Source organism: Balaenoptera borealis (assembly GCF_965194805.1).
Source record: "Balaenoptera borealis genome assembly, chromosome: 2".
In the NCBI taxonomy this organism is placed as follows: domain Eukaryota; kingdom Metazoa; phylum Chordata; class Mammalia; order Artiodactyla; family Balaenopteridae; genus Balaenoptera; species Balaenoptera borealis.
The window spans coordinates 800,993-922,888 of NC_138867.1; the positions used below are offsets into that span (position 1 = coordinate 800,993).

Below are 121,896 nucleotides of genomic sequence, written 5' to 3' on the forward strand. Positions count from 1 at the left end.
AAAATTAATTATAAAAAAAAAAAAAACGATAGTGAGAGAGAGAGGAATTCTTACAAAATATGATCAGGGGCTGTGATGCAACTGGCCTGACCACATCTACACTCATAGATGAATGGGACGTAAGGCTGGACACCCTAACCCTAACCCAAACCCTAACCCTAACCCTACCTTAACCCTAACCCTAACCCAACAGTAACCCTAACCCTACCTTAACCCTAACCCAAAACTAACCCTAACCCTAAACCTAAACCCTAACCCTAACCCCTAACCCTAACCCAACCCTAAGCCTAACCCTAACCCCTAGCCCTAGCCCTAACCCTGACCCTAACCCCTAACCCTTAACCCCTAACCCCTAACCCTAACCAAGTTCACAAGTAAACTTCTCGCCCACCTGGAGAGAGTGATTTAATTTTAAAGAGTAAAGACACAATCAGCTCAGTAATTGGCCACGGGGGCTTGAGGGGCCAAGGCTAACCTGAGCTGGAGGAACGTGGGTGCCTGCCTGGACGCTCAGAGGCCAAGGGCTGCTCTGAGACCTGCTTGGACACCCGTGCAGATGGAACAAAGGATGCCTCCAGTCCCAAGAGGGCCCCACCAGCCCTCAAGAACGCAACACCAGACTTCCCTGGTGGCGCAGTGGTTAAGAATCCACCTGCCAATGCAGGGGACACGGGTTTGAGCCCTGGCCCGGGAAGATCCCACATGCTGTGGAGCAACTAAGCCCGTGCGCCACAACTACTGAGCCTGCGCTCCAGAACCCGCGAGCCACAACTGCTGAAGCCCACGCGCTTACAGCCTGTGCTCTGCAACAAGAGAAGCCACTGCAACGAGAAGCCCCCACTCGCCGCAACTAGAGAAAGCCTCCGTGCAGCAATGAAGACCCAACACAGCCAAAAATAAATTAATTAATTAATTTGTTTGTTTTTTTAAAAAGGCAGCACCTGGGGGCTGGCAGACTGATGCACCGAGTCTTACATCACGTCTACTTAGTATCCTGCATGTCAGGGCCATGCTGGACCTGGGGCTGCCCAGACAGAGTGGGGCCTGCATCACCCTTCCCAGGAGGGAGGGTGGTGGGAAACCCTGCATGACCTCTGAGGCCCTAAGAACCCTTAACTAAGGCTGAGCTCAATTTGAAACAGTGGGTGACCAGAGCAGACATTTCATTCATCTATCAATCAGAATCCAGCACTGGAGGAGCAGAAAACAATGGCCTCGCTCAACCTTGACGCTAATCCTGACATGGACCCTAACCCTGAACTCTGATCCTGACCCTAAGCCCTGACCTAACCTTAGCCTAACCCGTACCCTAACCCTGTACCTTACCCTAACCCATGCTCTACCCGCATCCTACCTGTACCCCAACTCTCACCCATACCCTAACACCCACTCTAACACAGAACCCTAACACCCTGAGACCAAAACCATAAACCTTAACCAATAAGCAAAACCATAACCATAACCAAACCATAAAATATATTCATTAACCATACCCATAAATAACTCATTAACCATAAAACTTAAACCATAACAGCAACCATAAACCATACACAGCCCCAACCCTCACACCAGCCCCAGCCCTAATGCTAACCCTCCAAACCACTTACACCAAGCCAAGTCTAGTCAGATTATACAAATACATCTTGGAAAAGAAAACTGGGGAATTCTCTGGTGGCCCAGTGGTTAGGACTCTGTGCTTTCAGTGCCAAGGGCTCGGGTTCGATCCCTGACTGGGGAACTAAGATCCCACAAGCCATGGGATGTGGCCAAAATAAATAAATAAATAAAATGAAATAAAACCACTATTTTAAAAAAGATTTTAAAAATACAGAAAAAAAAAGAAAACTACCCCAGTATAACTTATAAATATGAATGTAAAAATCGATCACAAAATAATAGCAACATGAAACCAACAGAGCTTTAAATGGATAATGCCATAAGCAAGTATCTCTACACCAGAAATTTCAGGTTGCTCAACATATTAAAAGTAAGCAATGTATTAAACCACAAAAATGGTGTGAAGTAAAAACCCATAATCACGTCAATTAATGCAAAAAATCTACAATGAAAATCCAGTGTTATTTCATGATAAACACTCAAGAAAGCAGGAATAAAAGGAAATCTGTTCAATATGGAAAAGAGTAGTACAAAAAGCCACAGCAAACACCATGCTCAATGTTAAAGACTGAACGATTTACTCCTGAAATCAGGAACAAGGCCAGGAAGCTGGCCTTCGTCACCGTTACTCAATAGCGTACTGGAAGTTCTACCCAGAATCTTGAGGAAGGAAATAAAAGGCATCCGTGGGTGAATGGAAAAATTAAAACTGTGTCTCTTCACAGAACATAGGTCACATCATCTTATATATAAAACTACCTATAATCAGCAAAGAAATTATTTGAGCTAATCAACTAATTAAGCAAAGTTATAGAACAAAGTATCAATTCATGAAAATCTATCTTATATGCATACGCTGGCAAAAAATAATCTGAAAAAGAATTTATGAAAACAATTCCATTTTTAATAATGTCAACATCAATATTTAGGAGTATATTTAATCAAGGTACAAGACTTGTTTTTATGTCTGTGAAGTGGTATGTTTGAAATTACTGGAAAGTCAATTACTTTTCAAAACATCATGTATGTCAATAGCATGCCAGAAAAGCAGAGAAAACATCAAACTTCCATATAGAAGCCAAGCCTTACCCAGATCCAGTTCACCCAAAGTCCACATGTCATTTAGAGGCACTGTGGGAAGGTTATATTAGGAGCCGCTGTCCTCCGTGTTGTGGACGACCTGGATATGGTAGAAACAGTGGGATTTTTGAATTCCAATTTTCCACTTCATTCCACAAAAAAACTATTAGAACTAATAAATTAATTCAGTAAAGTTGCAAAATCAATACACAGAAATCAGCTGCATTTCTAAACACTAATAATGAACCATCAGAAAGAGAAAGAAAGCAGCCCTATTTACAAATGCATCAAAAAGAACAAAATACCCACTGGGAATAAAGCCAACCAAGGAGGTGAAAGACCTGCACACTGAAAACTTTAAGACATTGATGAAGACATTGAAAAGCACGCCAGTAAATGGAAAGATATCCTGTTCTCATGGAATGGAACAATTAATATTGTTAAAATATCCATTCTACCCAAAGCAATGGACACAGTGAATGCAATCCCTCCCAAAATTCCATGGTATTTTCCCCCCAAATAGAGCAAATCCTCCTAATAGCTGTGGGGAACCACAAAGGACCCCAAATAGCCAAAGAAACCCTGAAAAAAGAGAACGGGCTGGGGGCATCTCCCTCCCTGACGTCACACTCTGCTGAGAAGCCACAGTCACCAAAACAGTGCGGAACTGGCTCAAAACGGGCACAGGGACCAGAGGAACAGGACAGAGAGCCCAGAATTCAACCCACACGGACGGGGTCGGTGAATTTATGACACAGGGACCAAGGACACACCAAGGAGCACGACACTCCCCACGATAAATGGTGCTGGGAAAACTGGACGCCCCATAGCTCACGCTGGCTACCCTGCACACAAACCTGACCAAACACCCAGCTTTCCACGCCAAGCCCTCCCTCGCTCACACGAAGACGGACCCCCTCAACTGTCAGCCGCCCACAGGAAGCTTCTCCCCACTTTTCCTCACCGTCTCTTCACCTTCTCCTCAGGCATCACCTGGGTCCTCAGGAAACCTAGTTCCCTAGGCAGCGTGGACGCAGCTCCACTTGGTCCCGAAGCCGAAACCCCAGCGAGCCCTAAGGAGACGGAGACCGAGCTCCTCTCAGCAGAGACGCTGAGCCGGGCGTCCTACCCGAAGGCCCCCGCCCCCGCGCCTGAGGAGGCTCAACTCCTCTCAGCTGTGCTCCGAATCGAGTTCGCAGGGAAGGAGCATGCGCTGTGGGTCAGAGAGGCGAACTCGGCGCCACCCTGTGGTCAGTGCAGGAAGTGCAGGCCGCGCCTCCCTCACAGGTCACTGGAGGCAGCGCGCCCTACAGACAGGACTGCTGAATCCATTAAACTGGAAATTCAAACTAAAATGGAGTCTCTATCCCAAAAGTTTTCTAAAATTAGTTAAGGAACAATCAGTTGGAAACCATTTGGAATCAAGTGAATGTAGATGCAAACTTTACAACTTATACCAAATTCACTCAAAGTTATTCAGAGGCAAATTTTATTTTAGTTTATAATTTATTTTTGGCTGCGTTGGGTCTTCGTTGCTGCATGTGGGCTTTCTCTAGTTGCGTCGAGCGGGGCTACTCTTCGTTGCGGTGCACGGGCTTCTCATTGCGGTGGCTTCTCTTGTTGGGGAGCACGGGCTCTAGGCGCGCAGGCTTCAGTAGTTGTGCCGTGCAGGCTTAGTTGCTCTGCGGCATGTGAGATCTTCCCGGACCAGGGCTCGAGCCCGTGTCCCCTGCACTGGCAGGCGGACTCTTAACCACTGCGTCACCAGGGGAGTCCCCACAGACAAATTTTAAATACAAAACTATTCAAGGGGCTTCCCTGGTGGCGCAGTGGTTGAGAATCTGCCTGCTAATGCAGGGGACACGGGTTCGAGCCCTGGTCCGGGAAGATCCCACATGCCGCGGAGCAACTAGGCCCGGGAGCCACAACTACTGAGCCTGCACGTCTGGAGCCTGTGCTCCGCAACAAGAGAGGCCGCGGAAGTGAGAGGCCTGCGCACCGCGGTGAAGAGTGGCCCCCGCTTGCCACAACTAGAGACAGCCTTCGCACAGAAACGAAGACCCAACACAGCCAAAAATAAAATGAATTAATTAATCAATTAAAAAAAAAACAAAAAAAGGTGGCTCTCAAATTTAACTTCCAGAATATATTCAGGAAAAACGCATATGCCCTTTTTGACCCACTAAACAAGTGGGCAATGCAAATCAACACTACAAAGAGGTATCGTTCCGAATCAGAAAAAAGGACCATCTTCACAAAGGGTAAAAACCAGATATGCAGGACAGGGAGAGGAGAAAAGGGAGCCTTGTTACGCTGAAGGGGGGAATGTAAATTGCCAACGGCCACCCTGGAGAAGTGTACTGTGTTTCCTAAAACATCTAAACCACAGAGCTACAAAGCATAGGGTGCTTCCACTCATGGGCCTATATCTTGGAAAAACCAAAAATCCACAGGATGCAGGCGCCCCGTTTACTGCTGCTATCTTTACAACAGCCTCGACTTGGGTACAACTTAAAAGTCCTTGGAAGGAAACAATGGTGAAAGAAAACTTGGTACTTAAGCACAACGGAATATTACTCAGCCCTGAAATCCATGAAATGAGGCCAGTTGCAGCAACTCAGGGGGACTTATGCACGGTCACTGAGAGTGAAATAAGTTAGACAGCAAAAGAAACTTATCATGAGATATCACTTATAAAGGGAATCTAAAGATCGCCAAACATGAACTGAATTACAAACAGAACACCATCACACGTTTACAAAACACACTTATGGCTGCTTAAGCGGAAAAGTGTGGTGCGGTGATGCATAAACCAGGAGGTTGTAATTGGCACAGATACCGTTCCATACACCAATAATGTAATCGCCAAGACATACTCATTGCTCAAGGAACTGGACTCAGCACACTCTATTCACAGAAAAAACATATATCTGACCTCTAGAAACTAGAAAAGAATTTATTGATGTCTCTCTGTAAGTGACTCAAGTGGATGTACAGCACCAAGAAACACAACATTGCAAATCAGCTACACCCCATTATAAAAATTAATTATAAAAAAAAAAAAAACGATAGTGAGAGAGAGAGGAATTCTTACAAAATATGATCAGGGGCTGTGATGCAACTGGCCTGACCACATCTACACTCATAGATGAATGGGACGTAAGGCTGGACACCCTAACCCTAACCCAAACCCTAACCCTAACCCTACCTTAACCCTAACCCTAACCCAACAGTAACCCTAACCCTACCTTAACCCTAACCCAAAACTAACCCTAACCCTAAACCTAAACCCTAACCCTAACCCCTAACCCTAACCCAACCCTAAGCCTAACCCTAACCCCTAGCCCTAGCCCTAACCCTGACCCTAACCCCTAACCCTTAACCCCTAACCCCTAACCCTAACCAAGTTCACAAGTAAACTTCTCGCCCACCTGGAGAGAGTGATTTAATTTTAAAGAGTAAAGACACAATCAGCTCAGTAATTGGCCACGGGGGCTTGAGGGGCCAAGGCTAACCTGAGCTGGAGGAACGTGGGTGCCTGCCTGGACGCTCAGAGGCCAAGGGCTGCTCTGAGACCTGCTTGGACACCCGTGCAGATGGAACAAAGGATGCCTCCAGTCCCAAGAGGGCCCCACCAGCCCTCAAGAACGCAACACCAGACTTCCCTGGTGGCGCAGTGGTTAAGAATCCACCTGCCAATGCAGGGGACACGGGTTTGAGCCCTGGCCCGGGAAGATCCCACATGCTGTGGAGCAACTAAGCCCGTGCGCCACAACTACTGAGCCTGCGCTCCAGAACCCGCGAGCCACAACTGCTGAAGCCCACGCGCTTACAGCCTGTGCTCTGCAACAAGAGAAGCCACTGCAACGAGAAGCCCCCACTCGCCGCAACTAGAGAAAGCCTCCGTGCAGCAATGAAGACCCAACACAGCCAAAAATAAATTAATTAATTAATTTGTTTGTTTTTTTAAAAAGGCAGCACCTGGGGGCTGGCAGACTGATGCACCGAGTCTTACATCACGTCTACTTAGTATCCTGCATGTCAGGGCCATGCTGGACCTGGGGCTGCCCAGACAGAGTGGGGCCTGCATCACCCTTCCCAGGAGGGAGGGTGGTGGGAAACCCTGCATGACCTCTGAGGCCCTAAGAACCCTTAACTAAGGCTGAGCTCAATTTGAAACAGTGGGTGACCAGAGCAGACATTTCATTCATCTATCAATCAGAATCCAGCACTGGAGGAGCAGAAAACAATGGCCTCGCTCAACCTTGACGCTAATCCTGACATGGACCCTAACCCTGAACTCTGATCCTGACCCTAAGCCCTGACCTAACCTTAGCCTAACCCGTACCCTAACCCTGTACCTTACCCTAACCCATGCTCTACCCGCATCCTACCTGTACCCCAACTCTCACCCATACCCTAACACCCACTCTAACACAGAACCCTAACACCCTGAGACCAAAACCATAAACCTTAACCAATAAGCAAAACCATAACCATAACCAAACCATAAAATATATTCATTAACCATACCCATAAATAACTCATTAACCATAAAACTTAAACCATAACAGCAACCATAAACCATACACAGCCCCAACCCTCACACCAGCCCCAGCCCTAATGCTAACCCTCCAAACCACTTACACCAAGCCAAGTCTAGTCAGATTATACAAATACATCTTGGAAAAGAAAACTGGGGAATTCTCTGGTGGCCCAGTGGTTAGGACTCTGTGCTTTCAGTGCCAAGGGCTCGGGTTCGATCCCTGACTGGGGAACTAAGATCCCACAAGCCATGGGATGTGGCCAAAATAAATAAATAAATAAAATGAAATAAAACCACTATTTTAAAAAAGATTTTAAAAATACAGAAAAAAAAAGAAAACTACCCCAGTATAACTTATAAATATGAATGTAAAAATCGATCACAAAATAATAGCAACATGAAACCAACAGAGCTTTAAATGGATAATGCCATAAGCAAGTATCTCTACACCAGAAATTTCAGGTTGCTCAACATATTAAAAGTAAGCAATGTATTAAACCACAAAAATGGTGTGAAGTAAAAACCCATAATCACGTCAATTAATGCAAAAAATCTACAATGAAAATCCAGTGTTATTTCATGATAAACACTCAAGAAAGCAGGAATAAAAGGAAATCTGTTCAATATGGAAAAGAGTAGTACAAAAAGCCACAGCAAACACCATGCTCAATGTTAAAGACTGAACGATTTACTCCTGAAATCAGGAACAAGGCCAGGAAGCTGGCCTTCGTCACCGTTACTCAATAGCGTACTGGAAGTTCTACCCAGAATCTTGAGGAAGGAAATAAAAGGCATCCGTGGGTGAATGGAAAAATTAAAACTGTGTCTCTTCACAGAACATAGGTCACATCATCTTATATATAAAACTACCTATAATCAGCAAAGAAATTATTTGAGCTAATCAACTAATTAAGCAAAGTTATAGAACAAAGTATCAATTCATGAAAATCTATCTTATATGCATACGCTGGCAAAAAATAATCTGAAAAAGAATTTATGAAAACAATTCCATTTTTAATAATGTCAACATCAATATTTAGGAGTATATTTAATCAAGGTACAAGACTTGTTTTTATGTCTGTGAAGTGGTATGTTTGAAATTACTGGAAAGTCAATTACTTTTCAAAACATCATGTATGTCAATAGCATGCCAGAAAAGCAGAGAAAACATCAAACTTCCATATAGAAGCCAAGCCTTACCCAGATCCAGTTCACCCAAAGTCCACATGTCATTTAGAGGCACTGTGGGAAGGTTATATTAGGAGCCGCTGTCCTCCGTGTTGTGGACGACCTGGATATGGTAGAAACAGTGGGATTTTTGAATTCCAATTTTCCACTTCATTCCACAAAAAAACTATTAGAACTAATAAATTAATTCAGTAAAGTTGCAAAATCAATACACAGAAATCAGCTGCATTTCTAAACACTAATAATGAACCATCAGAAAGAGAAAGAAAGCAGCCCTATTTACAAATGCATCAAAAAGAACAAAATACCCACTGGGAATAAAGCCAACCAAGGAGGTGAAAGACCTGCACACTGAAAACTTTAAGACATTGATGAAGACATTGAAAAGCACGCCAGTAAATGGAAAGATATCCTGTTCTCATGGAATGGAACAATTAATATTGTTAAAATATCCATTCTACCCAAAGCAATGGACACAGTGAATGCAATCCCTCCCAAAATTCCATGGTATTTTCCCCCCAAATAGAGCAAATCCTCCTAATAGCTGTGGGGAACCACAAAGGACCCCAAATAGCCAAAGAAACCCTGAAAAAAGAGAACGGGCTGGGGGCATCTCCCTCCCTGACGTCACACTCTGCTGAGAAGCCACAGTCACCAAAACAGTGCGGAACTGGCTCAAAACGGGCACAGGGACCAGAGGAACAGGACAGAGAGCCCAGAATTCAACCCACACGGACGGGGTCGGTGAATTTATGACACAGGGACCAAGGACACACCAAGGAGCACGACACTCCCCACGATAAATGGTGCTGGGAAAACTGGACGCCCCATAGCTCACGCTGGCTACCCTGCACACAAACCTGACCAAACACCCAGCTTTCCACGCCAAGCCCTCCCTCGCTCACACGAAGACGGACCCCCTCAACTGTCAGCCGCCCACAGGAAGCTTCTCCCCACTTTTCCTCACCGTCTCTTCACCTTTTCCTCAGGCATCACCTGGGTCCTCAGGAAACCTAGTTCCCTAGGCAGCGTGGACGCAGCTCCACTTGGTCCCGAAGCCGAAACCCCAGCGAGTCCTAAGGGGACAGAGACCGAGCTCCTCTCAGCAGAGACGCTGAGCCGGGCGTCCTACCCGAAGGCCCCCGCCCCCGCGCCTGAGGAGGCTCAACTCCTCTCAGCTGTGCTCCGAATCGAGTTCGCAGGGAAGGAGCATGCGCTGTGGGTCAGAGAGGCGAACTCGGCGCCACCCTGTGGTCAGTGCAGGAAGTGCAGGCCGCGCCTCCCTCACAGGTCACTGGAGGCAGCGCGCCCTACAGACAGGACTGCTGAATCCATTAAACTGGAAATTCAAACTAAAATGGAGTCTCTATCCCAAAAGTTTTCTAAAATTAGTTAAGGAACAATCAGTTGGAAACCATTTGGAATCAAGTGAATGTAGATGCAAACTTTACAACTTATACCAAATTCACTCAAAGTTATTCAGAGGCAAATTTTATTTTAGTTTATAATTTATTTTTGGCTGCGTTGGGTCTTCGTTGCTGCATGTGGGCTTTCTCTAGTTGCGTCGAGCGGGGCTACTCTTCGTTGCGGTGCACGGGCTTCTCATTGCGGTGGCTTCTCTTGTTGGGGAGCACGGGCTCTAGGCGCGCAGGCTTCAGTAGTTGTGCCGTGCAGGCTTAGTTGCTCTGCGGCATGTGAGATCTTCCCGGACCAGGGCTCGAGCCCGTGTCCCCTGCACTGGCAGGCGGACTCTTAACCACTGCGTCACCAGGGGAGTCCCCACAGACAAATTTTAAATACAAAACTATTCAAGGGGCTTCCCTGGTGGCGCAGTGGTTGAGAATCTGCCTGCTAATGCAGGGGACACGGGTTCGAGCCCTGGTCCGGGAAGATCCCACATGCCGCGGAGCAACTAGGCCCGGGAGCCACAACTACTGAGCCTGCACGTCTGGAGCCTGTGCTCCGCAACAAGAGAGGCCGCGGAAGTGAGAGGCCTGCGCACCGCGGTGAAGAGTGGCCCCCGCTTGCCACAACTAGAGACAGCCTTCGCACAGAAACGAAGACCCAACACAGCCAAAAATAAAATGAATTAATTAATCAATTAAAAAAAAAACAAAAAAAGGTGGCTCTCAAATTTAACTTCCAGAATATATTCAGGAAAAACGCATATGCCCTTTTTGACCCACTAAACAAGTGGGCAATGCAAATCAACACTACAAAGAGGTATCGTTCCGAATCAGAAAAAAGGACCATCTTCACAAAGGGTAAAAACCAGATATGCAGGACAGGGAGAGGAGAAAAGGGAGCCTTGTTACGCTGAAGGGGGGAATGTAAATTGCCAACGGCCACCCTGGAGAAGTGTACTGTGTTTCCTAAAACATCTAAACCACAGAGCTACAAAGCATAGGGTGCTTCCACTCATGGGCCTATATCTTGGAAAAACCAAAAATCCACAGGATGCAGGCGCCCCGTTTACTGCTGCTATCTTTACAACAGCCTCGACTTGGGTACAACTTAAAAGTCCTTGGAAGGAAACAATGGTGAAAGAAAACTTGGTACTTAAGCACAACGGAATATTACTCAGCCCTGAAATCCATGAAATGAGGCCAGTTGCAGCAACTCAGGGGGACTTATGCACGGTCACTGAGAGTGAAATAAGTTAGACAGCAAAAGAAACTTATCATGAGATATCACTTATAAAGGGAATCTAAAGATCGCCAAACATGAACTGAATTACAAACAGAACACCATCACACGTTTACAAAACACACTTATGGCTGCTTAAGCGGAAAAGTGTGGTGCGGTGATGCATAAACCAGGAGGTTGTAATTGGCACAGATACCGTTCCATACACCAATAATGTAATCGCCAAGACATACTCATTGCTCAAGGAACTGGACTCAGCACACTCTATTCACAGAAAAAACATATATCTGACCTCTAGAAACTAGAAAAGAATTTATTGATGTCTCTCTGTAAGTGACTCAAGTGGATGTACAGCACCAAGAAACACAACATTGCAAATCAGCTACACCCCATTATAAAAATTAATTATAAAAAAAAAAAAAACGATAGTGAGAGAGAGAGGAATTCTTACAAAATATGATCAGGGGCTGTGATGCAACTGGCCTGACCACATCTACACTCATAGATGAATGGGACGTAAGGCTGGACACCCTAACCCTAACCCAAACCCTAACCCTAACCCTACCTTAACCCTAACCCTAACCCAACAGTAACCCTAACCCTACCTTAACCCTAACCCAAAACTAACCCTAACCCTAAACCTAAACCCTAACCCTAACCCCTAACCCTAACCCAACCCTAAGCCTAACCCTAACCCCTAGCCCTAGCCCTAACCCTGACCCTAACCCCTAACCCTTAACCCCTAACCCCTAACCCTAACCAAGTTCACAAGTAAACTTCTCGCCCACCTGGAGAGAGTGATTTAATTTTAAAGAGTAAAGACACAATCAGCTCAGTAATTGGCCACGGGGGCTTGAGGGGCCAAGGCTAACCTGAGCTGGAGGAACGTGGGTGCCTGCCTGGACGCTCAGAGGCCAAGGGCTGCTCTGAGACCTGCTTGGACACCCGTGCAGATGGAACAAAGGATGCCTCCAGTCCCAAGAGGGCCCCACCAGCCCTCAAGAACGCAACACCAGACTTCCCTGGTGGCGCAGTGGTTAAGAATCCACCTGCCAATGCAGGGGACACGGGTTTGAGCCCTGGCCCGGGAAGATCCCACATGCTGTGGAGCAACTAAGCCCGTGCGCCACAACTACTGAGCCTGCGCTCCAGAACCCGCGAGCCACAACTGCTGAAGCCCACGCGCTTACAGCCTGTGCTCTGCAACAAGAGAAGCCACTGCAACGAGAAGCCCCCACTCGCCGCAACTAGAGAAAGCCTCCGTGCAGCAATGAAGACCCAACACAGCCAAAAATAAATTAATTAATTAATTTGTTTGTTTTTTTAAAAAGGCAGCACCTGGGGGCTGGCAGACTGATGCACCGAGTCTTACATCACGTCTACTTAGTATCCTGCATGTCAGGGCCATGCTGGACCTGGGGCTGCCCAGACAGAGTGGGGCCTGCATCACCCTTCCCAGGAGGGAGGGTGGTGGGAAACCCTGCATGACCTCTGAGGCCCTAAGAACCCTTAACTAAGGCTGAGCTCAATTTGAAACAGTGGGTGACCAGAGCAGACATTTCATTCATCTATCAATCAGAATCCAGCACTGGAGGAGCAGAAAACAATGGCCTCGCTCAACCTTGACGCTAATCCTGACATGGACCCTAACCCTGAACTCTGATCCTGACCCTAAGCCCTGACCTAACCTTAGCCTAACCCGTACCCTAACCCTGTACCTTACCCTAACCCATGCTCTACCCGCATCCTACCTGTACCCCAACTCTCACCCATACCCTAACACCCACTCTAACACAGAACCCTAACACCCTGAGACCAAAACCATAAACCTTAACCAATAAGCAAAACCATAACCATAACCAAACCATAAAATATATTCATTAACCATACCCATAAATAACTCATTAACCATAAAACTTAAACCATAACAGCAACCATAAACCATACACAGCCCCAACCCTCACACCAGCCCCAGCCCTAATGCTAACCCTCCAAACCACTTACACCAAGCCAAGTCTAGTCAGATTATACAAATACATCTTGGAAAAGAAAACTGGGGAATTCTCTGGTGGCCCAGTGGTTAGGACTCTGTGCTTTCAGTGCCAAGGGCTCGGGTTCGATCCCTGACTGGGGAACTAAGATCCCACAAGCCATGGGATGTGGCCAAAATAAATAAATAAATAAAATGAAATAAAACCACTATTTTAAAAAAGATTTTAAAAATACAGAAAAAAAAAGAAAACTACCCCAGTATAACTTATAAATATGAATGTAAAAATCGATCACAAAATAATAGCAACATGAAACCAACAGAGCTTTAAATGGATAATGCCATAAGCAAGTATCTCTACACCAGAAATTTCAGGTTGCTCAACATATTAAAAGTAAGCAATGTATTAAACCACAAAAATGGTGTGAAGTAAAAACCCATAATCACGTCAATTAATGCAAAAAATCTACAATGAAAATCCAGTGTTATTTCATGATAAACACTCAAGAAAGCAGGAATAAAAGGAAATCTGTTCAATATGGAAAAGAGTAGTACAAAAAGCCACAGCAAACACCATGCTCAATGTTAAAGACTGAACGATTTACTCCTGAAATCAGGAACAAGGCCAGGAAGCTGGCCTTCGTCACCGTTACTCAATAGCGTACTGGAAGTTCTACCCAGAATCTTGAGGAAGGAAATAAAAGGCATCCGTGGGTGAATGGAAAAATTAAAACTGTGTCTCTTCACAGAACATAGGTCACATCATCTTATATATAAAACTACCTATAATCAGCAAAGAAATTATTTGAGCTAATCAACTAATTAAGCAAAGTTATAGAACAAAGTATCAATTCATGAAAATCTATCTTATATGCATACGCTGGCAAAAAATAATCTGAAAAAGAATTTATGAAAACAATTCCATTTTTAATAATGTCAACATCAATATTTAGGAGTATATTTAATCAAGGTACAAGACTTGTTTTTATGTCTGTGAAGTGGTATGTTTGAAATTACTGGAAAGTCAATTACTTTTCAAAACATCATGTATGTCAATAGCATGCCAGAAAAGCAGAGAAAACATCAAACTTCCATATAGAAGCCAAGCCTTACCCAGATCCAGTTCACCCAAAGTCCACATGTCATTTAGAGGCACTGTGGGAAGGTTATATTAGGAGCCGCTGTCCTCCGTGTTGTGGACGACCTGGATATGGTAGAAACAGTGGGATTTTTGAATTCCAATTTTCCACTTCATTCCACAAAAAAACTATTAGAACTAATAAATTAATTCAGTAAAGTTGCAAAATCAATACACAGAAATCAGCTGCATTTCTAAACACTAATAATGAACCATCAGAAAGAGAAAGAAAGCAGCCCTATTTACAAATGCATCAAAAAGAACAAAATACCCACTGGGAATAAAGCCAACCAAGGAGGTGAAAGACCTGCACACTGAAAACTTTAAGACATTGATGAAGACATTGAAAAGCACGCCAGTAAATGGAAAGATATCCTGTTCTCATGGAATGGAACAATTAATATTGTTAAAATATCCATTCTACCCAAAGCAATGGACACAGTGAATGCAATCCCTCCCAAAATTCCATGGTATTTTCCCCCCAAATAGAGCAAATCCTCCTAATAGCTGTGGGGAACCACAAAGGACCCCAAATAGCCAAAGAAACCCTGAAAAAAGAGAACGGGCTGGGGGCATCTCCCTCCCTGACGTCACACTCTGCTGAGAAGCCACAGTCACCAAAACAGTGCGGAACTGGCTCAAAACGGGCACAGGGACCAGAGGAACAGGACAGAGAGCCCAGAATTCAACCCACACGGACGGGGTCGGTGAATTTATGACACAGGGACCAAGGACACACCAAGGAGCACGACACTCCCCACGATAAATGGTGCTGGGAAAACTGGACGCCCCATAGCTCACGCTGGCTACCCTGCACACAAACCTGACCAAACACCCAGCTTTCCACGCCAAGCCCTCCCTCGCTCACACGAAGACGGACCCCCTCAACTGTCAGCCGCCCACAGGAAGCTTCTCCCCACTTTTCCTCACCGTCTCTTCACCTTCTCCTCAGGCATCACCTGGGTCCTCAGGAAACCTAGTTCCCTAGGCAGCGTGGACGCAGCTCCACTTGGTCCCGAAGCCGAAACCCCAGCGAGTCCTAAGGAGACGGAGACCGAGCTCCTCTCAGCAGAGACGCTGAGCCGGGCGTCCTACCCGAAGGCCCCCGCCCCCGCGCCTGAGGAGGCTCAACTCCTCTCAGCTGTGCTCCGAATCGAGTTCGCAGGGAAGGAGCATGCGCTGTGGGTCAGAGAGGCGAACTCGGCGCCACCCTGTGGTCAGTGCAGGAAGTGCAGGCCGCGCCTCCCTCACAGGTCACTGGAGGCAGCGCGCCCTACAGACAGGACTGCTGAATCCATTAAACTGGAAATTCAAACTAAAATGGAGTCTCTATCCCAAAAGTTTTCTAAAATTAGTTAAGGAACAATCAGTTGGAAACCATTTGGAATGAAGTGAATGTAGATGCAAACTTTACAACTTATACCAAATTCACTCAAAGTTATTCAGAGGCAAATTTTATTTTAGTTTATAATTTATTTTTGGCTGCGTTGGGTCTTCGTTGCTGCATGTGGGCTTTCTCTAGTTGCGTCGAGCGGGGCTACTCTTCGTTGCGGTGCACGGGCTTCTCATTGCGGTGGCTTCTCTTGTTGGGGAGCACGGGCTCTAGGCGCGCAGGCTTCAGTAGTTGTGCCGCGCAGGCTTAGTTGCACTGCGGCATGTGGGATTCTCCCCGGACCAGGGCTCGAGCCCGTGTCCCCTGCACTGGCAGGCGGACTCTTAACCACTGCGTCACCAGGGGAGTCCCCACAGACAAATTTTAAATACAAAACTATTCAAGGGGCTTCCCTGGTGGCGCAGTGGTTGAGAATCTGCCTGCTAATGCAGGGGACACGAGTTCGAGCCCTGGTCCGGGAAGATCCCACATGCCGCGGAGCAACTAGGCTCGGGAGCCACAACTACTGAGCCTGCGCGTCTGGAGCCTGTACTCCGCAACAAGAGAGGCCGCGGAAGTGAGAGGCCTGCGCACCGCGATGAAGAGTGGCCCCCGCTTGCCACAACTAGAGACAGCCTTCGCACAGAAACGAAGACCCAACACAGCCAAAAATAAAATGAATTAATCAATTTAAAAAAACAAAAAAAGGTGTCTCTCAAATTTAACTTCCAGAATATATTCAGGAAAAACGCATATGCCCTTTTTGACCCACTAAACAAGCGGGCAATGCAAATCAACACTACAAAGAGGTATCGCTCCGAATCAGAAAAAAGGACCATCCTCACAAAGGGTAAAAACCAGATATGCAGGACAGGGAGAGGAGAAAAGGGAGCCTTGTTACGCTGAAGGGGGGAATGTAAATTGCCAACGGCCACCCTGGAGAAGTGTACTGTGTTTCCTAAAACATCTAAACCACAGAGCTACAAAGCATAGGGTGCTTCCACTCATGGGCCTATATCTTGGAAAAACCAAAAATCCACAGGATGCAGGCGCCCCGTTTACTGCTGCTATCTTTACAACAGCCTCGACTTGGGTACAACTTAAAAGTCCTTGGAAGGAAACAATGGTGAAAGAAAACTTGGTACTTAAGCACAACGGAATATTACTCAGCCCTGAAATCCATGAAATGAGGCCAGTTGCAGCAACTCAGGGGGACTTATGCACGGTCACTGAGAGTGAAATAAGTTAGACAGCAAAAGAAACTTATCATGAGATATCACTTATAAAGGGAATCTAAAGATCGCCAAACATGAACTGAATTACAAACAGAACACCATCACACGTTTACAAAACACACTTATGGCTGCTTAAGCGGAAAAGTGTGGTGCGGTGATGCATAAACCAGGAGGTTGTAATTGGCACAGATACCGTTCCATACACCAATAATGTAATCGCCAAGACATACTCATTGCTCAAGGAACTGGACTCAGCACACTCTATTCACAGAAAAAACATATATCTGACTACTAGAAACTAGAAAAGAATTTATTGATGTCTCTCTGTAAGTGACTCAAGTGGATGTACAGCACCAAGAAACACAACACTGCAAATCAGCTACACCCCATTATAAAAATTAATTATAAAAAAAAAAAAAAAACGACAGTGAGAGAGAGAGGAATTCTTACAAAATATGATCAGGGGCTGTGATGCAACTGGACTGACCACATCTACACTCACAGCTGAATGGGACGTAAGGCTGGACACCCTAACCCTAACCCAAACCCTAACCCTAACCCTACCTTAACCCTAACCCTAACCCAACAGTAACCCTAACCCTACCTTAACCCTAACCCTAACCCAACACTAACCCTAACCCTAAACCTAAACCCTAACCCTAACCCCTAACCCTAACCCAACCCTAAGCCTAACCCTAACCCCTAGCCCTAGCCCTAACCCTGACCCTAACCCCTAACCCTTAACCCCTAACCCCTAACCCTAACCAAGTTCACAAGTAAACTTCTCGCCCACCTGGAGAGAGTGATTTAATTTTAAAGAGTAAAGACACAATCAGCTCAGTAATTGGCCACGGGGGCTTGAGGGGCCAAGGCTAACCTGAGCTGGAGGAACGTGGGTGCCTGCCTGGACGCTCAGAGGCCAAGGGCTGCTCTGAGACCTGCTTGGACACCCGTGCAGATGGAACAAAGGATGCCTCCAGTCCCAAGAGGGCCCCACCAGCCCTCAAGAACGCAACACCAGACTTCCCTGGTGGCGCAGTGGTTAAGAATCCACCTGCCAATGCAGGGGACACGGGTTTGAGCCCTGGCCCGGGAAGATCCCACATGCTGTGGAGCAACTAAGCCCGTGCGCCACAACTACCGAGCCTGCGCTCTAGAACCCGCGAGCCACAACTGCTGAAGCCCACGCGCTTACAGCCTGTGCTCTGCAACAAGAGAAGCCACTGCAACGAGAAGCCCCCACTCGCCGCAACTAGAGAAAGCCTCCGTGCAGCAATGAAGACCCAACACAGCCAAAAATAAATTAATTAATTAATTTGTTTGTTTTTTTAAAAAGGCAGCACCTGGGGGCTGGCAGACTGATGCACCGAGTCTTACATCACGTCTACTTAGTATCCTGCATGTCAGGGCCATGCTGGACCTGGGGCTGCCCAGACAGAGTGGGGCCTGCATCACCCTTCCCAGGAGGGAGGGTGGTGGGAAACCCTGCATGACCTCTGAGGCCCTAAGAACCCTTAACTAAGGCTGAGCTCAATTTGAAACAGTGGGTGACCAGAGCAGACATTTCATTCATCTATCAATCAGAATCCAGCACTGGAGGAGCAGAAAACAATGGCCTCGCTCAACCTTGACGCTAATCCTGACATGGACCCTAACCCTGAACTCTGATCCTGACCCTAAGCCCTGACCTAACCTTAGCCTAACCCGTACCCTAACCCTGTACCTTACCCTAACCCATGCTCTACCCGCATCCTACCTGTACCCCAACTCTCACCCATACCCTAACGCCCACTCTAACACAGAACCCTAACACCCTGAGACCAAAACCATAAACCTTAACCAATAAGCAAAACCATAACCATAACCAAACCATAAAATATATTCATTAACCATACCCATAAATAACTCATTAACCATAAAACTTAAACCATAACAGCAACCATAAACCATACACAGCCCCAACCCTCACACCAGCCCCAGCCCTAATGCTAACCCTCCAAACCACTTACACCAAGCCAAGTCTAGTCAGATTATACAAATACATCTTGGAAAAGAAAACTGGGGAATTCTCTGGTGGCCCAGTGGTTAGGACTCTGTGCTTTCAGTGCCAAGGGCTCGGGTTCGATCCCTGACTGGGGAACTAAGATCCCACAAGCCATGGGATGTGGCCAAAATAAATAAATAAATAAAATGAAATAAAACCACTATTTTAAAAAAGATTTTAAAAATACAGAAAAAAAAAAGAAAACTACCCCAGTATAACTGATAAATATGAATGTAAAAATCGATCACAAAATAATAGCAACATGAAACCAACAGAGCTTTAAATGGATAATGCCATAAGCAAGTATCTCTACACCAGAAATTTCAGGTTGCTCAACATATTAAAAGTAAGCAATGTATTAAACCACAAAAATGGTGTGAAGTAAAAACCCATAATCACGTCAATTAATGCAAAAAATCTACAATGAAAATCCAGTGTTATTTCATGATAAACACTCAAGAAAGCAGGAATAAAAGGAAATCTGTTCAATATGGAAAAGAGTAGTACAAAAAGCCACAGCAAACACCATGCTCAATGTTAAAGACTGAACGATTTACTCCTGAAATCAGGAACAAGGCCAGGAAGCTGGCCTTCGTCACCGTTACTCAATAGCGTACTGGAAGTTCTACCCAGAATCTTGAGGAAGGAAATAAAAGGCATCCGTGGGTGAATGGAAAAATTAAAACTGTGTCTCTTCACAGAACATAGGTCACATCATCTTATATATAAAACTACCTATAATCAGCAAAGAAATTATTTGAGCTAATCAACTAATTAAGCAAAGTTATAGAACAAAGTATCAATTCATGAAAATCTATCTTATATGCATACGCTGGCAAAAAATAATCTGAAAAAGAATTTATGAAAACAATTCCATTTTTAATAATGTCAACATCAATATTTAGGAGTATATTTAATCAAGGTACAAGACTTGTTTTTATGTCTGTGAAGTGGTATGTTTGAAATTACTGGAAAGTCAATTACTTTTCAAAACATCATGTATGTCAATAGCATGCCAGAAAAGCAGAGAAAACATCAAACTTCCATATAGAAGCCAAGCCTTACCCAGATCCAGTTCACCCAAAGTCCACATGTCATTTACAGGCACTGTGGGAAGGTTATATTAGGAGCCGCTGTCCTCCGTGTTGTGGACGACCTGGATATGGTAGAAACAGTGGGATTTTTGAATTCCAATTTTCCACTTCATTCCACAAAAAAACTATTAGAACTAATAAATTAATTCAGTAAAGTTGCAAAATCAATACACAGAAATCAGCTGCATTTCTAAACACTAATAATGAACCATCAGAAAGAGAAAGAAAGCAGCCCTATTTACAAATGCATCAAAAAGAACAAAATACCCACTGGGAATAAAGCCAACCAAGGAGGTGAAAGACCTGCACACTGAAAACTTTAAGACATTGATGAAGACATTGAAAAGCACGCCAGTAAATGGAAAGATATCCTGTTCTCATGGAATGGAACAATTAATATTGTTAAAATATCCATTCTACCCAAAGCAATGGACACAGTGAATGCAATCCCTCCCAAAATTCCATGGTATTTTCCCCCCAAATAGAGCAAATCCTCCTAATAGCTGTGGGGAACCACAAAGGACCCCAAATAGCCAAAGAAACCCTGAAAAAAGAGAACGGGCTGGGGGCATCTCCCTCCCTGACGTCACACTCTGCTGAGAAGCCACAGTCACCAAAACAGTGCGGAACTGGCTCAAAACGGGCACAGGGACCAGAGGAACAGGACAGAGAGCCCAGAATTCAACCCACACGGACGGGGTCGGTGAATTTATGACACAGGGACCAAGGACACACCAAGGAGCACGACACTCCCCACGATAAATGGTGCTGGGAAAACTGGACGCCCCATAGCTCACGCTGGCTACCCTGCACACAAACCTGACCAAACACCCAGCTTTCCACGCCAAGCCCTCCCTCGCTCACACGAAGACGGACCCCCTCAACTGTCAGCCGCCCACAGGAAGCTTCTCCCCACTTTTCCTCACCGTCTCTTCACCTTCTCCTCAGGCATCACCTGGGTCCTCAGGAAACCTAGTTCCCTAGGCAGCGTGGACGCAGCTCCACTTGGTCCCGAAGCCGAAACCCCAGCGAGTCCTAAGGAGACGGAGACCGAGCTCCTCTCAGCAGAGACGCTGAGCCGGGCGTCCTACCCGAAGGCCCCCGCCCCCGCGCCTGAGGAGGCTCAACTCCTCTCAGCTGTGCTCCGAATCGAGTTCGCAGGGAAGGAGCATGCGCTGTGGGTCAGAGAGGCGAACTCGGCGCCACCCTGTGGTCAGTGCAGGAAGTGCAGGCCGCGCCTCCCTCACAGGTCACTGGAGGCAGCGTGCGCCCTACTGACAGGACTGCTGAATCCATTAAACTGGAAATTCAAACTAAAATGGAGTCTCTATCCCAAAAGTTTTCTAAAATTAGTTAAGGAACAATCAGTTGGAAACCATTTGGAATGAAGTGAATGTAGATGCAAACTTTACAACTTATACCAAATTCACTCAAAGTTATTCAGAGGCAAATTTTATTTTAGTTTATAATTTATTTTTGGCTGCGTTGGGTCTTCGTTGCTGCATGTGGGCTTTCTCTAGTTGCGTCGAGCGGGGCTACTCTTCGTTGCGGTGCACGGGCTTCTCATTGCGGTGGCTTCTCTTGTTGGGGAGCACGGGCTCTAGGCGCGCAGGCTTCAGTAGTTGTGCCGCGCAGGCTTAGTTGCTCTGCGGCATGTGAGATCTTCCCGGACCAGGGCTCGAGCCCGTGTCCCCTGCACTGGCAGGCGGACTCTTAACCACTGCGTCACCAGGGGAGTCCCCACAGACAAATTTTAAATACAAAACTATTCAAGGGGCTTCCCTGGTGGCGCAGTGGTTGAGAATCTGCCTGCTAATGCAGGGGACACGGGTTCGAGCCCTGGTCTGGGAAGATCCCACATGCCGCGGAGCAACTAGGCCCGGGAGCCACAACTACTGAGCCTGCGCGTCTGGAGCCTGTGCTCCGCAACAAGAGAGGCCGCGGAAGTGAGAGGCCTGCGCACCGCGATGAAGAGTGGCCCCCGCTTGCCACAACTAGAGACAGCCTTCGCACAGAAACGAAGACCCAACACAGCCAAAAATAAAATTAATTTATTAATCAATTTAAAAGGAAACTATTCAAAATTATACAAGAAAATTTACATGAGCTTGGGTTTGCCCATGTGAATCATGAGCTTTGGACTTTTAACACACCAGACAAAAAGACAATCTAAATATGAAAACAAGCAATAACATGGACTTAATAAAATTAAAGATTTGTACTCTGTGAATTACCTTACTCAGAAAATCAAAAGACAAATCACAAACCAGAAGAAAAATATTTGCTAACACATATCTAATAAAGGTTTTGCCTCAAAACATACAAATAATTCTAACACAAACAACCCAATTAAAATAGGGAAAGATCTGAATGCACACCTCTCCAAAGAAGATAGACAGTACACAAAACTATGCCCAGGACTAGGGGGCAGAAAAACAATGGTCCAGCTCAACTCCCTGAGCCATTTGTGACTGTGGACTAGTCCTGTCCTTCATGGAGGTCTCAGTGACACGGAGAGAGAGGAAGGGGAAGAGGGCCAGTTATGCTTAAACCTAACTCTAACCCTGACCATTCTGGACACTTTCATTTGACATGGTCTAAGAAGTCCTAGTCATAGTCATTAGATTTTTAAAAATAAAAATAAAAGGAATCTCACGGCAGAAGAAAAAGTAAAACTGTCACTGTTTGTAGATGACATGGTACTCTATACAGAAAATCTTGAAGATGACACCCAAAACCAAATAGAACTCATCGGAAAACACAGTTAAGTTGCAGCATACAAAATTAATCTAGAGAAATCAGTTGCATTTCTATACACTCACAACAAAATGTCAGAATGAGAAATTAAGAAAACAACCCCATGGACAATGACATTAACAAAGATAAAATCCCTAGGAATACATCTAACTGAGGAGGTGAAAGACCTGTACTCAGACAACTGGAAGACATTAATAAAAGAAATTGAAGACGACGCAAACAAATGGAAAGACATACCATGTTCATGGATTAGAAGAATTCGTATTTTTAAAAGGATTCCACACCCCAAGGCTATCTAGAGATTCAATGCCATTTCTAGCAAAATACCAATGGAATTTTTAGGAGAACTAGAACAAAGACATGAAGCCATAAAACTCCTAGAAGAAAACGTAGGCAGTACACTCTTTGACATCAGTCTTAGCAATATTTTTTGGACCTGTCTCCTCAAGCAAGGGAAACAAATGCAAAATAAAGCAATGGGACCCCATCCAACTGAAAATTTTTTCAATGGCAAAGGAAACCATCCACAAAACAAAAAGGCAGCCTACTGAATGTGAGAAATATTTACAAACAATATATCTGGTAAGTGGTTCATACACAAAATAGACCAAGAACTCACTCACACAAGTCAGCCTCCAAAAAATCAAAAAACCCAAATAAAAAATTGGCAGAAGACCAAACATGTTTCCAAAGAATATATACAACTGACCAAAAGACACATGAAAAGATGGTCACCATCACTCATCATCAGGGAAATGCACATCCAAACCAAGTGAGATTATCACCTCACACCTCAAAGAATGGCTATCATCTAAAAGACAACAAATAACAAGTATTGCTCAGGATGTGGAGAAAAGGGAACCCTCATGCACTTTTGTTGGAATGTTCATTGGTACAACCACTATGGAAAACAGTATGGAGGTTCCTCAAGAAATTAAAAATAGACCTACCACATGATGCAGGAATTACACTTGGGGGTATCTTTCTGAAGGAAACCAAAACACAAATTCAGAAAGATATATGCACCCTTATGTTCATGGCAGTTTTATTGGCAATAGTCAAGATGTGGAAGCCACCAAAGTGTCCATCGATAGACAATTGGATATAGAAGTTTTCATATATATGCATGAAAACAGGACACACACACACACACACACACACACACACACTGGAATATTACTCAGCCATAAAAAAGAATGAAATCATATGACAACATGAATGGACCTAGAGGGCATTATGCTAAGTGAGATATAGCAGACAGAGAAAGACAATTACCTTACAATATCACTTATATGTAGAATCTACAAAACAAAACAAATGAACAAACACAACAAAACAGAAATGGACTCATAGATGCCAAGAACACACTGGTGGTTGCCAGATGGGAGGGAGTGGAGGGATGAGTGCAATAGTTGAGAAAGATTGAGAAGTTCCAAATTCCAGTTATAAAACAAATGTCCTGGAGTGTGATTTACAGCATAGGGAATAGAGTCCGTAATACTGTATAACATTGTATGGTGACAAATTGTAAATAGACTTATCTTGGTGATCATTTTGTAGAGTATAAAAATATCAAGTCACTATGTTGTGTTCCAGAAAACTAATATATAATATTTCCTGTCAAGTATACACCAATTTTAAAAAAGAAGAAAAAAACTATCTTAAAAAGAGGAGGGGGAAATTGCCTGGTGGCGCAGTGGATAAGACTATGCGCTCCCAATGCAGGGGGCCAGGGTTTGATCCCTGGTCAGGGAACTAGAACCCACATGCATGCCACAACTAAGAGTTCGCATGCCACAACTAAGAAGGCCACGTGCTGCAACTAAGTAGCCCACATGCTGCAACTAAGGAGTCCATGTGCTGCAACTAAGGAGCCTGCCTGCTGCAACTAAGACCCGATGCAACCAAATATATAAGTAAATATTTTTTTAAAAAAAAGAGGGACTTCCCTGGTGGTCCAGTGCTTAAGACGCCATGCTCCCAATGCAGGGGGTGTGGGTTCGATCCCTGGTCAGGGAACTAGAGCCCACATGCAGTAACTAAAATATCCTGCGTGCCGCAACAAACACCCGGTGCAGCCAAATAAATAAATAAATATATTTTTTTTAAAGTGTTGGGGAATTCCCTGGTGGTCCAGTGGTTAGGACTCTGTGCTTTCACTGCTGAGGGTGCAGGTTCAATCCCTGGTCAGGGAACTAAGATCCGGCAAGCTGTACGCTGCAGCCAAAAAAAATATTTTTTTAATTAAAAATGTGTAAAAATGAGTGTAGTGAGATAAAGAGCAGGTGTCAGATGAAACTTTGAGAGGATGCTGATTGAAAGGCCAAATGCCTACTGAAGTTTGACTCTCAAGTGGCCCAGACAAATTGAGGGCTTGAAGAGGAGGAGTCATGTGATGCTACTGGAATGTTCATTTGTTTCTTTGTTTAAACGGGGTTTATTATTTTTTTAAAGAAGTTTTGAGTTCACAGCAAAATTGGGCAGAGTACAGAGAGGTGCCACATGCCCCCTGCTCTGCTGTTACTGCTCTCTCCATCCGCCCCCTCCCCCCCACTCACACAGGTGCTCAGAGCTTCCCTCTCCCCCACTATCCGATCAACATTCTGTGTGTTGGTCACTATCGCTGAGTCTACATGGACACATCATGATCATCAGAGTCCAGAGTTTACACTAGGACTAGGGTTCACTCCTGGAGTTGTACATTCTGTGGGTTTTGACAAATGTATCTCGCCATGAATGTATCACAATGAATAGTTTCACTGCCTTAAAATTCCTCTGTGCTTGACCTATTTATCATACCCTACCCCTTCACCCCGCCACAAACCCCTAGCAACCCACCCTTTCTGTGGTGTGCCTTTTCCCAAATGTCATAGGTAGTTGGTACCCTAAGATATGGCACCTTTCCAGATTGGCTTCTTTCAGTGAGTGACATGCAGTTAAGGTGCCCCACCTGTCACCCCGTGGCTCCCTCTCTCTCTCATTTTTCTTTTCAGTGCCGAAGAACATTCTGCTGCATGGATGGAGCCCAGTCTATCTGTCCATTCACCTCCTGAAGGACATCTTGGTTGCTTCCAAGTTCTGGCAGTTATGAATAAAGCTGCCGTAAACGTCCACATGCAAGTTTCTGTGTAGATGGAAGCATTCGACTCATTTAGGTCCATCAGTACCAAGGAGTTTGAGGGCTGGATCGTATAGTAAGAATGTGTTTCATTTTGAAAGACGCAGCCCACGTTCACAGAGCTTCTGAAGATGGTCGCTGAGAGCATGTCAGCATAATGAGGAATCAAGCCAAGGAAGGAGGCAGAATTCAAAGATGCCGGCGAGGAAGATGTGGCCGAGACAGAACCTGACCTCCACCCTCTTAGAGCTGAAGGCTGGTCCTGAGAAGTAAATGGACATGAAACAGACTCACAGGAGGGAACCATACACATTTATTTCCCACAAGTTTTACCTGACCCAGGGCGCTCTCCTAAGGAAATGAAGAAAGACCCAGAGAAGTGGCAAAACCTAAATTCTTTTCTGTTGGGTTGAACAAAGAGAGGCGATTGTGGAAAAGGAACTACACTATGTGGGGAGGCTAAGGAGGTTGAGAGTTATGTTGAACAAGGTCTGTTTGTACAGAATTCTCCCATTCTCCACTCTCTGCCCCTGACGATCACAATGTCACTCTCCTTCCAGCAGAGGGAAGGCGTCTTCCTCTGGGGGTGGGGCGGGGGGACATGTTATCTGCTGCTTCCAGGAAGAAAGAGGAGAAGGTTCAGCACCCCCTTCTGCACCTGCTGTATTGGGGGGGGGATTGTTTTTGCTTTGTTTTTTGAAGTGTCCGTAGCTCAAGACAACATTCTGGTTTCCTTTACCTCTAAGTCCTTTACCTGGGGTTAGGTTTCTGACAGGAGGAGGGACACATGTTTCTGACATGACGGGCTGGGCAGGCAAGGAGGGATAAGATGGGTGCGAGCCCGTGCCTGTTCTCTTCTCATGTGTTGGGAAGATGATTCTGCTCTTGCCAAATGGGATCTAACTTCTCCATGAACGATCTAGCAAGATATCAGCTGAAAAGAAGAAGAATAAAGGTCAGAAAAATATGGAGAAGACCGTTGATAGGTGCTGGGGTCTCCTGAGCAATGATTTTGTTGGAGGCACATGCACATCTCTGGTCTCTGAACCACCGTGTTTAAGGCCGATTTGGTGTGTAGGTCATTTTCAATGTACGGTGGTACCATCAGGCCACTTTGGGGTACTGTCTCCGGCTCACCTGAGTGGTGCCATCGTGCCCACATAAGACGGGGCTCGCCCAGGGTTGGCATGGTGCCAGAGAAAGGGAGACAGCGGTATGTCATTGAGCTTAAGGTATTTCTAAGAGAGTGACTCTCTGGAGAGGTTGAGGTAGAAGGAGGCCAGCTGGATATCTGTCTGCTTGTTTGTTGGGTATTGGGGGGAGGGGGGTGTGCTGTTTATTTTCTGGATGAGGCGAAAGAACTCTTCAAATGGAGGTGTTTGTACAAGGGGTCTGGCAGGATGGGAGGGTGGGGCTCAGTCCATGTGCCAAGATATCTAGAGAATCTATAGTGGCTCAGACTCAGGCCTTTTCTCATAAACAGGCAGGGAGAGGAGTTGGCTTTGTCACACAAAGCTAACTGGCACCACAGTAGTCACAACAGAAGGTTCTCAGAATGAATTGATTTGCAGGAGCCAACACACACAAACTGGAAAAGCATTCCTCATAACCAAGGCCAGAGAATACCTGTGGTCCAAAAACCTCTTGAAAATCAATGTTCTAAAAAGAGAGCAAACCCATGCAATTCCAAGGAGAAGCCATGCAGATGGCCAGTGTATGTGAGAGATGCTCAACCTCTCAGATGAGGACACATGCAAACATAAACACTATGGAGACAGCTTTGGTCACCATCACACTGGCAGGTTTCTAGTCTGGTGACCACCAGCCCAGGGGACAAAGTGAGGAAGAAGAGGCCCCAGCAGATCCCCTAGAGGGAAGAGTGACCAGACGCTCCTCTCTGGGAGAACAGTGTGCAGGACCCATCGAAGTCCCACAGGTGCGTCCCTTTACTAGCGGTGCTGATTCTTAGAGTTGATCCCACTCCAATTCCTGCGCCATTTTTCAAAGATGTCACTTCAAGGATACTCATCACAGCACTGGCTGAAACAGAAAGTGATTGGAAACAACACCAATGTTCATGGAGAGGGAGTGGGGTCCATCAGTCCTGGTCCACCTGGAGGAATGGATGCTGTGCAGCTGGGAAAGTGGTTGCAGGGTCTCTGCCTGATGACAGGGGAGACTTCAGGGTTTATACGTGGGATGCACGTAAACCAACCGTCTGCACCCAGGATCCCACCTGTAAGACTGCGTATATGTGAAACCAACATAGGTGTAAATGAATCTGCCTGTGTGTGTGAGAGAGAGAGAGACAGAGATAGAGACAGAAGGAGAGAGACAGAGCCTGAGAGAGATGCACCAAGCCATCCATGACAGTCACCTCTGGGGGTGGGATTTGCAAAGCTCTTCTCTTCTCCCTTAGGTGATATTTCAATTTTTATAATGTGTATATTACTTTAATAATTCTACAAAGATTAAAATCATATGTCAAGTGTGATCCATTTGTATTCATCTATGGAGTAACTAAAGTACATTATTTCCTCTTTATTTTTAAAAGATTTATTACAAGGACAATAAATATTTATGACAACAATGAATTCTAAAGGAATTAAGAATTAAGTAAATAACAAAGGCTTTTGGTGACTCGGTTCCAGGCCACCTAGGTGGCAGTACATGGCAGGGTTGGGGCAAGTTTCTCCAGGAGGTTGTGTATGTTCTGAATCAGCATCCAGTAGAAGTGAGGAAAAAGGTGGATAAGACTTGTACACTGATCTGATGACATTGAAAAAACGCAAAAAGACTTGTACACTGAAAACAACAATAGCTTGTTAAAGAAATTAAGAAAAAATTCTAAATTTCTGGAAAATAATCCCATAGTCATGGGTCAGAAGGCTTAATTCTGTTAAGGTGGAACGACTCCATGAATAGATCTGAAGAGTCAAAGAACCGCTACCAAAATCCCAGGTTGTGTTTTGCAGAAATTGACAACGAATCTGAAATTCATGTGAAAAATGCAAGGGGCTCAAAATAGATCAAGGAATCTTGAAAAAGAAGAAAAAGTTGGAGGTATGGAGAGTCAGGCGGACCCCCACGATTGGTATAAAGACAATTGACCCTGAATATACTTGAGATTCAACAGATACAGAAAAAAAAGCCTTCTTGGAGTTCCCCTTATCTGAATAAAAGCAGAAACTTCTGAGAAATGACCACGGCCATAAATTCCTTCTTCAGGGTGGCTTCTATTCCCAGGAGAGAGACCAAAATAAACCTACCATAAATCCCTTCTGTGAGGTGTTTTTTGACGCTGAAGAAGATGCAGAGAACACTCATCCACAGACAGACAAACATGACCACACACTTTCTTATAACCCGTTGTTTTCCAAAGAACTCGTTAGTCTTTCCTGAAGAAACCTCTCTGTTCTTCCCATAGAAGCCAATTCTCCCCTCTCCCTTTCTGCTATTACGTTAGGTTTATAAGCTTTGAACTTTCACCATTTAACATGTCAGTTACTTTTTTGGTTGGCTCTTGGCTGTAGAAATAACCCTTTCCTCTGTTCATCTACTCCTTCTTTCTTCTGGCAGTGACTCTGGATCATGGCGGCTGCTCTTTTCTCACCCTCTTTAGTGACATCTTGTCCATGGTTAAGCTATGAAAAGGCTTACTGGGGACTTCCTTGGTGGTCCAGTGGGTAAGGCTCCGTGCTCCCAATACAGGGGACCTGGGTTTGATCCCTGGTTGGGGAACTAGATCCTGCATGCCGCAACTAAGAGTCCGCATGCCGAAACTAAGACCTGGAGCAGCCAAAATTAATTAATTAATTAATTTTTTAAACAGCTTATTGGTTTTGACTCACATTTGGAATAGGTGTACCTTTGGAGACCCCCTGCGAGGAAGAAACAGGTTCAATACTGCCAGGAGAATTTACCGGTTGTCCTGGCCAAATACCTAATAAAACAATATTTGCAAGGATTTTTTTTTTTTTTTTAGGTTTTCACCCTAAAACACAGATCCTATTGAAACCTCTCGGATGATCAAATTAACAGAATGACAAAGAAGTATCATGGAGAGCCTAAGAACACTTCCTTAACAAAACAAAGAACAGAAATCAGATTTAGAGCAAAAATTAAAGAGAATTTCCTGGCAGTCCAGTGGTTAAGACTTGGTGCTTTCACTGCCGTGGGCCTGGATTCAACCCCTGGTTGGGGAACTAAGATCCTGCAAGCCACGTGGTGTGGCAAAACAAAACAAAACAAAACAAAACTTAGAATCCTTGTACACCATCAATCATCCCACCCACATATACACTGTGCTCATGCCATCTTCCAGATGGGCAGGTCAGCCTCTTGAAGTTATCATTGAGTAGGATATGCAATTCTTCAAAGAATTAAAAACAACCATCCAGGACTTCCCTGGTGGTGCAGTGGTTAAGAATCCGCCTGCCAACGCAGGGGACATGGGTTCGAGCCCTGGTCCGGGAAGATCCCACAGGCCTTGGAGCAACTAGGCCCATGTGCCACAACTACTGAGCCTGTGCTCTAGAGCCCGCGAGCCACAACTGCTGAAGCCCACGCGCCTAGAGCCCATGTTCTGCAACAAGAGAAGGCGCCACAATGAGAAGCCCGCGCACCGCAATGAAAAGTAGCCCCACCTCGCGGCAACTAGAGAAAGCCCGCGCACAGCAACGAAGACCCAAAAATAAAATAAAGAAATTTTTTTTAAAAATTTGCAAGTATTATATCATTTTTTAAAAAAGGGGCGGCTAATACTCCTAATATATAAAGAGCTTTTAAAAATCGAAAAGAAAAAAACTTAAAGCCCTTTAAAAAAAAATAGGCAAAATACACCAACAGTCTGTTCACAGAAAACACAGTGCAAACAGCCCTTGAACATATAAAAAGATGCTTGATTTCACTAATAATAGGAGAAATGCAAATTATATTGCATTACACTGACTTATCATGAATTATTTCTCATCTATCGAAGTGACAAAAATCCAGAATTCTGACGAAATGCTCCGTTGGAGAAGCTGTGGAAGAATGGGCAGAAAGTGTGTTACCAGCTTCGGCGGCAGGGTCTGGGGAACGGGCGGCAGGTGCCACGTCCGGTGGCAAAGGTGACGAGAAACAGCCCCTGGAGCGGCCCCGGAAGCCGGCCAAGGAGGTGGGTGAGGAAGACGAGGCGTTCCCGCAGACGTGGGAGGACGAGCAGGAGGAACTCAAGGAGCGGAAAGGGAGGCCACGGGGAAGGGCCCTGCCCACAGGGGGGATTAAGAGATCTGGCACAACAATGAGCTGTTCCTTCTGCCTGAGGCAACGATGAGCCTTAGCCCCACTCCTGTGTAAACATCTGGGTTCCCTGCCGTAACATCTGCTGCCACCTACAGCTAGAATGAAGTGTTGTCTCAAAACCTATTGTACATTTAAGAAACATACAGTGGCTCATCTCTTCTTTAGTTCTTCTCAGCCATTTCTACCTCATCTGTGAGATCAGAGTAAACCCAGCTCAGAATCCTGCCAACGTGTGTTCTTCAGGTTCTGTTCTATCCTGAATTCTGTTCCACCTGGAATTAAACCAACTCATTTCAAATGGCAAAAAAAAAAAAAGAGTATATTATCAATGAGAAGAATTTGATTCCATCTAACAAAGTTATGGGTACATTGCCCTTTGACCTGGCAATCCCACTTCCAGGAATCTATCCTGAAGATACACCTCCACAAGTCAAAATGTTATATGCCTGAGGTCTTCACTTAAAGCAATATTTGTAAAAGCAAAATATTAGAAACAACCCAAATGTCTGTCAGCAGGGAACTGGCTGAATAAACTGCAGTGCATCCGCATACGCAGAACTGTGCACATAAAAAGCAAGAGGAGGGACTTCCCTGATGGCGCAGCGGATAAGACTCCGCAGTCCCCATGCAGGGGGCCTGGGTTCGATCCCTGAAGAGGGAACTAGATCCCACGTGTATGCCACAACTAAGAGTTTGCATTCCACAATTAAGGAACACACGTGCCGCAACTAAGGAGCCCTGGAGCCGCAACTGAAGAGCCCATGTGCTGCAACTAAGACCCGGCACAACCAAATACATAAATAAATATTTAAAAAAAAAAAAAAGGCAAGAGGAGGGTCCCTTGCCCTTGGAAGAGTGTGGAGGGCTCTTCCAAGACACAGGCAGGGTGCTGGGCAGCTCACACAGTGTCTATCGTCTGTGAAAAAAGAAAGTGAATGAGAAGGTCCGTGTGAGCGTTTGCATAGTTTGCTTCCAAAATAAGGGTTCACCAGAAACTCACAAAACGTGTTGTGTTTGGGGAGGAGGTAGGCAGGGAACCAAGATTTTCAGGTCTCGCTGTTGGTCTGAGTTGTGAACCACGTAAGCAACCAGAAAACTGAACAAAACAGCAATAGCTGCTTAGAGACTCTGGAAAATAGGCAAGGCAGGGCTGTAATCCCCGAGAGAAGGGAAATAAAACTGTGAGCCCTAAAACCACCGCAGCTCCCTTCCTGGTCCTTATCTCTGCTTGGGCCTCCCTTGCCCTGACCACCCAGACCTGCGGGGCATAAACAGGGCTCGGAGAAATAAGACTTTTCTACGTCAGAAAAGAGAAAATAGCCAAGATAATGCAACCTTTTCCTGACGACAGTCATATATAATTATGAGATTCCCTCTGATGAATAGAAGAGTCAACATAACCCTGCCAAATGCAGCCACCGAGCAATAATCCCTCCTGAGAGGTCTGGCAACTTAAGGGGCGAGGGCATTCCCTGCATCTTTACCAAGAAATCTGAGTGTCTAGCAAATTTAACTTTTTAAAAAAAAAAAAAAAAAAAAAAAGGTGTCTCTCAAATTTAATTGAGAGGCCAGGATACAATACATCAAGTCAAGATAACCAGAAATACACACGTGCCAAAGCAAAGCCAGTTTAAAGAGCACAGCAATTGAATCAAAACTACAGAAATCCGCCTGCCTGGGAAAACAATACGTAAGCAAAAGGGAAAAGCAACAGCTTTATCTCAGAGAAACCTCACAGCGAGGAGCTCGCTCCTGTTACCAGTCGTCAGGCCCTGGACAACGAACCTCTTGTGGCAAAGTGTGGCCCTGGGGGTCACTCACAGGTCAGATCTCTGAACTTAGCTCCCACCATAGAACACTTCGGTCCTGTTTTTCTAGTCAGGAGGCACTATGATCTTACAGTGCCTTATCTCAACACGGAGATACTGGATCAAAGAGGCCGCGCCCAGAGCCTCCATCCTGCAGCCCTGCCTTCAGGGCGCCCCACGGATTTCACTGTCCTCAGGAATCCAGGGGACAGGTCTCTTTGGAACCAAGGTTTCCAGAGTAGAAACGATCAAGACGTTCAAGAGGGGCCATTTTGAAAAGAATCAGTGAGAGTTACCTCCAGAGCACTGCTTGCAATTACTGAACAGTATGGTTTTAATGGAATTCATTAACTCATCTTCCATGAATAAAATGGTCAGATTGTAGGAAATCTCAAAACATTGCACTTCGTTGGCTTTTACACTGTATTTTAGTTCAAAGCAGCAGACTGACTTGTCAAGGTAGGTTTCATAAATAACTTCATGGAAATTCTTTCCTTTCTGACACGTTGACAGGGCCAGGTGTCAGTACGTTCGGGGGGGATCCTGGAGGCTGGCAGCGGGAGGCACCTGGCGGAGGGCAAGGCCAGGCTAGGAAGGCAGGGCAGGCGGTCCGCACGGCCTCAGTGCCCAGCCGAGCGTCAGGACCCCAGGTGGGACGGCTGGCCCTCAATGGAGCAAGAGGCAAGAACAGATCAGGTGGATGTGGCCTGGGGGCCCCTCTGTGGCTGCAGGCTGATGGCAACGGGCAACCTGAAAGCCCGCAGAGTCCAGGGCAGGAGGCACGGCCACATGTGGCAGTCGAGCACTTGAACTGTGGCTCCTTCAAACTGAGAGCCTGTGCATGTGTAACAGGGAAGAACAAATCTGACTCCATATTGGATCTGTTTCTTTTACTTTAACCTTTGTATTTCTATTGCTTTTGCTGCAAGTTAATCACTAAAGGCATGTTGCCTATAACCTTAATGCATACATAATGGCCCCTTTCTGGAAACCCTGCTTCCCATGCCCGAGCTTTAAGCTAAAATACCTTCATTTAGCTCACAGGAATATCTTGACCAGGCCCACATCTGAATGGCTGCAAGAACAAAGAATTTAACACACCCCCTCCGGGGTCTGGCCGGCACCAAGACATGTGCAAGGACCATACCTCCTCCCACCCTTCCCCTCTTTGTAGCATAAAAGAAACTAACATCCAATTCGAGGCAAGCCGTTTCTTTAGGGTGCTACTCACTCTCTTCTCGGTCTGCTTGCTTTCCAAATAAAGTCGCTGTTCCTTGCCCCAGCGCCTGCCTCTCGACTGACTGGCCTGCCACGTGGTGATAAAGTCGCTGTTCCTTGCCCCAGCACCTGTCTCTCGACTGACTGGCCTGCCACGTGGTGAGCAGTGCGAGCCTGGACTCGGAGGAGCCGAGGGGCACGTGCATTTATAAGACGAGTGCAGAAAAAACACACAACATATCTCAGGAATTTCAACCCTGACCAGCAAGGAGTTCTAGTACAGTATTTTATCCACATTGAGTTACATGAACATATATTATGAAAATATACTTCATCTGTTTATGTTTGCCTCTGTTTACCTTTTTATATGCAGCTGGCAGAAGCTTTCAGACGCCAGCCTGCTTCCTATTCCCTTTCTAGACCCTCGCCCAGGGAAGAGGGCCTGGCTCCCCTCGCAGGAGGTCAGCACAGTTGCCGGCTTGGAGCTGGGTTGGGATCCTGTGCACCAAAGGCAGCGTGTGGACCAGTACTGATCATTCTGGTGGACGAGAGAGACGGACTGCGGGCCCCGACCAGGAGCTGCTGGACGCAACAGGAGTGAGGCCCTAACAGCTTCCTGCCCATCACACCCCTGCAGTGAGGACACTGGGGGGACACAGGGCACCCCACCCCGTCCTGCAGTGAGGACACTGGGGGGACACAGGGCACCCCACCCCGTCCTGCAGTGAGGAAACTGGGGGACACAGGGCACCCCACCCCATCCTGCAGTGAGGAAACTGGGGGGACACAGGGCACCCCACCCCATCCTGCAGTGAGGAAACTGGGGGGACACAGGGCACCCCACCCCGTCCTGCAGTGAGGAAACTGGGGGGACACAGGGCACCCCACCCCGTCCTGCAGTGAGGAAACTGGGGGGACACAGGGCACCCCACCCCATCCTGCAGTGAGGACACTGGGGGGACACAGGACACCCCACCCCGTCCTGCAGTGAGGACACTGGGGGGACATAGGACACCCCCCACCATCCTGTAGTGAGGGCAGTTGGGGGGGTGCCCCTTGGCCTTCTCAGCCCCATGGGCCTGTAGTGTCTCTCTGGCAGCTTTTTCCATTCCCATGGCCATGTTCCCGGAGCACCCACTTTGCTTGATAAGGAACTCACAGTACTATTTTCATACTAGAGGAATTGCACTGCGCGTTGTCCTAGGTTTAATGCCAGGTTCCCGTGGATTCCAGCATCCAGCCTGGGCCCCTCCGCAGCCCTGCAGGCAGAGTGTGTTGAGCGCATCACTCCAGGTCTTCTCCAGCGTGTTCCTGACATCACTCTGCAGCCAGCCCTTCCTCTCGCCCGGACCGACTGCTCTTGCCCTAGTCCCTCACTCAGAAGACGGTGTCAGCTGGCTTCCCTGGGCTGAGCTTCCCTCAGCCGACTTACTGGAGGGGCTGCTTGAAGGCCCTCTTTCCACCATACCTCCCTCCTCTGTAGGCTCTTGGGATACAGGGACGGGGATGGGGACAGGTGCTGCCCTCCCGGAGCGAAGCCCTAGTGGGGAAGGCGGACAGCTGAGGAATAACATGCAAAGTTACACTGCGAACAGCAGCAGCTGCAGAGAGAGCCTTCGGGAGGGACCCAGCGATTTGCAAAAGGAGGGCTGAAGCTGATATCTGCAGATGAGCAGGACTTGGGTGGGGGATGGTGGGGAGCCGTCCAGATGGTGGGAACAGCATGGGGAACAGCATGTGCAGAGTCCCTGTGGGCACAGCTGGCCTGCCAGCCGTCACTGTCCTCATTGCAGGACGGGGTGGGGTGTCCTGCTGGCTCTGTGAGCCCCTCCCCCTCACACTCCACCCAAGGCAGCTCAGACCTAACTCCGTGGCAGTCAGCAAGCTTCTGTAGCAGCAAGAGGCAGGCTGCAACGCCTCCCGCAGCTCCTCAGAGCCCTGCAATGTTCTTGAAGCCCAGACCTGGTTGGCACTCGGTGGCTGGGCCTGCAGCTTCTGAGCCATGCTTTGCGTGCACGTGGGTCCTCCCTGTCCTCTCATGTGGCCCTGCTCTGAAATAACTCCCACTCCAGGGCGGGGGGAATACATCCGTTTGTGCTCTGGTGCATCAGTGGAGCTGGTGTGACCACACTGCTCCCTGAGTCTCCCACTGAGCGTCCTGGAGACGGGTGTGCAGGTCTACAGCAGGTGGATTTCGTAATATTTGGGTTTGACTATTTCTGAAATGAAAATGATTTTAATTTATATGCTCCAAGGTGCACTGCTAGTGACGGAGGGGGGTAGCTACTATTTTTTTCTTGGAAGAATTAGCAAATTAATGTGTTAGAAACTTTTAACATGTTAAAAATGCTTTGTCTCAGTGGTCTTAGAATTTTAATCGTTATTGAAATTTCAAATGCCAATAGTTTGAGGAAAAAACATGTAAACACGGCAGCAAAACTTTTAAACAAATGCAGCTCTTGTCGTACTTTAGTAAAACTTTCAGCTGCTTCACACAGGCACTTGTTGATCATGCTTGTTTTCCTACTTTGTCCACAGTGAGCAATTGTTTAAGTGTTTCTGGAGAAGAAGAATCAGGTAATCGGGACATGGGGATTTCCCCTCAGGGCTGCCAGGGAGACAGATGCTCTCGCCTCACGGCCAGCGGCCAGCAGCGGCCAGCGTGCTTGGTGAGCCGACAACAGACTCGGCAGCCAGCCCCTTGTCGAGGGCACGCGGGCTCAGAAGGAAAGTCCTGTTCTGGGTCCAAGAAGAGTTCATCTTTGTGCCGCTGTGTCCCTGAGTGGCCCTCACATCCGTTTGGCAGAGCTGCTCTGTGATGTTTGGTGACTGTGGACATGTTTCCCGTTATCATATTCTTTGCTATAATCTATTGGAACAACAAGGGATTGAAACAAAATGAAATGAATTTTCCACTTTTTAAATGTAAGTGAGGTCTGTAAAACAAAAACTATGAAAAGTTTAAACGTTCTACAAGCAAGCTGTTGAAGAGTTCACAGCAAATCTGGGTCACTGAACACGTGCAAAACGTCTCTCTATCCAAGACTTCCAAATGCACAAACAACAGAACCCAAAAGCTCCAACACTAAAAGCTAACAGCGGCTGGGGCCCACAGCCTGCAGGGCCTCATGGTCTCGTCACCCCTCCCACCCCCGGACACTTCCTATTTGCTGCTGTGGACGGCCGGCGGACAGCCACGGGTCACCCCCCGGACCCCCCGAGGCCGCACTGGCCAGGCCCCCAGCCCCCTCCCCGGCCCTCTTCTGCGTCACGCTGGCTCTTCGCAGTCTCTTCCTGCCTCGGGGTCGCCTTGCCTGCTGTTCCCTCCGCGAGGCGGGCCTGGCCTCTGACCTCTGGGCAGGGAGCCGCTCCCTCCCTTCAGCCTGACATGTCTACAGCTGGACCCCAGCCCCACTCGCTCTTGTCTCCTCCCGGTGCTTCTCGCAACTTGTTTAGTCTTTTCTTTGGTTGGGGCCTCTCTCCCATTGGGACTGGAGGCCTCTGGGGGCAGGGCTTGCATCTGCCTGTGACCAGCTCAGAACCCAAAGAACAGCAAGTGCACAGGAGAGGTTACTGGGTCCACAAGTGCTTCCCTCATCTCCTTGCTGCTTCCCCGGAAGGCAGACCTCATGGCCACCCTGGTGGGGGGTTAACAAGTGAGCAGCGCCCACACCCACGCCCCAAGCACACTTCCCCTCTGTTTACCGCTCTCTGCATTTCCTTTATCTTGGGAAACAAGGGGTGAAAAATTCACAGCACAGGTGGGGCAGGCCGGTCCAATGCAGAGGAGCCCCGGGGTCAGGAAGGAAGGGAGGCTGGGAAGAAGCCAGGTGGGTGTGAGGGAGCCTGCAGGGGACGGGAGGTCAATGCGGGAAGGCACGAAGAACTGAACCAGGATGGGGCTGGCATCACCACGGGTTGCCGCGTTCTGTGTTGCCCTGGCCGGTGCACACGGCTGCTCCACGGAGGGCACCCAAGCTGGCCGCACAGGGTTTCCTCTGGCCTGAGAGCGGAGCTGCCATTGCAGGGAACTTCCAGCACAGCCCGTGCGTGTGCGGCCTCCCTCAGGGGCTCCCTGAGCAGCAGCCCTGCACCGATGAGGGTGGCATGGGCTGCTCCTTTATGGAAGTCTCATTCGATACGCACTCCATCCATCCTCTGCCCTCCCAAGACACACACCTGTTTCACGTATAACTGGTGTCTGTGGCCAGCATATTTCCCAAGATAATTTCTGACTACAGCTTAAAATGAAAGCCGTAGCAAATGCAGACGAGAATAGAATTTTAAAGTTGAAAAGCAATTTGAACCACAGCCCAGCCCGTGGCAGCTCCCATAGCAGAAACCCCAGACGGTGCAGATCTCAATGAGCCTGGTGGTTCCTCATGCAACACCCCACAGAGAGAAAAAGCAGATCTGGGCAGACACTAGCACAGGGTGCTCCTGGAGTAAAACGTCGGTGTGTCACCCCACGCACAATTTTAGGCTTTAACCGCATGAGCGTGTGTTGGTAGCAGTCCCAGAGCATTGTGGGTATTTCTAGGGTTACCTAAATGACACCATGCCGTTGCGATCCTTTTGTAATTTGCGGTGTTTTACTCAGCATTGCTGTTGAGGCTTCTCTGTGTTCATTCACTGTATGTGCTGTATTCCTTTGCACACGGGTCACAATTCGCGTTTCCACTCTCACGTTGATGCGCTTAGGACGCCTCTGACCCTAAGCCCTTGCGGTGCTGGGTGAGGACCTGTGACCCCGCTGCCCGGTGCCCCTGAGCCGCTGTGGTGCTGGGTGAGGACCTGTGACCCCGCTGCCCGCTGCAGGTGTCCCTCGCAGGTGTGAGCCTTGAGGCGATTTGCTGACGTGGCTTCATTGCCACATCCGCCAACACTGAGCAAACAAAACACCTGGGATTTTAAAATCTCAGTATTAAAAAATATTAACTATTTTAGCTTTATATTACATTTTAGAAAAAATATTTTTAACTTTAAAGATTTTTAGGCCTTAAGTATTTTGCCAAAATGACAGGTATGAAATGCAAGCTTGTTTACACTTGCATTTTCCTAATTACCAGAAAGAGTGAACATTTTTTGTTTATTGAGCATTAGGGTTTAATGCCAATTTCAAGACTGACATTTTGAAATGCCAGTTCATAATTTGCCTAATTTCCCATTAGTCTGGTTTTTTTTTATTATAAGTTTTTAGGAGCTCTTTATATATTCTGGACTCTGGTCACTCGTTGGCTACAACAGTTTCAAACACCTTCCCTTTTATGGCTCACCTTTTAAATTTATCACCCAGCAGTATGAAATTTTAATGTAGTCAAATATGTCAATCATTTTATTCATAGTCTGAGCTTTGTGCACCATCATTTATTAAATACTTCCCTATCCCAACTTTACAATGTTCTTCTTTTCTTTTTTAAGCTTCTGCTTCTCATATTTAGTTCTTCAATTTATTTGCAATTTATTTTTACTGAGGTAAAATGCACATAACATAAAATTCACCATTTTAACCATTTTAAAGTGTACAATTCAGTGGCATTTAGTACATTCAGAATGTCATGCAACCATCACCACTCTCCAGCTCCAGAACATTTTCATCTTCCAAAAAGGAAACCTCATACCCATTTAGCAGTCACTACCCATCAGGCTCACCAGCCCCTGGCAAACAATCATTTGCTTTCTGTTTCCTATGGATTTATCCACTCTACATATTTCGTATAAATAGAATCATACAATGTATGGCCTTTTGTGCCTGCTTCCTTGAGTTAGCAAAATGTTTTTAAGGCTCATCCATGTTGTAGGGTGCATTAGAACTTCATTCCTTTCTACGGCTGAATAATATTCCCTTGTGTGAATGGACCACATTTTGTTTACCATTCATCTATGGACGGACTTTGGATTTTTTCCACCTTCTGGCTATTGTGAACAGGGCTGCTATGAACATTTGTGTACAAATTTTTGTGTCATCTTATATTTCCATTTCTCTTAGGCATATACTTAGTAATGGAATTGCCGTGTTACACAGTGACTCTGTGTTAAACTTTTTGAGGAAATACTGGACTGTTTTCCATGGAGGCTGAACCACTTCACATTTCAAGAGCAATTACACTGATTGGAATTTCTCCACATCCTCACCTACACTTATTACCCTCCCCGCTTTTTACAGTCACCCCAGTGGGTGTGAAGTGGCATCTCATTATGGTTTTGGTCTACATTTCCCTAATGACTGATGATGCTGAACATCTTATCATGTACTTGTTGACCAGCTGTATATCTTCTTCGGAGAAATGTCTATTTAAGTCCTTTGCACATTGTAAATGGGTCATCTGTCCCTGTTGTTTTTAGGAGCTCCTTATATATTCTGGATATTAATAACTTATAGAATACATAATTCACAAATATTTTCTCCCATTCTGTGAGTTGTCTTTTCACTTTCTTGACAATGTCCTTTGATGGACAGAAGGTCTTAATTTTGATGAAGTCCAATTTATATATTTTTTTCTTCTGTTGCTTGTGCTTTTGGTGTCAATTTAAGAAAACACCACCAAATCCAAGGCCATTCAGATTTATCCCTGTTTTTTTCTAAGAATTTTATAACTTTAGTTCTTACATTTAGGTTTTCTGACCCATTTTTTTTTTCTTTCTTTCTTTTTTTTTGGCCTCTCGGCTTATAGGATCTTAGTTCCCCGACCAGGGATTGAATCCGGGCCACAGCAGTAAATGTGCCAAGTCCTAACCACTGGACCGCCAGGGGATTCCCGCTTGACCCATTTTTAGTTAATTTTTGTATATGGTATGAGATAAGGGCCCAACTTTATTATTTTGCATGTGTGTATCCAATTTTCCCAGCATCACTTGTTGAAAAGACTGTCCTTACCCCACTAAATGTTCTTGGCACACTTGTTGAAAATTATTAGACCATATATGTAAGAGTTTATTTCTAGGCTCTCTATTCTGTTCCATTGGTCTATATGTCTGTCCTTATGCCAGACATAGTAGTAAGTTTCAATAGTAAGTTTGTAGTAAGTTTCAAATTCAGGTTCTGTGAGTCTTCCAACTTTGTTCTATCTTTCAAGATTGTTTTTGCTATTAGTAGCCACTTGCATTTCTATGTGGATTTGAGGATCAGATTTTACATTTCCGTGAAAAAGTCTGCTGGAATTTTGATAGGAATTGTCTTGAATCTGTAGATCATTTTTGGGTAGTATTGATGTCTTGACGATGTTAACTCTTCCTATCCATGAACAACTGATGTCTTTCCATTTATTTAGGTCATCATTAACTTCTTTCAGCAATGTTTTGTAGTTTTCAGCATACAAGACTTTCATCTCCTTGATTAGATATATTCCTAAGTATTTAATTCTTTTAGATGCTATATTAATGGAATTATTTTTTAAATTTCTCTTTTGGATTTTTCATTGATGGTATATAGAAACACAACTGATTTGTGTGTGTTGATTTTGTACCCTGCAACTTTGCTGAACTATCTATTAGCTGTGGATTCTTCCGCATTTTCTATATATATAGGATCATGTCACTGTGAATACAGACATTTTTACCTCTTCCTTTCCAGTCTGAATGCCTTTTATTTCTTTCTGTTATCTGTAACAGCTCTTTTTGTTCTCTGTACTGGCTAGAACTTCCAGTACAATGTTGAATAGAAGCACTAAAAGCATGCATCCTGGCCTGAGTCCTGATCTTAAGGAGAGAGTTTTCAGTCTTTCACCATTGTGTGTGATGTTAACTGTGGGTTTTCCATAAATACTGCTTAATCTGTTGAAGAATTTTCTCTCTAATCCTAGTTTTCTGAGAGCTTTTATCGTGAAAAGATGTTGGAATTTTTAAAATGCCTTTTCTGCATCAATCGAAATGATCATTTTTTTCCCTTTGTTCTGTGAATGTGATGTGTTTCATTGATTGATTTTCTTATGTTGAACCACCCTTGTATTCCTGGGATAAATTTCATTTGTTCATGGTGAATAATCTTTCTAATATACTATTGGATTCTATTTGCTAAAATTTTATCGATCTTTTTGCATTTTTATTCATCAGAGATATTGGTCTGCAGTTTTCTTGTTATGCTTTGGCTGCAGAGAATGAGTTCATTCTCTTCAATTTTTTGGAAGAGTTTGAGACGGAGGATCATCTACTCTTGTGACCTCACGTTGCTCAGCTCAGCCCTGCTCCCTCTTGCCTTCTGTCTGCACATTTAGTTCCCTCATCTCTAAACACGCCTATGTGTGGATACTTCCAGATCTGATTTCCAACCTGACCTCCCCTCTCGGCGCCAAGCTCACACAGCAATCCGTCCACTCAACATGTCTAACAGCATCTCAGTGTTCATGTGTCTTCTCCTCCCAAATCTGCTTCTCCCCCAGTCTCTCCCATCTCAGTAAATGGTGTCAACTTCCACCTGCTGATCAGGCCCCAAATCCCTGAATTGCTGTCTTGGTGCTGATTCTTAACTGCAGACAGCAGAATCCACTGTAGCTAATTTAAGCAGTATGGAAGATATCAGGTGGGATAAACAAGGTCCTACTGTACAGCACAGGGAATGTTCAATATCCTGTGATAAACCATCATGGAAAAGAATATGAAAAAGAATCACTTTGCTGTACAGCAGAAATTAACACAACATTGTAAATTAACGATACTTCATTTAAAAAAAAGAACATATCAGGTGGACTATACCATCTCTGAGAGGGTCAGGTAACCAGGAATAGCCAGAGACATCAGCAACCTGGAGGAACTACCGACAATGCTACAGGATTGTGTCAGGAAAATCCCCACTGCCCTGTTCCCTTCTACTCGACCACAGTGCTGCCAGGGACAAGCCTTGAACTGCCCCAGAGGAACCAACCACCTCCACTGCCAATCTGCTGAGACAGCCTCTACTCCCGTGGCTCCTCCCACGTCTTACGTGGTGCATGTAAAAGCAAAACCAGGCACATCTGTAAGCTCTGGGGCATGTAGTTTTGCGGTCTCCAGGGGAGCATGTGAGGTGTTTTGCAGGGGCCATGATCAGCTAATTCACTGCCTGCCACCTTCCTCCTCAGCTTCTTTCTCCCTCACTCCCCAGAGCCAGAGATCGGTCACTCCTCTCAGCTCTCTCTGCCTTTAAATAGATCCTGCTTTGACCATTTTTCACAACCTCTGTCATTCCTACCTTAAGCCAGCTCCCATCGCTCTCACCAAGGTCCTGGCAGTCGCTTCCTGACTGTTCTTCCTGCCTCAGGCAGCTGTGGTGTCCACACTGCAGCCAGGTGAGATGTTTGGAATGTATCCGATAATGTTGCTTCCTCTCCAAACTCTCTCCACGGTGGTTTCCCACGACACTCAGAATAAAACAAAACTCATCACTATGACTTACTTATCCCTTCAGCCTTTCCAGCCTTGTCTCCTTCGCACGTGCGTGCCCTCATTCACCGTGCTCCTGGGTACACCGGCTTTCCTGCTGTCCCTCAAGCACACCAGATCTGTTCCCGCCTCAGGGCCTTTACACAGGTGGCTCCTTCTGCCTGGAAATCACAAGCAGCTCCCTCCCCCCCTTTCTTCTGGTCCCTGAACAGTCTTCTCTGGCTTGACCATCTGCCTTATTCAGAGGTATTTCTCTGTTCATTGGTTTATTCTCTCTCTCCATTGGAATGTCAGATCCCCAAGGGGCCTGACAGGTGCCATGCAGTGACTGGCCAAAAGCAGGTGACCAATAAACACCTTCTGAATAAACTGAGCCATTTCAATAGTCCAAGTTTTGGGGAAAACTTCTTAGAAGACATCCCTGACTCTACAGATACACAGCAAAGAAAGAATCAGATCCTTAGAAATTGCGGCTGGAGACAGCACATGAGGACTCCTGGGCTGTCCCAGTGCAGGCCCAGCTTTGCCTAGGTACAGCAGAGGCACAACCCCTATGGGCCCCAAACCTCCGGCAAGCGTGCGCTCCCAGAGCTGCACCCTCCCCAGGTAGCCAGGCCACTCTTGTCCTCCCCTGACGTCAGCTCCTGGGTCCTGGAGGGGCTGAACGGGCACAATGTCACCTGCTGCGGAAGCATGCCAGCATACCCCAGCTCCGGCTTGGCAGGTGCTCTGGGACCACAGAGATTTATGCAGCGCCTGTTTATACGGAGGTTTATGTGGCCCCTGTTTCTGGAGCGTCATGGGCAGGTAAGGGGTGAGAAGAGGATGAGGCAGGGGGCCTCAGGGAGATGCAGACAATGAGTAACACCCCAGCGCTGAGAGGGGGCTGAATCTGCTTGGGCCAGTGGGAGGGGCTGGAGGTTCCAGGAAGCGGAGCAGAGGCGGGAGGCAAGGAGCCACCAGAGGGATTCAGAACACCGGTCCTGGGTGAGGGAGCAGAGCTCATCCCGCCACCCTTGGCTTCTTTCACCCTGTACCGGAAGCCACGCAGCTCCAGCACAACTGAACTTTCTCTCTAAATGAGGGCGTCTGTCCGCAGTGGGCGGACTGAGTCGGTGTCCCTGTTTCTAGTCGGGACACAGTACAGGACGAGACACCTGAGGGGCGGGGAGACACGCCCCCCCCCCCCCCACCGGGGACGGGTTCCTCTGAGAACCCGGCTGCAGCCCCAGCGCACAGCAAGTGCTCCACGAGCCAGAGCCCTACAGTCGCCTAGCGACAGGGAAGGCGTCTGTCTCCCCGGGGTGGGGCTGGAGGTGGGGGTACTTTCTTTCTGTAGGTTCTCCATAAACCCAGGCATTCCAGTTGCAGAGCCAGTGAGAGCCTGTTCAACTCTCCGTGCGCTGCGCCCGACTCCCCAAGAAGGGGAAGGTGGCCGCTCGCTCAGGCCCAGAGGCTCACGAGTTCTGTTTACCCGGCAGAGAGCGTCCCATAAGCCAGGGAGCTCGCTTGGCGGGAAGAGAAGGCCGGTCCTTCCACACCGGCGGAAATCGGTCCGCTCCACCTACACCAGTGGAAATCGGGGTCCGGTTATCTTCACTAGTCTGTCTACACCGTTGCGTGTCAGGTGTGAATCTATCTACACTGGGGGAAATCAAAATCCGATAGCGTTCACCAGCAGAAATCAGGGTCCAGTCTGTCTACACCCACGGAAATCGGGTGCAGCACCACCGCCACTGGTCTGAGAACAAAATGGTAGGTCCCCAGGCTCTGCGAGAACAAAAGTCACAGAGTTCCGCCCCCGCCCCCGCTCGGGGAGGGAGGAGCTCGCCCCCAGCCTTCCGCCCCTGCGGGGTCTTCTCCCAGGTGAGGGTGCGGCCCGGGGCTCCTACAAGGCCGCCCACACCCCGCGGCTGCGACGCCCCCAACCTGCCTCGCCCAGCAGCCTCCGGGGATGACACCCCCTCCCGCCTACGCCCCGGCGCCCCCGAGGGAGAAGCGCCCCTCCCCGTCCCCCGCGGCCCCAGGCCCCGCCCCTCCGCCCCACGGGTGAGGCGGGCAGGGGGCGCGGCCGGGAGGGTCCGCCCCTCGCCCGCCGCGCTTCCCACGTCCCGCGCGCTGGCGCTGCGAGCGCTGTCCTCTCCGCGGACGGGACAAAGGCGGCGCCACCATGGCTCTCAGCGCGGCGCTCGGCCGGGGCGACCGGGGCTCGGGCAACAAGGTAGGGGACGGCCGGCGGCCGTGGGGAGGGCCTTGAGGCCGCGGCTGCGGCAGCGGGAGGGAGCTTTCACTTTTCCCGGTCCCTTAAAAAGAGGGTTAGCAAACTTTTCCCTTAACCTCATGAATATTTATGAGGGAAGTATGCTTTTCAAGACAGATTTGCATCCCTGGCGTGTGAAGGGAGTGCAGGGGAGGGGGCTAGGACAAAAAGACGCTTGTGAAGTTGTCGCCAACAATGAGACTGTTCCTGAGTTATTCATTACCTCGAAACTGGTAGGACAGACCAATGAACTTTGTGCACGAAGACAAAGAACTTTTACTTAAAAAATACCAGGATAGACTTTCATATTGGAAAGGCAGTCGATTTAAAAAATGAACATCGCCTAGTAAGCAAGACAGTGATTTCAGGTCTCAGTAGTGTGGTGGAAGCTGTCTTGTATTTCTTCCTGTGACTCGCAAAAAGTGCGTCGGGTTTGTCTTTCCCTTTTTCCTGTGAACTAGATTACAGAGTGTTTTGGTACAGTAATTACACTCTACTCCTGTTACCCAACAGCATTTTCACTTTAAAAGTTTAGCTGGTACTTTCAGGTGTCTAATTAAGACTTAAAACACATAATTAAACAATTAAGTTGAAGGTAGCTGAAACTGTGCATAATTAACAACTGAGCATCAGGTCGGCTTCAGCGTCCTGAGAAGAGATTTCAAAGTGGACAGAAGTGAGGCTTGGCTTCCTGACCCTAATCCTCCAACTCCCGGCTCTCTGCATCAGGAGGAACTCCAGAGGCCACCGTTTGCTCTCAGTGGACACCTTCAGACTCTTAAGATGTTTCCATTCCTGGTGGAGCCACATCCCTGTACTGGAGGGCTGGGCGTCCCCCACGGAGATGATGCACCCACTTCTGCTTCTGAGGAGACACCCTGTTTTGATCTCACAGTTTGGGATCCAGTCTGCAAACAGGAACAGTGGTCTGGGTTGGGATCACAAGTGGACTTGTCCAGGTGGGCCACAGAGAACAGAGCCCTGACCTTTCCAGTGGACTGGGGGCCTGGGTGCAGGTGACCTGTGGTTTTATCCCGTTAGAGGGGCCCCTGTGTAGATCTAGTCTGAAATCGCCTTTGTGAAATGTGGACCTTTGCGTCTGTAGTTCATGAGCCTGGTCGTGGTCTCACCTGAATACTTTATTACTTGTAAAGCATCCCAAAAATGCTGGGCTAAGGAAATAAAGTCGGCCTGAATTTGCCCCGAGACTCTCAGGGATGTGTGTTCACAGGTTGTATCATCCAGGCAGACACAGGAGACCCCAGACTCCCAGATCACGGCATTTTTTTAATGAGAATCATTCAAGCCCAGTTCCCATGCCTCCCTCCTTCCAAACAGAACTAATGTGTCCTCTCTTTGTGCTTGAACAAAAATCAAGTCACATAGAGCCATCCAGCCCTAACCGCCATCCTCCAGGACAGGGTACCCATTCTACAAATGGTGGAAAGCCAGGCTTCCGACGTGACCTGTGGCTCCCAGCCAAGAAGCAGCCTGGAAGCGGTGGCTTTCCTCTCCACGTGGCTGTGCCCAGGGGCACTGGTGCCTCTGCTCTGTATTTATCCTCTTGCCCTGTCAGAACAAGGCTTCTGTGCCCTGCTCTCCATGGGAGGTTCCCTCGGGATTGCAGCTTCTTTACCTGCATCCCTCTGCCCCTTACAGGGCCTGGCGCTCAGCGGGTGTGCACAGGCCAGTGCTCACTGGTCCAGCCAAGAAAAATGATCCCAGAGAGACAGTTGGTCTGACCTAAGAGCCCAGCACACTTCTGAAGGGGTCAGGGGGGTGGTGGGACGGAGGGGTGGGCTGCGAGGTGGCAAGTCCTGCCCTGAACCTGTTGATCCTGAGAAGCCTTGGGAATCTGGGATCCTGTGGGCAGAAGACATCCCACAGTTGCCATTTACCCTACGAGGGGGTCAAGGAGGGCAGGTGCCCGGGGAGTGGAGAAGAGGCTCTGGACCTCCACCTGGTGCCCAGAGAACAGGCCTGGGGTCTCGGATTGGATGTGCGCCCACATCCACCCCCTGTTATCTGTCAGCCTTTGGGCCGGTGGTTCAGCCTCCTGGAGTTTCAGTCTGTTCACTTACAGCATAACCTGTGGCCACCCACCTCTCGGAGCACCAGAGAGTCTAATTTTAAAAGGGATGAGTGGACGCTCCTTGAAAGGAAACCCAGGTCATCACAGAGCTGAATGTACCTGAGCTGAAGGCTGTCTCTGTCCTGATACCTGGGACAACTTTCCAGGTGTCTCAGTTCACACCTGGGCCCGAATTCTCAAAGACAGAGCTTTCAGATACTTTTCGACAAGTGTCCAGCCTTACAGAACTTTCCCCAAAAGTGAGAAAATCAGGTTGTGCAAAACTCACTTTGTGGTGAGTTTATTTTATATGACTTTAAAGCTACTTACGTTTCTGAGACCTAGGATAGGGATTAAATCTAATGCCAACAACAGTTTGGGACAGGAATTAATTTGAAGTTCTGCACTAAAATTGTGCAAGTCTGCCAGGTAATGAGTATGTGCACCTCCCCTGGTGAAGTCTCACCTGCCTGCAGCCCCCCAACGTGGGACCCCCAACCCTGGTTCGCATCAGCCTCAGCTCCCATGGGTCATCCCGCCTGCAGCCCCCTCCGCAGCCCCTGCCCCGCAATGATCTGAACTGACATCACCTTATCCTGACTACCCTCAGTAGCCTGTTTCCCGAGGCAGCACCGGCTTTGTTTCATTCCCCGTATTTCCCTGGTGCCTGGAATAGTGCACGGCACACAGTAGGTGCTCAACAAGTATTTGTCACAAGGCGGCGGCTGCATCCCCTCCTCTGAAGCTCACTGTCACTCCCCCGCCCAGTCCCCACCTCACGGGGCTACACAGATGCAGGGCTTGCCCTGTGACCTGAGCTAACGCGATTCCTGAGATTTTTAAGAATAAAATAACGTCCTCAGAGGGAGCAACCAGATTACAGCTGATTCTGGGAAACTTTACTTGCCTAAGTGCAATACAGTAAAGCAGGTTCAAGGCAATTACAGAGACCAGCTTGGCAATACCTGGTGTGGCATAATGAATGAACTTTGCATGTAGTTTTTGAGGTGGAGATGATAGTGCACGGTGCAGAAGAGGAGAAATGCCGGAATTAATTTTCAGTGAATGGGAAAGGTTGACCCTTCCCTTCATTGTCAAGTGGTTTGGAATTAGCTGCGGGCCATCAGGTGGCCTCGCCCAGAGAGTGAAGAGGTTGGAATGAGTTTCTGAGAGCTCTTGGGCTCTGTCTCTGGCTAGAGTGAGACACAGGGCAGTGTGGATGGAAGCAGTGGACTTGGTGGTTAGGGATGCAGGCTATGTGGCCACAGTGGCTTGGGTTCAGTTCTGGTTCCCCCACTGAGTGGGTGGGCAGGTAAGCCCCTCAACCTCACCGTCTTTAGAATGGGGAAGATAATAGTATTACGATGTTCTTAGAATAGTGTCTGGCATACAGTAAGTGCTCAGTAAATGTTGGCTATTATTCTGTGACTCTGTGGTAGAGAGGAAGAGAGATTTTCATACAAATAAGAGAGAAAAAGGATTGAGTTATAATTTTTCATTGAATCACCTAAGGAAAAATATTCATTGAAGTTATCTTCAAGGTATGTTGATGCTCAAAGATATCACCAGGGAAGAGGAATTACAACTACAATTATGTGCTATTTTAACAATGTATTCATGAATTTTTTAAAGAAATGCTTTGTGAAAGTGCCCAAATCAATAGGTCATGATCTCCACTTGAGTTCAAGGGTCCCAGAGGTTTCCCTATGGATTATTCAAAAAGACTGAAGAAAAGGTAACTGGAACAAGCATTTAGTCAGCCCAGAGTACCACGCTGGGTAAAGAGTGAGCGTTTGGTTCTCAGACTGATTCTTGCCCGTCCGGAGACGGCAACCCAGAGAATCACGGCGATGTGAACCGAGCAGACGAGCCTCAAAGCCCAGTATAAGCTCCCCCGAAAGCACATGTTTAAATAGGAGGAGCATGTGGAAGGGTTGTTGGGGACACAGAGCAACAAAGGCCACAATGAGGAGGAAACTACCATCACAATTTCTGGAAGGTACCGGAACTAATTCTTTTAAAAAACAGGTAATTGAGGTGAAATTCACATGACACAAATTTAGCCATTTTAAATCAAACAATCTGGTGGCATTTAGTACATTCGCAATGGTGTGCAACCACCACCTCTGTCTAGTTCCAGAACATTCCTACACCCCAAAGCAAAACCCCACACCCATTAGGCAGCTTCTCCCATTCCACCCTCTGCTCAGCCCCTGGAACCACTAATGTGCTCTCTGTCTCTATGGATTTGTCTACTCTGAATATTCCATATAAATGGAATCATAAAATATGTGACTTTTCATTGTGTTAAAATACATATAGCATGAAAGTTACCATTTTAACCATTTTTTAGTTCAGTGGTATTACATACATTCACACTGTTGTGCTCCATCACCGCCATCCATTCCCATGACTCCCTGGTCTTGTAAATCTGGAACTCTGCACCTATTGAACTGTATAACTCCTCACTCCGCCCTGCCCCCAGAGCCTGGCAACCGCCATTCTGCTTTCTGTCCTTACGATTGTGACTACACTAAGTACCACTAAGCGTAGGTGGAATCATACAGTATCTGTCTTCTTATGATTGGTTTACTGCACTGAACATAATGTCCTCAAGTTTCATCCATGTTGTAGCATTATCAGAACTTCATTCCTTTTATGGCTGAATAATATTCCATTGTAGGGGACTTCCCTGGTGGCACAGTGGGTAAGACTCAACACTCCCAATGCAGGGGGCCCAGATTTGATCCCTGCTCGGGGAACTAGATCCCACACGGATGCGGCAACTAAGAGTTCACATGCCGCAATTAAGACCTGGCGCGGCCAAAATAAATAAATAAATAAATATTTTTTAAAAAGTTAAAAAAATTTAATATTCCATTGCATGGATGGACCATAAATTTGGTTTATGCATTTATCTGTTGATGGACATTGGACTGTTTCCATCTTTTAGGTTTGTGAATAATGCTGCTATGATTATGTCTTTACAGGTTTTTGTGTGTACATATATTTTCATTTATTTCATTTATTGGGTATATAACTTCAGGGCCATATGGTAATTCTGTGTTTAACTTTTTTTTTGGCCTTGCCACGTGGCTTGTGGGACCTTAGTTCCCCGACCAGGATCAAACCCATGCCCCCTGCAGTGGAAGCTCAGAGTCCTAACCACTGGACCACCAGGGAAGTCCCCAACGATGTTTAACTTTTTGATGAACCACCAGATTTTTTTTTCACAGCAGCCTAATCATTTTACATTTTCCCAGCAATGTATGAGGGTTCCAATTTCTCCACAGCTCCACCAAGACTTTTTATTTTCCAGTTTTATAGTCACCCTAGTGGGTATGAAGTGATATTGTAGTTCTGGTTTGCATTTCCCTAATGACTACTGATGTTGAACTTATTTTCATGTGCTTCTTGACCATCTGTATATCTTCTTTGGAGAAATGTCTATTCACGTTCTTTGCCCATTTTAAATTGAGTTGTCTTTTTATTGTTGAGTTCTAAGAGTTCTTTATACACTCTGGACACTAGACTCTTAACAGATATATGATTTGCAAATATTTTCTCCCATCTGTTGGCTATCCTTTTACTTTCCTGATAGTATCTTTTGACGCACAAAAGTTTTAAATTTGGATAAAATTTAATTTATATATTTTTTCTTTCGTTGTTCATGCTTGTGGTGTCGTATCTAAGAAAACATACAAGGTCATGCCACATACAAGGTCATGAAGCTTTATCCCTATGTTTTCTTCTAAGAATTTTGTAGCTTTAGTGCTTACATTTAGGTCATTGACTCATTTTTAGTTGATTTTTGTGTGTGTATTTTGTATATGGATATCCACTTTTCCCATCACCATTTTTTGAAGAACTTATTTTTTCCCAATTGAATAGTCTTGGAACCCTGGTTGAAAGTCAGTTGGCTGTAGTTTGGGGGGTTTATTTCTGAACCCTCAGTTCTATTCCATTGGTCTATGTGTCTGTCTTTATGCCAAAACCACACTATTTTGATTACTGTAGCTTCGTAGCAGGTTTTGAAATCAGGAAGTGTGAGTCCTCCAAATTTGTCCTTCTTTTTCAAGATTCCTTTGGCTACTCAGGACCCCTTGCAATTCCATATTAATTTGAAGATTTCTTTTTCCATTTCTAGAAAAAAAGCAGTTGAAAGTTTGATAGAAATGGCATTGAATTTGTAGATCGCTTTGAATGGTATTGACATCTTAACAATGTTAAGCCTTCCAATCCATGAACCAGGGATGTTTTTCCATTTAATTAGGTTTCTTTAATTTCTCCCAGTAATGTTTTGTAGTTTTCAGTGTACAAGTCTTTCATCTCTTGGGTTAAATGTATTCTTCAGTATTTTATTCTTTTTAGATGCTATTATAGAATGGAATTGTTTTCTTAATTTCCTTTTTGGATTCTTCATTGCTGGTGTAGAGAAGCACAACTGATTTTTGCATGTTGATTTTGTATCTCATACCCTGCAACTTTGCTGAATCCACTTATTAGCTCTAGTAGCTTTATTTGTAGATTCTTTGTGATTTTCTACATGTAAGATCATGTCATCTGCAAATAGAGATAGTTTTACTTCTTCATTTCTAAATTAATTTGCCATTAATTTTTTTCTTGCCTAATTGCTCTGGCTAGAACTTCCAGGGCAGTGTTGCATAGCAGTGGAGAAAGTGGGCATCCTTGCCTAGTTCCTGTTGTTAGAGGAAAACCTTTTGGTCTTTCACTGTTGAGTATGAAATTAGCTGTGGGCACTGATAAGTGCCTTTTTATCATGTTGAGGAAGAGCCTTTCTATTCCTAGTTTTCTGGGTGTTTTTATCATGAAAGTGTTAGAGTTTGTCAAATGCTTTTTCAGCATCATTTGAGATGATCATAGGGGTTTTTTCTTCATTCTATTAATGTGGAGTATTATATTGATTGATTGTTGAACCACCCTTGCATTCCTGGGATAAATCCCACTTGGTCATGGTCAATAATCCTTGTAATATGGTGTTAGATTTGGTTTCCTAGTATTTTGTTGAGAATTTGGAACAAATTTTATAACTCTGCTTTAAAATTTTATTATATTGTACAAGAATACATCTTAAGAATGTACGTTTTGAAATAAGAAGTAACCTCTTTAAGAAACGAGTTTGTGTCAAAGGCCAAAATATAAAATTACTAGGAAATCTGCAGAAGTTTAAGACTTCAAAATGTAGCTACTGGGTAAAAAGCCATTTGGGGAAAGACTGTGATGAGGTTAATCTGTATAAAATGCTTAAGCAGTGTCTGACACATACCAGAGTTCACACGTTTCCATCATGTTGTCTTTGGGGTACAATCAAGCATCCAAGAGGTGCTTGCGTCCCCTCCTGTGATAATACCCACCTCAGCACTATAGTTTTCACCTTCTTATGATATACCCCCTACTAGGCTATCAGCCCATGACATTGATCTTTGTATCCTTCAGGGTGCTTAGCACACAGTAGGTACTCCGTAAATGCACTTTGGTGTTGAGAGTGGAAAATATTTAGTGATCCAGGAGAGTGGTGCCTCTGTGACCAGTGTATCATGAGAAAGACCACAGGTAAGGAGTGAGGAAAGAGCAGAAACACAGGGTTGGCGCATCGGGACCGGGCCCTGGGAGGAAGTGTCCCCTGACGCTGCGCTTCCTGTGGGATTTCTGCTCAAACCACAAGGGGAGAGGAAGCAGAGCACCTGGTCCAGGCTGGACCGACAGTTGGAGAGAGGCATCTGGACCCTGCAGTGGGTTTCGGCAGCCCCTTCAATGGTGCTTAGGCAAACGAGGGCCCACCTCTCAAATCCTGAAATGCCAACACTCATAGATGCTTTCATTGGCCAACTTTCATGCTGCCAAAAAGTACAGATTTTATTTCAATATTCCCCTAAGCTTTGTCTTCCGTGTTTTCACATCAGTTAATATTTTGTCCCTCCTGTCACCCCATCTTGATCCATCACACTCTTCCCAGCTAGAGGAAACAGATGCCTTCCAACCACACCCCAAATGGTTCACAACCACCATGAGTTTGGGGGTCTCGGGCAGGCTGCATGGGGCGCTGTCAGTGCCCAACCCCTCCCCTGGTCTCCTGCCCCTCGCCCTACAGGGGCGGCGCTCTTAGTGCTTCCCTGGGCCCTGGATCCTCAGGACGCCTGAGCTGTGTGCAGCCTGTGCACCCACTGGCCTCTGGCCCGCTTACCTCTGTGCACGGGAATTATGCTAGGACAGCAGCCTCTTCACTGCTGGCTCAGATCTCCGAGGTGCTCACAGCCTTCGAGCGCTGCCCAGATGGCGTTGTTACACGTGGCTTTTCCCTTTGGAGTCCTGGAGGGGTGGTTGTTCGGAGCAAATCTGGTAAAGGCCTCCTGAGTCTTGCACCTCCCATTCCGAGTGGCGGCACGACTTCCTCTCTGGACCCTGCTCTGGCTGGTCTAGGACAGACCTGGGTGTCACCGCTCTGTGACGGCCTCAGGGGTCTTCTGTCAACCCCCAACATCATACACTTACAGCAAGGTGCTGGGTGGAGACTGACACCACTCACTCTTCCTGCCAAAGTGCGTCATCCCTGCCAGGCCCAGCACTGCATGAGTAGGGTTCCCTTGATCTCCGTTCTCCCTTTTCCTTCCCCCTCTTAGTTCACAGAGTGACATATTTCAGGGCCCGTTTGTTTTGCCTCTTGAATTCAAACACTGTCAGTAAAATGTAGCAAGTGAGGGGGGAGAATAGCGGTCCCCGCTCTGGGAGGAGAGGGGCTTCTGCACAGCACTGATCAGAGACCCGGGTGCGGGCCCCAACCTCACACACTGTTTCTCCGGTTTCCTTGCATGCAGGGGTGTTATTTTTACACCCCTGCGACTTGCTCGAGTCCACACACCCCTGCGCTACATTCCCACCCTCACTCTGGATTTACTGCCATTATTTGCAGAATTCCTGCCAATCCTTGTGAGGATTCAGTAACCTGGGTCAGGCCTTCTGCTATTGAAACACCGTCCTCTGAGGGCACAGATGTCAAATATTTACTAGTGTCTCATCAAATTCCTGAGCCATTGAACGGATGGGCGGACCCAGCACAGAGTCTTGATAAAGTGAGGTTCAACATACCCTGAATTGGTTTAAAACAGAATTATAACTGGAAACTAAAAAAAAAAAACCACTCCTCACTCATCTCCATCCTCACCTCTACCCTTGCTCACCTCCAGCCTCACCTCCACCCTCACTCATCTCCACACTCACCTCCACACTCACTCACCTCCACACTCACCTCCACACTCACTCACTCCCTCCTTTTGTTCGGTGTGGTATACCCTTTTATAGTACCAATCAAACTGAAAATTCAGCGTTAAACTTCGGTACTTGAGCTGAGAGCTATCCCCTTATGGGCTCAAGGAAACCCACATGTTATAAGCAGACTAGCCATATCATTTATTGTCCAAATTCGAACACTTTGAGGAGAAAGAGAGAGCTATTGCCTTGACCACAGGTGAAAACCCAAACTGTGTGGGAAACCCTGCCCTGGTTGCCGGTCTGTGACTTGGGGTATCCCCACCTCCTGGGGTCGTTCTTCTCCGTGGGTGAGGAACACTCATGCACAGGTGTTTGCCCACCTCCCTCCTGGACCAGGTGTGTGACTCCCAGTGTGAGCGCCCGAGAGCCAGGCTGTGCAGACATGCTGCCTACACGGCCCCCCGCAGAGCCCCCAGCAGAGCCCCCCGCCTGCACTCGTCCGGCTCTGCCCGTCCGGCTGCTCGCGCTCTGAGCCCGGCCGCCACTGGGTGCTTCTAGTTTGCACCAGCACCCCCCCCCCCCTCTATACTGTGTTTGCCCCCAGGGCTCCCCCTGTTGTGTAATTCCAGGAGTTGTAAGCGCCTGCCAGGCCCTTTCAGAGTGTGGTTTGGGGCTCCAGGGTTAGTTTCATCTTCAGAGCCGACATCCCTCCCAGTTTTGTTTGGCGAGTCCTTCTCTGTCCCTCTCGGGTCCCTTTCTCAGGAAACCCAGGGCCCATTCACATGGCAGGAGCCACACATGCCCTGCCTGTCTGTGCCTGGGACCATTATGCTTTGTGGTCACTTTCTTGGGGCAGTTCGGCGGCGGGGAGGGTGCATGAAAAGCACCGTTTAGCATTGCAGGTACACACAGTACAGTACAGGTTTCTTATTAGAATATCTGTTTTGTTCTTCTAATCATGCATATAGAGTTTGCATTTCCCCTCAAATACCTTAAATTTTGCTTAGACATGCTGCCACCTGCCTCTGCCTTCCTGCACTCCAGTATGGCCTCGTGAGGTGTCCCTGTAGCGCTTTCCTTGCGAGAACGTCTGCAGGCTTGAAACTTTCACCCCACCTTCCTTCTGGAAAAAACAAAGGTGCTCCAGCCCAGGCCCAGGCCCAGCCCCGATTCCCAAACAACCTCAGCCCACTGTCAGCAGTCTTCACCTGTCCCACCAAAACTAAAGATTAAGGCGAAATCATGAGGTCCTTTAAGAAAGCACAGGAACCATGTGTAAAAGCCCAGACATTGTGGGCTTCTTACCTTAACGGTTAATATCAAATTAGGACCTGGTAGCAGCTACTTTCAGGGCGCCATCAGGCAAGGAGCACTGCCAGCCTGAGGGGCACTCTTCCAGGATTCCTGCACCCTTGTTTGAAGAACCCCAGTCAGACTGGTTCCCAACTTTCCTCGCGGCTGCTGTGTCACAGCTGTGGTCGGGGGTCCCCACTCAGAGGATGCTTTGGAAAGATGTTAGGTAACATTTTAAACCTAGCAGTGCAAACATACAATATCACACTCCCACTTACCGTCTCTGTACTTGCTGCTTCTTTATTTATGTAGGAATGTAATCCAAAAGTGTAAAAAGAAAAGCAAGCAAAGAAAAAAAAACATGTAATTGGTGATTTAGGTGAAATCGGCTGTCAGATCTACAATTTAGAAAAGTTAATTTCAGTCGTCCATTGAGTGTCGTCTAGAATTAGTTTTTTCTCTGTTGGAAACATGCGAAAGGCGTAGGGAGGCCAGGTGTGCTGGCTGAAGACAGGATGCCAGGCAGACGCCCGCAAAGCAGCTGGACGCAGACACAAGGGAACTTGCTTTCGAAGGTGTTTGGCTCAGTTTAACAGTGATGTGAACAAAAAAGGACAACAAAACCTTGGAGGGATGAAAATGAGTTTTTATCTTTATACGTGAGAAGCCACACGTGTGATTGAGCTGACAAATTTCAAGAGCACTTTTCTTTCCTGACAAAGGGTTTTCCAGATAAATTAAGCAGGAAAGAATGGCTCCTGTCCATTTTTCTCCGAAAGAACTGTAAATATGGCTGCAGAGGCAAATGGAGTCCATTGGCCGAGCAGCCCAAACTCGTCTGCAGACCTTGAAGCTCACGCACACTCTGCTGGGACTGGGTCTCCGCGGAGGACCCAGGGTAGAAAAGTTAGGTTTGCTGTAATGAAGACTACGGGAGATTCCTCTAAGTTGACGTGATCTTTTCTAGTTTAGAATGAACAAAACTCTTGCTTCCAGCTGAAATTGTACTTCATCACGAGGACACCAATCTGGACTGATGGTGGTTAATGGCAGTTTTGCGCACTTTTTATCGAACACCTTCAAAGAACTAAATGAACTAAAGAACTAAATTCAGCCAAAATGCCTTAAAAGCCAACATTTCATTGTCGGTTTGCATTTTGTATTAAAAAATAAAAAGCTTTGAAGTCCTTTCAAGATGAAATACATTGTTACCTTGTGGAATTGGTGAATTAGATTCATAGTAACCTTTCCATTTTACAAATGGAGAAACCAGAAGTGCAGAAATCTCGGGAACTTTGTGCTGTGCCACAGCTGATATAGAACCAGGGTTGACATTTACACGCCCTCGCCTCAGCCAGGGGACGCCCTCCACCACCTGGCCAGCCTCCTCTTCCTTGGCCCCTCCACACCAGCCCCCTCTGGCCCTTCCTTCCTTTGCTTCCCCGGTGGGTCCGTTTCCCCTCTGTGCTGAGGGCAGGACCTTGTCTGTTGGACTGACCACCGTGGGGTCAGCAGGTGAACGGTAAGCAGGGGGTCACTCCCTGGTCACTGCTGGTGCAGTGGGCTCCTGAGCCCAGGGCAGGCTTTGGTCTGGGACTTTGTGTTTGCAGCTGCTTCTGTCCTGGGTAAAGACCAAGTGAACATGTGATGGGGCTTCCCATGTGCATCCATCACTGTCTAACAGATGCTGCGTGAAAGACCCCTCCCAAGACTTTCACAGCTCCTGAGTTTGGGAGCTTCTCAATGGCTTATGAGGCTGTCAGATGCAGAAAAGGATAACTGAGGACTTTAATTGACTCCTTTGAGACATCTTCCATGCACTTGACCATGAGTAGAAATCAAGAAGCCCCCAGAGACAGAGGCAGTGGGTGGCCATCCCCTCAGTCTCAGGCTCAGACCAACGACTGCCCAGCCTCAGAGCACACAGAGCAAAGCTATTCCGGAGCGAAATAATGAAGGATCACGTGTCAATGTCAGTGAGGTGGAACTGGAGTGCTGGATCCGAGAATGGTGGTGTTCACATAGCCCTCACCCCTCCGTGTCTTCACCCAGAAAGCGGCCGTGCTGGAGCCCACGCTGCAGTGTAGTCGCTGGGGTCCATGCCACTCGGATGAGGAAGCGGAGTCGGGCTGCCCAGTCCTCCGTCCTCACGCACCCGGCCTGCGGCCTTGCAGGAGTCCCCTCCCTGAGAGTGGGGTCCGCACACCTTCTGTGAAGGGCCAGACAGGAGGGAGTCTAGGCTTTGAGGGGCCATTCGGTCTGGGTCACAGAACGAGAGGGGCTGCGTTCCAGTAAGCTCTCCGGAGAACACCCAGGGGAAGAGTCTGAGGGTGTCTGGTAGAGGGCAACTCACCGGAAGATGAAGCAAGCAAATCTCTGAAGCTGCGGCAACACGGGCGTGAGAGGACGGCTGCTGACAGAATCGTGTACTAAGCGCAGCCTCGTGGGCCGGGGCCGTGCGGCCTGCAGCAGAAGTTAGAGGCGCAAACGTGGCTGTGAGCTGCGAGGGGCCGTCTCGTCACACCGCTGGGGTTGCGGCATCTCGGGACACGGGTCGGCGGCCGCAGGAGGGGCACGGCTCCTATGGGGGGGCATCCGACGGGGCAACGGCCCCACCCCGCTCTGGCCGCTTGGACCCGCGCCGCTGAAGGAAGGTGCTCTGACGTTCTTTCTGTCTCTGAAGCTCTGTCTGGAGAGGATTGATTTTAGGAATGCTTGAGAAGTTCTGTTTATTTGATTTTGTTTCATAACCTAAGGTTGGTTCTATGTGTGCTTTGTTTAATGCCAAGTCCTGGGTAGGAAAGCAGGCACCTTACAACATGAGTAAGATGGGAAAATGAGGTTGTACTTGAACGGAAAAGGGAATCATGTTGAAAAAAGTACTGTGGCTTTGCAGCTGGGAATGTTCCAGCCCCAAAGGCCAAAGGGCGTGTTTCATTCCGGAGTTCCCCCGCTTGTTCTCAGGAAGAGAGCCTCTGGCCAACTGGGTCGGACACGCACCTGGCACCTGCCATAGCCAGGGCCTCTCCTGAGGCCCCAGCCCTCCATCCTTGCCGCTACGCTGTGTAGCAGCCGAGGGAACAGAGGCACGGCGTGAGACTGAGTGAGGTGCATGGGTCGGGCCTCCTTCCCATGCCTCAGCGCACCTGACCCAAGCCAGGGACCCACCGGGGTGGAGAGGGTCCAGAGCCCCTCCTGCAGAGCAGCCCCCACCCGCTGGCTCCGTCTCAGCAAGTTCCTAACCGCTCCTCACCGGTCTGGGCGCTGGGATAAGCGAGAAAAACGTAAATCAGGTTTAAAAGGAAATTGGTGGAGTGCAAGCCGCCTGGGAAATCCTTGCTCCAGGTGGACTCCGGCATCTGAGGAAGGGGGAGGGAAAAGGAAGTGCAGCCTCGGTCCACTCGATCCAGGAGAGGCGGCCGTCCCAACGCGCTGTAGGGGGGACAGTCCCTGGGCTGCGTGTTCAGCGCTGATGGATTTTCGTTGTCAACAATCCCCAGCGCCCCATAATCGCCTGTAACCCTAACCTCACTTTAGAATTCCGCAGTCAGGTGATGGCGTGTTGCACCTTTAGTAAGTCGTCTGTAAATGCAGAGAAGACATTTTCAGGGTTTATTTGGAATTATTATTTTCTGGATTCACCTCCAGGGCCTGTTACAGAAGGTACAGCCCTGAAGCTTGAACCCTGAAGTAGTTCCTTTGTTTAGGCATCCTCCTAATTTGGCCCTGGAAACTGAAAAGTGTTGGTACCATGAAAAAGCACAGTCTGTGGATGAAAAAACTCAGAGCTGAGATGTTTCCAGAACACACGGTCAGCCCCCGGAAATACAGACAGCCGGAACCACCTCGCCAACAGTGGGGGCCGGAGCCCCAGGCTTTGCTCCCGGTCCCGCCTCTCGGGGCTCGGTCACCCAGGAAGCTCCAGCTCAGGACTCTGGAGACAGCTGTGTCCCTGCAGGTGCACTGCAGAACACCTGTCCAGGGGGCCCCTCGGTGGAGATGTGTGCCCTGCCCACCCTCGTGGGAGGTGTCCCCCAGATGCTGTAGTCACCAGTGACCCTGAGTCCCAGGGGTCATCACATCAACTTTATCTGTGATCAGGTAAATCATGGAATGGCCCCTCTCTGGTGCTGCGCGGCTCGTGGAAGGTTCGAGGTGGGGCACGAGCCTGCTTGCAAAGCTTCTGCCAGAACTGGCATCCACGCGGCCAGCACATTTCCTTGTCACGTGGCCACACCTGATGTGGGTGGGCAGGGCGCACCGTCCTCCCCAGGGAAGCAGGGGTCCCTGAACAACAGCCCCACAGAGGGTTTGCCCTGTTTTCTGCCAGCTCAGCACCTTAGTGGAACACATTTCCTCTGTCCAGCATCCTGGAGACTGACTGCCCCCCAGAGGGATCTTTCCATGTAAATTAAGCTCTTCTAGAGTCTGAGCTTCTTTGTCGGTAAATATTTGGTCCAACATTCCTCTGCCTTTCTCTTCTAAAGATGCTGTGGCTGTAACTCAGCTCCATCAACAGGCAGCATGCGCCGCACGGTGCACTGGCTGAAAGCAGACCCTGGTTTTGGAGACACGGGACGAGCAGACAGTTAAGTGCTAAGTGAGCAGTCTGAGCTCCGCTGGATTAGGGAGACCGAGAAGCATTTGTGGAGGGTGTGAGGTGAGCTACAGTGGCCCAAGGGTCAGGGCCCAAGGAGCACTGGCCGGGAGAGAAGACTCACCCCACAGGTGGCAGATGCTGCCGCCTCGGCCCAGGAAACGTCCAAAGGTGGTGGCTGGATGGAGAGGTCCATCTCCTGCTTCCCGGGCCAAGGACAGGCAGGTCACACCAATGTTGATCTTGTAAACCTTCCTTCCGCCAGGCCCTCCGCTTAGAGGCAGCTGCAGCAAGGCCGTCCTAAACCGCAAGTCATTAATATCAGAAAAGACAGGGAGGGCTGGAGAGCCAACCGCAGCTCAGAGAAGAGGCTCTCTTAGAGGCTCTGTTCACTGCTATGAAAGTTAAGGACCCTTGTTTGAATATGAAAGAGCTAGGAATAGCATAAGGTGGTACCTTCCTTAATTATTTTCAGTGACCTGAGGAAACACAGGCTGCTCTGTGGAGACACTGGGGCAGGTCCACGTCCAGCCCCCTCATTTCTTCAGATGAAGGTCCTGGTCTTTAGACTGAAATTTTCCTTTTGGGATTTTAAAAACACTTTAGGCCTAAATACAAAGAGTTGTTTATTTTAATACTAGCATATTTATTTATTTTAATACCTTTTGTTGTTAGTTTGATAGAAAAATCTGTAAGCAGTATTTAATATTTAATGTAATGAATATTTAGCACTGCATTTTTAAAAGTTTCAAATTAGAGAGTGTTTTCTCACGACTCTTCTCTGCCAGCTCCACACGCTGCTGAAATCCACTCTAATGGCTCCTCCTACAGGACGGCCAGAGCAGATCTTGATGGAAAACAAGACTGCAGAAGTGAGACACGGAGTCCAGGGAGGTGCATGGCAGGAGCGGGGCGAGGGTGGGTGTGCATGTGTGTGTGCATGTGTGTGCATTGTGCGTGAGGAGGAGATGAAGGTGCAGGGCACAGTTCTCATGGGTGCATGCGTGTGTGCGTGTATGCATGTGTGCACGTGGGAGTGTATGCGTGTGTGCATGTGGGCGTGTGTGCATGTGTGTGGGTGTGTGTGCGTGTGTGCGCGTGTGTGCGTGTGTGTGCACGTGGGAGTGTATGCGTGTGGGCGTGTGTGTGGGTGTGTGCGCGCGCGTGTGTGCATGTGTGTGCACGTGGGAGTGTATGCGTGTGTGCATGTGGGCGTGTGTGCATGTGTGTGGGTGTGTGTGCGTGTGTGCGCGTGTGTGCATGTGTGTGCACGTGGGAGTGTATGCGTGTGGGCGTGTGTGTGCGCACGCGTGTGCATGTGTGTGCACGTGGGAGTGTATGCGTGTGTGCATGTGGGCGTGTGTGCATGTGTGTGGGTGTGTGTGCGTGTGGGCGTGTGTGTGCATGTGTGTGTGTGCCTGTGGGAAGACCGAGATATGGGGCGCAGTCCTGTCCCCTTGGCTTCCTCTGAGATTTGCTCATTGCGGACTGTGGGCAGCCTGCTGGAATATGCACTTTCTGGGGCCTGCCCACTGGGACGTGCTGACACAGACCTGCCTCTGTCAGGCTGTAGGAATTAAACACACGGGCTCATTATCAATCTCAGCAGCTGTAAAGTCAGCTCCAGCCCCGGCCTCTCTCACTGCTGGAGGAGGGCGTGTGCCCACGAGGACGGCCCCTGGTGTCCACGGGACACTTCCTCCTGGGAACCTAGCCCACGCAGACACCCTCCTTGGCCCACTGGACTCTGCTGACCCCCCCCTCAGCTGCCCATCTCCCATCCCAGGCACTCAGGCCCTGGCCGCATCCTGTCCTCCTGTTGTGGGTTCCTGGATAGCACCTGGCTATCGCAGGAAGAGAGAAGGAATCCCTGGAATACTCCTGGCCCACAGCTGCCCCCTGCTTCCGTGGCAAGGCCAGCCTGGACCCCGGGCTTGCCTGTCTGCTTGCCCTGTGCTCCCGCCTGCACGTCCTGCCCCCGGATCTGGCCTCGGTCCCTGGGGTCAGGTTTTGGGGATCCCCTCCCCCGCAGACTGAGAGTTAGTGAAGGGCAGGGTTGCCCTGGGCAGGGCTTGCTGGCTGTGTTGGTGTGGACAGAGGGAAGGAGCTGGGCCAGCCGTGGGCGTCCTGAGGACATAGCCTGGTATGGGGAGGGGACCTCTGGCCAGGTCACAGTGGTGTCTGTCACCAGCGTGAGACGTCACCACGAGGCCCAGTGGCTCAGCCAGGCCACCCCCAGGTCCTGAGGATTCTGGGTGGGACTGTAGCGTCAGACCTGGGTCCCAGGTGGGCCAGTGTCCCTGGGCTCCAGGGAGGACAGGCATTGGAGTGAGAGGAGGAAGGCCGTGCTCCTCCTGCACGGTCCCCGCTCTGGGCTCAGTGGTAACCGAGAGGTTTCACAGGTGGCCGTCGGATGGGCTGTGGAACTCAGAGAGAAAGGGTCTCAGCAGTCCAGGGCTCCCTGGAGCTGCCCCCCAGCTGCCGGCATCCGGAGTCTCCCGGAGGCTTCCTGTGCCAATTGCGTCAGAACGCGGGTCAGGAGAGCTGGACACGTGCCGGGGGCGGCTGCTCACCACGGCCCGGGGTCTCTAAAGCGAGGCCAGCGGGATGGGGGCACACGATGCTTTCGGTGACCTCCGAACTCTTCCGGGAGCCTAGAGCGCGGACCTCAAGAGGCCCAGGCACTTTCCCTTCGCAGCGCTTCCCTCCCTGTGCAGCTTTGGGCCTAGAAGCACCTTCAGCCTGCACAGCCGGGAGGGCCAGGAAGCCCTAACACGCAGCAGCTGGCCAGTGGAGAGCAGGGCCGGGTGGAGAGCGGCCAGGTGTGGGCAGGCTGGAAGCAGACAGCTCTGGTATAGACAGGCCAGCACGCCAGCCCAGCCAAGGGGACCAGGCTTCCTAGACAGGTTTCCTTTGACTCAAAGGTGGTTTCTGGGTCTCTGCACACAGGAAATCAGAGGTGGCCATCGGGGCCCTGGACAGGACACCGGGAGCCGCCACTGGGCCCTTGCAGGAAGGAGACCTCTGTTAAGAGTACCTGAGTGGCTGTAACCAGGTCGGCTGCCCAGAGCAGCCCTCCTGGGAGTGTGGGTTTCGTGCCAGCCTCCTCATTCACGCCGCTGGGGCTGAGAAAGTGGCCATTGATGGAAAGCGGGCCACAGGGGGGCCCGCTGCTCGGACGGACTGCCGGAAGGGTTCCAGTGTCCCGTGATGGGTACCTGCTGCCGCCCTTACAGCCTGATTTTTATTTCCAAAATCTGGCCAGAGGCCAAGGCCACAGTGGTGAATTCTGGGGCGGAAGTGCCTTGCTGACAGGCACCGCGGCTCAGATGGTCCCGTCCTAGGCTGTGCGCCATCTGGGGTGTGTCTGGGGGCTGGTCGTGGGGATGCCAGGGGAGCTGACTCCCAGACCAGACGGGGGCCCTTTGTGACCGCCGCCCTCCCCCCCGCGCCACACCCACCCAGGGACGGTGCCTCTGGGACGGTGCCCCAGCCCACTTCTGTTTGCTCTCTGCGCCCTGACATCAGCCCACTGTGGATTTTCAGAGCAAGGTGACATGACTGTGTCCTGGAGAAGCCCCCCAGCCTGGCTGAGGCGGGTGCACAGGACTGGCTGGCCGGTCTTCCCCTAACCCCATCTAAGACCCCGTCCTGTGTCCCAGACGCGCCCTACTGTCCCCGGGCGTGATGGCCCAGATGTCAAGGGGCCACCCACAGGATTGGGCATCTGGGCTCCCTGGTCGTCGGGGTGGCCGCAGGGCAGGCGTCCCCAAGGTGGCTGTGCCAATGCCGCCGACTTTCTCGCGCTCTCCGTCCCCATCGCGACGTGAGGGGCTGCACTGGGTCAGAGGCCAGCCCGTGTCTGTTCGGGGTAGTGGGGGAGGGTCTCGGAACCTGGTCTGTGCGCCGCCTGCTGGGGACCCTCTCTACCCAGCACTCTGTCGTCTTGGGTGCCTTCCCGGGGTGGCCCCTGCAGACCCTCTCCCGATGTGTGGGCTGCGTCGCCATGGCTGCAGACGGCCTGCGGCTCCGTCCTGGGTTCACAGCCTCACTCACCCCCAGGGATGCTGCACTTGAATTAAAACGTGAGCGCTGCACAGCGGGCCAGCCTCGGCTGCATCTCTCCAGCCAGCCGGCCCCTGGACGGGCACCCTGCTGGTCCCTCGCCCCGTTCAGCTGGCATCCTTCAGTCAGCACAAGCCTCCAAGTGAGAAGAAACTCCGTGTGCTGTGACATTTGGCTGTTGCTTGCCCCCGGGAGGGAGAAGCAGGTTGTTTGCAGCGGGCATCTTTCCCGAGTCTCTGCGACCGGCCCCCACTAGACCCCAGCCTCTGTCTCCTCATCTCCAGCACACGTGAGGTTAGAGGGTCACGGGGTGGGCCTGTGCACCGAGACTGGGTCCTCTCCTGCAGGGGCAGGGCAGGAGGAACTTGCTGCCACGAAGTCACTCTCATGTCACCCAAATTTTACTAAACTTAGCGGGGAAAACAAATCCTTTGTCAAGAGTGAAGCTTTAAAATGTTTTTCCAGATGTAAATTTTCTCTTGTTATAAGGCAAAAGCAGTTCTGCTGTCGGCCAAATAACACAGGATTCTCAGTGCAGCGGAATGGTAATCAAATGCCTTCACACTAGTGCTGTCTCAGCCATCCCACTAATGTGTGTTCACACTTGTCACAGTCTAAGCCGCGGTTAGATTTATGATCAAGTAAACAGGCGCAGTCCTACGTTCTGAAGCCAGCCATGTCCGTATGTGCATTTGCTTCAAACGGGAATCCTGAGTTGTTTCAGAAGTCAGTCCTTTCCTGTCTACTTGGGATGTTTTGATGGTTTGCCAGGTTTTGGTGAATGGGTGAGTTATACCATGTGGAGAGCGGGCCCAGGTGGAAACAGTTAGAAATGCTCAACGGACATTCTCCCTCCCTGTGTCCACTCCCTCCTCTGCCTCTGCACCCAGAGGCCTAGGAACGATTTTAAGAATTTGCCCACTTGGCTCCCTACTTATCTAGGTGTACACACACACACACATAAACATACACACACACACCCCCCACAAAGGCACACACACAGACACCCACATGCACAGACACACACACAGACACCTCACAGGCTCACACACAGACACACACACACACGCACAGCCCAGCAAACATCAGGGAAGACGATGCTAAACAGACAAATGTACCAGATGATGGAACTTCACCCTTTAAGATACTAAACAGTGTTCTCTTTTTAAGCATTTCTTATGGAAATCTTTCTGAAACGTACTGTATACTTTCCTGTTTTCTTAAGCAGAATTGAGTATATTCAAGGTAATTTGGTTTTGCTATGATGTAGTGGTTTCTGCCTCTCTGCTCTCAGGCTCCTGTATGTCCACTGCCCCCTCCTGTAATTTGTGTGCAAGTAGGAACATTTGCCTATACCGAGCACGCCAGCCTGGGGCACGCTTCAGGCTGCGGGGTGGTTCGTGTCTGTTCTGGGGTGCAGGCCCTAGACGTCCGCCTCCGGTCAGGTAACCTGGCTGGTCCATCAGAACCCTCTCCCCTAGGACAGGAGAGCCCCGTCATCAGGGTGGCGGGGGGCTCCCACGGCAGCGCCCCGAGAGCGGCGACAGCCGGACAGGGCTGTGCAGGCAGCGCCCTCGGGCACGTGAGCGCAGAGAGGCTAGAGGAGTCGCTCCCTCGGCTTTCCCGAGGCTTCCTCGCCTCACCTAACCTGGGAAGTGGCCTCTCGGGCGGCAGGCAGCTCCCTTGGGCAGCTCTTGCCAGGACCAGCCTCCGAGTGGGGGACCGCACAGGGCATGGGGGCTGGTGGAGGGGCGTCCCCCAGGCTGAGTGCGGGGCCAGACCCGGTCACCGCGGGAACCGAAGGGCAGAGAAGGGGCCGGGGAGGCCATTGCTGCCCGTGGGTGACCAGGGCTGTGGGGTCTCCAAGAGCGGCCCCTTCCCCCCGACACTGGGCAGCTTTCAGAAGGTGAGCTGGCGAGGTGGGGGCCGATATCCTGCTGACCACAGCTGACCGAGGAATCGGGGCCTGCCCCATGGGTCTGGGGTCTGGGGGAGGAACGGGCCTGGGTTTGGGCATCTGAGCGGCAGGAGGACGTCTCTCCCAGGGAGGGTCTGAAGTTTGCATTTCAATTCAAAGTAGGTCCTTAGAGACTGTGCTCCAGGGCCGCACCCCACCTCCTTCCAGCCGATTTGTATCTCTAGTAACTTCCGAGGAGGCTGAGTCCTGCCCCCGCTCCAGACCAGCTCCGTTCAGTCCCTGGACTGATGTTTGTTTGTGACTCAGGTGTGATTTGAGTTCTTGGAAGCCAGAGCACATGGCACTTTGGGGAAGAATCGGTATGTAGAGAATTCCTGTTGGCAAGGGAGTGGCCCTGTCTGGCGGGGGAGCAGGAGGTGGCAGGAAGGCCGGTGCGGGCCTGGGAGACTCAGCAGGCTGACGGGGAGGTGGGGGGGCTCCAGCCTCTGAGCTGACCTGCGGCACATGGCCCTCGGCCCTCGGCTCTCGGGCAGGACAGGTGGCTTCTCTTCGGCTCCTCATTTACTGCAGACTTAGAGGATTCACTGCTTTATTTTCAGTTGCCTTGGGAAAGTATCTATGATTAGCCATTCAGAGGAGTCTCAGACAGTAATCATTGTTCCTTTAAAAATCAATTATGCAATTTTAACCTCTTTGGCTTTTAACTGTTATTTGTGGCCTTGCATTTCCTCTCCAAACAAATAAACCTTATGGCATTTCCACAGGAAATGTTACATCTAAAAATAGAATTAAGTATTTTTTTAAACTAAAAGCTTTCTGTCTTTATATAAAAGCATGTTGCACCAAAATTTAAAGGGGAAATCAGATACCAATGATAGCTGTGTTTGGAATGACTGAATGAGCACAGTTCTGGGATTTTGATGCAGGATGCCCTAATGGTTTCTATTTAAATTTTAAAAAATCATCAGTACAAGTGAAATGTATTTCCTAGGATGAACTTCCTTTCTGAGTATAAAATGGCATATGGACCAGCTCTGTCCTCCCCACAAGGGCCCCCCATTCCCTGTGCAGAGCCAGGAGTGCTGGGGAAGGGGGATCAGGGAAGGGGGAAGCCCCTGGGAAATTCTCCATGCTCCACGGAAGATCCTAAAAAGCAGCATTTAAGGTGCGTGTTTCAGAATTTGATGGGATGGAACTTATGTCAGACCAAACTTGGTGGTGCCTCCTGTGGTAACAATGACAGCCGTCACTCACAGGCATTAGATAGGGTTCCCCTCGTGGGCACAGGTGTCAGGTGTACCTGTTACAGACATGGGCACTTCCTCAGATGCTTCTGCTCTGTGACAACGTGGGGAGCAACAGATCCTCCCCAACAGGAGCTCTTCTCTGTGCTGGGGATTCGCCCGTACCTCCTGTGTTTCACAAAGATAACTCACATCCCCGGACATACGCCGGGTGCCTTCACAGTGGACACCTCAGTGCTAGCCTGTGAAGGTGTCCAGTGCACCTGTCTTATTAGATGTATTAAACTTCCCAAACCTCTCTCCCACTCCAGGATCTGGAACCCCTCGACACCTGCATACAGAGCACACTCTCTGCCCTCTACCCACCCTTTGAGGCCACGGCAGCCACGGTGCTCTGGCAGCTGTTCAGCGTGGCCGAGAAGCTCTACGGTGGGGACGGGCTGCGCTGCCTCATGGACTTCCTCATCCCAGCCAAGAGGGCCCTGCAGCACCTGCGGCGGGAGGCCTGTGTGAGCACCTCCCCGGGGATGGAGCCCGTGGGAGGCCCGCCCGTGCACTCTCGACTAGGGAGAAGAGACAGGCAGTGTTTTGATCTGGTAGCTGGAAAATATCTAATCTGAGCCGTAGGGATTTTAGATCCAGGGGAATATGCTGGTGAAGGAAGCAAAGGAGGATATGCTTCTGTGCATTTCAGACTAATCCAGGGTTTAAGCGGACATCATTCAAGTGAGCATTTGTTGTTTTCTTTCTGAAAGAAAGCAGGGTATTATTTAAAAATAAAAATAAATTGTAGTCTCAGCCATTTTTTTTGTAGCGTTTAAACACATAACTGGGGAAACCGTCCCATTTTCCTCTATTCCATTGGGTCCTTTGGGCACTGGCTCAGCTTATCCCTTTGGCTTCTGGCTCCACCTTTTCCTGGTTCCAAATAATTGGTGAAATAAGGCATATGCACCAGAAACAGGGCTTCTCAACCTGCCAGTGAGCATGGAGCCCACTGTCTGCAGACTTGTCTCTGGTGCCCCAGGGAACTCTCACTCCAGTCTATGTACGAAGGGACTAAGTCCCCCTCCTGAGTAGTCATCTCAGAACGTACGGGAGCAGTTCCAGTATATACAGATAGACCCTGCTGAATGAATCTCTATGTGTTTAGTTTATTTGGAGGATATTTTTATTGTAGGTTATTTCTGAGGCAGTGTTAAAACTAATGACAGCCACGTTGCAGGTATGTTGCAGTGAACTGCAGAGATTCATTCTAGATCTTAAAAAGTAAGATCTTTATTAATCATCACCTTTTACTACTCCAGTCATATTGAATTAGGGCTTTTTGAAAAACTACCACTGGGCTAGTTCGATTTATTAAACTCTTTGAATGTCTTTTAACTGAGTGTGGTAGAGAAATGACCATGGATATCCTAGATTTAATTCTTTGTTTGCAGTAGTCTGCCTAGAGGATATTTCCTTCATGATTATGTACCTTTGCACATCTAAAGGGTGTTGATTGATAGGGAAGAAGCAGAGAAATTTGCCTGTCAGGAGATAAAAGCAGCACACAGAGCCAAGCTGCTTTAAGTTGGATCTGAAAACACTTGCTCCCTTTCAAAGGCATGTCTTGAAAAGCTATTCTGAACTAATGTTTTGTCTTTTCTTCTAATTTTCTTTTTCCTTCCATTTTAACAAGTCATCACCCTTCCCACTTCCAAATTGCTTATCTTCTGAAAAAGCCATATGAATAATATTACTCTTTAATATGGATGCAGATTTATAAGTATTTAAAAAGCATAAAATGAAATTTAGGGACAGCCTTACTGTTTTCATATTTATATTGCTTTTTACTTTTTAATTAAGAAATTAAAATTTGATCATCTATATGACATAGGAGAAAATGAACTTATCTTGACAACTGTGAATATAAAAATATTTTAGTTAATGTAAATTCAATGCAGTTTTTATTCATTTACCAAGTATCATCGAAGTATGTGGCTTGGAGATCATTATTAATCATATTAATTTTAAGATAAGTTTCTATGTTAACATAAGAGTTCGATGACCACCATTCTCCCATCCCTCTGTAGAAACCAGAAATGCTTAAAATCACTCACTGACTTATTTGTAACTGTTTCATCACGGTTTGTGTCAAAAAAATGCTTGGAGAAGTTTAAAGAAAAGTGATCAGAAAGATATAAAACAGAATGTTTCTGCAAGGGGGGAAAGCAGAGGCAAGGGATTAGAACTTAAAAAATGAAATCAAATGGAAATCAGAAAAGGAGAAAGGAATAAACAAGATAAAAACATGGGGAAAAAAAGTACAACATATATAATAACAGGTTGAAAATGGCAGGCCAGCAAAATTCTAACCAAGGATAATGGATGTAGCGATGTTCACAACAAACTAAATATAGTAAAAGGCAAATGCATTGATAGGGCTAAAGAGGACCATTCGATGATAGCACTGCTAACAACCAGGAAGCTGTAACAATCCGTAAACTCCTAACAACATAGCCTGAAAATGCTTGAAGCAGAAACTGAGGGAATTACAAGTGGGAGATTTCACCTCCCTCCAAAGCAAACAGGAAAAGCAGGCCACTTACATATTACTTAAGATAAACATCTGAACACGATCTCTCTCTCTGCTAATGGGCACGTGTGGAGTGCTGAGCCCAACAATTTGAGAATACATACAGTTCCCAAGCATAAATGGAACCTTCTCCAGACTTAACCAATATCTGATAAAATTCTAGCCAAGTTTTACCATTAGAAGATATACATTTATCTCAAGAATGTATACAATTAGAGAATATTAAAGAACATACATTCTTAAGCATTCATATACATTTACCAAATTTGACCAGAATTGACCATTAGCAATAACACGTTAACAAATACCAAAGAATTGATATCTTAAGACCACAAAGCAATAAACTAGAAATCAAGTTTTTAAAAGACACCCTTCTATTTGGAAATTTATAAATGTACTCCTAACAGAGAACCACAAAGGAAACTGGCAAAACAGTTAGAGCTGATGAACAGGTGAGCCCTATTTCCATTTAGGATGTAGAAGTGTATGAAAGACTTTACTCTTGCCAAAACAACAAGAAATTCTGATACAAACCAAACAAGTACACCTTCCTCTAAAGCCGTCCAAGAGCTGTGGATACACAAAGAGCTAAAAGAACTTAACTGTGGAGTGACAATGCCTTCCTAAGTGAGCAAAGAGCAGAAGACACTTCCATCCCTGGGGCTAGTGACCGAGGTTTCAGGGAGGATGGATGAGGAGCTGCCAGAGAAAGACCATCTCTGCTCAGACTAGCAGGAACCGGACTTCAGAAACCTCAGGGCTGGAATATCAGATTGGAATCTGGAGGAGCCGCAAATGTAACGATAATCCTCTCTACTAATCCTAGAAATTCTCTAACAGAATAAGTGGAGACTGATGGGTGGGGACAGAAAGCAAAATATATCAAAATCTTAAAATCACACAGTTTCAAAGTGTTGTGATTTCCAACTCTCGTGGTCTCATGGTCTCACAGTCTTAAAATTTTTGTCTCATAGTTTTAACATGTCCCAGTTCAGAAGTCCAGCAGCAGTTGGTACCAGGCCTCCCTGGATGGAGAGTTGTGAACCCAACCATTGGAGCACTTGAAACAGTTGGTAAACCGAAATTTATGAAAGTTGAACCAAGCCTCAACCAATGTAAATTTTATAAGCTATTCTTGGTGGCCAAGAGAGTCGGGGGCTGAGCTGAAAAGTGAAGAGATATCTCACTGGACTCCTGGAGAGTTTAAAGCCACAACCCACCCCAAGCTTGCTCTGTTTCTAAGTGCTTTAAACTGATAAATGCTTCATCCTAGCTGTCTAACAGGGTAAAGAGCATTTCCTCTTTTTAAAAAATTATCTGCTTTAGGCAAAAGCTCAGGCATAAAATTTAAAAATTACAAAACATGCAAAGGCACCAGATTATCAACCCATAAAACGGAGAAAAAATTGTCAATAGAAAGAGACTCACAGACTACCCAGGTTTGGAATTATAAGGCCGACTTTTTAAAAACTATGATAAACATATTAAATAATCTACAAGTAAATATGGATGAAGTGGATGAAGAATTTCAGGAACGATTTGGAAACTGTAAAATGAGAACAAAGTGGAAATCTTAGAACTAAAAATACTGTATACGTGATTTGAAGACATGCCAGAAGAAATGAAGCAGACGGAAGCACAGAGAGGAGAGAGAGGAGGGAAAAAGGTGAGCAAGCTTCAGTAACTTATGGGAGTGTCAAGTCAGACATATGTGCAATCGGATTCCCGGAAGGGAAGGAGTGAGAAAATAGGGCCGAAAAAAATATTTAAAGAAATATTGTTGGATAATGTAACAATTTGTTAAAAAACACAGATCCAACACATAGATCCAGGAAGCTCATCAAACCCAGAGCAGGATAAATACCAACAGAACAACACTTAGACACATTGTAATTAAATGCTGAAAACCCATCATAAAGGGGAAATCTTAACATACAGGGGCAGCAATAAGAATGATGGTGGCTTTTTATCGGAAGCATTGGACTTCAGAAGACAATGGAAAAATATCTTTAAAAAGTTAAAGGAAGAAAAGTCAACCTAAAATTCTATATACAGCAAAAAATATCTTTCAACAGGAAGATAAAATAATGACATTTCCAGATAAAGAGTAGACTAGCACAGATGCTATGCAAGAAATGCTAAAGGGAGGTCTAGAGTCTGAAGGGATCTGGTACCAGGTAGAAGCTCAGATCAACAGAAGAATGAAGAGTGCAAAGAAAGGCTAAATTTGTAAGTGTGAATTTCTTTTAAAAATTAGTGACCACTTAAAGCAATATATTGTGGGATTTATAACAAATGTAGCAATAAGACATATGACAACAAAAGCATAAACTGTGGAAGGGAGTAAATCGAATTATAGCATCTAGCATTACAGCTTTATAACGCTAAAATTTTACATTTGAAATTATAGCTTTAGCATTTCTTGCATAGCATCTGTGCTAGTCTACTCTTTTATTTATCTGGAAATGTCATTATTTTACCTTACTGCTGTAAGGTTGTTACATTGTTTTAAAATAATATATTGCTTTAAGATAGACTGTGATAAGTTAAAGATGCATATTGTAATATTGAGAGCAACCACTAAAAATAAGACAGATAGGTATAACTAAAAATTCAATAGAGGAAATAAATGGAATCTAAAAAATAGAAGAGGAGATAAAAGGAAGAACAAAGGAACAAAGATAGGGCAAATAGAAATTTTATACCAAGATGATAGATTTAATCCAGCCATGTCAATAATTATATTAAATGTCATTAAGTGAATTTAACATTCCAAGTAAAATACAGAGATTGTCAGACTGGAAAAAAGGCAGGACCAACTAAATGCTGGTTATAAGAATTGCCCTTTAAATGCAAAGACAATCCAAAGACTGAAAGTAAAAGAATCAAAACAGATATACCATGTGGTCTGAGAAACGCAAAGCAAATGACAAGACACAAGTTTTTGCTTACTAATGAGCAGAAAAATAGACAGGTTAGTATTCAGAGCAGAGAGAGTTCAGTACGATAGACAAGGTGATGCTTTTCTCATTGTGGTGAAAATTGTAATGACCTCTCTGGAAAGCAGTTGTTTTAATATGTATGCAGAATCTTTAAATTGTCACGCACAGTTTGACTCAGAAAGTTTAGCCACAGCAAGTGATCTAAAATGCAAGTCCAGATTCATTCCCAATAATATGTGTTGCAATGTTACTTATAATAGTAAAAAACAGGTATACATATTAGGAGGAAGGTTAAATCAATAATGTATAAATATACACAGATTAAAATGTTTTAAAGAAATGTTTTTAAATGAGGTAATGATTGTGATATAATATTAAGCCAAAAAGAGGTTGTAAGTTTGTTTTATATCTGTGTTTTTTAACGTACATTTTAAAAACAAGCACAAGGGACTTCCCTGGTGGCACAGTGGTTAAGAATCTGCCTGCCAATGCAGGGGACACGGGTTCGATCCCTGGTCTGGGAAGATCCCACATGCCGCGGAGCAACTAAGCCTGTGCACCACAACTACTGAGCCTGCGCTCTAGAGCCTGTGAGCCACAACTACTGAGCCCACGTGCCACAACTACTGAAGCCCACGTGCCTAGAGCCCATGCTCCGCAACAAGAGAAGCCACCGCAACGAGAAGTCTGCTCGCCGCAACTAGAGAAGGCCCACACGCGGCAAGGAAGACCCAACGCAGCCAAAAATAAATAAATAAATAAATTTATAAAAACTAACTAAATAGATAAAAACAAGCACAAGAGGCCATGCAGTGACCTTAGCATGTTGTGCTGTTGAAGGCCTGTGAGTGTGGATACAGGGCAGTTCTGCTTGTTCTTCTTTCTTCACTTTGGAAACATCCCCTAATTAGCAAAATAGAAAGGAAACCTTAAAAACTTGGAGATAAGAGGTGATGTTCTAGTCTATGGCAGCTTTAACTGTCTGCTCAGGACCCGGGTGTGTAATTCTCAGCCCTGGCTGAAACATACAGACACTGACGAGGCAGCAAGTTGCGTGTGGCACCCAGACTCCATGCACAGAGCTCAGGCCAGGGACACATTGAAGAACACCTAGTCACCATCTGGGAAGTTGGTCAGTCGTCCTGAAATATGAACAAATATGTCCAGGTGCTTCTGGTGCCTGGTAATATGTTGTTGAGCGGACCACCTGGGGACCATCCTCTGCCACAGGGTCGGGGAGACAGGACCCCAACAGGCAGATAGTTGGGACAGTGTTCCATGGACACGCAGAGGGAAGCTTGTCCCCCTGTGCCCAGTCCGGCCCAGGAAGGTCGCCTGTCCCCTTGCCCAGGACAGCCTGGACAGTGGATGGTCTGCACGGGGCAACAGTATGTGAAGTTGTCAAGGACCCAGGGAAGCTCAGCTGTAGTTTTCACATTTAATCCACAGCCAGGTCCCTGTTCTGGCTTTTCCAAGGGACCAGAAAAGTTTTGTTTTGTTTTGTTTTTAGTCACCCAAGCAGGAAAGGAATGCTGAGATTTTTGGAATATTGTTAATAACTGATATGATGCGTCTATGATGATTGAAAACCTGCTATGATCTTGTGACGTGCAGGTTCCTGAACCGCTTTGTGAAAGCTCCTTATAAAGAAAGACTCTGTACTTGTTTTTAGCAGCTGAACTGTAGCTCTTAAACAGTGAAGCCCACCCACCTCCTTTTGAATAAAAAAGCTTTGGTTCTAACACCTCTTCACTGAAACACCTCAAACAACCTTTTTTTTATTTGTTTTGGGGTTTTTTTTTGGTTTTTTTTTTTTTTTTGGCTGCACCGCCCGGCTTGTGGGATCTTAGTTCCCTGATCAGGGACTGAACCGGGCCCTTGGCAGTGAGAGCATGGAGCCCTAACCACTGGACCGCCAGGGAATTCCCTCAAACAACCATTTAGAGAAGGTGTTGAAATGAGAGAAAGAAAGCTCCTTTTCAACCTGGAGTTTTCTCAGAACTGGAACTATTCAGAACATGACTATATTTATAGCATCTGTTGAATTTGGATTCCAGAGGAGTAGAAAGATTTAACAATCAAAACTATAGAGAGTTTGCCTTTCAGAACTGTGGTGGGTACGTGTCCGCTAACGGTGAGTGCAAAAAAATTACTGTCTGTTAAATGTTTTTTTAAATCTCGCAGTAACTAAGGCAAAAATAGGACCACAATTCATAGAAAGAGCAAAAGTACATGAGAATTTACAGAAAACAAGCATCAGAAAACTGTTGGCTTCACAATCACGTGATGTGAATTAAAACAACAATATTCCACAGCATACGTGTTAATTTAGGAAACAGTTTCTTGATGTAAAGCCTTACGCTGCTAATCAGCGGGCACGGTGATACCTTACTGTGATACCCTACTGCTGACAGTATGTCTCTTGATGACAAATTGGTCATATTGTCAAGAATCATAAAAGACATTCATAGCCTTTGATCCTGTAATCCTAATCCCGGAAAATGATAATTTAAAAGAAGAAGAATATCATGAAAATGATATCATGAACACGTTCCTTGCATTTTTGATTTACAATAGAAATCCATAGAAGCACTGTCGATTCTGACAATAGAGGATCCTTACGTAGCCATCAAGATGGCAACTGAGTAACAGAAGTGCTCGCTTAGGGTGACTGCTGACAAGAATACCAGATTCTGTCTACATTACTATTGCAGTTTAAATAACTAATAATAAACAGTGGATAAGGGCACAGAAAAGTTAAAAGTCTCTAGAGGTATATTAGGATGAGATTCTTTCTTCTTTTTCATTTTCTGTATTATTTAATTAGGGGTTGTGCAGTAAGTCAGTGCTGGAGTAGGGAAAGCTGCAAAAAAAATGCTGGAACTCAACCCAAACAGTAGAATGTGATCCCGTTTCAGAACCTGTATCTGCAGCTCTGGCATGTGGGCGTCCCACTGCTGTTCCCTAACAGCCTGACACCCTCACGCCCCACGGAGACACTGGCTCATCCATCCTGAAGTCGAAACCTTTTTTCTAGAGCAAGTTCTTCTCAAAGAGGTGGTTAAGGACTCACCCCGTAATCGACAGCTTGGTTGCAAACTCCAGTGACCCCTTCAAATAAGCAGAAAGGACGGCTGCTGTGGGTGGGAGCTTGCGTGACGTGGGTGCCCTAGATCAGTGCCCTCTCACCGTGGTCCCCACCCTGCAGTTCCAGAGGCCGTGCTCTGCCTGCGGGCTGCCCGTGGGTGCCGTGAGCTTAGACCAAGGGCTGCAGGGGCGAGAGGGTGAAAGCCCAGCCCCTGCCCAGGTGGGGCCGACCCCTGGGAGCGGCTCAGCCCACAGCCCCTGGGGTTGAGCCTGTGCCTGGGGTGGCTCCCCGCCCCCAGCTGTCCACCTCCCCCAGCCACCCAGGAAGAGCTGTACGAACGCGTTTCTAACTGCCCTGTCTTCAGTCCTGATCCCTTGGGTGTTCTGAGGTGCTGGGGGCCCCAGTCGCCCACCCTCCTGCTGGACAGAGACCAGGGGCTCTGACAGGTTCCACGTCAGCCGCTAATCTCCCTCCATCGCTCTCGTCCCAGGCCAGGTACGCGGGCCTCCTCTTCCTGCACGAAGGCTGGCCGCTGTGCATCCGTGAGAAGGTGGTGGTGCAGCTGGCGCCCCTGCGCGGAGTCAGCCTCAGGCCTGGGGACTTCTACCTGCAGATCGCTGTGGCGGCGGGGAGGCAGCCCGCCAGACTGGTCCTGAAACGCCTCTCCCGGCTTGGGCAAGGCTCGGAGGAAGTCGCTGTCCCTGAGACCATGTACGGCTGTGTCTTCACGGGACAGTTCCTGGAACTGGTGAATGGGGAGCAGAGCAGTGTCCCCTTGCAAAACTGCTTGCTGACCTCGGGCTCGGCGGTCTACCGCACCCCCTGGAACAACGTCACAGACCCTGTCTTTGTCGCCACCACCGGAACCAACCTGCGCAGCTGCCCCAGCCGTCCTGGGCCTCAGCAGCCGCCACCCGGCAGCGCCTCGGAGGCTGCAGCCCCGGCACCAACCGCGGCCAGCCCCGCTCCCCAGGGAGGCACGCCTTCCAAGCACAGCCCAACCCTGCCCCGCTGCGCCGGGCGTCCCAGCAGTGACCAGCCCCGCCGTCTCCCTTCCCCAGGAAGGGCTGAGTGCGAAAGCCCCAGGACCCTGTCCGGGAGTCCCAGTGGAGGCCTCACGGGGGTTGGCCCCTCAGAGCAGGACCCCTGGGAGTGTCCTGAGAGCCCTGAAGGACCAGGAGGGAGGCTGGACCCCACGGACAGCAAGGACGGCTCCAAGGCCCTCGCCTGCCACGCAGAGGGGGGCAGCCCGAGCTCCAGGAGGCGGCCGCCCAGGGCCCCAGCCAGTGTGGAGGCCAGACGCTGGTTCAGGAAGTCCTACGTGGAGGCCCTGCGGAACCCTATGCCCCTGGGCTCCAGCTCTGAGGACTCCATCGGGGACGAGGCCTGTGGCTCCCAGACCCACGGCCGCAGGGCCCGGGGGGCCAGGGCAGCGGCCAATCTCACCCAGAAAGAGATCCCTGGCCCTGGGGGAGACCCCCAGGAGATCCCGAGTCAAGAGAGTGGTCCAGGAGCTGCAGGGAGGACCCTTCCCAGGAGGTCTCGATCCTGGGATAGGTCCCTCAGAAGCTCCCGAGGTGACACCCGGCGGGCCTCCCAGCACTTAGCCAGCACCAGGCCCGGGGGTCTCCTGGGAGGACAAGCGGTGGGGACCAGAACCACAGGCTCCAGCTGTCCAGGCATGGTGGAGAGTCCCAGCTGCACAGGAGAGGAAGGTAAATGTCCACCCCCGCTGCCCCCACCCTACCCTCCCCTAACACTGCCCTCCCAACACTCCCCTCCCCCACACTCCCCTCCCACACTCCCCTCCCCCAACACTCCCCTCCCCCACACACTCCTCCCAACACTCCCCTCCCCCCATACTCCCCTCTCCCCACCCTCTCCTCCCCCACCCTCCCCTCCCCTAACACTCCCCTCCCCCACACTCCCCTCCCCACACTCCCCTCCCCCAACACTCCCTCCCCCACACTCCCCTCCCCCCACACTCCCCTCCCCCACACTCCCTTCCCCCAACACTCCCCTCCCCACACTCCCCTCCACACTCCCCTCCCCCACACTCCCCTCCCCCCCACACTCCCCTCCTCCTCCTCCTCCTCCCCTCTCCCACCTGTGACAATTGGTCTGGTCACTTGATTCAGTAGAAGCCTGTCTCCATGTCCATATCAACTGTTGAAAATGTTTACATGTATTCATTTCCGGGGCTGCCACAGCAAAGTACCACAGACTTCGTGGCTCCGAACAACAGAAAATTATCCACACATTTCTGGTCCTAAAGTCCAAGATCAAGGTGTCCCAGGGTCCCACTCCCTCCAGAGGCTCCAGGGGAGGGTCCTTCCTGCCTCTTCTGGCTACTGGAGCCCCAGGCATCCCTTGGCCAAATTCACTGCCCTTCACCCTGTGTCTCACTGTGTCTCCAGCCTCCCTCTCCTTTCTCTTGTAAAGACACCTATCATTCAATTTAGGGCCCACCGTAAACTTCACTAGTTCACTTCTGCAAAGAGCCTTTTCCAAATAATGTCACATTTGTGTGAGAGTGAAGCTTCCCTCTCTGAGGTGATGTGTGAGGGTGAAGCCCCCCTCTCTGAGGTGATGTGTGAGGGTGAAGCCCCCCTCTCTGAGGTGATGTGTGAGGGTGAAGCCCCCCTCTCTGAGGTGATGTGTGAGGGTGAAGCCCCCCTCTCTGAGGTGATGTGTGAGGGTGAAGCCCCCCTCTCTGAGGTGATGTGTGAGGGTGAAGCCCCCCTCTCTGAGGTGATGTGTGAGGGTGAAGGCTCCCTCTCTGAGGTGATGTGTGAGGGTGAAGCACCCCCTCTCTGAGGTGATGTGTGAGGGTGAAGCCCCCCCTCTCTGAGGTGAATCTGGAGGGAAGGCCCCGTTCTCTTTTGTGACAAGTGACTCGAGGACCCATCTCTGAGGAGATGTGTGAGGCCGAAGCCTTTCTCATTGAAGGGGTGTGTTTGGATGAGGACCCCCTCCCAGAGTTGATGCTGGAGGATGAGGCCCCCCTCGCAGAGGTGATACGTGCGTGGAGATCCCCTTTCTCAAGAGGTGTGTGAGGCGAGGAAGCTCTCTCTGAGGCACGTATCTGGCCAGGCCCCCACACTGAGGAGATGCGTGAGGGTGAAGCCTCCCTCTGTGGAGAGGTGTGTGAGGCAGCGACCACCTCTCTGAGGTGATGCTTGAGGTCGAGGCCCCCACACTGAGGAGATGCGTGAGGGTGAGGCCTCCCTCTGTGGAGAGCTGTGTGAGGCAGCGACCACCTCTCTGAGGTGATGCTTGAGGTCGAGGCTCCTCTCACTGAGGGGATGTGTGAGGGTGAAGCCTGCCTCTGTGGAGAGGTGTGTGAGGCAACGACCACCTCTCTGAGGTGATGCTTGAGGTCGAGGCTCCTCTCACTGAGGGGATTTGTGAGGGTGAAGCCTGCCTCTGTGGAGAGGTGTGTGAGGCAACGACTGCCTCTCTGAGGTGATGCTTGAGGTCGAGGCTCCTCTCACTGAGGAGATGTGTGAGGGTGAAGCCTGCCTCTGTGGAGAGGTGTGTGAGGCAGCGACCACCTCTCTGAGGTGATGCTTGAGGTCGAGGCTCCTCTCACTGAGGGGATGCGTGAGGGTGAGGCCTCCTCTCTGAGTTGATGTGTGAAGCAAGGACGCTTTCTCTGAGGGGACGAGTGAAAGCGAGGCCCCCTTCTGACATGATGGGTGAGGGAGAATCCCTTTTTCTGCGCAGCGTGGAGGGTAAGGACTCCCTCTCTGAGGTGATGTATGAGATCGAGGCCTCATTCTCTGGGGTGATGCAGAAGGTTGAGGTCACAATCCGTGACGTTATTCAGTATAAACTGTTTCTCCCTTGGGTGTTTTCTGGTTGTCAGGATCTGAGAACCTGTTTATTTATGTGATTTATTCATTACTCCTCAGGAAAAGCCTGACCTGCAGATGTGCTCACTGACCTTTCCCACCAGAAATGGGACAAGTTCACAGGTCTCCTGTTTTCTCCTTGCATTTGTAGCTGCCTTCAAACCAGAGAAATGCATTATCTTTGACCAGGTCTCTTTCCTTTGTGCAGCTGGCGTCTGTGCAGAGGGCAGCAGCTTCCGAGGAAGCAGCCCCATCCGGTGTTCAGACCTGCTTGCTGAGCCGCTGTGCCCCGAGGGTGAAGGGTGGACACCTGGCCCAGGAGACCTGCCCAGCCAGGCGCCCAGGCAGGAGCTGGAAATCGACCAGGAGCTACTGCAGTCCGGGGTGGTCACCCTCCCAGGTGAGCACGGCTGTCTTGCTGACAAAATACCGCGGGCCAGCAGCTCATGAACACCAGAGCTTTACTTCTCACAGTCCTGGGGGCTGGATGTCCACGCTCAAGGTGCAGCATGGCGGGTGCTGGTGAGGCCCCTCCTGGTTCATAGTCAGCACCTTTTCACCGTGTCCGCACATGGCAGGTGGGCCAGGGGTCTCTCTTTTATAAGGGCATTAAGCCCATTCATGTGGGCTCCACCCTCAGGACCAAAGCCCCTCCCAAAGGTCTCACTTCCAAATTCCATCAAATCAGGCATTGAGATTTCAACATCTGAATTCGGGTGGTTATGAACAGCCAGAGCATGGCGATGGCCCTCACCCTCCCAGGTGAGCTTGGCTGTCATCCGCCCAGGTGAACAGCAGGCTCTGCCCTCCCAACAGATCTCACATCTAAGCCAATAACTCAAATAGTGTTTGCGGGTCCTGGCTCCGTACTCCTCGAGCTTGAAGCCGCGGGTGTCCCTAGGGGCGCCACCCCCTTTCACGATGGCCCCCTGTTAGTTCACAGCCTCCTGGGACCTTCCTGGGTGGAACCTGAAATTGCCCACATACCCACAGAGGGCAGAGAGAGACCGAAGAAAGAGGCCACACTCCACATTGGCAGGTGGCAGGTAACTTATATACCAGGCTTGTATAGGGCGGCCTCAAGATTTCCACCCCGCCCGCCAGAATCTTAAAGTTTACCTGGAGGCCTTAACTGGGCTCAGTCACGTTACTCTCCGGTCGGTCTCAATGCCACACCATTATCTCAAAGGTGCGTCTTTAGGCAGGTTCTGGGAGCGAGGAGGGCAGAGGAGCACAGGGGCCTGGGTCCAGCTCGGGGGTCAACTGGCGGTCACATCCTCTCAATGACCTCTTCCAACACCTCTTTTTCTGCAGGAACCCGAGACCGTCAGGGAAGAGCGGTGGTGCAGGTCTGTACAAGGGGCCCACTCTGGTCCAGCGAACACACGTCCAGTGCTGAGCTAACCCGTCTGCTGAAGTACCTCCACACCATCCCCAGGTGGGACTGAGCCCGCCTCCAGTTTTCAGACCCTTTGAGGATAAAGCCCACTGAGGTGTAATCTCGGGTGGCTCCTGGGCTCTGCTGTCTGGCGCGTCACTGCTGCAGGTCCCGTCTCCCACCTCCCCCTCCTTCCGGGCCCTCCTGCCCGGGCTCTCACGTGCCGTCCCCCACGCACCCCTTCCCTCCCGTGCGCCTGGACGCCTCTCCTCCGAATGCAGGCCTGAATTCTGCATTGCTCTTCATTGCTCAATACTTGCTTTAAGCATTATTTATCTCATGTTTTCTGCTCCACCTCTTTCTAAAAAAGATTTGAAGTGACCTTGATTAAAGACACGAGCTGATACAAACAGAATGTTTAGTATAACCAGGTGAAGAAATCATACAAATAGGAGGTACCTGGTACCAGAAAGCAGAGAAGACTGACTGCTACTAGGCCTTGTGTCATCACTGGGCCTCCGGGCAGCCAGCAGCACATGTGCCAGGAAGAAAGTGCACCAGCCCCTCCAGAGCCGCATCTTCCTGGTGTGGAATTCCAGGGGACCTTGCCTCCTGCGCCCTACGCAAGGAAGCAGACATGCTTGGGTGACCCTCTCCAGGGCTCTCCACGGACCAAGGACAGAGATGGGGGTGGACGGAGAACTGGAGTCAAGGACAGTTAAAGCGCCATTGTTTGGGGCCCCTCCCTCCCATCAGGTGCAGACAGGCTTTGGGCTCCCTCACGGCCATCAGACCAAGAGCCTCCACGGTGCTGGGTGGACGCAGCCCCAGGGCTCAGTCCTAAGGGCAACGACCCAGGTTTGAATCCCGGCCCCGAATCCCAGCCCTGCCCTTGGCTGGAGTCGGTAGTGTGCCGTGATGAAGGGATGTCTCATGGGTGTGCTAGAGGGGCTAGAAATAATCTCTGTGCAGTCCCTAGGGTGAAGTCACGTGACCTCATGTGAGAGCATGCTGGGTGACTCACCGCCACGTGTGAGCGCGTGTGGGAACACACTACCTGGTGTGCCCTCACGTGACATGGGAGCGGTCCCTGGTACAGGATCACCTGTGACCTCATGCTCGTTTGTGGAGTATTGACTTTCTGTTGAAATTTTTTCTAAGTGGCACGGGTACAGTCAGTGTGGGAACACATAGGCAGGAAAGGACTTAAAAGTACTGCATTCCCCCAGGCTCCTTCGCGGAGCGAGGCTCCCAGTTATTTGCAGGGCCTACTTTTACTGCCCTGAGCCTAGGATTTCAAACTTATCTTTCAGCACAGATTTCAAAATATAATGAAACGACTCTGAAAAAAATTAGTTTCATCCTTGCACTAGTTCATACTCTATACGCCTCAGGTAAACACCTTCAAAGCCCTAGAATAATGACATTTTCTGTTTACCAGAAGCTTTCCTTTGACCACTGCAGGGAGGTCCTAATTGACCAGGGCCCCCCACTGCTGTGGAGTGTGTGGGACCGGGGCTGAGCTGGGTGTCCAGACCCCTGCTTCTTCCACTTCGCCGCAGGCGGTGCAGACAGCCCGCCGCTGCTCACCGGCTCATGAAGACCTGGGAGAAAAACGTTTCTGAAGACTTAGAGGAACTTGTTCTGGAGCCCGAAGGTGTGGCTGGTTATTCCCCCACAAGGGCTGTAGCTGTGAGCGTCCTGATGGAGAGCGGCACCGGGAGAAGCCACATGCCCTCAGCTCTTGGAAAGGGGCACCTGAGATGCCGCCTCTTTGGGAGGAGCGCCCGGGAGAGTCTCATCATCGGTTCCCGCGGGCGTGTTACAAGGAGCCCCGCGTTCCTGTGAGTTTGCCTCGTGAAAGGACTGCCATCAAACTCTTAGATACACAGAACCTTAAACTCGGAAAGGATCTTGGCTGTCGTCCATGCACCCTCCTGCGCCATACAGGAATCCACCCATCCATCCTGCCATCCACACTTACCTGGGAATACAAAAGGGAACAGCAGAAGTTCCTGCCCTGATGGAGACACACACGTGAACCGGAATTATCGCAGCTCCCAGGGTGAGACAAGCCCACAGTGCCGAAAGGGACTTCCCAGACATACTGTGCCCTGGAGTGGGGAGAGGGTTTGCGGACAAGAGGGGGAGCAAGGGCACACACAAGGCCTGGAGCAGTCGGGCGCTTTCTGAGGACAGAAGACGCTGTGAAGACAGCAGGCCCCCCCGGGCCGAAGACCATGGCGTGTGGCAGGCCGAGCGGCCGGCAGCTTCAGGAAGACAGTTCTGAGGCTTCCGCAGAAATGCAGACCCAGACATCCAGGGCAGGTCTGCACAGCGGCCTGGGGTGGACCAGGGACCCCAAGGGGCCAGACGGGGGGCCTGGAGGCCGCCGGCCGGTGGGAGTGAGGGCGCAGCAGAGGAGTCAAGGGGTCCAGAGCAGGGGCAGGCAGAAGAGGAGCGGATCTGGTCTGGGGTTCCAGTTGGCACCAATGTGGATGCAGGAATGAGCAAAGGGATCTGTCTCAGCCGCTCAGGACCAGGGCCCAGCAGCCGTCTGACCCTGGGAACAGCCCCCAGGAAGGGCGGGGCTGTCCTGCCAGCTGCCAAGTGGGTGACGTCGTAGAGGAGCGCGTGTGAGTCACTGAGCACGACCGCCCCTGTGGTCCTGATGCGGCCACTTGCTGGGCTCTGGGGCCGCGATTGATTTGGCAGATGATGGGAAGCCCCAGGGCCGGGGGTGCCAGGGAAGGGAGGCCCACGGCGACAGAGCGACATCCAGCCGTCCCTGCTGGAGGCCACCGGCCTGACCGGCAGGGTGGACACGAGACCCTCCGAGGAAATGGAGCATCTCGCCCAGCTCGTGGCAGCACTGACCAGGCCCCGTGTGGCCAGGCAGGTGGGCACCGAGAAGCCCCTGAGCAGAGACATAGCGTCCACCTGCCTGCTCCCACCTGGGCCTCGAGGAGCAGGCGGCACCGGGCGCGTCAGCTTGGGCTCCACAGCCCCGCTTCTGTCCTCGTACCTGGCCCCCCCCAAGAAACACCCTTTAAAATGTTCTTTAGCAGTTGTACCCCAAATTGAGCACACCTGACTAGGGGGCGAACGGGAACATGGCACTAAAACCGTGCAGCTCTGCCAGCCTAGTGTAAGCCGGCATCGGTCCCGGGCTCAGTGCGGCTGCGTGTGCATCTAGAGACCAGCGTCCAGACAGGCAGCTGAGTTAGAATACTCGCTGACCCTGGAAGCTACAGCAGAAGGCGGTTCCCAGGGACACTGACAGCTCTGAAGAGTGAACGTACCGACTTGTCCCGGCCTGTTATTCTTTCCTGTTGAATCTGGAACCGAAGCTTCTGGTCACACGCACAATACAGACAACGGGGTTTTCCAAAGCACGTGGCGAGATTTTTAGTTTCAGGGTGCTCTGCAGTCCTGCATCGACCCAAACAGACGAACTAGTCCAAAGACTCCCAGGAGCCTCTGGCTCCTGGATGAAGGCCCTGCTTCCCTCTCCCGGAGCTGCAGCTGGGTGGGTGTCGGCGGGCAGGAGAGAGGAAGCAGACCTCCCCACCACTGGCCCACCACAGTGAGTCCCGGTTGCCCCACCTCCAACTGAGAAGCCGCTGATTCCTCAGGAAGCGGAAGGTCGACGTGTGTCAAGTCAAGAGTCCCGAAATCGTAGAGCCAAGAGCATCTGGGTGGGGACGCGTCTCATGGAGAGACAGGGAAACTCGTTCTGGACGAGATTTAACACCTCCTGTCTTTCTTTCTCCAGGAAGGAGGTGCGGGAGCTGGGGCTGGTCATCCTGGTGGACGCACGCAAGAGCCTGGCCGCCCCCGCCCTCTCCCGGGCCCTGGCAGCCCTGCAGGTGAGCAGGTGGGTCCTGTCCTGGGGCTCCGAGCTTCTCCAGGCGCAGGGGGTCAGCAGCCGCCGCCTCCCTCGTGTGAATCTGGAGACGTGGGGAGGGGCCTGAGCTTAGAGGTGCAAGGAACAGAGCAAGTTCCTGCTCCTGCCCCCTCCCAGTCTCGCTGCAGACCTTCAAGTCCAGCTGGCCAGGGTCAGCCGTGCAGACGTTCTGGTTTGTGCTCTGACTCAGCAGGAACGGTGATGACGTCCCTTCACAGCGTATCCGTGTCTACTGTCCGACTAAATCCGGGTGCAGGGTAGATAGTCACCCTCCCAGACAGGAATGGAGGCCTGCAGGGGCGGCCGCCACTCACGGTGGGGTGTGGGCCCTGGACCTTGGGTGGCCAGGAGTCCTGGAGCCCTCTGGGACGGGGTCAAGGCCGGTGGTCTAGCGGTGGCCTCAGGAAGCCCCAAGCCTGGGTTCCAGGTCATGAGTAGAATCCAGGGAGTCCCTGGAACGGAGAGAGGCACCACTGGATGTTTCAGGGACCCAGGGCCAGACGGGAGCCTGAGAACATTCAGTGTCCCTCAGACATGTGTACACAGGGCTCCTGTGTGCCAAGCGCTGTGCTGGGGTCCGGGCTCTCAGGCACCTGGAAGCCTCCACCAGCTCCCTGAGCTAAAACCGTTTCCTCTGTTCCATCTCTAACGGTGCAGCACTGGCCACTGTTCTCACCCAGGCGCCTACATTTTAGGGACGCCAAACAGAAATTCTTTCAAGGAAAGATTTAGTGACTGAGGTTGGAGCAAGTCTGATAGCTGGAGAGCAGGGTCTGGGGAAAGGAAAGAGGGACCCAGCAGACAGGCTCTGCGCGGGGCGGGGGCTGGGGGAGGCCAGGCCGGAGAGGCTTGGGGAGAGGATCCAAACTTCCAGGCGAGAGGAGAGGCGGGCACACCGTGCTGTATGCCATGCCGCGAGCTGTACCGCGTGTGTGTTGTGTGCGGGACGGAGCAGAGCAGGGCCAGACAGCCAGGAAGACGCAGATGCACGTCTGCACACTCTGCGGGCGTTTCCTAAAGCGGGAGGACTGGGGCAGCTCTGCTCCTTTGGCATCCGATGGGAACGTGAATATCAGCAACCATGAAGAGCCCATGGAAAATCAGGGGTCCAGCCTCAGGCAGAGATGAGTGAGCCCTTCACAGAAAGTCTGCCGCGCTTCCCCACCCTAGCTGTTGACCTGAGTTCTAGGCAGATCGGACCTGGCCACTTACCGGTTTCCCCAGCATTTCTTTTTGTACAGACTTCCCTTAAATCCTGGGCCACTCAGGTCCCATGGGGGAGACAGACCTGAGAGAGGTGGTCCCTGACCACCCACGCAACTCCCAGAGCAGAAGCTAGGAGCTGGGAAAAACGTCAGCTACATCTGGGACTTTTTATCACACGCGAATAGTCTAAGGAGCTTCATGATGGGGTTACGAGAGGAAATCGAATTCTTTTCCATGTCTGGACAAAACTATTCCACAAAGCTGGCTTTCAGACTGCCCTGAGGGCCTTGCAGAGAAAGCTGGCCTGCAGACCCCTGCCCTGTTTTTGGCTCAGCTGACAGCAAGATTTCTGATCCAAATGAGAGGAATGGAAATGAGCTGGAATTTAAGGATCATGTGTCCATTTTCAATTTAAGTTTTGAGGGATGTATAAAAGTAGTTAAATATTTTTACAAAGGGCAAAAAATTTCAGCTGTTCTTCATATCTACCTCAAGTAAGTATACTTCAAATTTGTTAAATTATTAAGGTTCAGATACCATAGAAAGCTTTCCATTTTGAAAAGGGAAGAGTGATTTTTTTCCCTTTTGGTGGAAGAAAACCCTGAGAATTTGCTCATCCCTACCCCACTCGCAGCAGGTAACTGTTACCTTCTTAACATGGTAATTGTCATAGATCATTAACTGTTCTCTCTTATCTGAGAATTAACATTAATTCTCTTTGGAATAGTAACAAATCCTAATAGTAAAAATTCACTCAAATAGGAATATATAAGAAATATAAAACACTTTTCCAAACTGTTTGTAGTTTTAATACATGATAACTCAAAATTTTAGCTAAACTGAGTAAGAGAAATAGAATATGGCTCTAAAATAGGAAAACAAGATTGTGCTTTTCTATGGCTTTTCTATGGCTTATTCATTCAACAAATATTAACAAAAAGTGTCATCCACAAGAAGCCACTTAACAAAAATATAAGTATACAGGATGAACTTAAAACAGGTAAGATATCAATTAGTCCTGAGGCCCATCCAGTAAATTCATTTCAAAATAGGGGACTACAAAAAAGCCTAAAATTTGTTTATCACTATAAGAAAGTATTAAAAAGTAAAGCCTTAGGGAATATGAATGAAGAAACACTGGGTAAATAAAAGCATTTTATTGCTGAATGATCTGGCCTCAATATAATCTAGCAAACAGAGACAGGAGTTTGATTAAAGTCATAAACACTTTTTAAAAATAAGATTTTTTTCAACCAATAGAGTTGGAACAATTGGACATCTGTAGGCAAAAGAAAGGAAAAAAAAGAAATCTTCCACACATACCTCATATGATATATAAAACTTAACTGAAAATGGATCTTAGACCTACATGTAAACTCTAAAACCGCAAAACACCAGAAGAAGACACAGAAAATCTTCACGACCTTGGTTTAGTCGAATATTTCTTAGCTCTGAGCCCAGCACCATAATCCATAAAAGAAAACATGATAAATTGAACTTCGTCCAAATGTAAAACTTCTCCTCAAAAGACACTGTTACTAAACTGAAAATACAAAGCCAAGACTGTGATAAAATGTTTGCAAAACACACATCTGATAAAAGACTTGTGTCCAGAATGTATAAAGTCTCAGAACTCAATAGTAAGAAAAAGAAAGTCCAGTAAAATATGGGCAAAATATTTGAACAGACTTTACCAAAAAAAATTTATGAACGGGAAATAGGCACGTACAAATATGTTCAACATCTTTAGTCACTGGAGAAATGCAACTTAAAACCAAAATGAGATCACACACACAACTACAACCACAAACTTGACCAGAACAAGGCTGTGGTGCTGCTGGTGGGAAGCAGGACTCGGGAAGACTATTTGGTGGTCTCTCACAAGCTAAACATACACTTAACCACAGCACCCGGCAAACCAATGGCTGGATATTTACACCAAAGAAATGAAAACACAGTGTTCACAGGCTTTGTTTATGATTGCCAGAAACTGGAAACAACACACATGTCCTTCATCTGCTGAGTGAGCGACAAGACTGTGGTGCCTGCAGGCGAGGTAACATGATGAGCAGTGAGAGGCGTGAGCTGCTGACCTCCCAGCGCTGGGGATGCGTCTCAGGGCCGTGTGCTAAGTGAGACAAGCCGATACTGCACTGCATGAGTCCGTTCATACAATATATGCAAAGGCAATTTACTGAGACAGAAAACAGACGGGTGATTGCCAGGGACTGCGGAGCTGGACTACAGAGGCACATGAAGAAATGTGCGGGATGCTAAACTGTCTTATATCTTGATTGTGGTGGTGGTTACATGACTATAAGTTATGTCGAAACTTAGAGAACTGTACACTAAAAAGGGTGAATTTATCCTATGTTAATTATAATCAATAAACCTGATTACCTTAAAATTCATAAGGGCAAATAATTTATATTCACAGAGAAGGCAACTACATTTTATGCATTTTAGGAACTTTTGGAACATATCAAAGTAGAACCAATAAAAATTGGACAATTTTATTAACTCAGTGAAGTTAAAAATTAGAAAGCTAATCAGTATTTCTTATTTCAGAACACATCTCCTCCCTTAATTCATAGTATTTTGCTGCTGGTGGATAAAGAATCAGCATTTAGGCCTGACAAGGATGCAACAATTCAGGTAATGGCTTTAGACCGTAAGCACAAGACTGACTGATGACTCTGACAGATAGACCCTGAGTGATGCATAAAATTAAATATTAGGGCACCTAGATGAGATAACGTATGAAAGAATTTCTGTAAGATCTAGTTGCTTCCATACAGGAGCCTGGAAACCTGTCTCCAATGCCTTGAATTCTTGCAGGACCCCTGCAGAGCATAACATCAGAAAACTTCTAAAAATCTGGTTTTTCTTCTCCACCTCATTTGTTTTCTTTCCTTCTCTTCTTGCTTCTTTCTCTTTTATCTGAAAATGTCTTTACTTTGCCTTCATTCGTATTTTTAAAATGTTCTCTCTTCCCCTCAGATTTCTTTTCTGTTTTTCTTTCTTTATTTTTATTTACTTATTTTTGGCCATGCCACGTGGCTTGCGGGATCTTAGTTCCTGACCAGGAATCGAACCTGTGCCCCCTGCAGTGGAAGCACAGAGTCCTAACCACTGGACCGCCAGGGAATTCCCAGCCTTCATTCTTGAAGGATATTTTCACTAGATGTAGAATTCTGGCTTGACAGTAGTTTTTTTTTGTTTGTTTGTTTTTTCAGCACTTTAAAGATGTTGTTCTGGTGTCTTCTGGCCTTCCTAGTTTCTGATGAAAAGTTCATAGTAAAAAAGTTCATCTATAGGAAATGTGTCATTTTTCTCTGGCCACTTCTAAGATTTTCTCCTTTTTTAGCAAATTGACTGTAACATGACTCGGCATGGTTTTCTTCTTATTTATCCTGTTAAGTTTGGCTGAACTTCTTGAACATTTATGTTTATGTTTATCACCAAATTTAGGAAGTTTTCAATCATTATTTCTTAAGAGTCTTTTCTGCCTCATTCTCTCCTCTCTTTCTTGATTTCAATTACACATACAGTAGTGATATTGTCCCATAAGTCTTTGAGAATCTGGGAGGTTTTTTCACTTTTTTTCTTCTCTTCAGATCAGATTGTTTCTATTGATCTATCTTCAAGGTCACTGACTCCATTCAGCTATTAAGCCCATCCAGTGAGTTTTTTAGTTCAGATACTGTGTTTTTCAGCTATAAAATTTTCAGTGGGTTTTTAAATAGATTTTCTATATCTCTGCTGAGATTTCCTATTCTCTCATTAATTGCAAGCATCTTTTCCTTTACATCATTGACATAGTTATAATAGCTGCTTCAAAGTCCTGTCTAATTACAACATCTGTGGTCTTTTCTGGGTTGATCTCTGTTGATTGTCTTTTCCTGAAGCTTCAGAATGAGTCACATTTTCCTGATTCTTTGTGTGTCAAGTAATTTTGGATTATATTTTGAACACTGTGAATATTCTGTTGTAGAGACTCTGGATTCTGTTATAAACCTTCACAGAATGCTGTTTTAGCATGCATCTAACTTGATTAGACTGAGTAGGTCCAGTTACACACAACTGGAGCTCCCTTTCCCCAGCTTTCTTCATGGGGTGGATATTGACCTTCACTTTCTGCCCCAGCTCTATCCTCTGGCTGTTTAGGCCAGAAAGATGCCCATTTTCTATCGGAGCTTCAGCCACTCCAGCCTCACCATGTTGGCAGCCTGCCTTCAGGCCAAAGCCACAAAAACAGGGAGCCACCCCATGCCAGTCCTTTTACCCAGTTTCAGTTGCCTCCATGGTGGCTTTGTTCACACTCCAGAGCTTTCAGATGGCTGTCGTTATACTTTATCCAGAGTCTGGTTTTGTCTGGAGAGGGTCAACTCTGCTAAACCAGAAGTAGCTCATCCTTGATTCATCCTGTCACTTTTCCCTTCCTCCTCCTGCCCTTTCCCTTTTCCTGTTAACATCTTGCCATCCCTTCTTCCCCAACTTTTCCATTCTTTTGGTCTTTCCTCTATTTCTCTTGCTGTCTCTCCTTTCACGTCTCAGTTAGATTCCTGTGTCCAACCACGTATACTGCAGTAATGCCACCAGCAGGCAGGATAGCTGACCCCTAAAGTTGCTTCTCAATCCTCTCAACCCAGTAACCCAGCAGTTTTCCCAGGAGTGAGCCATTCTAGTGGTTTTTCCTGAGGGCTGCATCCATGGCCATGACCAGTGAATACCTTCCTTGGCAGTGTGAGCTGGTGGGTTCCCTGAAGGCCCTGCACAAACTTGTCGACAGCTCCCAGCTGACTGCAGACCTCGAGGGCTCCTTTCCCTACAGCCACAGTGCCTGGATCTGCTTCCGTCGGGTAAGGTGCAACTCACAGCTGCTGCACATGCCAGTCTCCTGGGCTTCTCCTTAGATGGATTTTTTTTACTTAAGTCAGAAAAGGGCACCCCCCCCCCAAGTGTCACACCTGTCACAGTCACCATCAACAGTCTGTTTCTGGACAACCACACCGTGGCGCACTTGAGAATGCCACTGAAACCCCACCCTGGGCGGGGGAGGAACTTCTGTAGATGTGCAGAGGTCACCGGGCAGCCGCATGGCAGGCTTTACAACCTGAGATGGGTTTAAATGTGGAAACTCACAGCTGCTTGTTTCAGCATCTAACAGAAGCTGTCTTTATGTCTCCTGGCTCTCAAACCTCAATAGAAGCTGGAGCCCTTCACCTCAAACTGCAAGGAAGCCATTGTTTTCCTACAAAATTCAGTCCACTCCCTGAACACCCACAGGACCCCAAGCACAGCACAGGTAGCTTCTCGTGTATTTTATTTTATTTGACAGATAGGTGGGAACACAACAGTTTGGTCAAAACCATCATCCTCAGCAAAAATTTTCAAGCCCTTTTTCATTCACAGATCCCTTTCAATTAGCAAAAAACTTCCCAAAGACCACTTCCTCCCCCTTGTGACCAAAAAAATCCCACTCTGCCCAGAAAAGAAACAGCACCAGTACATTTGCTGACATGCCACCAAGGCACAAGTGATTGCTGTCAGGAGTGAGTGATTCAAAGGAGACACACAGGCGGACTGTCTGGAGGGACCCCGACGGCCCAGGGACCAGGGGCCTGGAGACGCCTCCCGGTGCCCAGGGTGCGCGGTGAAACCCACGGCCTCGTCTAAACACCAGGATCTCCTCCTGCTGCCGCCTTTAAGCCTCCCTCTTCCTTTCTGCCCCCAGACCTCCCTTCCCTCGGGCAAGGGCATCTGGAGCTGTGCTACGTCCTGCGGGGGCTGGGTGGCGTGTGGGGTGCGCCGAGCCCACCCGCCTTTAGCTCGGTTGACAGAGCAAGGACGTGGGTCACACTGACATGTCCACTAGCGCTAGGCTTGGGAGGACTGGAGGAGGGCTTCCAAGCACGTTTCTCCCGCCCGGGCAGGAGGTCGCAGAGTTGATCGGCAAGCACAGGGCGGTGATGAAGCATGTCCTGGAAGACGCGCGGCTGGTGGCCCTCCGGCTGGAAGGCGGCACCGTGCTGGCACGGCTGAGGAGGGAGGAGCACGGCGCCGGCCAAGACTACCAGTGAGTGTCCCGCTGGGGCAGCGCTGGACCGTAGCCCAGCCAGGGGAATTCCCAGTGCTCTGCCCACTCACGGGAAGCCCGTCTTCATCACCTGCAGTGTCTCCAAGGAGTTCAAAGCTCCATTCCTCTGACGGACACACTGTGACTGACCAGAGATTAATTCCCTTTGGAACTAAAGGAAGCCTAGCAGATTCCTTGGAAGGCTCAAGTGGAGAAAGGTCACTTCCTGGGATTCAGCGTCAGTCCTAACCAAATGCTTCCTTGCCTGTTGCCTCCCAGGCCCCGGGTCCACCCACCCACATTCCCCTGCCACCTCCGGGGTGCCCGCACCTGTGGCTGGCAGGGTGTCACAGCTGCCAGGCATGTTTATGCTCTGCTCGGGCTGTGGGCCTCCTCGGGGGCTTCCGTTTTTGTCAGATGTACAGAGTGCAGTTGGTGTTTGTAACCAGGGGTCACCGACGCGGGGCTTGCTGTGAACAAACACCCCGACAGCTGCCTTCCCTTTCCAGGGACACCATCGAGGCTGCCTGCAGGCTGTACAACCAAGTGGACGAAGAGGTCCACAGGCTGGTCCTCGCCTCCAACAGGTGTCTGCAGGAGCTGGAGAGTCTGCAGGCACTGAAGAAGCTCCAGGAGCGAGGACACCAGTCAGGGCTCCAGGGGGGAGGCGACCAGGTCAGTGTCCTGGGAGAGGTGACCAGTCAGGGAGCCAGGGGGAGGTGACAGTCAGGGCTCCAGGGGGAGGTGACAGTCAGGGCTCCGGGGGGAGGTGACAGTCAGGGCTCCGGGGGGAGGTGACCAGTCAGGGAGCCAGGGGGAGGTGACAGGGAGCCAGGGGGAGGTGACAGTCAGGGCTCTGGGGGGAGGTGACCAGTCAGGCTTCCAGGAGGTATGGAATCGGGTTACTTGAAATAACCAGTGTAACACTCACTATTTTCATCCAGATTTTCTTTATATTCATATGCATATAACGATTTCCAAAAGCTTATATGTTTTTCAAGTAAAATCCTTATTATTTTATCAGCCACTGTTTCCTGGTTAGTGAATGTGAAGCCAGGACCCCCCGCCCAGCCAGCAGCATAGGGGCAGTGAAGAGTGGCTGGAGACTCTCTGGACCCTCAGCTGGCCCTGCATCCTCCAGTGTCTGGTCACCATGGGGCAGTCAGGGTGGGAGGGGCGCCACCCCAGGACACCCCAGACTGGTCCCCAGGACAGCCAGCAGTCACGGTGGGGTGTGCATACTGTGTATTTTCCCTCCCTGGCCTCCCCACAAACAGCCCTAGCGCCCAGCCATGGGCCAGTGGGGGGCCTGGGTGGTGGGAGATGGTGACCCAGCTGATCTAGGCTGCAGGGAAGGGGAGCCAGAGGCTGGCAGGGAAGCACAGACAAGAGGCTGACCAGCTCACCTGGTCCTGGTGGTGGCAGCCTGGAGCACGGCTGACTCGGGACACCCCAACCTGGAGGCAGGCCCTGCCTGGGGCTCCTCCACCCCCTCCTCAATCCTGTGGGGTCCCCTGTCTACCCTGTAGGGTCGATTCCTTGTCCTCTGGGGCCTCCTCCATCCTGTGGGCTCTACTGTTTCTTATATATTATGTATTTTATTATAAAATGCCCTCCAGGACTTCCCAGAGAAAGGATGGAAACTCTAGGACCTGCACATCCGATGCTGTCTCTTCTCCTTCACAGTCCTCAGTAGTTTGTTTTCCCTCCACGGCGGAGGCACCGTACGGTCGTTTAGCCTCGCGGGTTGCAGGCGAGTCTGACCTGCTCCCCTCTCGGCCTTGGGCTGGGCCCTGCTTTCCCCCCAGAACCTCGCCCACCTCTGGTCCTCGGGCCGCCTCAGCCTGGTGAGCAGAAGCTCCTCCTTGGCCCCCCTAGCTCTGGGGATTCTGGGGTTCCTTGATGAGCACCCCCGTTTCCCAGATGCCACGCTTCCTGCTGGTCCGCTCGTTTTCTTCCTTTTCCATTTTCCACGTCGCTGGCCTTTTCCTCTACTTTCAGAGTAGATTTTATGGACTTTATCTCCTAACCCCACTGTGTGCTTTTGCTTCTGCTCTAACATTGGTAACTTCCACGGAGGTTTCGTTTGTTTATTCCTCTCAGTGGCCCTTCTTTACAGCACCTGACTTGCTCTCGCTGAAATACTGATCATGGTGTCTGCCCAGCCTCTCTCCTCTCCAAGGGGGCCTCTGCAGGCTTGTTCTGGCTTCTCTTTCTCATGCTGGAGGCTCTCCTGGTGATCCTAGGTTGCCTGCCCAGCTCACGAGTGGGGCGGGGCCATTGGAGGCCCCCTGCTGGGCCCACGTCCGGAGATGCCACCTCTGACCCCCGAGGGGAGGGCCTCCTGCACGTCAGGGAGGAGGTGAGACTCAGCCTTCCCGTGGCCCCCTGCCTGCCTGCCCCTCTGCGGAGAGCACCCCGGGCCCCGCGGGGTGGACGGGGCGTGCACTGGGGCCCCTGCCTCGCCACGGCTCCCAGGCTCCCTCAGCTTCGCCACCTGCTCAGGACGCCCAGGGCCCCCCAGTGTCCCTCCTCCCAGCCTCTCTGTTGCCCCCATCCTCTATACCTTGAAAGAGGTTACTGACGCTTTAGCAGTGTTTCAGGATGGATCAAAGTTAGATATGTTTTAGTCTGCCATCTTCACCCAAAACTAAATACACTTTAACTTAAACATGGGATCATCCTATATAGTGTGTTACATTGTCTTTTTTACCTAAGAAATTGCACGCACGCTGTGGAAGAATTAGAAAGGAACTAGGTTTTAACCACGGTGAGATCCTGCCACACACGCTCCTCTGGCTGGCGCTGAGGGGGGCCCTGCGTGGGCACGCACGCCCGTGGGAGTCTCTGGGGCTCTGCCGTGCTGTTCGCTATTACAGACACCACCACCTGCACATCCTTCGCACTTCGTGATTGTTTGCAAATTCCTAGGCTGGATTGGAGGGTCAGGGTGCACATCTTCTGAGGTTCTCAGACATCTGCCAGCGGCCTTCCACACAGCTGGCCCCGCCTGGGCTCTCAGCAGCCTTTGGAGGTCCGCCTTCTCATTTGCCAATCTGACAGGTGACGATAAAGTGTCTCATCATTGTCTGCATTCGGATTTTTTATGCTGCAGTTGAACCTTTTCTTCCTACATTTATTGGTTATTTTTACTTCTCTAATAAATTGCTTTTTCATGTACTTGGCCAATTTCTATACAGTTTGTAATAGTTTCATTATGTCACTTCTAATCCTTTGATTGTGTTGCAAATATCTGTAATTTGTAATTTGTCCTTTAACTTTGCTTATGATTTATGTGGCCTTTCCTATCTTTCGGTTACAGAACGACTAATGTATTCCATTATAAGACTTTCATGGTTTGAATTTCTCCATTTAATTTTTCAAACCGACTGGAATTTATTTTTTCTCGAGGCCGTAAGTGGGACCCCACCTCTGAGGTGCCTCTGCCCTGCTGACCATTTCCTCGTCTCTACCTGGCGGTTCTAGGACTGCAGGTGCTTCCTTGCAAAAATCTAGGTTTGATGGTTTTTTCCATGACTCTGTCCACAAAGAGCATGTACTCTGGTCTCTCTCCTCTGCTCGTACATCTGAGTTCATTAAATACAATTATTGTCCTGATAGATCCAGCCCAATCGCTCCATTTTTAATAGCAAACCTCTTCCTGGGTGTCTAACGACCGGATGCCCCTGCATTGCCCTGTGAGGGTTTGCCTCTGACGTGCCCGCGGTGAGCGTAGTGCTGTTGCCATGGGAACTGTGTCTCTTAAGTGATGACCGTGACCTCATCGGACTGTGTGGGTGCAGGCAGGCCTGCCATCGCCCCTCCGTCCCTCCCAGGTGCCGCCAGCCTGAGGAATGTTTCCGGAGTTTGTGTAGCATAGTAACAAGTTTCGAAACTGAAACTTCTGGATCCATTTTTCAATTATCTTAATTTCCATTTCCAAACAATTAAAACAGTTATAAACTTGAGCCATGGAGATCTGTGGTCATCCCAATCCCTCTCCAACCCAAGCTCATTCACTCCCATTCACAGATTGAAAAATCACAAATGAAAACCATGGTTCAAACTGAGGCCGAGTAGCCTTCGGATGCGCTCAGGAGAGCCATTTGGACGAGGCGTGTGGCTGTAGGAACCAGATGCACCGGCCCCGAGGCGGCGTCTGACACCTCCTTTGTCCTCCGAAGTCTTAAGGCCGGACTCCTTAGCACGTTTAAAAGTAAAACCTTCTTTTCCTATGTAGATGACATCGTGGTTTGAAAAAGAAAGAGAGAAATTCCTCGGGCCTTTGGAGCTGCTCTCTCTGGGGAACACAAAGCAGTGGCAGGCGTCCCAGGCTCTCCCGGACGGGCTGACGGTGGGTGCCCACCAGGACACACGCAGGGACACCCAGGGCACTACCGGGGCTTGTTCTGATTGTTGGCTCCTTGGGCCGCAGCAATATCGTCCGAAAGGGCTGCGGCTGATGGAAGAGGACTTGCAAGGCGCAGAGGAAGGGACCCAGGCCTTCAGAAGGAGTCTGAGCGCCAAGGCCGGCCTGGCTGAGCGGAGGGAGGGCGAGCTGGCCAGGCAGGCCCGCGGGTCCGAGTTCTGCGAGACGGTAAGCGCCCCGGCCCAGTCCCTCCCAGGGTGTGCACGCGTTGCCCCGTCCTTGCTGCGGACATTCGCTGAGAGGTGGGCGCCACCCCCAGGCTCTCCGTAGACCTGTGAGGGGTTTATTTATTGTACCAGACAGGCCACGAGGACGCGGGAACTGTTCTTTCTGTTTACCGGCTCTGTTATAAAAGTCCACTTACCGTCAAAGATCCCAGAACGATTGCTGCAGCACAGCCGCACCTGCACTCTCGCGAGCGCCCTAGAATTCCTGCCGCTAGGGCGCCAGGGCCAGAGTCCTCGGGAGCACAGAACCCAAGAGGCCAGGGCAGGCCGGGAACTCTCGGCCCGAGGTCCCTGGCCCATGGGTCCCACACCAGGCAGGGACGCGGACCGTCTCACGGCCTCTCCAGCCCTGATGCCCATGGTCGACTCCGGCCGGCAGTTGCCACCGCGAGCACAGGGTCTTCCTCTCGCTCTGGCCTCTGGCTCACCCTGGTCCTCGCTTTGGGCGACCTGGTCAGCAGGCAGAGCGTGACCTGAGTTTACTCAGGGTGCTGGCTGAGGCCGCCCAGGCCGTGACCGTCCTTCACTGCGCTGACTGGCGCCCTCCTGTGCCAGGCAGGTGGGCGGCGCCCTCCTGTGCCAGGCAGGTGGGCAGGTGGACGCTGCGGTGCAGTCAGTGCCTGGGGCACCTGGACCCAGAGCTGGTCACCGAGGGTCTGACGCGCTGTCGCCGGGCGGCCGTGCAGAGCTTCCCCAGGGCGAGTGTGGTGGTGGTGGGCCCCGGCGGCCACTGGGCGCTGCCACGGGGCCAAACCTTGTGGCTGCAGAGCCGGCAGACCCGACGCCACTGGCAAGAGGCCCTTGGAGAGGCAGCCCCGGGCCCCGGCACCCTGCCTCTGGGCTGGAGCCCCCCGAAGCACGAGCTTGCCCAGGGACCCGAGGGGCAGCCCCTTGAGCCTGCCTGGACCCCTCCCGCTGACCCCGAGCCCCGAGCTGGGGAGTGGGCCGGACAAGCTGCTGTGTGTGGCCAGGAAGGTGAGCACCTGGGCCCAGGTGTGACGCACAGGACAGCAGCTGCACGTGCTGCTCCGCCCGCCCCAGGAAGCACCCCCTGAAGAAAATTAGGGAGAAAACACAAAGCTTCGCGACTCCTCAGCTTGACAGTGGCCCCAGGGGCTCCCTCCGGCTGGGCCACACTGGGGTCTTTATCAAAGGCCTGGAGGTGGCCAGCACCACCGTGGCCTCAGAGAAGCAGCCCCCGCTGAGGCCACGTGCCGAGAGCCCTCGGCTCCCTCGGAACCGGAGTCTGTCCTCTCCCTCCAGGATCCACCCCTCCGAGGAGGATGGGAAGGGGCGAGCTGGAAGGTGAGGCAGATGCCCTCAACCTGTGGGCCTAGTGGTCAGTGGGATCTAGAAACCCAAAGCCGTGAAGTGCCCTTCCACAGCATGGGAAACCCACGGACGCCCCTCCAGGCCTTCCCCGTCAGGTCCAGGCTGAAGCACTCACGTCTGATTTTAAACAAGACATGAGTGATCTCCCCGTGCTCAGAACAGAATCTCTAAAAGCCGCCTCCTTTTTCAGGGCATGTAGTGACCTAGCACACCCGCTCTGATGGTTAAACAACCAACTCTAGTTGTTTAGAGCCCATTTCTAGAAAATTACAATAAGTAAATCAAGCCCCCAATGTGAAGAAATTACTTTAAAAATTGCTTTTTAAAAAGTCTGTAAGTATTGAGGTAAGAAGTGTGTGCCCGTTTATCTGTTGCCCAAATGAAAATGTCCGTTTAGTTTGTTAAATCTTTAGGAAGATGTTTGCAAAAAGATACGTCCTATTAGCTGTCTGGATAAAACGTGGTCAAGGACCCCGCCCACCCCAGTGACAGTCAGTGACGCCAGCCTGGCCTCACAGCCTCTGGGTTGTTTGTCCCTGATTATAGTGAGCCCTGGCTGGAGGGGGGCGTCCTCCTGGTCTCCTTTGCTCATTGGATGGGTCCACGTGTGTTTCCTCCAGACAGCAGCTCGAATCTGAACTGAGATGGTTACAAAATGCTCTTCTGAAACAACCTTCAACCACCTTGTTAAAGGTGGACCTTGTGGGGTGTGGGCAGGCCACAGGGAGAGCTGCAGGTCTGTGGACGGCCTTCCAGCTCATTTTGAAGGTGTCGGGGCAGCAGAAGGCAGGGGTAGGTGTGGTCCACTCACCGGGAGCCTCCTGGCCACCCAGAGTGGACGTCCTGGGTCCGGGAGGGAGCAGGTTGGCAAAGCTGTCCTGCCTTTGCCGCTGGGGATGGGTCCCCCTCCCGCCATTCACGGGCCTCAGACCCACCAAGCCCAGGCCTGGCGGTGGGGACCCCGCACACAACCTTCAAGGGAGCGAGTCCTCCCAGATGCCAGGGCCAGGGCGGGAGCTTTGCATGAACCACCCTGTCTTCCCGGAAACCCAGCTGTCCGGAGGGAGCTCCTGTCGCTTGGCCAGCAGTCATTTCCCCAGAAATTTCTATCCTTTATGAGTCAATTTCCATTTACTTGGTCCAGATGCCCAGACCACGCTAGTGTGTATTTCTTTTCTGGATATTGAAGAAGAACGCTTGTTTTCGGCGAGTGTCTACAGGAGGTGACTCGGCGGCCGTGCGTGGGTGTGACAAGGGCACCTCGCGTGGCAGCAGCTGTGTTTGTCGGCACTGCCGCCGCCGAGGGCTCCGGGCCCCCGACCAGCAGAAGGCGCCGTCTTCCCGGAAACAAGAAGCACCTGTAAGATCCGTGCTGCAGGCGTGGGAGGGGCCGTCCAGGGTCTGCTGCAAACAGGGTGAACTCACAGCGTTCTGGCCACGGTGTATTTCCTATCGTTAGCTGCTTTTTTTCCAATCAAAAAAAAAAGTAAAGACAGATAATGGCAGGAAAAACTCTACCAACCCCCACTGGTGTCATTAGGATGGAGTAGTTTCAGAAGGTGGCTGGTGGGATGCTATCAAATAGGGAAGGAACGCGTCGTGTGCGTGGGGACCTCCAGCCCAGACAGGGCCCTCCGCTCGCTGTCAACCTCTGCGCCACGCTGGCCCCCAGGCCTACTCTCCGTCCTATGCTGCAGCGGCTTCTCTGCATCTGGGTCAGAGGTCACTGAGTAGAGCTGACTTTTCAGGAACACCTTGTGGTAGGTTAGCAGCCGGTGTGCGCCGGAAACCGGTTTTCCCGTAAATCTGCAGCACAGCCTTCCCGGCAGAGGGCTCCCTGCTGCGGGCGTGCGAGTCTTCTTCCTGCCAGAGCTGCCCCCCAAAGGCGGTGCTAGAATCAAACCGCCTGGGGTCAGGCTTGAAGTTAGGGAGCCTGCGAATCTCTCCTTTTCAGTTTCCAAAGGGCTCTCTCTTCTGAAAAGGCCGTGATCGGCAGCGTGGAAACGTCGATGCAACAGCTTTCCTTCTGCTGTAACCTCCCTGTGCTTCTCTACATCAGAGGGGCGACTCCAGTACCGGTGCGAGGACAGCTCAGGTGTGAAGCGTCTCGAAATGACTCGTCCCCGAAGACAGGAAACCACGGGAGAGAGTGCTTTTGTGCGTCTCCCATCTGTGTATACCGCGTTCATTACTCTGGAGTTTCAGTCTCTTGTTTCTTCCGAGGCAGGAATAGCGCTGACGAAGTGCCTCCTGCGGCTGGCGGCCGCGAGGCCTGAGTGTCCCCTCGGCTCTCTGTCTTTCAGCAGCCGACCGCAGCACGTGATGGCCGAGATGATCTCCACGGAGAGGCAGTACGTTAGGTCCTTAGGATGTGTCATCAACAACTATTTTCCAGAAATGGAAAGGACGGACCTGCCCCAGGACCTCCGAGGGAAGCGCAGCGTCATTTTCGGGAACTGGGAGACGCTCTACGCCTTCCACCGCGGGCACTTCCGGGGCTGGAGCGCTGCCGGCACCGCCCCTGGGCCGTGGGCCACGCGTTCCTGAGATATGTGAGTCCCCAGCCCACGGTGTGGACAGGGTGAGGCCAACCCCACTCGTGCTGGGAGCGGCCCACGTTTCAGGCCAGTGGGTCCCTTGTGTCCGGGTCAGGAGATACGTCCCTGCCAGTTATGACCTGGCTCTGGACACTTGGGCCTCGGGGTCAGCAGACGGCACCCTGGTCAAGAGCCCCTCGGCACTGGGATTGCACCTGTGTCATCACACCTAATCTGTCCGCAACCCACCCCTCACAGCTAGCCGGCCCAAAGCAGCTTCCAAAATCGGTTTGCTCCCTGCACGTAGGAAGCCCACCTGGTCCCCGTCACGGTCTTCCTGCGAGCCTGCCCAGCTCCCCTTCCAGAGGGGCGCCAGACCCTCCTGACCAGCTCTGAGAGCCGCATGGATGTATAGATTATTCTGAGGAGACCTGAGGTTTTAGTAAGTCTCTTCTCAACCATGAATATTGAGTCTTTATAAAATTCTTAATTTACTCTGAAAAGAAAGTTCTTTCAACAAGTAGTTACCAAACACAGTTTTGGGCACTGGGGCAGCGTCTGTGCTGGGGGCAGGTGACACTTCTGCTTCAGCATTGTTAAATATGAATTACCGTGACAAAAACACCGGTGCTGAAGGACATCCCACGTGCTGTGTCTTTTCAGCTATTTCTTAAAAAATGCTTTTAGCCATAATGTGCAACTTCCATGTTGTTTTATGTTGACAGTAATCTTGAGAATTTTAAACGTTTAGACAAACTTGGTTCTTGACTGTTAATGAATATGTCAAACCCTCCCTCGGGCCCACCTTCTAAGCACCCCCTCTTGTCTCCTCCCCGAAAACTGGTATTTTGAGACCGAGTCTAGGGCTCCCACCACGTCCGGGGAGCTGAGCGCCCGCTCCCGACTGCGGCGAGACCCCGAGGAGCTGGGCGGCTTCTGGCCCAAGCCCTCCCTTCGCAGGAGGAGCAGCTCGGCACGTCCGCGCTCTACAGCAAGAACAAGCCCCGGGCGGACGCCCTGCTCTGCAGCGACGGCAACGCCTTCTTCAGGGTCGTCCCCCCGCCCGCGAGCCTGGCCGCCCGGCCTGGCCCGGGCTGACCCTCTCGCCTGCCTTGCAGGACAAGCCGCGGGAGCTGGGCGACAAGATGGACCTGGTCTCCTACCTGCTGAAGCCCGCGCAGCGCGTGGCCAAGTACGCACTCTGCTCCGGGCCCTGGTCAAGGAGGCTGGCGGCTGCCCCGCCCGTTAGCAGGAGCTGGGGGAGCTGAGGGCCGCCGAGGACGCGGTGCGCTTCCAGCTGCGCCACGGCGACGGCCTACTGGCCCTGGACGCCGTCCGCGGCTGCGACGTGAGTGCTCCGGACCCTGGTGGGTAGAACAGGCCTGCGGGGAGGCGCCCACGCTTGAGACCCCCCAGACCCCCGCCCAGAGGGAAGGGAACGCCCGGGAGAGGCTGTTGGGGCGGCAGCCACGGGAGGAAAGGCCGGCGGGCTCTCAGTGCTAAACGTCGGTGTTTGGGGCTGCTCTGAAATAACTGGATATGGGAAAACTGAGCTTGGCCTTGGCTTTGGGCCTGAGCCTACCGATTCGCCCCTGCTGGGGGCCGGGGTGGGGCCAGCGCCCAGGACCAGCAGGAGGAGCAGACCTCCTGGTCAGGCAGGACCGCCACCGAATTCCCCGTTCCAAGTGAAGACGCAGGTGCCTTGTTAAAGCAGCATTAGCAAGAGTTTCAAGACAACAGATCAGCCCCAGGTGGCCACCTGCAGACCCGAAGGCTCCCAAGCCCTCTGTCCAGTGAGCTCAGTCCAGCGATTTGGGACAGCCCAGGCGTCCCCCCGGACAGGGCTGTCCACGGGAGGGAAGGGGCACCTCCCATGAAGGGGCGGCCTGGCTGGGCGCAGTTGACCCTCACGCAGCCGTCGCCCTGGCTTGTGGAGGCTTCGTTACAGGGGCGCGAGGTCAAGGCTGGGATCAGGTCATGCCCCGTCCCCCTGAGAGAGGCCGGCCCGCCTGCAGGTGGATCTGAAGGCACAGAGGCGGCTGAGATGCCAGGACGAGTTCCTCATTTGCTGCAGAAGGAAGAAGCACCTGAGGCGCGTGTTTCTGTTTGAAGACCTCATCCTGTTCAGCAAGACCCAGAAGGTGGACGGAGGCCACGATGTGTACGCGTACAAGCAGTCCTTCAAGGTGCCGCGTCGAGCAGGGCGCTGGGGGCCGGAGGGAACACCAGGTTATTTGTTACTGTGGCTCTTGGGCTGACTTTTGGAGCCTGGGGCCGCCAGAAGCCGCAGGGAGCCATTTGTCCTTCCTGTTCCACGTGCCAATCCAGGGGCTAGAAAACAAATGTCTCCTCGTCGGTGACTCCATTTCAGGTTTGGGTGAAGGTGGGCAGAACACAGAGGAGGCCTTCCCCTGGGCGGTCTCAGGGCATGGGCCTCACCCTTCCCCCCAGACAGGCCCTGGGGGTGAAGTCTCCTGGGAGAGGCCCCACCGCAACCCCTTCCCTGCCAGGGGGCTCATCGGAGGGGTCCTGTGATGACGCGCCAGGGAGCCCTTCTGGGGGGGACTGAGCCCTCACGAGGGAGCCAGCGTGGATGGCAGGGGTCGGGGCGAGGGGCAACGGGGAGGCAGGGGCGACGAGCCCCCGGCCCAGCCCCGTCCACACCACTCGGTGTCTGGGTGAGGGGACCTCCGGCACGGAGGCGCTGGGGTCAAGCATCAGCCAGAGAGCGGTCAGTTGTCCAAAGGGCAGGATCTGCGGTCCCTCCCGGTGCTTGTGGCTGCAGATGGCAGAGATCGGGATGACGGAGAACGTCGGGGACAGTGGCTTGAGGTTTGAGATCTGGTTCCGCAGGTGGCGGAAATCGCAGGACGCCTGCGTTCTCCAGGCGAGCTCCGCGGAGGTCAAGACCGCCTGGACGGACGTGATAGGGAAGATCCTGTGGCGGCAGGCTCTGCGGAGCCGAGGTGGACAGAGCGGCTGGAGGGCGCTCGGCGTGCAGGGCCAGCTCGGGCTGGGCTTGGGCTGGGCTCAGGGCTCGTGGTTGGGCCGAGGGGCCCCTTAGCACCATCCATCAGCACACGAACACTTACTTCTTAAAACGATAAGCAAGACCCCGGCCCCCACACTCAGAGAGAGGTCTCAGCCCCAGCTCCCAGACGCCCTCAGACCCGTGGCGTCAGCTTTCTGCCCTGCCCTGTGGTCAAGGCCCCTGGCCTCCTGGACGCTGCGCCGATGGCCAGCCTGTGGTCTCCCCACAGGTAAGACCCCCCCACCTCGTTCCCTCCTCCTTCATGTCTGCCCTCAGTCCCTCCTCTCCCCTGAGTTGGTCACTGGGACACCTCTGTCTACTTCAGAGTGGTAGCTCATCCAGGCTGGCTGCCACACGTGCCATCTTCATCGCAACCCCTCCAAGCTGGCCCTCCTTCTGGTGGCTCTGACCACCCTGCTGGGCCTGAGAAACACTAATATGCTAACACCCTGACAGCCAAACACGACCACTTGGCACTCGGAGGCTACCACCCTGGCCAAGGCCCTGACCTGTCACCAGAGATGCCCCACGGCCTCCTCACTGCCACGTCCTTCAAAGTGTGGACCCCCCCCCATGCACACAGACACAGGCATGCACAGACATGCACACACTCAGACACACACATGCACACGCACACACACACACGTACACACGTGTGCACAGAGACACATGCACATGCGCACACGCACACACATGCACATGCGCGTGCACACACATACACATGCACACACATGCACACACGTGCACACACATGCACATGCACGTGCGCACACGCACACACATGCACATGCGCACACGCACACACATGCACATGCACACACGTGCACACACATGCACATGCGCACACGTGCACACACATGCACATGCGCACACGCGCACGCACACAGCAGCTTTGCCCGGGGCGCCCGGTGGCTCCTCATCCTCCTTGGAGTCACTCAGCCCTGACGAGGAGCAGGAAGTCCCCATGGCCTGGTCTCCCCAGCCCTGCTGTCCCGCCTGCTCCTGTCCCTCCCTCGCAGCTCCCCCAACCGTACTGGCTATCCTCCTTCTCTTTGCTGGGTTTACCGAGCATTCATTCGTGCTCAGGCTCTCACCCTGTGCTTGGATCCCCTCTCAGTTTCAAGCGTGTGCGGATACCCATCAGTGTGTCTTTCCTGGAGCCATGCCCTGCCTGGAGGCCTCTGCCCACCCCAAGGTGATGTCCCTTCATCCGCAGACGGAGACCCGCCCCTCCCCGGTTGGACACCCAGTTTCTGTGGTCCCACATCTTCCTTTTTCCTGGTTCACCCCCTTGGGCTCCCTGAGAGAGGCCGGAACGGGCATCTCAGCACGTCCAGTCCCCCAGAGACACTCAGGGTGGAATTAAACCCAGGGAGCTGCTTAGAAAACTCCCCCACATGCTCCTGTCTTAGAACTCAGGACACAGGAGCTGGTGTCCACGGGGATAGGCGGCAAGCCGTTCATGGACGTCAAGCCCAGCAATGCGGCCATAAGCGACCGGGCCGTCAGTTACACCGGGGGGGAACAGGTTAGCGGCCACAGCCCCGGCTCTCGCTCGGCCCCGCCGACTCAGACCCAGGCGCCACAGTGCGCGGGGCCCCACGGGCCAACACGTCGGGCCGGACGGGCGGCCGCCCCGTGAGGCCTGATGGGACCGGGGCGGAAGGAACCTAGTAGTTTTCCGGATGGCCATCTTGTTCTTGAATCTAGGCTGCACCTCTACAGCAGAGGCCAAAAGACTCGTTTTCTGTCCCCTTCCAGAGGCACGGACCCGAGCGTCCAGAGCCGTGCCCTCCTGTGACCACACCGCCCCCTCAAGGGACCGCACCCCACCCTCTCAGACAGCAGCACACCCTCCTCCAGTGGCCGGTCCTCCTGCGCCCTGGGGCCGCTGCCCCCGCACGCGCCCACAAGCCCTGCCCGCCGCCCCTGTGCGTACGGCGTCCACACCTGCATCGAGGAGGACGAGCTGGAGCAGGAGGCGGGGCGCCACCTCCCCTGCGTGAGCGCATGCGTGCGCTGGAGCCAGCTCACGTGTTCATCATTTCACCTGATTTCATGTACTGCCAAAGGTTTCCAAACAGATTAGAAATTTTCATTTACTTAAAAAAAAATTTCCGCTTCCACTCAAGACAAGGTCACAGGGAACAAGTTTAAAACAAACAAGCAAAAAGAAAAACAGACAAAACAAACCAAGTGCCCTCCGAAGCCCAAAATGTGCCACTGCCACCATGAAGTCGCCCCTGAGGGCGTCCCCACCCACCAGAGGTGCCTCTGCGCAAAGTGTTGGGCGTGAGCTGCTCAGAGCAGGCAGCGGCCACGGGGAGCACGCACCGTCGCCTGCCCAGAGCCACCGCGCTCTCCTGGACACGTCGCTCAGGCTCCAGGACCGCGGGCGGCTCCCATCTGGGCTGCGGCAGCCTCTGACCAGCCCCGAATCTGGAGGTGGGACTTCTCCCCGCAGGAAGACCTGGCGGAAGGGTCTGCGTCGGAGGGCTCAGGTCTGCCATCCCCAGCGCGGCCCGCAGAGGCCACCCGCCAGCCACACTCGAGGTTGTGGCTACACCCTGGCAGGGGCCCCACCCTGGGGAGTGACCCCACGGGCCTGGGCTCTGCGGCCGCGGCTCTGGGGTGGCACAGGACAGGCCCCTGGGAGCGCGCCTCCCGTCCCGTCCTGTCCCGCTTTCCGTCAAAGCCGCGTGGCCCTTCTTGCCACATTTTCTGTTGTCCCCCGCTTGGGCTCACTCTTACCGCCCAGGGTGAGGCTTCCTGCTGGGGGAGGGGCGACCTCCCTCCCGGCCTTCCCCTTCCGGCTGCACTGGGCCTCCTGATTTCCGAAAAGCAAAGTCACAGACCTCTTGTTCATGAGCGTAAGTGGCGTCTGACCTCCAGCAGTGCCGTCCTCCTGCTTTAGCCCGGCATCACGGGTCACCTGGTTATAAATCTGTACATTGTAAATCATTCTCGTTGTGCAAGCCTCAGGGCCAGAGTGCCGGGCACAGTAGGCCTGAGGGGCAGCCGGCCAGGCCGGAGGACGGTCCTCACTGGGCTTCTCTCTGCAGAGACCGGGAACTCCGAGTCTTCCCACCGCACGTCAGGGGACAGCGGCCCCAGCCTCCACGGGCCGTCCCTGCCGCTCGCGGAGCTGTCGTCTGACGAGGACCGTCAGGGTGTCTCCCTGGCCCTTCCCGCGAGGGGCTCACGGCAGCAGCCTGGCGGGGACCAGTGCATCACGACCGTGAGTACCCCTCCTCTAAGCCCCCACGAGAGAGGCCCAGGTGCTGGGTGGGGGGTGTCAGTACCCGCCCAAGAGATGCTGGGCCGCCAGTGACCACACAGAGCCCCCTTGTGGGCCATCCTGTGTGTGAATCAACCCCACACGCACACTCCGGCACCCAGCGGGCTGCCTGTGAAACCAGAGGCCTGGCTCCGTCTCCAGCGATTCTGAGTCCCTTAGAGAGATTTGCAGGCCTCCTGAAGCATCACCCGGGCTCTGCCTGCCACGCGGAGGCCGCACCTGTGCCATCCAGCATGTGCCGGTTCCAGGCTCGGCGGAGCCCCGACTCCAGGCGGGCCTTGTTAGAGCCCCCGCGGTCCTGGGTGAAGGAGGGCTACTGGCTGGCCAAGGAGGTTTCTGAACCCAGCCCCAGATGGACCAGGGTCAGGGGCTCTGCCCTCCCTGCTACGCTTGCTTGGCCCCCAGTCCCGCCTTCTGACGGGATCGCGTCCTGGGCAAGACGCAGTGTTTCCCTGCATTGATGCAGACGTGTGTTTCTACCTTCAGGGGCGTCAGGAGAGCCATGACACCTGACCCCGCCAGTAGGGAGCACAGGAGACCCCAGAAACCCTGGACGCACACACAGAGACGCCATCCCCTGAAGAGGAGAGACCGAGGGGACCAATCCGACAGGAAGCCACTCGTCACCAGCCGGGCCTGCCGGTTCAGTGCCTTCGCCCACACGGGGTTGTAAAGCTCTCCCCTCTGCAAGCGCGTCCCAGGTTCTGGGGCGATGCCTCCGGCCCCCTCCTGGGCAGCACCAGAAGGGGAGGTCCGACTTTAAGTGTGTGCTGAGCCAGAGTCCAGGGACCAGTCCTCGGTGCTCACGCCCTGGGTCGCTCACAGTGACCCGATCCCTTTGCCAGAACAAAACCCCTCACGTCTCAGGCGTCTGGACGGTGGTTTGACTGGCAGGCCACACGCTGCACCGTGATCCCTGAGGCGCTGGGCACGCTGCCACCACCCAGGCTGCCCGACCGTGTCTCCCCCTTGTCCAGATGCTTCCAGAGCGCGGATGCACCGCGGACGTAACGGCACGCCGGGAGGGGGCGGCGGGCCGGGCCTGGCTGCTTCCCCATCCCCCCGACTTCCCCCGAGAGGAGGCTGCCTCCAGCGAGAAGACCCTCCCGCCGTGCTCGCCAGACGGCGCAGCTGGCACTGTCACTCCTCCCCGCCGCCGACTCAGCGGGGGAGTCCCCACGCGCCCCGCGCGCGCCCCACGCACCCCGCACACCATGCGCGGCACCGCCCTGGGTGGGAGCCGCGGGACACACGCCGTCTCTAGGAAGAGGCCCTGCAGCATCCTCATCTGTGAGGCCACTTCCTCCGCTGAGGTCTCAGCGCCTGGGCGTCTTGGGGGCGTGTGAAGGGCGCCAGGAGACCGTCCCAGGCAGGGGCCCGCCTGCTCCCACAGCCCCTCCCTCTGCTCCCGCGAGGGCCTGCGGCTGCGAACGTGCGCCCAGATCCGATTAAAGGCCTGCCGGTAAAGGTGGATTCCTTGTGCCTGTCAAGTAGACTGTTTTCCACAAACCGCATGCGAAGTTGTCCAGGTGCTCCCATTCACACCGTCGGCTGCTTGCGGGACACGTGGGCAGACACGCACACTCACGCTCACGTGCTGGGTCAGAACGGCAAACACTGAACTGACACATTTCAGGGCCCAAACCCTTTTACCCTGGGACTCGGACGCCCAGGGATGCCGGCTGAGGCTGCAGCCGCCACGCTGCTCACTCCCTCGCCCGGACCTGTGGGTGTCGGCCTTAGAGGACGCGCTCGTTTCTGGGGCCCTGTCCCTGGCCTTGCCGGGCCCCAATTGCTTCTTCAGAAGGTGCACGTCCCGAGTCCGAGAGCACCTTGGGGGAGGAGGGGACCTGCTGCATAAGAGAGGTCCTTCTTTTGGCAGCTGTGATGGATCTGGATGAGATGTGGCCCCTCAGGGAGAACCCCCCTCAGGGCAGAGGAACCTCGACCCTGATGTGCGCACAGGTCACGAGGTCTGGGAAGGAAACACTCAAGCCAAGGCTCCTGACCACCTCCTCCGCCAGGCACAGGGCCACCAGTCAGCACGCCCCTCGGGGCCTGGGCATCACGTCCTGGGCCCCCCACTGTCCTGCCTACAAGGACGCCCTGTGATGCCCTGGACGCTCCCACACTCCTAGGCTGCAAGAGGCCCGGGTAGGAGCGCGTGGACCCCCGAGCAGAGTCCCACAGTGGACGTGGGGTGTCTCAGAGCAGGGGGCCCTCTGGGAGCGTGTTCCCCCGCCTTCCAGGCGATGCAGGCCATGGACGGCAGTCCCCAGGCGCAGCCCCTACGAGGTGCGTCCTGGACGCAGGGGGAGCTTTCCTGAGTTTAGCTGGAATCTCGGTTTCGTTTTCTTCTCAGCAAGCTGTGTGTGGCCAGCGGCACTCGAGTTGGGCTCCACCTGGGAGTCTGGGACAAGGGTGCCTGCGTCCCAGGTGGACCCCAGGTGGAGTTGGGGGCACAGCAGCTGGGCCGGAAGCTCTGATCCAGGCTGTGCTGGGAGGTCCTGTCGTGTGGATGGGGCCCTGAGGGGGCCCCCCTCACCCCAGGGAGGAGAGCCTGGGTAGAGGCAGAACTCAGCGCACTTCCTGCCACAGGTGCTCCCCCCAGACCCCGTCCTGGGGCAGCGGCGACATCAGGTGCCACCCACCCAGAACGGGAGCAGGGGGCTGGGGCACGGCCCTCGCCTTTGTGATCTGCCGGCTGCTGTAAACTCTCTTCCTTGTTACCCTGTTTCAGGGCTGACTGTTCCAAACTTTAGGAACATAAATAAATGGGACATTTTTTCCTACCACATGGTCGTGCTTCTTCTACTGGGTTCTGTTGTGTCAGGGACGTCACCAACAGGCCTCCCCTAGGGAGCTCAGCCCCTGCGACTTTGAGGAGACAGGGCGTGGGCAGCAGAGCGCCCTCTGGGGTCTGCCTGGTCCACGTCCTTGCCTCCCATCGGGAGTGAGGGCAGGGGGAGGTCCCCGCTGTCTCCTGCTCACACCTGGCCTGCCTGCCAACGCTGGGGCCCCCGAGCACGATGCCTCCCCCTCCCTAGGGCAGGCACTGCTGAGGCCCTGAGGGACCAGCAAGCAGGACTGTCCCTGACGGAGGGTCCCACCTGAGTGTAGGGTTGGGGGGTCTGGGGGGTCCGGCCCATGTGGGTCCCCATGAGCGGCACCTGCACCCCCTGCACCCACGTCCATATCCACAGCCCTACACACAGCCCAGCACGTCCACCGGCCCCTGACTCTTCCTCCCCTCCTAGTGCCTTTGTCTGCCTCTCCCCTCCTCCCTTTCTTGATCTCCGTCTTTGTGGCTCTCTGTCTCTCTGTCTTTCCCTATCTTACTGTCTCGGTCTCTCTCTCTGTCCCACTGAGGTCCCTCCCAGACCAGCGCTTGTCCGGGTAGCCTGTCAGCTAAGTGCTCCAGCCCTGCCCCAAATGATGGTGACATGGGATGGGGGGGGAGGTCAAGTCATTCAGTGATGATCTAACACCCGTCAGAGCTGGGAGCTGTAGGGAGGAAGAATTTTTCTCTGTCCACCTTGGGTTCTCTTCTGGGCTCTGTAACAAAGAACAGACTCATGAAAGAAAAGCACGCAGATTTACTGAATGTAAGTTTTTGATGACACGGGAGCCCTCATAAGGAAACGAAGACCCCAGTGGCCTAAGTGTTTCTGGACTAAGTTGAGCGAGGAGGTGATCCCAGTTCAGGGAGGGTGGCTTGCCCGGAGTTCCATCTGCGTTCAGGAAGAAAGGGGGGGTCCAAGCGCCCTTAGCTCAAAACACTCCTTCTGCCCAAGCGGCGTGGTCTGGGGCACATGTTCTGCCACCCTCCAGAGCGAGGAACCAGACACCAGGCTGTGCGAGCGGGCTTCCGGCTCCTGGGGGCCCCGCACGTCACCTGCAGCCCCGCCCACGGCGTGGGTCCTGGGGCTCGGCCCAGGGAGCCCTGCAGCTGGAGGGCGCCAAGCTCCCTCCCATGGACAGTGGGGAAGCCTCGGCCGCGGTCCTCAGTGATGATAAAGGAAGGGGGGGGGGGCAAGCAGCGTGCCGGCGCCTCATGGGGCCTTTATTTATCTTCTCTTAAAGTCAGGAAGCAGTTATCAGAGGTGCCACCACATGCCCACTGCCGCGTCCCTAACTCTGGACGTGGGGCAAAGGGAGGGACTCGGCTCCCAGGGGTCCAAGAAAAGGTTTGTTAGTTCCTCGGACTGTGGGATGGCCCAGGGTTGGGGCAGACCCACGCCATGGAGGGGGTGAGTTACCCCCAGGACAGGCCACCCCTGCAGTGGACACGGCCGGTAATTCCAGGGGCCCAGCCCCCTCCCCCTAGCCAAGCACTCAGGCAGCTCTGCTTTCCCCAGCTGAGCGCCAGCAGGACAAGCCGGCCACCACCAGACGCCTCCACAGCCAAAGCCAAACAGGCACCCAGGACGAAAATAGCCGTCAGATGACCAGAGGGCTGGCTCACCACAGCCCAAGGCAAGCTGCTCACAGCAGCTGCAACTAAAAATAGGCGAGAAGGGGACACATCTTTGGGAGAAGCACAGGGGAGAGCTCTGTCCTGTCTACAGCCGCTGCAGGCGGGCATGATGCAGTCACTGCGCTTCATTTCTGCTGAGGCCTTGGCGTCCCACCCCCAGGTGGCCCGGCAGAGCCTGGGCGGGGTGGCCCACCACCTCTACCCGCTGCTCTTCAAAGCCAGCTACTTGCTGGAGCAGGCGGAGGTGATCCGCGCTCTGCTGGAGCACTGGCCGCTGGAGGAGTTCCGGCTGGGTGCTCTGCTGGGCCCCAGCGCAGACCACCCCGGGGACCTGCGGGACCGGGCCTGCAGGGCCTGCCTGGAGGCCTGCGTGCGCGGCCTCGCGGACCACACGCTCTGGGGCGGGGGCCGCCGGCGTCTGCGGGGGGCCGACCTCACGGGCATCCGAGACGTGCAGGTGCAGCGGTGTCCCTGTGGGAGGGCGCTGGGCAGGTGGGGCCGCACCGAGCTGCTGGCCAGGACCTGCTGCGAGCTGCAGGCGGAGCCCCGTGCGGCCCGGCGCCCCATAGAGGTCCTCGCCGACATCTTCGTCACCGGGGGCAACTTCGACTTGGTGGTGCGGGCCCTGGGGCCGGAGGGTCCCGCCCCACTGCGCGTGCGCTGCCTCTCCTTCCGGGCCGACAGCCTGGGCCCCGGGCAGCTGCTGCACGTGCTGCGTCTGGCGGGGCCGGGCGAGCTGCGCCGGCTGGAGGTGGTGCACAACGTGCGTCTGCACGCCGGCCACGTGCAGCAGCTGCTGGCCCAGGTGGGCTTCCCCCGGCTGGTGTCGCTCACCCTGCCCGCCAAGGCCTTCGACGCGCCCCCTACCAGCACCCCCGCCCCTGACGGCGAAGACCCCCTGCTCACCTCCATCGCCCGGGAGCTCAGCCGGATGACGCATCTCACCGAGTTGAGCGTGGCCTTCTCCACGCTGACCGGGAAGCTTCAGAAACTGCTCGGGTGAGTCTAGGGTGACCAGAAGGAGGGCGGCGGGGGGAGGGCATCTGCTCACGGCCCCTCAGCCCAGGTCGGGGCGACTCGGGGCCCTGGCTGAGGAAGCACTAGAGGACTGTAAAACAGACCTGGTTACTTACAAGGCCACGAGCCCCCGTCCCCTCGGTTTTTGCCCAGCCCCGAGCAGCCGGAGGGGACAGACAGAGGGGGAGGGTGGCCCGGCTGGGGCTGGTGTCGGGTGCACCCTGGGAGCACCAGAACCCAAAGGAGACTGCCTCCAGTGCGTAAGAAAAAGAGAAGAGTCCTAATTAGCAAGCAAACAACATAGAAGTAACTCCATTACATTGTATTAATTACCTGTCATTGTAACAAATCACCCCAGTGCTGAGGCTTACGAGGGCAAGACAGGAGCCCGGTGGGGGCAGCTGTGGTCTCCCCTGAAGGCCTGTCGGGGCGGGAAAGCGGAGTGACCCACTTGATCGCTCATTCTCATGGCTGTCGGCAGGCGGCCTCGGCTCCTCGGCCCGTGGGCCCCTCCACAGGCTGCGGATCAGAGGGCCAGAGGCCCTCCGGAGGGAGGCCCGCCTCCCGTAACCTCCCCTGGAGGGCACTGTGCTGATGCTTCCGCCCACTGCGTGGTGAGGGCCCGTCCCTGGGCTGGGGGGGCACCACCGAGGGTCGCAATACCCCAGGGCCGTTGGGCCACCTTGGCGGCCACCAGCTGTGAATATACTCATGAAAATTTATGGAAAATCAAACTTCTCATTTCTTGAGAAGAGAAATTTGTTGAGAATCAAATTTCTCATTTCTTCTCATTTCTCGTTGAGTGAGGGTGAGGATGTCTTTCCTGGTTTAGGGAGTCCAGGGCTTACAGGAATTTCTCTTTTATACAAAGGAAACCCAGAAGTAGCTGGCCGCAGCTGGCCAGGGCCCACACTGCCTGTCCTCCCTGGGGGGCACCTGGAATCCTGTCGCCGTCCCCCATCCCTGCTCCTCCACCCCTGGAACCCAGTCGCCCAATTCGGGGAGGGGTGGTCCTCGAACCCACACCCGAGTACGACTCTGCCATGTGGCGGCTCCCTGGGACCCTCAGGACAGTACTGCGTTTGGCTGGCCTGGGTCCCCAGCCAGAGGCGCCTGTGCTCTGGGGGAACGTGTTCCACAAGCCAGACGACACGTCACAAGCCTGCAGGGCTATCTTGTTAGCTCGGCCCTGACATCGCCTGTCACACTCTGACCTTCTGTTCTACACGCTCGGTCTTCAGTCAGCTGGTTGCTGAGAGCCTGTCCAAGGCCCCAGAAGGTCCAGGCGTGGAGTGTGTCAGGCCTAAGTGGGAGGGAGATGGGTGAGTGGTCAGGGAAGGCTAGGTCCCAAGGTGACCTTTGAGCGGAGACCAGGCACAGTGAGCCAGCGGCGGGCCCGGAGAGAGTGTGCTAGGCAGGAACCCCGCAGGTGAAGGGCTGGAGCTGGGGGTGTGGCAGGGCCATAGGCAGGGATGGGGTGGGGTGGGGTGGGGCGGGGCTGGGGCAGCGGGGACGGGGGCTGTGGTCCTGGGCAGGTGAAGAAGGGAGCAGGGAGAGGAGGAAAAGAAGGACGGAAGAGCCAGGCCAAGCCCTGGAGGCTCTGAGCAGGGCAGTGGGTGATCAGCTTCATATTACAAGGCTCACTCTGGCTTCCCTGGCCCACACAGCAGACCCAGATGGAGGGGCAGGGAGAGTGGCAGACAGAGCAGACACGCCAAGACCACCCAGGTTTGGTGACTCCCTGGGAGGACTCACTGCTAAGATTTATTACAGCAGACGGACACAGGGCAGAATCTGCCAAGGGAAAGGGCTTGTGGGGAGGGGTTCGGGGAGACAGGGCACGAGTCCAGGGTCCTGTCCCAGTGGAGCCAGCACGGACTGTGGTGACACATGGGGGGTGCCGTCCACTGGGGAGGGCATTAGAGACCCAGGCCCAGGGGTTTTCCTGGGGGCTGGCTGGGTGGGCACCTCAGCCTGGCATGTACCGAGATTCCAGACCCCAGAAGGAGGCAGGTGTCCGCAGGGACCACGTTGCTTGTGCGGACAGCTCAGGCCAGGGACCCCTTATCAGTTGAGTGACGGACCCTCCCCAAATCCAAGCTCCCAGACGCAGTTCGCAGTCAGGCCTGTCCTCTGACCCTTGTCCACCCAGGAGGCTCCCCGAGGGGTTGCGAGCAGCGCAGGTGGGGAGAGGGTTCCTCGTGGATGGATGTGGGCGTGGGGGAGATGGAGGTGGAAACGCCCCACAGCTCAGGGCCTCAGCCACCGCCTCCTCAGGGCCGGGCGAGGAGGCACAGAGCCCGCCACGGGGTGGACCGTGCCGGCGGCAGGCCGACCCCAGATGCTCCGTGCCCAGAGTACAGGTGCAGGAGGCGGTGGAAGCAGCAGCCTCAGCAGGTGAATAGAGAGCGGAACCCGCCCCGCCCCCGGCACTCAGTGCCCAGCCCGGTGAGCCCAGACCCAGGCCCAGGGTCCCGCAGGGCCGCTGTGGGTCTGTTCCCGACTCTGAGAACTGCTGGGCAGGGAGTCACCGACTGTGCATTTCCCGATGGCCGCCGCCTACACACCTACAGGAGAGCACGGAGGGTCTCTGAGGTCCCAGGCGGTGCTGAGGGTGGACCGGACACTCCAAGGGCCCTCCCAGCCCTGAAATCCTGTGGGCTCAGGCTCTTCTTTCAGAGCCAAGCCAGTGTTTCATTTCCTGCCAATTCACAGGCAGCTCACTGCCCCCTCAGCAAGCTTGTAAACACACCACGCCTGGTTGACAAAACAGATTGATCACTTTAATTGCTGAGGACAAAGGCCAGGCCTGTCTTCGGGTGAAGTTAAGTCTTCAGGGCCCCGTGGCTATGCATGGTCTCAGCTCTGCCGTTGCCCCAGGGCAGCCACAAACGGGAAGTAAATGAAGGTCGCGGCTGTTCTGATTACGCTTTACTTACCCGCACTGAAACTTGAATTTCATATAATTCTCACGTATCACAAAATATTCTTCTTCTTTTGACTTGTTTGACTACCTAAAAAGGTAAAACCCATTTTAGCTCTCGGGGAGGGTGTGTGTGGCCCCCGGAGCGCCTGCCGGGCCTGCTCTCACCGCGCTGTTTCCTGCCCTGCCCGCAGCCCCCTCCGGACTCCGCTGAAAGTGCTGGACCTGGGCAACTGCGACCTGAACCACGCGGACATGGCCTTCTTGGCGAACTGCACCCACGCCGCCCACCTGGAGGTGCTGGACCTCAGCGGGCACTGCCTGGTGGACCTGTTCCCCTCGACCTTCTTCCGGCTGCTGGGCCAGGCCGCCCCGACGCTGAGGGCCCTGACCCTGGAGGAGTGCGGCCTCGCGGACCGGCACGTGGGCGCGCTGATCCTGGCCCTGGGCCCCTGCCGCCGGCTGCGGGAGCTCCGCTTCCTGGGGAACCCAATGTCGGCCCGCGCGCTCCGGCGCCTCTTCGTGGCTCTCTGTGAGCTCCCCCGGCTGCAGAGCGTGGAGTTCCCGGTGCCCAGGGACTGCTACCCCGAGGGCAGCGCCTACCCCCAGGACGAGCTGGCCATGTCCAAATTCGACCAGCAGAAATACAGCGCGATCGCAGAGGACCTGCGCGCGGTGCTGCTGCGGGCCGGCCGCGACGACATCCGGGTCTCCACGCCCCTCTTCGGAAGCTTCGACCCGGACATTGAAGAAACGAGCAATGAACTCGGAAAGCTCTTGCTGCAAGCCTTCAAAACTGCTCTGGAAAACTTCTCCAGAGCGCTGAAGCAAATGGAGTAGGCCCCGGGCTGTACGAGGCGGGCGGCGGCGGGCGGCGGCGGCGGCGGCCCGGGCTGAGCCCCCGCCCCCGCCACCACCGAGGCATCTCCTAGTGGCAGCTGCACGCGCATCCTTCAGGCGCTCCGGGAGCGACGACCCTCCTCCCAGGAGCTGTGACGGAGCACAGCGCCCAGCACGGCGGTGGCGCCGGAGAAGCAGCCCGCGGCGGGCGGCCGTCCTGGTCACGGCGCCTCGGCAGCCGCGGGAGGTGCGGGCCGCAGGGAGCAGGGCGGGGACCGGGGCGGCTGGACGACCGGCCGGCGTGAGCGGGGGAGGGAGTGAGAGGACACCTCCCGGGCACAGCGATGAAAGCGCCCAGCTGAGGAGAGAGTAAAACCGAGGGCAAGCCGCATCCCTTGCCGCAGCGGCTGGGTCCGGGGGTGCAGGGCGCCGGCCCGGCGCCCTCCCGTCGCGGGTGTGCGGCGCTGCCCTGTCTGGATGTTTACAAACTCCCGTCTAGCGAGGACATGGGCTTTGGTAGTTGACGGCTCTGCCCCTGCCCTCGGGCCAGTGGGCGGCAGGCGTGCGCTCTGCTGGTGCCAGGCTGAGCCCCGGGCTCCGGCGGCCTCTGGCTCTGAGGGCACGACCGCGGTGCCCCGCCCGCCGCCGCCCCCACTCCCACCTTCACCGACTCTAGGCCCGGCGGGCGGGGTCTCCTGCTGCGGGGCGGGCGGGAAGGCTCCTCCGGGAAGCTGTCTGAGTCCTGGTGCTTGAGGAGTGGTTAATGCCAACGTCTGGACTTGGTTTCTACTGAGATCTGATTTGTGCAGTGCTGAGTATTAGGGTAATTAAATACTAATAAAGTGTGGCTTATTCAGATGTGGTTTTCTTTCTTTTTCAATCTAATGGACGAAAAAAATGTCTTGCATTAATTTGTATTTCCCAGATGTTCATGAAACTGGGCATGTCTTTTTCTTTTTTTAATAAATTTATTTATTTGGCTGCACTGGGTCTTCGTCGCTGTGCGCGGGCGTTCTCTAGTTGCGGCGAGCGGGGGGCTACTGTTCATTGCGGTGCGCAGGCTTCTCATCGCGGTGCCTTCTCTTTGCGGAGCACGGGCTCTAGGCGCACCAGCTCAGTAGTTGCAGCACGTGGACTCAGTAGTTGTGGCACGCAGGCTCTAGAGCGCAGGCTCAGTAGTTGCGGCGCACGGGCTTGGTTGCTCCGCGGCATGTGGGATCTTCCCGGACCAGGGCTCGAACCTGTGTCCCCTGCATTGGCAGGCGGATTCTTAACCACTGCACCACCAGGGAAGTCCCTGGGCATGTCTTCATATGCTTGTTGCCCACTTGTATTTTTTTTAATAATTTCATTTATTTACAAAAACAAAAACAGTTCACCCACTTCTCCCTTCCCCCCACAGTCCCCCCCACCCCGGCCCCACCTCTGGTTCTAATCTGTTCTCTGCACCTATTAACTTGGAGATATATATTCCACATATGAGTGAGATCATATGGTATTTGTCTTTCTCTGACTTATTTCACTTAGCATAATGCTCTCCAGGTCCATCCATGTTGTCACAAATGGCAGAATTTCATTTTTTATGGCTGAATAGTATTCCATTGTATACATATACCACATCTTCTTTATCCATTCATCTACTGATGGGTACTTAGGTTGCCCATATCTTGGCTATTGTAAATAATGCTGCAATAAACATGGGAGGGCAGATATCTTTTTGAATTAGTGTTTTCATTTTCTTCGGATAAACACCCAGAAGTAGAATTGCTGAACCATATGGTAGTTCTAATTTTGATTTTTGAGGAAACTCCATACTGATTTCCATAGTGGCTGCACCAATTTACATTCCCACCAAAAGTGTACAAAGTTTCCCTTTTCTTCACTTCCTTGCCAACACTTAGCTCTTCTTTTTTTTTTAATTTATTTTTTATATTTTTATTTTTGGCTGTGTTGGGTCTTCGTTTCTGTGCGAGGGCTTTCTCTACTTGCGGCAAGCGGGGGCCACTCTTCATCGCGGTGCACAGGCCTCTCACTATCGCGGCCTCTCTTGTTGCGGAGCACAGGCTCCAGACGCGCAGGCTCAGCAATTGTGGCTCACGGGCCTAGTTGCTCCACGGCATGTGGGATCTTCCCAGGCCAGGGCTCGAACGCGTGTCCCCTGCATTAGCAGGCAGATTCTCAACCACTGCGCCACCAGGGAAGCCCTATCTCTTGTCTTTTTAATAATAGCCATTCTGACAGGTGTGAAGTGATATCTCATTGTGGATTTGATTTGCATTTCTCTGACGATTAATGATGTTGAGCATCTTTTCATGTCTCTTCAGAGATTCTGCCCACTTCCTAATTGAATTATTTTTTATTTTTTTGCAGTTGAGTTCTTTATATATTTTGGATACTAGTCCCTTATCAGATATATAATTTACAAATATTTTCCCTCATTCTATAGTTTGCCTTTTATTTGTTTTATGACTTTGTTTGCCATGCAGAATCTTTTCAGTTTGATGTAGTCCCACTTGTTTTTGTTTTTGTTTCTTTTGCTTTTGGTGTCAGATTTTTTAAAAATCATTGCCAAGACTGATGTCAGGGAGTTTACCACCTATGTTTTCTTCTAGGTCTTATCGTTCAAGTCTTTAATCCATTTTGAGTTAATTTTTTATGTGTGTTGTAAGATAGTGGTCCAGTTTCATCCTTTTGCATGTGGCTGTCCAGTTTTTCTAGTACCATTTATAGACAAGAGGGTCCTTTCCCCTTGGTATATTCTTGGCTCCTTTGCCGTTAATTAATTGACCATCTATGCATGGATTTATTTCTGGGCTCTCTATTCTGTTCCATTGATCTATGTGTCTGTTTTTATGCCAGTACCATAATGTTTTAATGACTACTGCTTTGTAATATAGTTTGAAGTCAGGGAATGTGATGCCTCCAAGCTTTGTTCTTCTTTCTCAAGATTGCTTTGGCCATTCAGGGTCTTTTATGGTTCCATACAAATTTTAGGATTTTTTTGTTCTATTGTTGTGAAATATGCCATTAGAATTTTGATAGGGATTGCATTGACTCTGTATATTGCTTTGGGTAGGATGGACATTTTCACAGTATTAATTCTAACAATCCATGAGCATGGAATGTCTTTCCATTTATTTGTGTCTTCTTCAGTTTGTTTCATTAACATCTTGTACTTTTCAACATACAGGTCTTTCACCTCCTTGGTTAAATTTATTCAGAATTTTTGATGCAGTTGTAAATGGGATTGTTTTCTTAATTTCTCTTTCTGATATTTCATTATTAGTGTATAGAAATGCAACAGATTTTTGTGTATTCATTTTGTAGCCTGCAACTTTACTAAATTTATTAGTTCTAACAGTTTTTTGATGGAGTCCTTAGAGTTTTCTGTATATAGTATTGTGTCATCTGCAAATAGTGACAGTGTTACTTCTTCCTTTCCAATTTGGATTCCTTTTCTTTCTTTTTCTTCTCTGATTGCTGTGGCTAGGACTTCCAATGCTGTTGAATAAAAGTGGTGAGAGTGGGCATCCTTGTCTTATTCCTGATCTTAAGAGGAGATGCTTTCCACTTTTCACTGTTGAGTGTGATGTTAGCTCGGGGCTTGTCATATATGGCCTTTATTATGTTGAGGTACATTCCCTCTACACCCACTTTATCGAGAGTTTTTATTATAAATGGATGTTGAATTTTGCCAAATGACTTTTCTGCATTCACTGAAGTGATCATATGATTTTCAAATTCTTCAGTTTGTTAATGTGGTATATCACATTGACTGATTTGTGGTATTGAGCCATCCTTGCATCTCTGGGATAAATCTCACTTGCTCATGGTATATGATGTATTTTAATGTATTGTTGAATTTGGTTTGCTAATATTTTGTTGAGGACTTTTGCATCTGTGTTCATCAGGGATATTGGCCTGTAATTGTCTTTTCTTTTGGCATCTTTATCTGGTTTTGGTATCAGGGTAATGCTGACCTCGTAAAATGAGTTTGAAAACTCCCTCTTCTCTCTTTTGGAAGTTTGAGAAGGACTGGTATTAATTCTTCTTTGAATGTTTGGTAGAATTTACCAGTGATGCCATCTGGTCCTGGACTTTTGTTTGTTGGAAGGTTTTGGATTACTCAAATGACATTTTAATGCAATTCAGAATTTTAAAAAGGACAAAAGTGTCTGAAAAGAAAACATTTTCTCAAGAGTGGCTAGTGCTTGATGTGGCCAAATGCTCCTCACACTAGAACCACCCAAGTGGTCAGTGGGGGTTTGAATCACCCTGTGAGTGGGCTTTGCCCTCAGGTCCAACTCCATGCTGCCGTCTCCGCAGGTACATCCCCGTTGCAGGTGCTCCTGTGCCACCCCCTCCCCCAGGTAGGGCCCATGCCTTTCCCCCCACAATGGAGTGAGAGTCCTCTCAGGATCTGCCTGCTGAGGAAGGCAGTAACCTTCCTGCTGGGCCTTCAGGAGAGCAGAGCCGCCGCCAGGTGGGCAGGAGCAGGAGGGAAGTGGTGGCTTCTGACTCCCTGTGGTCTTCAGCTCTGCCTTCTTTGCTCACCTCTGCATGTCTCCTTAGCTGTGTTAT

At 51.0% G+C, this 121,896-nt stretch overlaps 2 protein-coding genes and 1 long non-coding RNA gene across 3 annotated transcripts; 2 read left to right on the plus strand and 1 right to left on the minus strand.

Moving 5' to 3' along the window:
• Positions 1-31,932: 31,932 nt before the first annotated feature.
• Positions 31,933-34,856, minus strand: LOC309623977. Its single transcript, XR_014241728.1, has 2 exons — positions 34,267-34,856; positions 31,933-34,205 (listed from the first exon to the last, which is right to left on the minus strand). It is a non-coding gene; the product is annotated as an uncharacterized lncRNA (long non-coding RNA).
• A 3,201-nt stretch (positions 34,857-38,057) lies between these two features.
• On the plus strand, positions 38,058-110,850 carry PLEKHG4B (pleckstrin homology and RhoGEF domain containing G4B). The gene is given in 34 exon segments (XM_082379616.1): positions 38,058-45,715; positions 68,484-68,681; positions 77,271-78,495; positions 80,843-81,034; positions 81,949-82,072; positions 85,788-85,881; positions 89,694-89,780; positions 91,871-91,987; positions 92,335-92,433; positions 93,062-93,204; positions 93,714-93,879; positions 95,923-96,113; positions 97,041-97,083; positions 97,445-97,558; positions 97,640-97,801; positions 97,933-98,336; positions 98,420-98,800; positions 98,854-99,165; positions 100,382-100,552; positions 101,005-101,077; positions 101,121-101,287; positions 101,496-101,686; positions 101,689-101,744; positions 102,690-102,779; positions 102,848-102,926; positions 102,929-102,975; positions 102,979-103,077; positions 103,745-103,915; positions 104,515-104,695; positions 106,173-106,373; positions 106,522-106,572; positions 106,575-107,205; positions 107,823-108,420; positions 108,545-110,850. Coding segments are annotated over 32 exon segments (5,955 nt in total). The 5' UTR covers positions 38,058-45,664; the 3' UTR covers positions 106,850-107,205; positions 107,823-108,420; positions 108,545-110,850.
• Positions 110,851-112,550: 1,700 nt separating this feature from the next.
• Positions 112,551-118,300, plus strand: LRRC14B (leucine rich repeat containing 14B). Its single transcript, XM_082382958.1, has 2 exons — positions 112,551-113,534; positions 116,670-118,300. The coding sequence occupies exons 1-2, from the start codon at positions 112,642-112,644 to the stop codon at positions 117,313-117,315; spliced, it is 1,539 nt and encodes a 512-aa protein (XP_082239084.1). The 5' UTR covers positions 112,551-112,641; the 3' UTR covers positions 117,316-118,300.
• The last annotated feature ends 3,596 nt before the right edge of the window (positions 118,301-121,896 follow it).

Coding starts and splice junctions, on each gene's coding strand:
- LRRC14B (XM_082382958.1), top strand. CDS start 112,642: ATGATGCAGTCACTGCGCTTCATTTCTGCTGAGGCCTTGGCGTCCCAC. Junction 113,535..116,669: donor AAGCTTCAGAAACTGCTCGG/GTGAGTCTAGGG, acceptor CCCTGCCCGCAG/CCCCCTCCGGACTCCGCTGA.